We start from the raw sequence: 117,604 nt of genomic DNA on the forward strand, positions 1-117,604 counted from the left end.
CGAGTTACATCTTTCAACACACTCAAATTCTAAATGGATTGTAATTTTTAATTTATTTATTTTTTTGGAAAAGGCTTCTCAAAGCATATTAACAAGTCATCTTTTAATTAATAGTAAGGTACCATCTGACTAGATGAGTCATGAGCCCTAGCTCTAAATAATAGGTAGAACATGTTACTCAAACATTTGGCTCCCATCAACAATAACATATGAGGAATTAGCATAGGTATCTATTAAGTGAATTTGTGTTTATGCTAAAAATGCTAGGTTCAACTTGTTATTCAAACTATTTGAACTGCCCTTTGCACATTAGATATTAAAATGGTTTTGATCACTGTTAGCATATGAGGAAAAGTATTAGTATCTATCTAAGTGATTTTGTGTTTATGCTAAAAATGGTAGGTTGAACTTTCATGGTTTGCGTGTTTTTTCTCCCATCAACATTAACATATGAGGAATTAGCATAGGTATCTATTAAGTGAATTTGTGTTTATGCTAAAAATGCTAGGTTCAACTCGTTATTCAAACTTTTTGGACTGCCCTTTGCACATTAGATATTAAAATGGTTTTGATCACTGTTAGCATATGAGGAAAAGTATTAGTATCTATCTAAGTGATTTTGTGTTTATGCTAAAAATGGTAGGTTGAACTTTCATGGTTTGCGTGTTTTTTCTTAATTTCTCAAAAGATAAAGCTGGATGGAGTAGTATATTTTGAATTTAGAAGAAAATCTGCAAAAATTGTTTTGTTCCAAATTTTCATTAACCATACTAGTGGCTAATTTTGTTTATGGGGATATAATGATGTATAAGAATAACCAACACAACTGCTTCATAGATAGTGAATGGCAACGTGGTACTTCTACAATTGCATAGATGATTAGGTAGTTGATGGTTTTCAATGTATAGAAAAGTTTGAATGGATTGAACTACATGAATGAGACAAAAATTTACATTTTTAGCTGAAATTATACATCTTACTTTAAAATTTATGATATTTCAAATGAATGTAACTCCCATTTCTATGCATATGCCTTTGTAAATAGCCTCTAAACCTTTTGAAAGGGTCTATTGGATTTTTTTGTTTACTTTATTTTCTCTACTGAATTCTATTTCTAATATTTTCTTCTTTATTGACTTGACAAATGGACAGAGCCATGATTCAACTTTAGTTGACCTTGTTCAACAACATAATTCCAAGCGGGTGTTCTTTTTAGTCCATGTTTATCTTTTTTGCATAGATAAGTAAGAGAGTTCAATGGGCATCTTATCTTAATATTGGAGTGAAATTGCATAGATAGTATTCAGTTTTTACAGTCTTTTGTTTTTGTTTTAAAGATGTGATTCATGAAATGTTTTTCTTCTACAGATGTGATTCATTAGAAATTTTTTCTTCGATTTATCTTTTTCAAACGTGATTATGCTTTTATATGCTAATGCATCTCCTCAAAATGTCTTTCTCGGTTTGTATTGGCAAATTTATGTGATTTGAGAAGTTCAATTTTCCTAGGATTGTCTTGATATGTAATTATTTGGTATTATAAGAAAGGGTTTTATGTGTCTATTAATTGTAAATAAGGTTAACATTTATAATACCCAAGCGAAGATATCAAGAAATTTGATCCAATCACTTGCAACTAGTGAGTGTATAAGCCTCATTAATGTGTTCTTCTTTTTTTAAAAAAAATTCCACATTTTTTTTACTAAAAAAAATCATTTTTCATTATGTATTTGGTCTTAGGTGTTTGGATTTTGAATCAAGTGTGTAGTTTTTGGCTCTTTATCCTCTACCTTTTGTTATTCAATTCTTCTTTTTCTTTTTGTTTTTGTTTTGCATGCTCTATTTACTAGAAAAGTTGAGAATACTAGGTAGCATCGCGTGGCATAAAATCTAAACTGTTTGGACACTTGTTGGTGTTTGGTTTTTATTAGATTCTAGTGCTTAATCCATTGTAGAGGCATGGTAAGAGGAGAAGAAAGGAGAAAAATAAGAAGAAGAAGAGAAAAGATAATCAAAATACTGGAATGATAATCAAAATGGTATATAAAATAACCTTGTTTTGTTTCATCCATATATCATTTACACCCCTCGTTCTACTCCTCCCAGTAGATTCTACTCCTCCCATGTGAGTTATGTTCTTCATCTTTCAGAACTATTTATTTCTCTATATGCAACTCTGTTACTCTCTCTGTCATGACAAGGGTTCAAATCCCTCTATAGGCGTCAACTCCTTTTGCTCCTTTTCACAGTAGAGCTTCATCTTTTTCACTAATGTGTTTGACTTCTATGCATGGATTTAATTCTTTTGACCTTTGACAATTAAATTCTTAGTTCTCAAGCTGGAGTGGTTGATTTCTTCCTATGTACTCATCTCCTTTTATTCATTTTACTCTTCCTACCTAAAAATGATTCTTCATTTCGCTTGTTTGGTTAAATAGTGCTATCGAGTTAATTTTATGGTGTACTTTTAGACATGAGCTACTTGCTTCTCTTTTGTATGGACCGTAGAGATGGACCATAGCCGATTAATATGCTACCAAAAAATTTCCTTTGAATTTTTTTCGATTACACAACATACTTAATACTTAATGTACACGAGTGTTTGTTATCATTCAAATTATCTTCACGGGGATTTTGAGGTTAATATATTATTTGTCTATATGTTAGTTCTAATAATAAAATTATTTTTATAATATTACTTTAATATTTATTTAGTAGAAATATAATTTATGAAGTACTTCCATAAGCTTTTATCTATTTCAAACAATTTTTATAATTTTAGGGCCATTTCTTTTCGTTTTCGTGCATGTCTATGATACTTTTTCTTTTCTACAATAGCAATTGTTTTTGTTTGTCCAATATTTCAAATCTTGCAACCAGTAGTTCTGGTTTAGATGAACAAGAGCAAAGTGAAACATAATGTTCCCATTAGACCATTTATAACTGATCTTGATCGTCTGAAACAAGGTGAGAGCTACTGTAAATAATACTAATCCAATGATTCTAACCATTTGAGGGGTTGGTAGCCAAAAGGAGCCGGCATTTACCTGTCTTTCCCAACGCCTGATGTCAGCTTCAGGGCATAATTTGCTCGAATCCAACTTTCAACTCCGATACGAAATCCATTTTCCGGCTGTAAACTCAGATGTTCATCTGATCCAGAAGAGATGCCTCCGGATAGGCTAATCGGCAACGCTTGTTCATTGTCCTTCGTCTCGGCAAGCGTTGATGCCAGGTGCTTTTTTCGGGCTTCCAGGTAGCCTCTTCGGAAAGCCAAATTGAACATGATTTCTGGTTCCAAATCATGCAAGTCGCTGCGGTCATTATTTGACATCCCTTCGAGGGAGGACTCTTCGTCTTCTATTTTGGAACTCATTGCTCGTTCCAAAAATTGGGTTTGCTTGTTGGTAGCAGAGACTCCAGCAGAAGTATCTGTGAACGCCTTATTGCTTTCCTTTTCGTAACTATTTATTGGTTTTAAGAAGCGTATTTGCCAGGCGCTGTTGGAGATTCCGACATCTGCTTCTGAAACGGGCTCTTTCATACCTTTAGCCGGCGGTTCCGAGACGTGCTTTGACACTGAGCTGGCGGAAGCTCCCACATACATTCGTCTTACCTGTGTGTCGAAGGGCTTGGCTTGAATTTGCTTGTTGGGTGTATCTGCAGACACTTGGCCGGCGGAAACTCCGGCGTACTTTCGTCGTGTCTCCGTGTCGAAGGCCTTGGGTTGACTTTGCTTGTCGGGTGTAGCAGCGGCATAAATTTTCCAGCCTTCTTCGACAGGATAGTCGTTACTTCTATGGCGGCCGGGGAAAAGTCCGGCTAACATCCGCTTGGCCGGTGTATTGGAGCCTGTGCCTGTGGTTTCCTTCGGCTTATTTCGTGTATCGCTTTCCATCTTCGAGCCATTTGCTGATTCTGCGACATGTCTCTGCTCTGGGACTAAAGAAGCTCTAGCATACATCCGCCAGGCCAGCATGTTAGAGCGACCGCAGAGGTTTTGCCTCTGAGTTGTCACGGCGGCATAACTATCTGGGTCAGGCTCCATGTGCTCAAATTTCGAATCATTTGCTGGCCCTGGTACGTGATTTTGCGCTGCACCTGTCGAAACTCCAGCATATATTCGCCGCGCCAGCGAGTTGTTCGGTACGGGGCCGTTTTCCGTTGAGCTAATAGAAGCTCCGGCGTAAATTCGCCAGGCTGGGGTCGTGGAGAGCTTCCCTTGCTTTTGCTTATCCCGTGTCCCCGCCATTGACGACGACTAAAGAAAGAAGAGGAAGCGTGATCGAATCCAGTAAGTGAAAGGGATGCATGATTTATAGAAATCAACCCAGCAACACAAGTAGCTCGCATATGTCAAATAAACGCAAGCGTCGAAAAATGAAATGCGAGTTGGGCAATCTAATCAGATATTGCTAGTTTGCTGCAACTATCAAATTCTACAGCAGTAGTAGAAACGAAGTCCCTCTCGTGGACTTCTGCGAGGATTTTTTTTTCTTCATTTTTTATTGCTAGTGGTGGGAGGTTCAAAGTAACGGGCATAAGCAGGCGCACTGAGTAATTTAAGACTTCATAGCTGCAAATGGCCATTGTCTTCGTTATTTTACTGTTTTAGTGGTTTACACACTTCATCAGATATCAGCAAAATAATAAATGGTATCAGAGTCTGTGTTTGTATTAGAGTTTTGATTCATTTGCAAAAAAGAATAATCTCACATCGATTAGTTAATAAAATCATCTTTTATGCATTAGTTGGAAAAATAGGTTTATAACTTGACTAGTCATCTTAGGTTGGAGAAGAGAAAGAATGTCGGGAAGTGAGACAGATGCGGAAAAAAAACTTACTTTGAAATTAAGAGGGTGTAATTGAGATTCTCTCTTCTCTCCTATTTATAACATAAAATGATGATGAAGATACGTTAAATATCCTTATTCTCCTTACACCCTTAAAAATATGATTTTTATAAGAAACACAAATAAATAAAAATTACATCTTCTAACACTCTTGCTCCTGCTAGAGTTTATAAGTTCAGTTTGTTGCATAGTTTGTCAAGATAAAAAATAAAAGATTTTTGTTTTTAGGTCTTCAATGAAGAAACTAGCTCACATACCTTCAACTTCCTCTTATTCTTTCACTTGATTTTGCACTGGGTCACGTCATAAAATCTGCATTTTCATTCTCCTCCTTATTTAGATGTCTCGTATAAGTCGATTTTGGTCACTAACTTTGATTAAAACTTCACCACCACTGTTGGAACTCTTTATTGTAGGTTTATTCAAATACTTTTTTCCTTATATTTCTCCTTCTACTTCTCCCTCACAAGCTAGAAATCTATGATATTAAAGGACCTAGCTTGCCTAAAACTAATATAAGAGAATAAATATCAGTCCTAGCCACTCGACTTGACAAAACTCCAAATGCTAGTGCCCCTAGGTCAAAGATAGTTAAGTAAGACCAACCTACCCATTTTTAAGGATAATACAATATCCATCCACTTTTAAGGATGTAAATAACCTAACTTGATTTGATTGAAGTTGGATATGGGCAAACTTTTGCTTTATCAAGCAGAGTATCTATAAACATTGCTCTAAAGTTATAAAAAAATATAACCATATAAAGAAATACAACTCAAAGTTTTACAACCTACCTTTGAACATAAACTTTGGAATTATCTCTTCTGTGAGGCCCATCTACACTTAGACCCTTCATCCTACCATGAGTGTGGACAAGAAGAGAAAAATACTGACCAAGTTTGACACCAATGACTACACAAACTACAATCCATATGAAAATAACCCATGACAATTTAATAAAAAATATTTTTTCTCTAAGTTTCTCTTTTTCTTTAACCTTCTAATGTGCCTTGACACCACACACACACCCCTTACTATCAATGCCAAAAAGTAGCCTCCCTTCTCTCTAAAAACTTCTCTCTAAAAAAGTGATTTTTGGAGTGCAGATCTTTTGCAAGGATCCTTGCACAAAATTAGGTGGAAGGTGTCTCTGTATTTGACATCTATCACTTATCCATGTAGACTCAAATAGATACACGACTGCTTCTTGTCAAATAAGCTGCCTTTTAAAAATCTAAATCTCCTCCCAAAGAAGGAGAAACTGACCTTTCTCCTACACATTCTTCTCTCTCTCTCTTTTTTTTTTTCTCAATACCCTCCTTCCTTCTTATCTTGTTTGAATTGTAGATTGAATCAAGCAGTGTAGAAAATTGTTCTTACCCATCAGAAGGAGAACCATTTGGTTAAACGTTGGCCACTCCGGGACTTCGAAGCCTCCTTCCATTTTCACCGACCACATAATAAAATTCCAATTTTCGCTCAGTTTTTTAGCTGAAGACGAGCAAACACATAAACATGTGAAATTTCATGAACTTAGGTAAGAGGGGAAAGAACATGGGGAAGAGAGACAGAGAGAGAGTTAGAGAAAAAACTCAAATTGAAATTAGAAAAGGGTGTAATTAGGGTTCATCTTTTCTTCTATTTAGCACATGAAATAATGATAAAAGTCACTAATATCTTTATTCCCTTATAATTTTGGAAAATAAAATTTTACAGAAACTATTTTTCTAGAAACCTAAATAAATAGAAATTACATCTTTTAACACCTTAACCCAAATTTACAAAAAACTTATACATGAGCATGAAATCCAGAATTAGTTTGCCATGGGTAATAAAGATGTTAAGTGGTTTTTATTTAATTAGTTCCGAGCAACTGGAACGAATATCATTATCTAGGTATTGTCTTCTCCTAGCTAGGTAGTTTTACCAATAATCAATTAAAGCTAATAACCTTCATCCCTTTAAGAGATAGTAGTTTCTCCATTTCAGGGATAAACTTTATACCTTTAAGAAATGGCCCATTATCCCTTAGATGTAAATAGAACAACGAATTTGGTCTAAGAGAGTGTTTGTGACTCTTCCATAGAGGAGTCTCTCAAGAGACGAGACGATCTTCTGCTTCAGGAATTTAATTGACATGGTTGGAGGTAAGCGTTCTTTCATGCTTTTATTTAATTCTATTTCATGAATTTTATAATGTTGTAGAAATTCATATTCAGGCTTACAAACATAAGATTGAAAATTGATGTTCTAAATAAATATTCCGCGAGAAGGCAAACCGTGTTGCTTGTGCTTTCCTATAATTGGTTCTAGCCAGAAAACCTATAATTGGTTTTGTAAAGGCAAAATTGAAGCAAGAATCACGACAAAACAAACCACTCCCCAGATGGAATTATCAACTTCAACGGAGGGGTTGAAGTTTCTGGTCATAAAAGGTGATGGAGAAAGAGAAGATGGGATTCATCATCGACATGGATAATCCATCGCCTGCTCTAAATGTGTCCATGGAGGAGCAACCCTTGGCAAAGTGTTCGATCTTTCGAGTACCTTACCAGATCCAAAACCGCAGACCCAATGCTTACATGCCACAAATGGTCTCTTTGGGGCTTTATCACTTCAGATAGCCACACCTGAAGGCCATGCATGAACACAAACGGAGAGCCCTTCACCATTTGATTCACCGGATACAAAGAAGTGTTCAGGATTACATGGTGGCACTAAAGAAAGTGGCACCGACATTAATGGAGTCGTATGAGTCGAAGATAAGATTTAAATTTTCGTTGTATTGCTATTCACATCGTCTAACTTAAATAGCCGTTTTACAGATTGTAATAATATATACATGGAAGAATTGAGAGAGATTATAATGATTACACGATTATAGGGATTACAGGATATTAATCTCTAAGCAAAGAATATATATACATATAAGGGACGAATCTCAACACTTTCCCTCAAGTTGGTGCATAGATATCACTCATCCCCAACTTGTCGAGACAATTGTTAAAAGCTCGGTAGGACACTGCCTTGGTCAGCACATCAGCAAACTAATCTTGAGACCGAACATGAGGGACTTCAATGATACTTGCTTCTAGCTTTTCTTTGATAAAGTGCATATCAACCTCAACGTGTTTAGTTCTGTCATGTTAGACTGGGTTGTGACAATATCACATGCTACCTCACTATCACAATATAATTTCATAGGATTTGTCTGCTCAATGTGTAGTTCTTGCATCAAATTCTCGATCTATAATAATTCACATATTGTTTTGGCCATTCCCCTGAATTCGGCTTCAACTGACGATCTATCCACCACCTCTTGTTTCTTACTTCTCCAAGTGACTAAATTTCCACCTACAAATGTAAAGTATCCAAATGTAGATCGTCGATCCTCTATTGACCCAGCCCAATTGGCATCGGTATAACCTTCAATTTTTAAGTCACCTCTTTGTTAAATAAAATTCCTTTCCTTGGAGATGATTTCAAGTAGCGCAGGATACTATTGACAACCTTCATATGTTTTTCACTTGGAGATTTCATAAATTGACTAACCACACTTAGTACATAAGCTAAAGTTGGTTTGGTATGTGCAAGATACATTAGCCTCCCGACTAGTCTCTGATAACATTCTTTGTTAGCAGGGACTTGATCTGAATGTGTTTCCAATTTTAGATTTTCTTCCATGGGAGTATTGGTTGGACTACATATTGTCATACCAGTTTCCTTAAACAAGTCCAAAGCATATTTTTCGTTGAGATAAAAAATTTCTTCTTTTGATCTTGACACTTCAAGACCAAGAAAATATTTCAAGTAACCAAGATCTTTCATTTCAAACTCTCTAGCAAGATGGTTTTGCAATGCTTTCTTTTCTTCTGGATCATTCCTAGTTACTATAAGATCATCAATATACACAATAAGAGTTGTGATTGCTTCCTTGTTAGATTTCAGGAAGAAAATATGATCTGAGTTGCTTTGCTTGTATCTGATAGACTTTATAAAATTGGTGAACCTTCCAAACCATGCCCTCGGGGATTGCTTTAAACCATATAAAGACTTCCTCATTTTACATACTTGTTTGCACCATTTAGTTTGCATAATGCATCCAAGAGTTAATTCCATATATACTTCGTCTTGGAGATTTCTGTACAAAAATGCATTTTTAACATCAAATTGATACAAGGGTCAGTGAAGATTCACAGCCAGAGATTGTAGAATTTGAATAGTATGGATTTTGGCCACTAGTGCAAATGTCTCCACATAATCAATCCTGTAGGTTTGAGTATATCCTTTGGCGACAAGCTTTGCTTTGAACCTTTCAATGGTGCCATAAGCTTTATATTTAATGGGAAGTACCCACCTGCATCCGACTGGTGTCTTTCCTTCAGGTAGGTCAACCACTTCCCATGTTGAATTCTTTTGGAGGGACCTCATTTCTTCATTTATAGCTTTTTTCCACTTAGGATATTTCAAGGCTTCATGCACATTATTAGGAATAGATATAACAGATAATTGATTTACAAATACTTCATTTTCCTTTGACAATCTATGATAAGACACAAAATTATGCATGGGATACTGAGATATAGAGGTGAGAAGAGGTTCAAAATTAACTTTAGGTTTTCCTCTCGTGGTTCGATGGGGTAGCACTCTTAGTTGAGTTTCAGAACTTACCTGAGGCTCAGACATGGACTCAGACTTAGAACACAATTGATCCACTGGTACATTATGAAGGGGGGAAGATGTCGGCTGAGACTCTGGTTACATCACTTCCATCTGGTCTTGATTGTTTCTATCTTGTGAATCTTGCTCATTCGTATCATTTTGATGTTCACTGCTGTAATTTGAATACTTACCACTTGTAGTATCTAAGGTGTCCAAATGATGATTAAGGGTGTGCAATTAAATCATGTTCTCCCCCTCAATTGAAGACTCGGGAGTATCGGGAGTAGAATAATACATGTTATCTTTGTGAAATACCACATCAAGAGGGACATACAATTTGCGAGAGAGGATGATAACATCGATAACCTTTCTGATGTTTAGCATAACCAAAAAAGACATATTTGAGAGCTCAGGGTTCCAATTTATTTTTCAATGGCGTATAGAGATGAACAAAGGCTACACACCCAAAAACTCTAGGTGGCAGATTCGGCACAACAGGTGAACTTATGGTTTCATGAAGAATACTCAAGGGAGTCTGAAATTGTAACACACTCGAGGGTATTCGATTGATAAGATAAGTTGCAGTTGTGATGACTTCACCCTAGTAACTAGCCGACATATTAACTTCAAACAAGGAAGCACGAACAACCTCAAGAAGGTGGTGGTTCTTTTGCTCTGCAAACCCATTTTGTTGACGGGTGTATGGACAAGTAGTTTGATGAGTAATACCATGATCATGTAGATATTCCTTCAAACCTTGATTAACAAAATCTCCACCATTGTCACTACAGAGAGTTTGTATTGTAGAATAGTACTGAGTGGCTATCATTCTGTGAAATTGTTTGAACAACGAACTAACTTCACTTTTTGATTTCATTAAGCAAATCCAAGTCATACGAGTGTGATCATCAATAAAGGAAACAAACCATCATTTATCACTAAGAGAGGCTATATTTGTTGGACCCCATACATCAGAGTGAATAATCATAAAGGGTGCAAGACTCCTATCCATGCTTATTTGAAATAGAACACGATGATTTTTATATACTTCACATACATCACACTTAAAATCTGAAATAGATAATCGAGAAAAGAGTTTTGGAAATAATTTCTTTAAATAACCAAAGGATGAGTGACCCAACCGTTTATGCCATAACCAAATTTCAGAATCTGTAGATTTATTCATAGAGAATGCTTGAGCTAACTAGTGAGAACTCTCTGACATCAGATCAAGGTAATAGAGTTTACCTCTTTTAGTACCATAATCAATTGCCTTCCGAGTTCGAATGTCCTTAAAAACACAAAGGTTGGGCCAAAAAATTACAATACAATGCAGAGTGAGAGTTATTTGAGTCACTGATAATAAATTATGATTAAGGGTTGTAACAACTAATACAGAATCAAGACTCAGATTTTCAGTGAGGGTGAGTGAACCTTCTTTAATAACGTGAGAGGGAGTACTATTCGTTGTGGATAGGATATGTTGTTCAGATGGTTTCATAATTGAAACATGATAATTGTCAAAGGTCATATGATCAGTAGCACCAAAATCAATTATCTATTCAATATTTCTACTAGGAGCGAAAGTATTAAGAATTTTACCAGATGTAGCAATTAAAGTTGATGCATCCTCAATCGTGTTGGAGGTGGAGGGCTCTGCTACTGCAATTGAAGCATGATTATTTGGTTTAGAGCTCCGTTTGTGATGTGCTTTGGTAGGATCCCACCATTTTGGATACCTAATAAGTTCATAGCATCGTGACTTTGTATACCCAACCTTTTAAGTTATGACTTTGTATACCCAATAATATCAACCAATTAGTTATTTAATGAATTTAAATTACTAAATAAGTCATTAAGCTAATTAATATGACTCATTATCTATTAAGTTGTACATAATTTAAAAAAATCATAACTTAATATTATTATTTGTGAGGTTTAGTGTTTTAAAAACACTTAATTATTATTTAATAAGCTAGTAATTAATAATTAATATCAATCATAATATTATTTAATAAATTTAAAAATTATTAAATAAGTCATTAAGCTAATTAATAGGATTCATTATTCAATAAGCTATATGATATTTCAAAAAAAAAATTATAACTGAATATTATTAATTGCAAGGGTTTAGGGTTTTAAAAAACCCTTAAATTATTAGTAATTAAGCTACTAAATTACAATTTAATATCAACTAGTTAGTTGTAAAGTTACAAATTGTATGTGAATTTTGTTGAGATGGACTATGTGAGTTTGTTATTATGAAATTATCATGTTGTAGATTGGTGAGACTACGTCCTTTCTTCTACCGCTACAGTAATCCACTATGAAGATGAAATAGTTTACAAGAAAAATCACTCACATTTACAGGTGTTTTTCTCTAACCTCTCTTAGGCCACAACTCAAGATCCTTCTTCGATGATAAACCCTAATATAAGAGTGAAATCCTCAAATATCTATTAATGAAACAACAGTCAATATATCGTGGACCTTCGCATACCGATTCAACATAAGGCGTTGATTAGGCTCCACAATTTAACATGAATGTGTAATATTGTGATGTTTTTGTTGTTGCTATAAGTCAGTCTCTATGGGAAGAATGAATCCCCAACTAACACACTATCGTGGGAAGGATATTGTAGATTGATCAGGGCAATACATGTTGATGGGGCAATTAGTGGATATTGCATCAATTTTGATGCTTGAGAAGTATACAATCATTGCATATAACCTCCGAGTTAGTGTGTAGTTTGGTCGATCTCGATTTGTCTAACTTGGGGAGAGCATGATATGTTTTATATCTTTGACCATGTTGTTGTATTTAATTATTTTAGAATGACAATCATGTATTTTATTGTTTTGACTATTGCAAAAGATTTCAAGTGAATTCATATATTATAGGACGTATTAGTTTGATAAGTTTTGCATGCGAAATTAAAGGAGTTCTCTTTCCCTTTCTCTCTCTCTCCGCACACACAAACGTAGACACACACACACACACACACATAAAACATAGAAAAAAAGTTGGAAAACAAGAAAATGTTAGAAATAAGGTATTTGTCAATGATATATTAGAAATTTAGTATTGAGATGAAGAAGATAGCAACACTGAAGATGAAGATGCTGCAAATATATTGCAAGCAATGAAGGAGTTTGCATAACGACAATACATGGTCTAGGTTAAATAGCACTGGTTTAGATGTCTGAAGCAAACCCTAGTAGAGGTTATAGTAATGATGAAAGCGACGAAAACATGATTGGTATAAATGAAGGACATCAAATTGATGCAATGCATGTTGAGTATGTGTTAGAAGTTGGTGGTCATGTTTATTATCAACCATATGGGAGATGTAATTCTGGTGACATAGATACTATCATGCTATCAACTTAAGAGGCATTACATGTAGCACCTCTAGATCAGACCCCATCGGAGAACATGTGTATCTAGCATAAGAAGGACAACAAATGCTGAGATATCGAGCAGACTTGACCCTCATCAGGATCCATCATTTTTTTTTAGATTATGAGGGTGGATTGTTTAGTCCATTAGGTTTTTTTAATTTTAATTTTTTTTCCTTTGGCTGAGTCGCCTTGTAGAAAGATCAAGGGCGATTTGGCCAGCCAACTTAGGCGAGTCAACGTGACTCACCTCAACTGATTCAGGATTTGGCCCGATGCCGAGTCGCACGTTCCCGGTTAAAAGATAGAAAAATCACTTTTCAGACTGTAACTGCAATTGTTTTTATTGCTGTTCATGAATTAAGGCACTTTACAAAAGCTGCTCGGATTCTAATTTCCAAACAAGCAGGAGAAGAGGCCGTCGCTGCGTATTTTCTGAAGTTGAGCCCCAATTGATTTCATTCCAGATTTTATTGGACAACCGCACCGGCCTTACTTTTCCATGCAGCTTTCTAGAGCCTTTACAGAGGTGTCTGCGTTTCTTTCGGTTCCCAGCGAGGAAAGACAAATTTAAGGAAGAAGGAGAAGAAAATGCAGCCGGAGGGAGGAGAGGAGAAACACCGTCCCGTCGTTAAAGCACTGTGCTTTAACAATCTTATAAATAACAAAATTCTCCTCGCAACAATGGACTATTAGTTGTGATTGTTTAATAGAGTTGATGAAATGGCCACCTTGCTCAAGACCCATTTCTGGCCATTTCAATGTCAAAGCTGTCCCTTCTACTGCCAAATGGCAAACCAAAACTCCTTAAGAAGATGAGATAAAAGGAGTTTTAGAAATACATGTCTCCTCATCAATGAAAATACGATGAATTATTTTTTTTCCTTTTGTTTTTTCTACATGGTATTAGAGCGGGTTCAACCGTTATCCTTTTATCTCTATCACCAAAAGCCACAAAATCTACCCCTAAAAGCCACTAAATTGACTCTTGGTTAAGCCATTTCTTATGTTGCAACTCAGTTTTTCCTCCTTAATTTTTAAGCTTTTGTACTTGCTATTTTATTTAGTCTATGGTTTTCCTCTTGTTCTTGATTTGTCACATCTCGGCTCTACTAAAAGCATATTATATTTTCTAAAACCGAAGAATAACATTCACGTGAATGTGTCTCTTTCATGTCGTCTTTTGGTCTCTTCATCTTTTAACAAGTTACATGTGGTTGATAATGCAAAGTCCTTAGATACTTGATGTCGAATATAAAAAATATGTAGCTTAAGACTCTTGTAGATTTGGATGCGAGTTGATTATCCTAATTAGGCTAATACCACCGTCACTAAGACAAGTGGTCGATATCTCAAAATTTTGCCAATTGTAGTTCAGTAGTCCTAGTTGGCCAAATGTAATTGGATGATGTTTTTATAGAGAGAGAGAGAGAGAGAGAGAGAGAGAGAGAGAGAGAGAGAGAGAGAGAGAGAGAGAGAGAGAGAGAGAGAGAGAGAGAGAGAGAGAGAGAGAGCAAAATGGTATAAAAAAAAATTCAAAATTTTAAAAACTATTTTCTTAAGCATTTTTTTTATTCTATTATCACATTAACTACGAATTAAAACAAGACCGGTCGAATAGATGTCAGATTCGATTATCACGGACCCGGGTCGAGTCCCACTCGTCCGAACCCCTCTTGAAGATTCGGACGCGAGTCGGTTGTCCTACGATCCTGTCCTAATTAGGCTAATAACGTCGCGGCTAAGACAAGTGGTACGAAAAACGGCATTCACTGACGTGGAGATTCGGTCCTCTGGCGTGACACGTATCTGACGTGGCAGATCAAAGAGGGCGGCATGACAGGGGACCCACGTCAATTAAGTCCAACCTGTCAACTGCTAAGTGGGTCCCATATAGCCTTTCCAGGCAATCAGTGAGAGGAAAGGGCGGCGGGGTCGGATCGGTTAAAGAAAGTGACACGTCAGCATCCAGCTACAGAAATGATGTCAGAAGGTGCATGGTGGGGCCCGTGGAGGCACCGTCCAGTTTGATTTTCTGGCAGGTCATCCAAGTGACCGTCCACGTCACGTTTAGTAAAAAAAAAGCTAGCCGGTTACTAAAATGGGCCAAAACGTTCGGACCGGCCTCCGAAAGGTTTGGTACCCGGTTTATTTTTTGCCCCCTTGCTGTTCTCTTGAATTTACTCAAATACCCTTTACCCTAACTAAGTGTGGTGGGGAATTAGAAGTTAATTACTAAAATACTATGAATAAGAGAAATTGAATAAGAATTTTTTTTATAGAATTTATCATTAATTGATGATTTAAAATAATTAAAAAATAAAATCTTAACGAGATATAATTTAAAATTTAAGGAATATTTCAATTAATTTTTTTGAATATTTTGAATAATTTGAATAAAAATTAAAAATGCTCGAGCTAGATCGATTTTAAAAACAAGCTTAGAAAGAAGTTTCTCACATTCTAAATAGTTTTCAATCACCATGATTAACGAGCAATTATTTACATTTTAATACAATTATAGTTATTTTCTTTATTATTAGTGACGAAGATTTTCTAACCAAGGTGGGCCATCGTACGATCGTATGTCCAGCTAAAATAAGAGAAATTGTACAAGAATTTTTTTTATAGAATTTATCACTAATTGATGATTTAAAATAATTAAAAAATAAAATCTTAACAAGATCAATTTTTTTGAATATTTTGAATAATTTGAATAAAAATTAAAAATGCTCGAGCTAGATCGATTTAAAAAATAAGCTTAGAAAGACGTTTCTCACATTGTAAATAGTTTCCGGTCACCATGATTAACGAGCGATTATTTAAATTTTAATAAAATTATAGTTATTTTCTTTATTATTAGCGACGAAGATTTTCTAACCAAGGTGGGCCATTGTATGTCCCACTGAAGGGTATTTAAGTCTCGTAACATTATTATGGAGGAAGATTTTGTAACCAAAATTTTGAAGGGTATTTAGGTCTGGTAATGAATCAAGTATAACACTCAAGATCTAAAATCAAATGGGCGCCGTGGTTGAATAGACCCAAAGAGAGAATGATTGTGGATCACCCATTAACCCTACTGCACAAGACACCGAGCGCCACCAGAGTCTGAAAGAGATGATGGCAGCTACGAAAACGCCCTCCACCATCCCGCCTTTCCATGCCAAAAGATGGCAATAAACAACCTCATCTGCTTCTTTTTCTTTTGCATTTCCAGCAGCATCCCCTCTTCCCAGTCTCCCTTGATGTCAGTGATTTGAGATGTCACTCTTGTGTGAGAATCTTTCTTGGTCCCCACCTTCTTCCACCTCTCTCTTCCCTTCTCCGTATAAATATCTCCTCTGATCGTCCTTTCGTTCATCCACCGGACTCACAGTTGTTGCTGATCATCGTTTTCTCTTTTTCTCTATTGTTTCGTTTGATCTAATTTTCTTGCCCAGTCTTCTTTTTCGATCGATTCATCCCATGGCCACTGTTAAGGTAATCATCACTGGTACTCATGGATTTCGATCTTGTTATTTGAACCGTGTTTTGGGTTGTTGCAACTTTGAAACAATTAAATCCGATCTTTGGAATCCATCGAGATGCACTTCTTTGCCTTTTCTGTGGAAACTGATCGCATCTGTTTCATGGTTTCATTAATTCATGGCGATTAATCGTTACAGCAGCTTCAGTTCTATTTAGTTTTTTTGTTGATTCTTGTACACAGTAAACTGTTTTCTTCATAACGTTCTTCATGTTCTTCAAGTTTCAAGTATCCTTCTTATGCTGGAGACCCAAGTATGGAATTGATTGGCCTTTGTTTTGTGCAGGTTCAAACTGCAACGACGGCATTGCCCGAGGCAACACCGACAGAGGAAGTGAAAGAAATCCCGAAAGTAGAAGAGGAAGCCGTACCTCCGACGACGATTCCGACGGAGGAAGTGAAGGAAACGTTCCAGGAAGAAGAGGTGGCAACGCTTGATCAGACGACCACCCCGACTGAGGAAGTGAAAGAAACACCCAAGGAAGAAAAGGAGGCAACGCTTGATACACCGGCTGATGAAGTGAAAGAAACACCCGTGGAAGAAGGGGAGGCAGCGCCTCAGACGACCATTCCGGCTGAGGAAGTGAAAGAAGAGGAACCTGCAGAGGTGAGCACTGTAGAGGCACCCGCCGCTCCAGCAGCCGACGTTCCTCCCGAAAGTGAGACCGAGGAGGTAAAGAAGGAAGTACTTCCGGAACCACCTGCGACGGAGGAGAAGACAGTCGAGGAGACCCAGGAGGGCGCCGCGGAGCCAACCGTGGAAGAATCTGTGGAGAAGAAAGACATCATCGTTGAGGAAACTCCGGCGGAGACCACCGCCGAAAGCGAGGAAGAGAAGCAAGTGAAAGAAGAATAGAGCAGTGAAAAGAGAGATAGTATCTGGATGTGAAGTTTGCGAGTGGAGTCCATGTTAAGGCTTTTGGTTGCATGTCAAGGTCACCTTTAATGGATTTAGTATTAATGGAATCTATAGGAGAGGTTTTGGAGGTAGAGAAATAGAAATAAACCCAACTGTGGCAGAAGGGAATGAGACATTCCTCCAACTGTGGTACTGCTCTGGGGAGAGAATGTTTCCATTGCTCAACTGTAGCACTTGTGCTTAACAGTGGCTCCTAGAGGTTGAAGAAGCTGGGTTGGTGCATGTAAGTTTGAGTCGATTGTGTTAGATATCTCTACACATGAATTAGTGTATTAAATAATAAAAAAATGATCTGAATTCTTCCTTTTGAGATCATAAAGACTGCTTTGTTGGAATCATGACTGTATGGAAGATTAAACAGAGTGATTATGAAAATTATCTAAAAATCCCTCCATAAATATGTTCATATTTAATTATTAATCCATAAATTATACCAAAATGTACTATTATCAATAAAATTATTAAAATTTATTATTAAATAGTTTAAAAAAAAGTGGGTAAAGGGTATAGTTATGGTTTCATATGATTTAATTGGTTATTATCATGAATTTTATATGTTAATTAGAGTCTCTATTTTCTTGCAACAAGGGCACTTTTACAGTAGGGTTTCGGTTCTTTATATGACACTCGTCCTATAACTATACAGAAAGACCTCGATCATGTATCCCATCATGATCTTCAACTTCTCAGGACACCTAGTTGCAACAAGAACACCTAGTTGTTGTTATTTTCTAGCAATATTGTCATCTTGGTTTTCTCCTAACTGTTGTTCTTTTCTAGAAACATGTCTTCAGTCCTTCCCAAAGATTATTAGGACGCCTTACAGGATTTGAGGTGGAGAACAAATATGGAATAGGAGAAGGCAGTCATGTATGGGAACTACACATAGGACTTGACTTCCTTACCTATGGAAAGGAGTCGATTGGTGGCATATAAGTTTTTATTGTGAGACATAATGCAAATGGTATTGTTGCCCACCTTAAAGCCAGATAAGTAGCCAAGGGTTATACTCAATATATAACATTGACTATGAACGTTGGTATGTGTTATAATCTTTGCCATTACCAATTTTAATTGAGACCTCCATGAGTTGGAAGTTAAAAATGTATTTCTTAATGGTGACCTTCATGAGGAGCTTTACATGACACCACCACTTGGCTTAAAAGCAATTATATCATGAGAATGGTTTGAAATGTTTGGTAAAGTGGATTTGACTTTGGCTTCAAAAGGCACGAGGATGATCATTCTGTGTCTGTTAAACATACTAGTTGCAATGTGGTTCTTATGGCTATACACATGGATGACATGATACTCACTAGTAGTAATAAAGTTGAAATTCTAAAGACAAATGAGGGGCTTGGGTAAAGTTTTTTAAACTAAAGATTTGGGGTTTCTAAATTACTTCCTTGGCATTGAAATGTTACAATCTAGGCATAGTATTATTCTATTTCAACAAAAATATATGTTGTTAGATTTTATTGAATGAGACAAGTATGATTTGTAATCCTCTTGATTTGAAAGGTAAATAACATTCTAAGGTAATGAGATAGATGCGGGAAAGTTTCAGTGATTGGTTAGAAAGTTAATCTACATCCCAATGACACAACCAATCATTTATTTTGTTGTGAGTGTAGTCAACCAGTTTATGTATCGTCCTCAAATGTCACATTGGTAGGCTTTGGAAGTTCTAGGATATAACAACGTCTGTTCATGATTCATGTGCAAAACTAAGAATTTATTATGTATATGCACTAGCTTGAGAGGGAGTATTAAAGTTAACCCACGAGTCAGGGTATCGTCAAGCGAATCCCAGTCTCTCTTCCTATCCTCTCTCATTCTCTCAAGTTAAACTGGAGTCTTCTCTTTCTCTCTCGTCTCTAAACCCAGGCTAGGATTTATCATGTCCTTCATTAACAAAAACCACAAAATGTCTTTGTCTATCTTCTTTTTATGTTTTTTGCCTTCCTATAGTTGGAGAGCTACCAAGGAAGACCACCTTGTGGAGTATTAAGCAAAGGAATGCAGGTAAGCTACGAGCTGCCTTAGTTCTCTACTCTCCAAATGTAGATCCCGACGTCGCAGGGGCATAAGGGTCCACCGCAGCCTGGTAAATTTCGAGACCATCTTAGCCCGTTCTAGTAATTTCGTCGCTTACATAGAGGGAAAGAGAAGAGAATAGACACAGGGTTTTCTGGTGAGGAGAGAGAAGTCTTTCCGACAGAAGAGAGAGAGAGAGAGAGAGAGAGAGAGAGACGGAGAAAGAGATAGGGGAGACAAGTCCATTGAACGAGAGACAGAAAATCGTTATCGTCCGTTTTTTATTTGGCCGTTAAATGTAACCCTAAATTTTGAAATGGTTTCGGACCAAGATATAGCCAACGGCGTCGCCTTGGTGCTTCGGCAGTCGGACCCTGCCGCCGTCACCTCCGTTACCGGTGTTGTGCAGCAGCTGGAGGCCAAGCTCGGTCTTGACCTTTCTGACAAGGCCGCCTTCATCAGCGATCAGATCGATCTCATTCTCCGGTCACAAACACATTCGAAAGACCATTTTGCGCTTCAGAACCACCAGCGTTTTCAGTCACCGCAGCCTCAACTATTTCATCTTGTTCACCCGCCGTCTTCTTCTGCTCCTGCGCCCTTCTCTGTACAGCCCTACCAGCAAAGCTCTTTTCCTCGGGCGGGTCCGCAGGAGATCGATTTTCGGTATCCACATCAGGTTCTGCTTCAGGGGGATGCCGCAAAGACTGGTATTCCGGTGTCTGGAAATGTGCTGGCTGCCCAGGAAGTCCCAAAAGAGAGGTGCTCACTTTACCCATTTCAGTTCTACTTCTTCCTCAGTTTGTTGTGGCTTCTTGTGTTTTTTTCGTACAAAGTCTAGTGAAAACAATTACCATAATTTTTTATTAAGATTTTTTTTTTTATCTGCGTGGGTCTATTTAATTAATTTTTTCGAGCCCGCTACAAAGATGTGTTTTTGCGACGTCTTTTTATATTTTCGTGTAAGTCTTGTTTTTATCTTTCCATCATTTCTCAGATGTGCGTGGATATGCATGATTGTGGTTATTGTCCCATTTTTCATATTTTTCAAGTACTTTTGATTTGCGGTGTCTTTTAGAATTTATTTTTCTCTTTTGATTGCTGTTAATTTACGATGCTCATGAGTGGTCCTTAATTTTTTTCTTCTGTCTTTTCTTCTTCGTGTATAAGATGTTGCTGTCTTGTTTGTTTTTCTATAAATTTTGAATTTGCTGTTGGTTTAGGTGTATCTTGTTCTTGAGTAGTTGAAGTTCAGATATTTCGCTTGCTTGCAGGTTTATTTTCTGGTTTTGAAAGTAGTGAGGTGGCGGTTGAGGCATTGGTTCACTTTGTTTGCTTTTTAGGTATCTTTGTTGGGGGAAATAAACTGTTATTTTATTATATTTATTACAGTTAGGTTTGATTTTGAGTTGAAATTCGGGTTAGGAACGATATTGGAGTTTCCAAGATTTAGAGTAAGTGAGCGATGAAGCCTCACTAAATTTGGTCCGCTTGGCTCTTTTCTTTAAAATATTTTATTGGTTTTTAATTTTTTTAGCATATTTAACTTGTCCAGCCCGCTGTACGCTACATTGTTCATATAGATATGAGTCTCTGCTCGCCTGAGTTAGAGTAAGTAAATTTTATTGCTAAAGTTTGAGTGAGATGTTGTGTGGGCAGTAGGGGTTTCTTCAGATGAGAAGTGTTTTTGCTGTTCTATAGAATGGATGAAGTTCGTTATGAGTAATGAATGTTTCTAAATAGGACCTGTGTTAGAGGTGGAGACCTGTTATCTGAGCTTCTAGTTTTAGCAGGCACCAAATTCTGGAGGAAAGGCTCTCTTGAGCTTTTTCATGGAGGTGCCCTTTGGTAGAATCTTTGGTTTGAAAATAACATTAATCAGTTAGCTGTGTTTATTTCTCCTTGTGACAAATTGTTGAGAGCATGTTCTTTTTCTTTTCAGCTATTTGACTAAAAACTCTGGTAGTAATAATTTTTTTTTAAAGGTTTTCTTTCTTTATATGAATTTATCTTTTATCTAAATTAAGTGCTTGAGTGAGAGCACTGTGTAATTGTGGGGCAGGTTTATGTTTGACGAGAGGAAGTATCTTCTGGTGTTATTTGATGTTTGTATGTTTTTATTTTTCGAAAGAAAAGAAGGAAACATCTAATATACTGTCTATGTGCTGTCACTATATTGCAGTCCGCAACCTGGAACTAAAAGAAAAGGGGGCCCAGGGGGTTTAAATAAAGTATGTGGTGTTTCACCTGCACTACAAGTCATTGTTGGTGAGCCAACCATGCCAAGGACTCAGGTTCTCATTGACTGAAGAAAGTTGATGTTGTTTCTTTATTATTTATTATTTCTGCTCCTTCTAAGTTATCTTACTCCATTCTGTTTGGTAACAACTACTCTACTGAGCCAGATTGTGAAGCAGCTCTGGGCATACATACGAAAGAACAATCTCCAAGATCCCAACAACAAAAGAAAGATCATTTGCAATGATGAACTCAAACTGGTGTTTGAGACAGATTGCACTGACATGTTCAAGATGAATAAGCTGCTGGCTAAGCATATCTTACCACTTGATCCTACCAGTATGTGGTCTTTTTTTCCTCTTTTTCTCAAAGGTTTCGGAGTCTTCTACTTCCTTTTTTTTTTTTTTGAGAAAGGTACGACTTTAATGTAATAAGGGTATGCCTTTTTAAACATTTTTGCAGAAGAACCTGAACTGGATCCAAAAAAGTTAAAGACCACAGGTGCAGACACTGCAACTGATTCTACTGATACAGAGTCTCCCCCCATTCTGATATCTGACCTGCTTGCCAATTTTTTTGGCACTGGCGAGAAGGAGATGCAGCAACCAGAAGCTGAAAAACGTGTTTGGGATTACATCAAAGTTAATCAGCTGGAGGTTCTTACTTTTTTTCTCCTCTCCTTATTTGCTGCCTTATATGTTATATTGTAGAAAATTTTGAGTAAGTTGTTGCTCTAGCATGCCCTGCATTCTTCGGGCAGAAAACTTGTATCTCACATCCTGATATAGGCAGAAATGTTTGCTTAATTTTTTATTCCTAAAAATTGGCTCGGTGGAGTCCTTCAGAAAAATATATATTAATGTAGGAGGGAATAGTGGCTAATTAGCTTATTCTGCAACATATTAGCATAATTATGCAAATCAATATAATTAAGCATTTACTTCCAGTGATCTCAAGTTTTTACTATCTGTTCTCTGGTAGGACCCACTCAACTCAATGGTGATACGCTGTGATGCCAGACTTCAAGAACTTTTTGGATGTGAAAATTTTTCAGCATTAGGAATGTCTGAGATGTTGCTGCGGCACTTCACCAAGAAAACATGATGTATGTTTCATAACTGGGTTATAATGTTTCTTTTTGAGCAATTTCTTTCACTTCATTCCTTTTTCATCTATATTTAGAATTTTCTTATGTGCGCAGTTCTTTTAACTCTGACGTAGAATCCAGGTTTCAAAGAACCCATCAACATAGATTGGAGATTAGGGTATACGAAGGACACAGTAAACCTTATTTGCCATCTGGTGGTAGTCCCCCCTATGGATGAACATTGGACTAGTGGAAAATGTGATTATCTGATCAAGTTACCAATGATGAGAATTTAGGTGATTGACTGGTCAATCTGTTTCTCCAAAGCTGTCATTGTTAGGGGTGGGCACAAGACTCCCAACCCCAACACCAAATCCTGAACCCCCCAAAAAAATCCAAAATGTTAAACCCGACCTTGACCAGATCGTCGTTCCCACAACCCCGTCTGTGCTCTGTCTTCGTAAACCCGATTTAAACCAGACCTATCCCTGCCTCATTCCTGTAAACTCGACTCATTCCCGTAAACCCCTTGACCCATCCTTACCCCGTTTTATTTCCCCATCTCGTCCTTGCAGCTCGGGCTTGAGAAAACCCATCTCTGACCCCAGGAACCTAATGAGTTTTTTCCCCACCCCGTCCCCAATCTGTGGAGTGAAACCCGAAGCCTGAACCAGGGGTTTTGGGTTGGGTCAGGTCAGGTTCCCCGTGAAACCTGAACCGATGCCCATCCCTAGTCATTGTCTGTGTGATTCACATACTGGTCAGATTTATGGATGACAAGTTAAATATCAGCATCATAATATGGGTACCAATCAATGTGGAGTTCTCATGGGGTCAATGGTTTTGACAATTACTTGATTGGTTTACATAATTTGATTGTGGATTCATTTTTGTGCATTAAGCTCCTTGTGGGACCATTATTTATGATTTTTTAACTTTATATGTAACTTCATTAATTTTGAGGAATGACAATAAGCCCAACCTACCATTAGCAATAAAGGACTGGGTAGTTTATTGATTTGTTTATTGTACCAGATACATGAATGCATAGTAGAGATTGTGGTTTGTTGAATTTTGCAGGAAGGAAAAAAAGGGAGAGCTTAGGGGTTACGAACCCCTCTCCTTTATTTATAATTTAAACAATATAAAAAATCACATCCATGTCCTTGCAGCCCATAAACCCTAGGAATTCAGGTTCTAAGTAGAAAACACTTTCCTGGAAAATAAGTAAAAACTAATTATACCTTCTAACACTTTCCCTCAAGCTTGATTATATAGTTTCAAGCCTGTTATAGAAGTTGTCTCATAGTCCCATAACCATAAAAAAATATAAAACGTAATTCTTCAACAAAACAATTCGTCTTCAAGAAATTCAGGTCAATGTGGCTTCTCTGTCTTTGGCCTTCAATATCTTTGTTGTAAAATTTTCATCTTTCAGTCTCCCCCTTGGATATTCTTAACAACATGTGTGAAATTTTTCATTGCTGGTCTCCAATTTTTTTTTTTTTATGGTAGGCTTTTACCAAATATCTCATTCTTCGTACTTCTCTTTCCACTTCTACCCTTCAAGTTGGGGATCAAAGGACAAAAAAACCCAACTTGGATAAAACAATATGGGAGAAGAAAAATCACTTTTAGCCAAATGGCAAAACTCCATACACTAGTAAAAAAACGTTGAAGTTTAAAAACAAAAAGCTTCTCAGGCGGAAAAGAAACCCAATTTTAGGGCATGAAAAAGAGACTACTCACTTTTAAGGATAGCTAAAAAAAAAACCATCACTTGGTTGAAAATAAAAAAACTTGACTCAAATTGGATATTGGCATATTCTTAATCTTTGCAGGTAGTGGGCCTATAGGCATTATTCCCAAGTTATAAAAATAATGACATACTGAATATATACTAGAGGAATTCAAAGATGTAAGTAAAAAGTAGCAACACTCGTACTTCAAATACAAGGAGGAGGTGCACAGTGCAACACTCCTTCCAAAACTGATTCTTTAAATTTAGAAACTTTAGATAGGAGGCACACAATACAACACTCATACTTCCAAAACCTATTCTTTGAATTTAGAAACTTTAGATAGGAGGCGTACAATGCAACACTATACTTCCAAAGCGAGTTTCTAAATTTAAAGAAAATAAGGAGGTGTTCCTCAAATCAATAGATTAATCAGAATGACCAATTTTGACACAAGAAATGGGGAAAACTATTTGAAAACTTGCAAGATAAAAAATAAATGAAAGCGAATTATGGGTTGAAATATTCAGTAGAAAAACACTTACTAAGTTAAAGATGTATAGAAAAACATAAACAATGACAAATGGCAATTTGCAGGGACTAGAGGAGGAAACTTGAAGGAGTTTGCAAAAAACAGACTATCATGCTTTGACATTTTTGTATGTATCAAATTAGGAAACTTTCCTGAAATAGAAATAAGCATAAACTTCAAATTTAATTCAAAAAATTTGACAACAAAGAAATTCTTGCAAAAAGAACTCATGTTGGTAGAGTCTTGTACTAGACTTTGAAGACAAATAGAAGATTTAGGCACAAAAAAAAAAAAAAAAAAAAAAACTTCAATAAAGTGACAGAAAAAATCAGGCTTAAAATTCAGATTTCCACATACAATAGGCTTTCAGCATGACCTTTAATTCTTATGATATCGATATCTCTCTCTAGAAAAATCAAATTGAGAAGTGGTTTGTTGGGTTAGAAAATAGGCTCATAGATTTTTTTTTTTACGATATAATTCTCAATATAAACTCTTGTTGTTTATGTCACAAATCATACTACAAATTCACGTTTTCTACTACCGCTTGAAACTTTCTTGTTGCTTGACCTTTGTTGTTTCAAATGTCAATTTTTTTTTGTAGGAAACTCTGATTCCCAAAATTTGTTTTGCATTGGAAACTAGGCTCAAAATTTTTTCCAGAAATATATGATTTAAAATATAGAAATTTTGTATGATAGTGTGAATTCCAAGGGAAAAAAGCAGGTGCAAGAACAAGAGCTTTTCTTCTTCTTCTTCTTCTTCTTCTTTTCCCCCTTCTTCTCCATCTGTTCCATCTTCTCATTCTCTATGTTAGGACCGTTGTTTTAATACCATGTTGAATTTTGCAGGAAGAAAAAAGATGGGAGAAATTAGGGTTTACAGACCCTCTCTTATTTAGAACTAAAACAATGCAAAAAATTATATCCATGCCCTGCAGTCCATAAACCTTAGAAATTCAGTTTCTAAGTAGAAAACACTTTCCTAGAAAAAAAGTGAAACCTAATTATACCTTCTAACATGGTTCATGATCTAGTTTGAAATTTCACATCCCTCATCTCAGCATTATACTCTTATTAAGAAATTGAAATGTCTAAGAGGTTGTCATGTACTTATCAGTGTATATGACTTATCTGATCTGCAAAAGTAACCACGTACTAGCTGATCACAAAAAAAAAAATGTAGTACAGCCTCTTCTTTTGTGTTTTGGAAGCTAATTTTGTTTTTTGGGTATCTGGATTTTCTCTTGTAGGACGTTTTGATATGTTTCATATTATCCCTCTGCTGATGTTTTCATGCCAGATGACACTCTTCTCTTCTTCTTCTTGCAGATTAACATCAAATGACTTCTTATTTGTTTAACGGTTACAGCAGACACTTCATGAAAAAGTTTACCTTTGTTTGGTTAGATGCCAAGACTCACAAAATTTGTGAACTGAATCCATTTGTCACACAAAGTTTGTAGCTTGGGTATAGGCTAGGAATTTGATACCGTTTAGTTTTTGAACTAAAGTCTGGAGCTCAAGTCAGAAACTTAATGATAGTTCATGGAAACTGAAGAAACATATGAAAGAGGTTTTTACCAATCTTTTAGGGCAAATTGATTGGTTTTACTCTTCTTTATTTGACATGATCATTTTGACAGTTATTTTTTGTGTGCTGACCATGTCTTTGTTATCTCTGTAATATTAAACCTACTGTAACAGACAATGTAACCTTGTATTATAAATTCCTCATGCATGGTTTGTTCAAAAACAGAGATTTCTACTTGTCTGCTAAATGCTTCTCTCTTTTTTTTTTTTCTTTTTTCTTTTTTTGGGATTGATTGTTTATCCTTATTTAACACACCACTGCTTTTCCAAGTTACTGACCCCTTTGGTATTTGTGCTGTTTTTGGGATGATAAAATTTTCTAGTTGGTTCTTATTATCTTCAATGTATGAGGAACATAATTTTCCTTTTTTTCTAGTGTACACATAAATACTATTTAATTTTTCCATTTTATGCCATTGTTTCTTACGATAATAATACACAGACGAAATTAAAAAAATATGAAATATGAAAATGCACACAACAAATTCACAGAATGATGTTTTGTTATTTATGTTTCACTATTGGTATTCATTCCTCTAATTAATTTTAATAGTTGAGATTCTCACAAAAGAGATTTCAACTCCTTTATATGCCATGAACAAAAGAAGAAAAGCTTACACCCTTTGAGTTTGTTGGAGAGACAATCTTTTATTTTGAGATTTTCAAGCCTTCAACTTTGAAGGACGGATCAAAATGTATTTAGACCTTGATGTTGTATGTTGGAAGGTTTTCAAATGAATTTCAAGTAGGAATAACTTAGAATGCAGCAGGTAAATGCTTAATAATTATGCTAAGTCACGTTTGGTGGGAATGTAAATGTGTAGATCGATTAGTCCACCCTGACTGATCGATCATGCATTGATGCTATGGCTATGCAAAACTAAATATGATCAATCAATGAATTGTGTAAGGTTGATCATGTTTTGTGTCCCTCTTTTTTATACTTTTGTATGATTGATCAAATACTCTAGGTATGATCGATCTTGCTTTATAATTTTTCAATGCATGGACATGGATGATTGATCAATCTAGTGGGAATGATCGCTAATGTTTTATAGCTCATTCTAGCCAAGTTCCATCTGATCCATCAATCACCCTGATTGATCAATCATGTTTTATACTTTTAGCCAGTTTCCATATTAGATGATTAATCATTGTTAAGTAACGATTGATCATACCAAAGCCATTTTTCTAATTTAGGCTTCAAAACATGATAAGACCTATCCTAAGTTATTCTAATATGTTTAAAACTTTGATATGCATTGGTAAAACATAGTGTGAATGAAATATGTCCTAAACCTCTAAAAAAGTCATCTGTACCTCAAATTTGAGGTTTTGGGGTTGCCGTCTTACATATTAAATTTTTGAGATTTTTTTATACAACTTGGAGTCTAATCTTTCATTCTTCATTTTTTCACTTATGGGTGCTTCTTCAAGATGTTTTGACAATAGAGTTCAAGGTCTTTTGCAAAGACCGTGATTTGGTGTCTCTTAAAGAAATTACATCTGAAATGCTAAATTTGTAATTGTTAGCACTATTAATTTTTGTTATCATCAAAATATGAGAGTCAACTCTAGGTTAACAATCTCCCCCATGACAAAACTTAACATAGAAAAACTAGAAATAACATTTACCCATATGCATAAGGAGCATTAAAATGATTCAAGTGATAGAGTTCAATTTTATAGCTAGCTCCCCTTGAATCTATGCAAATAAGATTTGATCTTTTTAGTTTTAGACATAGTTTAATTTTTGTTCTTTCTCCCCCCTTTTTTTTTCATAAGCAAAAAAAAGTTACATAATAAGGCAAAATGTGGTTCTAGGCCATTCATTTCATAAATGCTTAGTGTAGTACAAAATGGGAGTTGATTATAGAAATAAACAAAGAGATTATATCTATCAACTTGTTGATTTCTAGGGACAAGACATAAACACAATAGATTTTAAGGGAAGGAGAGAAGAGAGTAATTCTAGCTCTTGGGAGAGAGGACAGAAGAAACGAGGGAGAGAAGGAAGGGGGAAAAAAATGGTGTATGGACGAATTTGAGCCAAGGGGAAAAGGATTAAATGCTCTACCCATTCTTTGAGGTTATATTTATAGTTGTGTGAATGTGTTTATAATAACTACAATGCCCTTAGGGATACATGTTTCAAAAGGAAAAAAAAAAAACATAAGTGGATATACACCAGCTTGCATAATTGCAATTTTATGCCATCTCTATGGAAGTTCTCCTTATTTACTAGTCATGCCACTCCTACGCGCATGAGAGTCTCTTAACACTACCCCTCAAGTTGGTGTTTGTAACTTTATTAACAAATAATTTTGGTAAAGAAACTTGTGTTCTTGAAAAAGAAAATTGTATTGCCTTGCTTTGATTCATCTTGTTCTTGTTGACATCTTGTTTGTAGTATTCATCTTGTTCTCCCTTTGGATATTCTAGTTACATAAAATTTGATTACCATAATACTTGAAATTCTTCATTGTAAATTATGCTGCTTCTTCCCAAATGATAACAACATCCATATTTCAATTTAAAATGAAGCACAACCACCGGAACACTCAACTTCCAATCTTATTATGCATACATCTCCTTTTATTCTCCCCCTTAAGCTAATGACAATGTTACTAGCTTAAAACAAAAAAATAGTTAGAGTAAATGTCTCCTCCATCAAGGTGTCCCAAGGATAAGTATTCAATCGGACACAAACTCTTACAAAGTAAAACATGGGTACTCAATTGGACACAAACTCTCAAAAAGTAAAACATGCAAAAGTCGAAACCAACCTTAAAAGATTTCTAATAAAATAATAATAATAATTACTAAAGAAAGTAATGCTAGTCACTCCAAAGACGGTGATAAAAACCCAAATGGTACTAATAAAAAAAGTCTTAGTGGACTTAGAAATACCCATATATAAAAAAGAAAACCAGCCAAAGCAATGCACAAGGAGTTGGCCTAAAAGTGTAAACAAGAGTACAAAAAGGATAGTAGGAAAAAGATAATAAGTAAAAGGGTAATGAGGGATTAAAGGAAGAGAAAATAATCACCCCCATAATAAGAAGGAGACTGTAATAGTAGTATTGAAATAACTTTTAACAAATTTTACCGAGTATGACTTTTCGGGGGTGACCAAGTTTGACTCAAGAGGGAATAAAAAAAAATCCTATATTAACACGATGATCTAGGAAATTTTAAAAAACCCTATTGATTTTAGGGGTAAAATAGTTACTTAAATTTAAAATAATGAATATTATTTCTTAGATATAAGACTACTTTCATGAGATTTATGCTTTTTAGTCTTTCCATTTCAGCATGCACCAATCAGGTGTCCTATTAATAAGGTCAGATTTGGATCGTAAGAATTTGCTCTTCTTATTGCATGATTCTGTTAGAAAAAGAAATTTTCGTAAATATTTTCCGCATTGTTCGCAGAATAAATCGCCTCGCTCGGTTTCCGGATTCCGCGTCTGAAGACACTTACCTTTCTCATGAACTCATACTCAAGACTCCTAGTCTGATTCGCCTTTCTCTCCAGTACAAAAGGCTGAGGAAGTATCTCGATCGAGTTAGAGACTTGCAGAGTTGCAGTCCAGCTACCTTATGGATGCGTACGTGATTCTCATACTGGTATCGTCGTTCGTTGTAAATATCGTTCTCGTCTCCGTCCTTTACTGCGTTTGGACGACGGCGCCAGAAGAAGACCCAGACGAAGACGAGGAGGAAGGTGGTAATCCAAGAACTAATTCTGGGCTGGACCCTTCGGTGATCGATTCTCTGTGTGATGGGTACGTAACCAAGGGAGAGAAGACGGTAATGGAATGTGCAATTTGCTTGGAGGAGGTAGAGGAGAAGGCAGAGTGCCGGACGCTTCCCGTCTGCGAGCATTGTTTCCATAAACAGTGCGTCGACTCTTGGCTCGTCAAGAAGGCAACCTGCCCGTTGTGCCGCCGGAGACTGCTGGAGGAAGTTGTTTAGAATATGTAGCTCGATCTTTTTTTTTCCCTTTTTTCATGGAGAAGACGACGGTTCAGTTCTTCTTTCAAATTAATACTCTTGTATGTATTTCTTCCGATGGTTGATCATGGCTGGGCTTACTTTTCTGTAAATACAAAAATCGGTTCAATGGAATCTTCATAAAGTTAATGATGCTGAAGCTCCACAAGAACATGGTTTTAATGAGATTGGATTCTCCGAGTTGCAGGGATAATCGAGTTGAGACTGGGCAATGACAATGTTCAACATAGAGGATTAACAAAATTTTATTTTATATTAGGATGCATTATAATTTGGTTAATGTGAACTAATGCCACATTTTTGTGACAAGGCATGTTATCAGTGTTCAAAATAAGATAAATGGCAAAGGTCATATGCATCCTCCTTTAATAATTTAGTAAGAATTAGTATCTCTATATTATCATTATAAATTAATGTATGTAATAAAAATAAATGTATATCATTATAATGAATATATCCTACTTACTTAACATTAAGTCAAAGATATGATTCTAATAAGTTGTTGGTAATCAATATTTTATTACATTTATTTGAATTTATTATTAATATTTTAATTATCTTCTTCTTATTCAATTCTATAAAACATTTTAAATTAATTATATATATTTTATATTTATTATTTTTTTTGTCTACAATTATTAACATTAAATCTACTTATTGATACATTTTCAATATTTTTTATAATAGTGTTGTAAGATTTTAGAGTTAATTATCTTAACATATTTTTTATACGTTTATTTATTATTTAAGTATTGATCGTTTATTTTATGCGTTGATATTTTAATTAAAGACAAGTGGAAATTTACTCTACCAAAATTTTTAATGTTTTTAATAAATTAGTTTTTTTTATGGAATTTATGTTTCACCAAAATATATTATTCGTCGTTGGTGGAATACAAATATTCCATTTTTTAGAACACATTTGTAGTCAAACTTTGAATTCTGTAGAAAAAATGTACAAATTTTTTACATAAAGATTAATAGCAAATAAATGTTTTCCTAGAATTTTACACATTTGAATTCTATGGAAAAAATGCACCAATTTTTGACATCATGAATACTAGCAAATAAATGTTTTCCAAGAATTTTGCACACTGTAGAGGGGGGGAATTTTACAAGTTCATGTATGGGATCATAAACTATAAAAGAAAATGATATTGACCCAAAGCTATGTTGGTTTACATTGGTCCAATAAAAATATTAAAAATATTTGACTATAATATTTATTTTACACCAAATTATTCACCATATATATTGTATTTGAGGAAAATTTAATATGCCAAATTTTGGTGTTTATTTTATGCTTGAATTTTGCATGTATTTTTAAATGGCAATATTTATTAAGCCTATGATTTGACTTAATTATGTCACTTGGTTTATTCTCTCCCCTCTCCCAAGAACTAGAATTCCTCTCTTCTCCTCTTCACTTTAGATCTCTTGTGTTCATGTGTCGGTCCTAGAAATCAACATGGTATTAGAGTATGCAAAAATCTGAGATGGAAAAGGAGAGAAGATAAAGAAGAAAGGGAGGGACAAGAAAAAGAGGGAAATAAATAAGAAACAAGAGGAGTTTCTTGTTCCCTTAAGTTTCTTTCCCAGTTCCTATTTTTATTGGTTGCCTCACCTCTCTTACAATACGTTTTGTATATCAAATTTTCTACGGTTGGAAAGGTATTTGAGTCTAGTTTTCAAATCAAGAAGAATTATTGGAATTAGATTTTTATAGAAATAAAAATATATATATTTGAAACAACAAAGGTCAAACAATAGAAAAAAATCGTTTAGCAATAGAAAGCTTTAACTTTCTGAATGGTTTGGACCATCATTGCTAAGAATTTATAATGAGAATTATATCTAAAAAGAAAGACAACTGAATCTAATTTCTATGCCAATAAACCGTTTCTCAATCTGATCTTTCTAGAGAGAGATAACCACATTGGAAGAATCAAATGTGATATCCTATTAGATGCGAAAATTCGAATTTAAGCCAATTTTTTTGCTACACTTTTTGAGTTTCTAATGTTGGTTAAACATCCTATTTTGTTTCAAAATCTACTCAAGATTTTACCAATTTGAGTATCTTACCTTCCTTAAAAGTTTACTTTTTAAGTTTCCTTAATCATCATGTTCATAGAGGAATTATTTTTTTCACCTCTTTTTGAGTAAAACTTAGTCACTTTTTATCCATCTTATGCAATGTGTTCCTGCTTTTTGAAGTATGAGAGATGTGATCTTTTTATCCATACCCTTAATTCCTGCAAGTACTTTTTTCAATTTGTTTTTATTAAAATCACTTTAGAGCAATGTCTATAGATTTACTACCTGAAAAGTATAGGAGTGTGTCCAATATCCAGTTTGAGTCAAGTATTTTTATTCTTCACCCAAGAGGTGTTTTTTGTTGTTGCTACCCTTAGAAAGTGAGAGGTCTCTTTGTTGTGCCCTATAGTTGGGTTGTTTTTTCACCTTTGAAATTAAGTGGAGTGTGTTTCAGATTATGATCATTTTGACCAGTGTATGGAGTTTTGTTGTATAGTTAGGAGTATTTTTTCTCTCACCACTATGTTGTGCAAGTTGGGTCTTTTGGTGAAGAACAAAGAGATTCCTAATTTGAGGGGGAGAAGCAGAAGAAGAAGTACAAGATAGGGGTAAATAACAATGAAGAATTCCACGTGTTGTGGTAATCGTTTTATGTGGCTAGAATATCCATGTAAGGGGGTGACACGATGAAGACTACAAGCAAAATGTGACAAGAAGAAGGTGAATAAAATCAAAGCAATGATTTTTTTTTTTTCAATCAAACAAAAGTAAAGTTACAAACACCAACTTGAGGGGGAGTGTTAAAAGACACCCACGTGTGTCAGGGTGGCCTTACTAGTAAATAAGGAGAACTTTCATAGAGATGTCATAAAATTATAATTATGGAAGCTGGTGTGTCCTCTTATGTCTTACTCCTTTTGAAGCATGTAGACCTAAAGTTATTTTAGTTATTTTAAACACCTTCACACAACTGTAAATACAGCCTCAAGGCATGGGGTAGAGCATTCAAACCTCTTCCTCTTGGCTCAAATTCATTCATACACCTCTCTCTCTTTTCCTCCTCCTTATCTCTCTTGATTTCTTTTTTTCCTCTTCCTTCTCTCCCTTGGTTTCTTTTCTCCTCTCTCCCAAGAGCTAGAATTCCTCTCCTATCTCATTGCCTTAAGATCTCTTGGGTTTATGTGGTGGCCCTAGAAATCAACACTTCTCTCCTCTCTCTCTATTATAGGGTTTGCATTGTCTATGAAAAGGCACTTTTTGATAACTCTTTTTGCAGATTTTGTGACTACAAAGCATTCAATCTTGGATCTTCGGGTTCCAAACATGTTTACAGAATTTTGGTTTGCTAATCACCATTTTCAGTTTTTTGTTGAAGGGATTATTTGGTGGTTGAATTTTTAAAGTTGCCTTTCTCCTACCATAACTTGTTGAGAAACTCATTTCCATTTTCAATTTTCAGTTCATGTTCTTCTCTTTAATGTGTTTGCATTAGATACTAGAATCTGATGGCCGGGGAGGTGCTAATGGATTTTCATTAAAGAATGACGAATGAGATAAAAAGTAGAAGAGAAAGACCCTAAACCCTCTAAAATGAAGGGAAAATATTCCCCAAATATTAACAAGGGTTGAGAGACCCCATGTCTAGCTTGTCAACTGTAGTAGTAGAACCACAAGAGTTTGATAGAAAAGAGATCTTCAATTTCATTTGTATAAGTGTCTAAGCCTCGTGGGGAACGACTTCCTTAGGATTCAGCTGATTACCACGGACAAGTCCCCTTCAACAATCACTGGGCTAGAGAGTTTCAACAAGAACAATTTTATCCCTATAGGGGGAGCTTGTAATTTTCCTTCTACTAGCTCCCTTCCATTAAGTTTTGCAAACTTATGTTTTCTTATTATTAACAATTTTTTTTTTTTTGTACATCGTTTTATCTTTGTGCTTGCATTAGTTTTTCTCTTTTGCATGGTTTTGTACCACTTCTCATAAAATCTTCTTTGCATAATTTACAAAGGGAAAAACCTCTTCTAGGAGGCAAGACAGGGAGTTTTATCTAAATGGATTTGAGTATTTTTCTATTACCTTTTTAGCTCATTAGATTCCTTTGAGAGCCAAAATGTACTGCAAACTGATTTTTAGAGGGTTGTTAGACAATCTTAAAAATGTAGGCCACTACATAAATGTTAAGGTATTATGGATTAGTGTGTATAAGGTAATTAGTAAGAGGGATATTAAGTTGCTAAGGAACACATGGTATTATGAACTTGTGTGATTAGTAGGTGTCATTTCTTGCTTTAACAATGAGTAGGCTTGCTTGTGTATTACCCTTCTTGTTCCTAAGCATGAAGGGATGGAGTGAGGTAACAAAAGACATGTTGATGTCAGGAATGAACTCGGAATGATTTTTTCCCAGCTAAGAATGGAACTTGTTTTAGGCTTTGGAGTCGCCTCCTTATGGCCAAAGAGAACTCTTAGCAAGTCATTAGAATTGACATATTAATGTGTTACTATTGTTGTTTTCTTACCAGTATTAGTCTTTCAATTTTTGCTTTCTTTTTCTTCTTTATATAGACATCTCGCTCATTGAAAATATTATTTTAGTTACTTTCCTTCAAACAACTATGTTGTTTGTTTTCATTATCATTATTCTTTTATTGGTGTTATTCTTAATTATTATTATTTTTATTATATGTTTCCCACATAGTATGTTGTCCTTTCCCATCTTCTCTAATTGCTCCTTGATTTGGTTGGTGTCTTAACCCTCTGGCACTTACATTTGATTTTTTAGCTTCTATTACATTAACTAGTCAGTAAACATCAGGTAATTAAAATTTATGGAATCTAGAATAGCAAAACGATCTGTTTGTACTGTTATTTTGTCAAACATTAGAAAATTTTCAAATGGCATGAGTCCTCTCTTGTTGAGCTCTCAACTTCTTTCCTTTTCTTTCACTTTTTCTTCAATTTGGCATCGATATAATCTAAGAGATAACAATCTTGGGTCATTGTTGAAAAATTAGTTCTTGGCAAATAATGAAACATATACTTATTTTCTATTGTAGTTATTTCTTCACATAACAAATTATTCTCAAGTATATCATATCGAATTTTTTCCCTACAACATGGGACTGAATCTTAGTGAATTGTAGCAGCAAGGTCACTATCTCATTTTCTCTTATGATATAATGATGCTTACTATATTGTCAAAGGAAGTCCATAAAGAATCCAAATTCTGAAAAGGGCAATGAAAGTGATACATAGCCTAGAGTATTATAAGAATTCAAAGTTAAAACAAAAAGATAAAAGATAGTGTTAATCGTAAAAAAACAGAAAAACAATATAGAAGGATGCAATGTTGTTGTCATCAAGTGGGTGAGCCTTGGACTATGAAAGTAAACGAATGGAAATATCTACACATGTTTGAAAATTTTTTGTTACGGTAATGTGTTATCTATTATAATTTATTGCATGATAGACTTTAAATTATATTTTCATTGAATTTTATTTTTGTACTTATTTTTTTGTTATAGAAAAACAAATATGTTGAGCACTTTGGGCATCAAAGTTGTCACAACTACAAAACTTCTCTATACCATAGTTGGAGATAATTTAGCAACGAAGAGTTTCACTATTATGGTAGGAGGTTAAGGAAAACAAATCAAGCAACATAAGTTAGTCATAATGAGCAAGATGAAGTGAACATAGGTGGATCAAATGATACAGATGGCTTCATTAGTAAACATAGACAAAGCCATTGAATACCTTTTATGGAGTAAGCGTAAACATCGAGCCCGAGTAGTAGGGAAGAGGAGCAAAACAATGATAGCTTGTATTGAACAACTTTCTACTACAATCCAAAAAATTAGCCGAAGTTAGGAATAGTTATGAAGCAAATAGATGGATTGATGTTACAACTTTTTGCCACACCAGACTCACTCTCTATGGGATACGGATGAAAATAAAGTGTTATTCGTTTGTATGATATTGAAAAAAATGGAGTTCTTAAAGTTCGGAAGAAAATAGAAATAAAAACTTGAAGATTTTACTTAGAAAATATTGTGAGAGAGGAAAAACGGCCAAAATGATGGCAAAAGAGAGAAGAACAGGAAACGGAGAATAGGAAGGGTGCTGCTGATTTCTCTTTCCTAGCAATCATGTAATGGCGTTGTGTGGGAGCAATCACCAACTACTGTCGGTAGGCAAAAACGTCTTGGGCCCTTCTCTCTCACGATACATTCTTACAAAGCAATTAGTGATGGAGAGACGAAGAGAAAGAGAAAATGGGGTGTTGGGTCAGGACGGAGTTTTTAGAAAAAATAATTTGACTTGGTAATGGAGGTAATTATTAGGTGTGCAGGCGCTAGAGGAATCATAATGGGTCTTATTAATTACATATTAAAGAGCTAATTAGAATAGTTCTCCGATCTTCCTTGACTTTGCTATCAAATCTTATTTTTTTCATCACTATTAATGAGGAATTTCATTAGAAGGAAGCCTTGAAAAATATCATTCGCCATAATACCGTGTGGGTGGAGAATCGTTACAAAGAGGAGAAAGAACTGTTCCTCCAACCTCTCGTGAGATGAGAAATCAGAAATCCGTGAAAAATTCAGAGCAGTCGCCCGTGAATGACAATGGCAATTGGTAGGGTAGAGTGCAAGGGTGGTCAAGGCTAAAAGAAGGAAAGAAAAAACAAAAATCAATTAGTTGGCTTATGATTTTGAAATCCTAACACACAGAGATCTCATTTAAAATCATAAAAATGGCTGCCGCTCACAGTTGCTCTTTCCATAAATCAGAAAACTTTTCCGGACTTAACCCAAATTAATATACATATATAAAAAAACCTTCCCAACTTGAGCCTTCTCCGAGGTCATTTCGGCTATTTCTTGTTACAGTGCCACCTACTACCTTCACCAGCTGCACCCCATTTTTTGTTGACTGTAGTTTTAAATCCCTCCTTGCTGTCACAGTGTAAAGTTGAGAAACCAGCTTTATATGTAAGCTGGACATTCGTTTCATTCTTGCATTTTCGCTCTCTTCAGTTGGACTCCTGTAGAGCAGGTTGGTGCTTCTCGACCCCATCTTTCGTTTTTCTGTTTCTTCAATGTTGGTTCGTTTCTGTGGGCTCAAGGGTTCTGTAGATCGTAGATCGATGAAATGTGTGTTTTTGTTCTGGGATTTTGGGGTTTCACTTGCATTTTGTGTAAACGGGGGTAATGGGTTTTGTTGCTGCTCCTGACGGTCGTGAGATCTGCTTTTTTTTAATGCGAGTGAGAATGATGTTTCTTTTCTTTTTTAATTTTTTTTTCTCTCTTTCATTGCTGAATGTGGTTTGTTTCAGTATAAAATTGGAGCATCGAAGAGAAGAAAATTCTGTTTCTGTTAGCTCTTTCGCATTTGTTCCTTTTATTTTAATGGTGGACTCGATGGTGGAGTTTTGCATCCGGTTTGCTGTTTACTTGTTTTTTCCTTTTTGAGGTTGGTTGGTAGATTTTTTTTTTTTTTTTGTTTTTTAAAGTGAAGTGCATTAGATCTGCTTTTCTTGATGTGGGTTTCCATTTTCCACAGATCATTGTAAAACCCTTCAGAAGGAGCTTGAAATATTCTTACATTCTGTTCCTGTTGCATCTAAAGTCAGTTTTCTCTTTTTAAAGTGGCAAAGTTCTGGATTTGATTGTGGGTTTATGTTTTCTGGAGAATTTTATCTTACTAAATTAATAAACATGTTGCGAATCATGTCTTCTCTTTGCATCTCTCTGTAGATTTTTGCAGAGTGATCTGACTGAGGTGGTCAAGATCTGAAACTTCATGACCGCTTCTATATTACCCTGGTTTTCATGCTATGATTCGTCCAAAAAATTGAGTGAATCAGTTCAATGTTTCATTTATTCCTTCAAGGAACAAAGACCAACTCTGGAATAGTTTGCTCTGTTTATAATTTTTTTCCTGTAAATGCTTCAATTTTATTTATGAAAAATAAATAGCTGAGAATTAAAGGTGGCAAAAGAAAAGATAGTTTGTTTCTTCTTGCACTTATTTTTATTTTCACAAGATCTGTAGATAGTTTGTTTCTTCTTGCACTTATTTTTATTTTCACAAGATCTGCTTCTAGTTATGGCTTTTCTCTTAAAAATCCTAGGAGTTGGACTTCATGAAAACTTTCAACAGATAAATAAAACCCAGTATCTGTACTAGCTTGTTGTTTTTGGCCTCTGAGGCTTTGTTGAATTAGTCATTTGGCTGAAATAGAAATCGCTATGTTATTAGCCTTCTTCTTCCTGTAAATGTTAGGTTCAGTGAAAGTTTCAAGAGGAAAAGATAAAAGAAAAACCTGGCTATGCACTTTTCAGGATTTCGATTTGTGGGTTTTCAAATGTGATTTTTCGGTCAGTGGAATTCTATGCACTAAAAAAAAGAAAAGAAATTGAGGATCACTTGGCTCGCCCTATCATATCCAAGTGTAGTTGTCTTTTATTTTTACAGCATCTTGGTCTTCTGAGATATTCACCATTAATTAGTTTTATTTCTTGTAGGCGATTTCTGTGTTCCAAAATAGGAAAACTCCACCAAATGGAACCTCCCACTGTTTTCCTTGTTGCTGCTCTCCTTGTCCTGCTAAGCTCCTCTACTGATGCTCAGCCCAGCATTCTGTCTCCTACACCAGCCCCTGCACCTGCACCTGCACCTGCACCAGACTATGTCAATCTAACTGATTTACTAACAGTCGCAGGCCCTTTCCACACCTTCCTTAACTATCTTGAACAGACAAAAGTTATTGAAACCTTTCAGAACGAAGCAAACAACACTGACGAAGGTATTACAATCTTTGTTCCAAAAGATCAGGCCTTCTCATCCCTTAAAAAGCCTTCCCTCTCTAACCTCACTCAAGATCAGTTCAAGTCCCTCCTCCTATTCCATGCCTTGCCTCATTACTACAGTCTGGCTGAGTTTAACAACCTTAGCAAAGTCGGCCCAGTTAATACAATGGCTGGAGGCCAGTACACAATGAACTTCACTGATGTTACGGGAACTGTTCATGTCAGTTCAGGATGGGCTAATACTAAGATTAGCAGCAGTGTTCATTCCACTGAACCCGTCGCCCTATATCAAGTTGACAAAGTTTTGCTTCCTGAAGCAATCTTTGGTACCCCTCCTCCTCCTTCACCTGCTCCTGCCCCGGCTCCTGACATTGCACCAACTGCCGATTCTCCTGCGTCTGATGTCACAGGAAAAGGGTCTTCTCCTAAAGCTTCCGCCACCCCCTCCGCTTCTCCTGACAGAAACAATTTTGGACCTTTGAATTACTTGGGTTTGGCAATCTCTGGATGTCTGGTGATGCTCTTTTAAAGAAGATTCTTGTGGTATATGGGGTGTTTAATTTATAGACCAGAGAGAATATTCATCTGTACGTTTGAGGTTTGATTATTTCATATTCATGGAGGTGTATCTGAATGTTGTGGGTCTTGCAGATATGTTTCTATTTTAAATTGTCATTATTTGATTCATCCATATTCTACTGTTGTAATGATTGGAATTACTCTGTAGACACCATGGTTCTGATCTTCATATTTGCAGTTCTATAATCTGTTAGCCCATTGTGATATTGGATGACCAAGCCATTGATTCTAGACTCGTTGCCTTCAAGACAATCGTCTGCAGATACCTTACATTTTTGGCAACAATATTCTATTCTTTACATGAAAAAACAATTATGTAGGAGAAGCTTAAGTGATAAATGTGGACGCTTAATGTATGGCTAGCAAAGATAAATATAAATGGTAAAATGGCTGATTCAATACGAAAAGTCATTTGGTGTGGATCGAATGGTTGAGATAGCCGTTGATCGGACAATTGAGATAGCTGTTGATCATGATCAGACGATTGAAATAGTGTTTTGTTAAAGGAACAAGGAACTTAATGGTGGTTGGCTTGATACTTCTTATCTTTAATATTCTCACTTCTCTCCCAAATTACACTCTTTTCTCTTGCTAGTTCTCTCTTCTTTTCCCGAGCTTTAAAGAGCTGTGACAAGTACTTTCAAAGTAGTTTGATTCGTGAGACAAAGAAAATTGGCAACCAAAGTGTTCTGAGATTTTAAAGTTTTGTATCCTTAAATGTCACGAAGTTTTTGTGGAGCGAAATTTATTTTATTTTATAATAGCACATTATTTCTTTTTCTCTTGACATCGAATTTCCTTAGTCAGGAAAAAGGAAGGTCAAACAAAAAAGGGTCATAAGTAGCATAACAAAGCTTCAAGAAAGTGATAGTTTGAACATCAAGATTCAATCTTTAACTACAAATTACATTGGTTGAAAGTTAGGTGAATCTACTTTTTTATATAAGAAACAACTACTTGTCTAATTTTTCTACAAGATAAATTTACATGAAAAGTTGATGCATGACCTCCTATCACATCACCTCAACTCATTGGATTATTCAATCCCAAGTTGAAATCCCCTAGCTTTATTAGACTGAGTGGATGCCTTCCTACACTCTTTGATTAAAGAGGCTTTTTGAGATTTGAAGGCACAAATAATGACCTACTTTAACTCAATGGAAACAACAGAGCATGCCAAACTCTCCTAAAATTCCAATTTGAAACCACGTAAAGTTTTAGTTGATTTGACTAGCAAACCTATGCCATCATTCAGTTTCAAGAAATCAACTAGAAACTTATAAATATATCATGTCTTGCCACTTTGAGAGTGTCATTATTCCTACATTTAGCTGCTTCTCAATATCCCAACCACACCTCAAGTTGCAATATTTTGTTTTTTTATGTACTGAATGACCTCGAAGGTGCACTGTTGAATGCAAACAACATCTTTATGGAAGATATAAGCTGATACAAGTAGCCAATTCATGGCTAAACCTAGGATGAGGTTCCTCGAGGAAGGTGGAACAATAAGAACTATCATAGAAGATATTCTGGTAATTTGAATATGTAAGGGTAACGAAATCAATCAGGAGTAAGTGGTTATTACACATTTTTAGGGGTAATTTAAGTCTGATAATAAGACAGGGGATGTATTAGACCCTTGTCATTATTTTTATGATAACAAAATGGGTAGTTTGAAATTGTGTTTACTAATGGTGTTATCAGTATATTTTAGACACATACGTTCCAACGCAAATATTTTGAGGTCCATGGTAAAAGCTCAAAACAAAAGAATGATCAATCAAGTTGCCAAGTCAAGATTTGAAGTAAAAACTCATTGAAGATTGTTATTGTGAAAAACTTACATGAAGTGGAACCTTAAAGACTTAAAGACTAGAATCAAGTCATTTAGAAATATCTCAAGGACTCTAACCATGTAAGTAGATAGTCAACCAAATTTAGATTCTTAAGCACAATTATGTTATTAGGGAATGAAATTTTTTAAAACCATGTTTTAACTGATGCATATAAATGTTTTAGAAGTGGTAAATCACTTGGAATAACTTATATCATGTTTAAATGTCAAAATATTACACTGGCATATTGCATGTTTGATCAACCTGTATAGGCTTGATCAAGCATCCAGAATGTGACTGGCAAAAATTTTAAAGCATGATCCATTATCAGGTCTGGCATGATCAATCATACAAAACTCTTCAAAGTCAGTTCTATAAAACATGATCATCAATAGAATTGGATTGATCGATCAATAAATTTTCTAAAAGGTTGAAAACTCGTTGATTGATGCCCTTATCGATCAATAGGTTTAGGAAACCTAAGAATATAGTCTTATAGTTGATTGATCATACATTTTGATTAATCAATCAATACTTTTTATAACTTTTTGGAAACAGGCAAAAACAACTAGTTTGGCTGGAAATGTATAAATAAGCTCCCAAACACATAGAGGTTGAACTTATATTGGCATACCAAACCTCTGAAAAAATATTTTTTGGCTTAAAATTCTGAATTTATCCTTTTAAAGAGAATACTTCAAATTTGCCTAAACCTTCCATTTTCTCTTTAATTTTTTCTTTTTTTTTTTTGCATTTTAAGTTTCGTCAAACTCTTATACATTTTAATTCGCATGCTTAAAGATTTGGAAGCTTGGATCTCACTAGCAGAAGGGCTATCTCTCCAAATGAAACTTGTAAGTATAAATTTTACTCTTGTATTTTTAACTTTCTTAAATACCCAGTCACATTTTAAGTTCTCAAATACCTTAAAGCTTAAAGAATTTGCATTCTAGAGTCTGGAATCTAGAAAGAGAGTGCTTGCTAGAGCTAAAATCTAATTTGTATTAAATCTCTTGCGGAGATATTAAATTATGTAATTGGGGATTACACTTGGCCTAAAGAGAGCTGAAATCTCGTTTATATATTTCTAGCTACTAGAACTTATTAATAGAATTTTTCTCAACAAATGTTATTGGCAATGACTACCAATAGTGGAACATCGACAATAATTTTTTGGCCTCCTTGTGGTGTGTGCTTTGGACTACTTGTCTTATTTTATTTTTACATTTAAAACATTTAATTTTTAACTTAATTTCAATTCACCCTCTTCTGGAGAAGCCAACTGGGCCAACAAGATGTGCATATAAAGGAGAAATTTTCTCAAGATAGGAGTACTAGCTTAGAAACAACCCTAGTTAGTGAAGTATTTAATGAATGCAAGAAATGAAGTAAGGTACCCAAAATACCCAAGCACAATTTTAATTCTATTTCATGTCTAGTCATGGAGATTTAACCCCAGCCACATTCTCTGTCTCTCTCTCTCTCCCTCTTCTCTAGCTTAGAAACCATTGTAATATGAATAAAATTGCCTACATACCTCTACCATTAACTGTAACAAGTTAACTCCAATATTAGTATGTAGAAAGAACTAAAAATATATATATCTTTTAAAAATAGAATTTTTTACACATGTTTAACTGATAGATCCTCATTAAAATTAAACTTTTTTTTTTTTACATACGTGCAAATGAATGACTTATGTGGAAAACATAAACTGTGTGGAACCCACATTAGTGTACATATGGTAGGTCTCACATACTTTAAGCTCATATTAAGTTTGTCTCACATTAAACAATTCAAATCACACAAAAATGACACATAACATCGTTATTTTAGGGACATTTATGTCTTTTTACTTGCATTATTATAGTTAATAGACAATTAAATAGCAGTAATGCATGGATGCTATATTTTAGGGTATATAGGTAATTTACCTCTTAAAAAGGAGATGAATTGGTAATTTGCCTTTGAAGGGGAGATAAGTTGGTTGGTCTTTGTTGTTGCCCAAAAAGAGGGGAGGGTGTTCTTCTATATGATTTTGAGTTACAATTTGACTATCTAGGCATGGTCAACCAGTTCGTTATCAAACCCTAAAACAGAGATGGGTCGGTCAAATTTTACCTTTTTCGGAGTCGTTAAGATATGTAACTTGGATAAGGCACTAGGTTCGATTGAAACTAGTACTCAGTTAGGTCTAGTGAGGAACAAATCTAGAGGGTAAATAGGTTTGTCAATTTTTGTTGTTTAACTTGACTTCTTTTTAATTACTCATATATGTGTTTTTGTCCCTTCATTTAATATAAAGTGCAATGCCAATTTTACAATCTAAGTTTATGCACAATTTATTAAAATACATACGAAAGCAATCAACCACAAAGTACACAAGATTTGTAGGTAGTTCACAATCCTTATGTAGACTACTAGTCTGCCCCCAAGATGTTTTACCACCTCGAGGTTAGACTATCCGCAATAAATCACCTATATGGCTAATTACAATGTTACCCTCACAAGGACTTACACCATTCAATTAACCATAATAACTAATTGATGATGACACACCTGCACTTAGATTTAACCAATTCCGTCTAGACCTACACAGGGACTTTCAGAAGCTAATTAAGCAATCCGGTCTAGACCCACACAGGGATTTTCAGCATCAGCTCAGTAGGAGCAACATTATTGCAACATTACATCTAGACCCATAATGGGATCTTCAGTATCATATACCTACACAAGGTCTTATAGTTCAACAATAATAGTAAACAAGGTTTATACAAGGGTTAACATTGCCTACACGTCATGCATGCATGACACGGTGCGGACGGCCACGTCGCCTATGATCTCAAGAACAGGACGGCATTGCAAGTCATCGACCACACTTTATTAGATAAGGCCAACGGTGAAGTCCAGAAGCGATGTTACTGTGAGAAGCACATGAGAGGATAAAAGTACTGTCGTGGATGGGGCCCACTTGATCATGACGTGATCCAGATTGAGAAGAATCGCGGAAAAGCGAGTTCACAGATGATTAGTTAATCATAAGGAGAATGATTTGAGGCGGAGTTAACTAAATCCGGTTCGGTCTGGGGCAGAGTTAAGGTCGGCGGCCCTGATGCAACTATCGCAAACCGCTTGAACCGCTTAAGTCCGGTTAGGTCTGGGCTCTTTGACTCTCATGTAAGACGAGTCTCATAGGAAAGTTTCTGAAGCTCATGCGAGAGAAGGGTACCATTGAATAAAACAAACAAAAGCTGAAAAAGTACGGGACATTCCTTGCAAAACATGCATCGGTGATCGCTGGCTAGCGCTTCAGTCTTCGCGGGTCCGTAGGAAAAACCGTTTTCTTCCACTCTTTGCCCTTCCACAAAGCAAAATGAAGCCAAACCCTCCTCTTTCTCGCTCTCTTACAGTAATATGAAGAACGCCCAGATTAAAAATTGGTCTACGTTAGGAAAAGAAATTCTCCATCATATGAAGAAGCGATCTTAGACTTCAACAGGTTTGGTAGCTTGAATTCAGATTTCCTTTTTGATTTTTGATTTTTTTTGTTTTTTTTGTTTTAGTTCTCTCGCTCGCATTCATTTGCATGCTCCTCGCATGTTTTATGTTACTTACGTGTCAGTCATTTTCGTTTCACGTTGCTTGATTGTCGAGCTTTGATTTGATTTGAATTTTCGTTTCTGTTATGATTTTCTTTTTTATAGCAATGCGATTTCTTGAATCGGAATTGGGCCCGTCCGCTTTTGAATCTCTGAAGGATATACAGAAGAGATAAATTTATTCTTTGTAAACTTTTGTTGATTGAATATGGCTTTCTGTTTGTTGTAATGCCTTCCTGTGAACGTTTTGGGGATCAGGAATAAAAATTTGGGATCCTTGCACTTGTAAATATTCAATCTCACGTTTTCTTCATTGGGTTGTTCCCCCTTTATAACTGAATTGCTGTTTCCGTTTTCCGGGTTGTCTTTTATATTCTTCGCAAATTTGAAATATATTCCAAGTTCGGAACAAAATTTTGCTGTGCAGTGTCTGGTGGCCCTCTCCGGCGATTTGCACCGTAGACTGTAGCAATTATGTCTAGCTTTGTGGGTGTCATAGTTTCAGATCCATGGCTTCAGAGCCAATTTACTCAGGTTGAGCTCCGCGGGCTGAAATCAAATGTAAGTTCAATTTAACTTCATTCGTCCTAACCTTTTGTCTTATTAAAAAAATGTGGAAATGCTTTGTTAGGATTTTTTTATTCTCACTTCAATGGATCTTCGTCTTGTTGAGTCTCTTACGTTGAAGATTTTTTAAGCCAATTTGTTTACCAAACTTGTTCAACTCAGCACTTTTGATATGAGATTTTATATGGTTTATGTAGTTTATTTCGATGCGGAGCCAATCGGGCCACGTGACTGTTGGAGATTTACCTTCAGTGATGGCGAGGTTAAAAGCTTTAAGGGAGAAATTTACTGAAGAAGAGATAAGAGAGATATTGGGTGAATCATATCCAGATACGACTGATGAAATCGATTTTGAAGCCTTTCTTCGTGTGAGCTCCATGACACTTTATACATTCTTTTTTCATGTTCTTTTTCCTTCGATGATGGTAATAATCAATTGGAATTCATGTGTTTAAAAAGGAAAATGAACGGATACTATCCACATAAGTATTTTTATAAGGAACTTCACTTGATGGGCAGGCTTACTTGAATCTGCAAGCTCGTGCAACTGCCAAGAGTGGGGATTCAAAAAATTCATCTGCATTCCTTAAGGCAACTACAACGACTCTTCTTCACACAATAAGTGAATCAGAGAAAGCCTCATATGTAGCCCACATCAATAGCTACCTTGGAGATGACCCCTTTTTAAAGAAATATCTTCCTTTAGATCAGGCAAAAAATGATCTTTTTGAACTTGCAAAAGATGGAGTACTTCTTTGGTGGGTAATTATAACAGGATATGTGAATTCATGTAGTTGTATCTGCATCAGGTCACAAATGCAGTTTTCTAATTTCTCTTATATGCTTGTTAACTTGTTGCAGTAAGTTGATTAATGTTGCCGTTCCGGGAACTATAGATGAACGGGCAATTAACACTAAACGGGTGTTGAATCCATGGGAAAGAAATGAGAATCATACTTTGTGCCTCAATTCTGCTAAAGCTATAGGGTGCACTGTTGTTAATATTGGTACTCAAGATTTGGTTGAAGGAAGGGTGAGTCCTGGAGTGGTTTCATATTTTTAAATGAGTTACAAAATCTTAAGTGCTGCACTGAAATTTTAATTTCTTTCTCTGCAGCCCCATCTATTACTTGGATTGATATCTCAAATTATAAAGGTATAGTACCTGAATTTCTTCAACAGTCCATTGAAATTGAAAGACTTGTACTGTACAAGTATCAGGTTTGAATTTTTCATCATGTCAGAAGACAGTTTCAATTTTCTCTGGTGATTTTATTGTCAGATACAACTCTTAGCAGATCTCAACTTGAAGAAGACACCTCAACTAGTTGAGTTGGTTGATGACAGCAAGGTCAATGCTTGATTCATTTCTTTCCTAGGATTTTACTAGTAGACTTTTTTTTGTTTTGTTTTTCATTTACATGTGACTGGAACTTTTGGTGTATAGGATGTGGAGGAGTTGATGTCCTTAGCACCTGAGAAAGTCTTGTTGCGATGGATGAACTTTCATCTTGATAAGGCAGGATATAAAAAACCTGTAACAAATTTTTCTTCTGATTTGAAGGTAAATGAAGGATCTAACAACCCTTTGTCATCCCCCTTTTCCTTGTGCATTTGCAAAAGGTTGCATGTAAAACAGATGAATTTCTGATGGAGCCTCGTTTTTAGTTTTCTTTTCTGAAAATGTTTTTGCTGTCATTGTATGTTTCTTTGTTCATTCATCAAGTTGTAGTAGGGACAAGAAGACCTTTCACATCTCTCACATTTCATGAAAATTCGTGTACTGTTTGGGCTGCACTTTGTGATCTTCTTGACTAGTATCTTGTATGTTGATTCAATTTAGTTGTCCTAAAAGTGTTGAAAATATTAAGTATCAATCTGGTAGATGAAATAAGAAAAAAGGCTGTCTGGTACAACATCTACAGCAAGGAGAAATTTTTTTTTGTGACAGTCTCTTGGTTGTTGTACAATTGTGCTTGGAGGTTTCTTGCCATTTCTTTCAAAGCTAATGAGCTCATCTGCTTGCAGGATGGAGAAGCTTATGCATTCCTTCTGAATGTTCTTGCACCAGAGCACTGTAGACCTGGTACATCGGATACTTCAGACCCCACTGAGAGAGCAAAACTTGTCATTGAACATGCAGAAAGAATGGATTGCAAGAGATATCTTACTCCAAAAGACATTGTTGAAGGGTCTACAAATCTGAATCTTGCATTCGTTGCTCATATCTTTCATCATAGGTTGTGATCTCTCTCTCTCTCTCTCTCTCTCTTTCATTCTTGTTTGTTCCAGAAAGTTCTTTTGCATGTTTCAGCTATGTTTGACAAAAGATTCTTCATGTGGTTAACTAGTCTAATAATGTGATTTCTTAAAGGTCTCAGTGGTTACATAACAAGCATAGGGTGGTAAGACTCGAAGTTACATGGCTACAGAAAATTATCTGCATACCACCCAAAGAACAAAATGAAATTCTCACCAGAAAAATAATTATGTTTTTGCTAATTATGTCTAATTGCAACTTAGTCTGTTTTTCTTTTCATAAATGAAAGGCCTTAAAATTATAGGTCAATTATTTGTCTTTTATTATCAACATGGAAAACATTTTGTTATAGTTGTGGCTCTGAGGTGATTAATAGGACTTACATCTACCATGATCAACATGATCAATAGCTCAAATTCCAAGAGTGCTCAGAAAATGAAAGGACTTATTTCATTATGCTTGTCTGCATTACAGAAATGGTCTCTCTGTGGATACTAAGAAAATGTCATTTGCTGAGATGATGGAAGATGATGTGCAAGTATCTCGAGAAGAGAGAGCTTTCAGATTGTGGATTAATAGCCTTGGAATTGCTACTTACATTAATAATGTGTTTGAGGATGTCAGAAATGGGTATTCCTTTTGTCCCAATAGCTCTCTCTCTCTCTCTTCTTTGTTTTAATTTTCACTGTGTCTGAATGAGGGTTGTCATCACTGTCTTTTATTATCACCAATTATGTCTCTTTTTTTCCAGGTGGGTTCTTTTGGAAGTCCTTGACAAAGTCTCACCAGGGTCTGTTAACTGGAAACATGCCTCAAAGCCTCCTATTAAGATGCCATTTAGAAAAGTAGAAAACTGCAACCAGGTTGTGCAGATAGGAAAAGAGTTGAATTTCTCTCTTGTTAATGTAGCTGGAAATGACATTGTTCAAGGCAACAAAAAGCTGATACTTGGTGAGTGTTGTATACTGTTTGAGAAATTATTGCCATTTTTAGGTGTTTCAACATTTTTAGTTTGTCTCGTCATTTACTCTACTGTGTCCTTGACCCTTGCCAGTTAGATCAGGTTCACATCATACCATTCTCATTCCACCCTCTCTTGTTATCTGGTAGGAGTGAACCTAGCCTGACATGGAATCAAGAGGCACAACAATGAAATTTTTATTTTATTGGTGTTTGGAATGAAGGACGGTAATCATATAGCTGGCCGCAAGACAGCTGTGACAAGATTATGATGATGTTGATTGGATATGGACCCTGCTAGAGGTATTGTGGTGAAGTACACCACTGACCTGTTTACATTGGCACAAGAAGAATGTCGACCAATCTTTTATATGGGTTAGTTACTCATAAGAAGGATAATGTTGTCTTTTTGAATATAAAATGAGGTTAAGAGGGTGAAAGTAATTGAAATGTAAACCAGGGGAATGTGAGTGAATATTCCAAGGGGATGAGAGTGATTTAGCAATTTTGCAGGGTCTGAGAGTAATTAATAAGGTCATTGTGAGGTTTGACTTGTCTAAATTTAATAAGGTCAAATGTTGTCCAGTCTTATCTGTTGGAAGGTGTAATTAGGTTATATTTAGTTTACTTTGTTTTTTAGGAAAGTCGTTTCCTAGGGTTTAATGGAGATCAGGGATATGAAAGTAATTTTTCATATTGCTTAAGTTATAAATAGGGGAGAGGAGTCAGGAGACCCTAACCTCTCCCTTCTCTTTTCTTCCTGCAAATTCCAACATGGTACCAAAGGTCGTTTAGGTCTCTGGGTTGACAATCAACTCACAGAGAGAATGGAGCTCTCCTTCAGTTTCACTACTGTTCCATACTTTTCTTGACTTGTCTAGATTTAATAAGGTCAACTGTTGTCTAGTCTTATCTATTGGAAGGTATAATTAGGTTAGATTTATTTTACTTTGGTTTTTTAGGAAAGATTCTTCTTTTAAAAAGTCGTTTCCTAGGGTTTAATGGAGTTCAGGGATATGAAAGTAATTTTTCATATTACTTAAGTTATAAATAGAGGAGAGGAGTCTGTAGACCCTAACCTCTCCCCTGTCTTTTCTTCCTACAAATTCTAACAAGGTATCAGAGGTTGTCTAGGTCTCTGAGTTGATAATCAACTCACAAAGGCAATGGAGCTTTTCTTCAGTTTCATTGTTATTTTATAGTTTTCTCTAGTTTCTTTTTTCTAGTTTGTCTTCCTAATTTAGTTTTTTTGCTGTTGTTGTTTGTCTAATTCTGCAGTTCGGTAGTTCTCTCTCATAAATAGTATCCGCTCTGACAAATCTGGATTTCCAATTACTATCTCGGATCAGACTTGAAAAAACCTAAAAAGCCTACCATACTCTCTTCTTCTTTGTTGAGTCGTGATCATGGTGATTCCATGATTTTGTTCATCTGGTTCTCCTTTCTTTTGTTGTGTTGTTTGGCTTTGATCTCTTTCTTCAATGAATACCTGCTGTCTTTTCTCTGGATTCATTCAAATCCCACAGCAATCTTGCTTTACTTGCTACCTCTCTCAGTTCAACCACGCTGTCGGAAGCTCCCTCAGTACACCGCTGCATCGAGGTCAAAAGTCACCTTCATCGATCTTTGTTGAGGAAGGATAGTGGCCAGAATAGTTGCCTCCCCACTCTGCACCTTCTGCCCTATAACTTGAAGGAGAAAATGCAAAGCACCAAGATGTGAAGATTAGTCATTCTGCTCAAGCTGCATCTTCGACCGAATCAATGCAACTGAGAGAGAGAAAAGAGGAAAAGGATGAGACTAGATGAGGATCACATTATTCAAGATCCAGGTTCTGATGAAGTGTTGGGATGGGCTGAAGAAGGCTTCAATTTGACTCGTGATCTATTGTTCATATTGCTTTCCTCAATTTCATCTGCGATTGTTTTAATTATTTAGGACTTTGTTTAGGAAGGATATTCAAATCCTAGTGGGCAATGGATCCCCTTCGACATACACAAAGGTGGTCTTTTCTTCTGACGTGTTGAGGAGCATGCCCATCTCAATGAAGGAGTTGTTGAATAGGAAGGTTGAGATTGTTTATGCAGAAGAGGGCCGTCCAGACCTTCATATCTCTGTTCTATACTTTGATAATTAGTTTTGTGTGCTGTTGCGTCCATTAGAGTGATGACTGGACAGCATAGCATTGACCTTGATGAGCAGGGATGTTTGCCAATAAAGCTGGAAGGCCATGGAATATTGGTGGATTCATGGGCCAGAGATATCAGAGTTTTCCCTTTTTTCGCATGAATTCATTTAGCTGCCTAAACTCCAAGGAATATTGGGTTTTCTAATATGTTGAGGTTTTTCCCAACCTTAGTTAAATTTGATGGTCAATTCTTTGGTTAAATTTGTTTATCAATTTTTTGGTGCATTCTAGTGGTTAATGTTTTGGTTAAATTTATGGTCACTTTTCTTGGCCCAATATTTGGTTAGTTCTATTGTGACATAGATGGTCTCTTCTTATGGTCAATTCTATAGTTATATTCTCTCATATTCTTTTGGTGGTTTTCCTTATATTTTTTTTTGGAATTCTATTGCCATAAAATTTTCCTCTTGTTTTAAGAATTGTTTGTGTCAATCTCTTTGTTTGAGTTCCTTGGGTTGATTTCCTCTTATTTTAGGAATTGTTTGTGTCAATCTCTTTATTTGAGTTCCTTGAGTTGGTCGTCTTATTTAGCTATATATGGATGTTTATTCCCCTTGAATGGATTTACTATTGCCCTTTAGAATTCCAAAACTATATATGGTGTTCCATTACCATCTTTTAGGGTCTATTTGGAAACCCATTGAAAAGAAAAGAAAAGAAAAGAAAAGAAAAGGAGAATTTGACCATTATTATTCCTAACAATAGCTAGTGAAAAAGAGATTTTGATCATTATCTCATTTTCACTAACTATTTTGGAAACAATAATGGTCAAATTCTCATTTTTTTTCTTTTCTACGGTTCCAAACAGACCCTTAGTGATTGTCCTTTTTCTTACTTAGTGATCATTGTCACCATTTTGTGTTCAAAATCCTCTATGTTGGTTTTGAATTTTATTATTTGTGTCACCTATACTTCTGTTACCTTTTTTTGGGGTTTTGCCCTCATGTTAGATTGTGAGAGTCCATGTTTACCTAAATATTTATTCTTGGGACACCTCGAGGTGGTTTGTTATTAAGGGGAAAATGGAGGGAAGATGACTTTTGTAGAGTTTTATGTTCAAGCAAGGATCTTTGCCATTTATTCCCCAGCTTGAAGGGGAGAAAGAGTATAAAATGTGTGCAAAATGCAAGCTTAAAAGCTGAAGACCACAAAGCCAAAAAAATTGAAAATTTTTAAGCCACAAAGACCACATTTTTTTTTGAAGAATAATTTTTTTATCTCTTTTAATGCTTAAAATGGGATTTGAGAAACAAATATTTAACAAGCTGAAGCTACATTTAGTTTCCTTGTTTTCTAGCGAAGTTGTTTCTTGTAGAGAGTAGTTTCCAAGGGTTTACAGGAGATCAGGGACATAAATGTAATTTTTATATTGTTTAAGTTATAAATAGGGGAGGGGTTTTTAAACCTTAATCTCTCCTCTCTTTTCTTCTAGTAAATTCCAACATTATCCAATCTATTATCAAATTGTATATGTTTTTAAGGTATTATCCTATATTACTTGAAACCCACTTCAAGGATCTGAGCCTTTGGTTTTAAAGTAAATGTCATTTGAGCTTGTGGTTTGAAGTCAATGGCGTTTGAGCCTGTGATTTTGTAGTAAATGGCATTTGAGCCTGTGGTTTTACCATTTGGACTGCATACCACCACATGATCTTCACTCTGATTTGTCCTTCTCTGGTTGCATCTTTTGGTGCTTTTCCTTCAGCTTATTTATGGCAATTGATGAGGTCCAGCATACTCAAACTCTTGAAAAATTTGAGAAATTACTCTCATGGAAAAGAGATAACCGATGTGGATATCCTAAATTGGGCGAATGCCACAGTGAAAGGTGCAGGCAGAAGTTCTCAAATGGAGAGTTTCAAGGTTAGATCTGATTTATTTTATTCTTGTGCATTAACTTCTCTTTCATAATTTTTTTTCTTTTGCTTCTTGTGCCGACTTCCTGTTCTTTTGGTTCAGGATAAAAATTTATCAAACGGGATATTTTTCCTTGAGCTTCTCAGTGCATGCGAACCGAGGGTTGTCAACTGGAATCTTGTTACCAAGGGAGAAAATGGTACGATCTCTTGAAACCAATCACTGGGTGCTCAGAAAATTTGCTTCGGATATCAACTTTGTGTATGTGGATTTGACTGTAACCTTTTACATGCAGAGGAGGAAAAGAGGTTGAATGCTACATATATAATCAGTGTGGCCAGAAAGCTTGGGTGTTCAATTTTTTTGTTGCCTGACGATATCATGGAGGTGACTTTATATTCCTATTTTCTCTCTTTCTTCCAGTCTTCTATCACTTTTCATTTTGAAACCTTCTAGATGTCCATAGAGTCTTGGGTTTGCCAGACTAGAATTTTGCCACTATTAAGTTTCCATCTTCATCAAAACTTTCAGACCTCATCTGCAATGCCTAAATCTTGTGCAGGTGTTGATCTAATGTAACAACCCATAATTTTCATCATGACTCAAAACAAACATTCATTGACAGAATCATTGCCTCACTTTCTGAAGTCTGTCAAACTTTTATTTGTTGATCAGGTGAATCAGAAGATGATTCTTACTTTGACGGCGAGTATCATGTACTGGAAACTACAGCAGCCTGTGGAAGAATTGGAAGAGTCAGCAGAAGCTTCAACACCAAATGATCCTGAATCTTCAACCCCAGATGCATCTGTTCAAGCTTCAAATGAACAGACGTCCAGTGATGACATTGGAAGTGACCCAAAAGACATTTCTAACTTGACCATAGATGGCGCTCCCTCCAGTAGCTTGGACATGGAAAATGGTAAAACTCCTGCTCTGGAATGATCTATCATCTGGCATTGCCTGACCTGTTATTTCATCCGCTCACAGAATCAAAATAAGAGTTTACAACATCTTGGTTTTCTTTCTCTATTTGGATTTTCTGCGTTAGGGCTGAGAGTCTGAGCATGCAACTGAAGGGAATCTCCCTCAAATGCTTGAATCCAAATTGAAGATCTTGTAAAACCAGTGGCCCTAAAATATGAGAAAGATGTCTAGGCTTCAACAGAATTTGTATGTAAGGGTTTTTCCCTTGGTAGGTGTATTCTTTTTTGCAGGCCATTTGGATTTACAATGTTGAATAATTTATGAGAAAGAAAAATGCCTATTCGTTTATTCGTTCTTCGGTCATCTGTTTCAGATTCAAACTGATCTTGCTAATGTTGTTCATCATCAGTTGCAGAGCTGCAAAGAGATGTGGCGATGAAACGATTGAGAATCTAAGTTATACATTACTATAGTTGATCCATACGAAAAGAAAGATGTTGTTTGTTCTGGACAGGGTGAAAATAATAGAAACAAATTTGAGTAAATAAGAACAAACGATCTTCATTCTTCAACTAGAGATAATAAGGCCTGGAGAGTGGATGACGAGGTGATGAGCCATGAGGGTTCTCATTGTCAAATAGGGCTGCTATCTAAGGTTAGAATTAAGGCTTTGGTGCCATGAGATGGTTATATTGAATGGCATGATTTGATTAGGGTAGTTGCCTTCAAGCATTACATGGCTAAAGGGAAAGCTGTTAGGTCCCATTAAGAACAAGTTGTTAATTTGTTACTCTTTTTTCTTAAAACTTATGTATGTTCACAATTTTGAAAATTTTTAGTGTGCAATATTGATTTTAAAGTAATAGATTGTACATAATAAACCAATGACATAATGAGTATAAGGAGATTTATAGTGTTTCGTAATTCTCTTTACGGATTGCTAATCCTCTTAAGGTGTTTACAACTCAGAGTTAATCCACTATGTTTGAGTTGCTAAATGACATTTATGACAAATAACGGCAAGGATCAATTACAACAAGGCCTTGCACTATTCAATTAACCATAACAACCAATTTACATGAATACACCTCACATAGATGCAATAGCAAACTATATAGCAACCTAGACTCATGAAGGGATTTTTCAACAATTCAATAGGCTACACAAGCCTAGATTTACACATGGATTTGTTGAAGTTCATAGGCTATATAAGCTTAGACCCACAAAAGGATTTTTTAGCAGCTAACTAAGCAATTCAGTATAAATCCACAAAATGACTTATGCTATTTCTCCTCAATTAGTTGAGTTGAGGAATAGTCTTTGCCTATACAAGACTTGACATGTGCTTCTAAGGGTTGCTTGTTTGAATTTTAACACACACAAAACCTCTTGATAGGATGATTTTACAATATAAGCACAAATAAGATAGGTATCACCAATAATCCTATGTAACTACTCTACTTAATAGCAGCTCACTAGGTCTTTAATTGACCATAATTCAAAATTCTAACTCGAAATATAACTGAGATTGTTTCTTCAAACCTAGATGAAACACATAATGTGTTGGAAGGTTTGATGCTTTTCGTATGATCGATCGTACTTTTTAAACAATGATCGATTGTACTTTTTGGTAGAATTTTTTAATAAGTTCTAAGCATGGGAAAGGCCAAAATATGAAGGATTAAACTTTCTAAAACTATTGTGTAATATTTTAAAACATGATTTCAAAATAACTTTGATGTCTTAATGTTCCAATTCACACTTTTACCCAAGATTTGGAAATTGTCTGGCTCTTCTTTTACATAGCTAAAGGTTGTGAGAATTTCGGAAGATGTTTGGACACTAGTTCTTCAACTCTTCATGCTTCAGTATTTGTATGTGTTTCTTTAAAATGACTTGTTTTTCCTTTTACTTGATGTCTTTTGTGTTGATTTAATTGGTTCTTCTTAATTGGAAAAAAATCAGTAATTAAACAGTTTAGGGAAAATAGTTATCGACAAAAAATGAAAAACTTTTAGGTGATAAACTAAACCATTAAATTTTAAAAATATATTTTTTTGGCCAAAATTGTTATCAATAAATACTTTTTAATAATTGAAAAAGGTTTTTGATGAATAATTAATCCTTTCAAATTCTCATAGGAAACATTATTTTCATCGAGAATACCTTTGTAGGTCGAATATAGACTATGTTTTTCTTCGGCATAAAATTCTACTAAAAAATTTAAGGATTATTTTTAGGTTTTTTGGGGAAATTTTACTTGAAAATTATTTTTTGTAATGACTTTATATGAAAAATTAGGAATTCAACCATGTTGTTTTCCAATGAAACTATTGTTTTATCATTGTTTTGAGGTCCATGTAGCCATGTTAAGGCTATGTTTATGCAACCTCTAAATTGGTAATTCCTTTTGCCTAATATTTCAATTTTCACATGAACAAATATTATTTTATGTTACCCTCACACAATATTCACCTACCTATTTTAAAGCAATTACTAAATGCTAATCGCTACCCCAGGGCACTAAAAATAAGGAGAACTTTTATAAATATGACGTAGAATTGTAATTATGCAAACTGTTATGTATCCTCTTATATCTTTTCCTTTTAAAGCATAAAACCCTAAGGGTATTATAGTCATTGTAAATACTTTCCCATAACTGTAAATATACCCTTAATACATGGGGTTGAACAACAAGCCAAATTCGTCCACTCACTTCTCTCTCATTTCCTCTTCTTTTTCTCTCATGGTTTCTTCTCTCCTCTCTCCCAAGAACTAAAGTTCTTCTCTTCTCTTGTTTCCTTGGGATCTCCTGTGTTTATGTGTAAGCCGAAAAAATCAACAATAAATACTTGACAAGCATCATATCCTAATTACTCTCTTTTACTAATTTTTGTGCCTAATACATGGAAGAGATTTTAAGGATCCGTATATGATACATAACACTAAGAAACAAAGTAAACCATTTTAGTGCTGGCTAATAGAATATAGCTACAAGTTTTTTCAAAAGAGAGGTGATACAAACTGGCAACTTAGGATGAGTCTTGCAAATTTTGACTTGGTTGTTACGTGTGTACAAATTTAAAAATTTATAGATGTTAAGGTTTTTCATATTTCCGAATAAAATTTTAATTGAAGGATGGAGAGATATACACAAATAAACAAGGGAGAGAGATAAGTTAAAAACAGGGGTTGAATGCTCTTTAGAATGTAAAAATCAAACAGAGATGCTGCTGCATGTGGTGGGAAACCTGGACACGATGGTTTTGAAAAAGAAATGGAAGAAGAGAAAGCAAAAGAGAAGGGAGAGAGGAGGGTTAGAGTCTTTATTGAGCTCTTTCTCTCTTGCCATGTATCCTGTGGAGACATATTTCCCCTATTTTACCTTGTTGGAATGCTGATGCATTCGCCAAGGGTGTTCAGCAAATACACTCAAAATGGTTCTTCATGGATCTTTAGAACCATAGAAACACAATGGAAATCGATTAGCAACTTGGGGTTGCAATACACTTATATTCTACGTACCTCCAGAATTCATAGCAGTGTTTTCTCTTTCTGCTACAAGCATAAGCATCTCCAGCCGTTTATCAAACAAAGCTGCACTTTCATCTCTCTTGTCGAGTTCAGCAGCTTCAGCTTCAAGCCACTTCTCTCTTAAATCATCAAGAAGATTCCCATGATTTGCTGAATCAACATTAGCCCCAGGAGCACTTGGAAGTGTTGTCCTCATAGAGCTATCCCCAGATGGTGGAGGGAGTGTCAGAAGCATCGAACGGAACTCAGTCGTATCAGCAAAAGTCTCAAAGTTACAAGCTATTGCATCAAGGCAATATTCCCTAATCTTCAATACTCCATACCTGCAAATTGAAAATTTATTGTCAGTAAGCATTCCCAGTAAACTCAGCACCATGGCTGGCTAGCATAGCTAGCTTGACGTGTGGATACAGACAAACCGACAATAACACCAGTACAAAAAGCATTCACTTGAACTAGTCAAACAATAAGACGGACTAGTTGAATCAATGTTAATCAATAATTTATGAAATTTGAAAAAGGAGATCATACATGTCGGATAAAATAAGCCAATGGCACAATTCTGCAGGCGATTCCATTTCCAGATGTGGTAGGAGTGCATCTGCCACTGCTCGCTTAAGAGGAAACATCAAATATCTAGAAGCTGCATCAAACATCTCCTCAGCTTGGTCGGGATCTATATCCTTTAAACGATCAGTGTACCTGCAATTAGAGAGTTGTTGAAGAAGACAATACAAAACAATTTATCTAAAATAAGATAAAATAAAAAAGTTACCAAATACATTAGAATAGTGGACTTACATGTACTCAAGCATCTTTTCGAATGCTTCAATACTTATATCATGCTCTTCAATAGAAGGTAGAGAATTACAAGGTACTCCATCTTTGCCCTCCAGAAAGTTGGCCATACGAGACAACCTAGCCTTGAAATATTCTGACCTGGAGGCCAAAATCACCTGATGGCAGCGAAACTTTCTATACCCAACTCTCACATAAACATCAGCAAGGTCATCTTCATTGTCCCCAATACGTTCATCATCAACAACAGACAATGTGTTTTGCTGATTTGAATTGGCAAGGGAAACTTGAAGTAGCTGATGCAAACATTCAGAAAGTCGGTCTTCCTCAGGCAGTGACAGCCCTTGTAAGATGAACCTTTTCTGAGAGCTATCCACCTCAACTAATGCTTTATACTCTGCATGTTTTAGGAGAATCATTTCCTTCTCAAGTATTTTCTGAAGAGACTCACACTTGCAGACTTTACATATCTCAACCAGGCTTTCAATCTCATCAACTACGATTTCAAGCCGGTCTGAATAGAAGAAATGAATGAAACTGTACAAGGCAGGATGAGAAAGTGTTGCTCCTGCAAATCTTATTTCCCTTCGATCCTTTCATTTTGTGGCAAATCTCTTCTTAAAGAAGGGTGATCGTGAACTCAATATAGCTCTGTGAGCTTCAATTGGCCTTCCTTGCACAAAGAATATGACATCTGGAGGAAAGTAGTAGGAGTTTAATCCTTCATTTGTTGAAGCATAACCTGTTCAGACAAAGTTCAACAACTTAATAAAGTTACTTGCCATACACCTCTAAATTACTCTAAAACCACTCAACATGAATAAGATGGCGGATCTCTTTTTTTTTTTTTTTTAAATTATCAATTACTAGTGTATGTTAGAAAACAGTATTAGGGGTTTCGCCTTTTCACATGATCTGTATTTACTAGTGAGGGCACTATCTTACTTATTATGTTTAGTTGTCTCTATAGTCCAATTCTCAAGTAATTTAGAGGTGTAAATTAGGAGTTATAAGTAGTTAAGTATAAATGGGGTATATTGGTCATTGTCCCTCATTCGCACTTAAGTGAATAAAAGGATAAGGGGTCGAATTGTGACCCCAAACGAGAGCTTCTCTCTGGCTCTCTTTTCCAACATCCTCTCTCTCTTTCCTTTTCCTCTCTTCTCCCAATCTTCCATATTTCATCAGTTTACATGGTATCGGAGAGATAGGGTCTTGATTTCATGTGTATTCATTCAACAACAAAATGGAGTAGTTAGGCATAAAAATCATCATCTCTTAGAAGTTGCACGCACAATGTCTATTCATATGAACATTCCCAAATATTGGGTGTGATGCACACACAAGATGATAAAACCCAAATTAATGAAAAACATACATGTGCCAAGCTAGGGGAGGGGAACAAATTGTAGTTTGGGGATCATTTATTTTTAAAAAGTCTAAGGGGCACCACCTTAAGGGTAAAAGTAGCAATTTGATTTTGTTTTCTAGAAAATCTAGGGGGCATTACTTTGGACATGTGAAGATGAATTCGTTCTATGATTCCTCAATTTTCAACCTTGAGGGCAAGGTTCATACTAAAGAGGGGTAGAATAATAAAGATCCAAAATTACCCCCAAAGAAGAAAAGAAGAAAAAAAAAAAAAAAAAGTGGCACCACCTCCTAGAAAAGAGGAGTTCAAGCGTAAAAAGGTAAATTTGCCCTTCAAGGGGCTGATCGAAGCTGGAGTCAAAATTGCCTTTTTTTTTTTGCGAGTGTGGTGAGCCAATTCATGGAGCGTCCAGAGGCTGCATAGAGAATATAACGCTATTTAAAAGGGTCACCTAGAAAAGGTTGTTCTTTAAACCTCATGGTCATTTGAAGATATAGCAAATAATGCCAACACTAAACTTGATAGAGAATCCATCACCTGCTATTGTGTATTTGTAGGAGAAAATTTGATAAGTTGGGAGAACAAGAAGTAGAATGTTGTGGCCTGATCTAATGTAGAAACTAAGTATAGAACTATGGCTCATACTGTCAGTGAATTGATATGGGTGAGATCAGTTGTTCAAGAGTTGAATCTATAGGTTATTGAACCTATAACCATGTATTGTGATAATCAAACAACTATATTCATTGAGGAGAATCCAATGGTTCATAAGAGGACCAAACATATGGAAGTTGACTGCCACTTTATTCGAGATGCAGTAATGAAGAAGGAAGTTGCTACTCCTATGTTCAGTTTGGTGACCAAGTTAGTGATATATTTAGTAAAGCATTGGGTAAACATGAATTTGGGACATTTTGTAACAAATTGGGGCTTCTAGACATCTATGCTCCAGTTTGAGGGGAGTGTTAGAAAACAGTAAAAGGGGCAGTTTGATCTTTTCACATGGTCTGTATTTACTAATGAGGATACTACCTTACTCAGCATGTATAGATGTCATTGTGGTCCAATTTCCATGTAATTTAGAGGTGTAGATTGGTAAATACGTAGTTAAGTGTAAGAGCAGTATCTTGATCATTGTCCCTTATTCTCATTTAAGTAAAATAAAAGGATAAGGGATCGAATTCAGACGCACAACGAGAGCTCCTCTCTAGTTCTCTTTTCCAGCATCCTCTTCTCCCTTTTTCCTCTAATTCTCTTCTCTCAATCTTCTGTATTTCATATTTTTACATTGTACATGTAAATTTCAACCTTCTTACTGAACTTGGACATGTCATAAAGCAACTCTCTTTCAGCAAACAAGGACTTCAGCCTCAATCATCGATAGAAAATAAGGTCATGCCTTCTTAAGTGTGGGCTCCAGCTTTGGTTAACATGCAGGGAGTAGTTATACAAGAATTGTTCACACTTCGAACAGCTCTTACCAATCACCAAAGAGCCAAACAGCACAAAGTCAAGTAAATAAATTGAAAAAAAATAATTTGTGCAAAGCATATTCTCCACTTAGAAACCTCAGTTTGTGGACTGAACAGGCACGTAATAAAGATGTAAGACTTTTTCTGCAGATGAGTGACTCAACTCTCAATCCTCCGGTCCTTCAAAGGACTAAGGAGCTTAGACACTTCTAAAAATATTTGCTCCATTTCTAGTTGAAATGAACAGAGTTTTTGAGTGACTGAAAGAAGGTGAGAAAACTTGTATCACATTCCTAGGCGTAAAACTCAAAATAAAAAAGAAGGTGAAAGTAAACTAATGCAAAAACCAGCAAGGTAACGTTATGGGCTATTTAACACTGCTTCAGATATTCTCCAAAAATCCATTCACGTGTCAGAATAGGCCAACAAATACTATTGGAAGATCTTGTGAGGGAACATCTATAACCTTTCAATCAACACCAACATCTCACTTGTTGCTACTTTTAGAAGATAGCACCTACCGGAAAACATGATTATGTCCAAGATAATCCTTCCAAACCAGAGTTGGAATCTCCTTCATGCAATTCCTTCACTCTTGGCTCTAACACCCCATCATCTGATTAGCCACTTGGTTTAAGCCAAATATATAGTATTATATAGAATATACGTTTGGAAATTTATTTTTTATTTTTTTGAAAAAGATGTATTTATATTAACAAGAGAAATTACAAAAGAGGGAGCATTTCCCTAACAACCAGCGATTGTAGAGTAGCTCCCTGCTTCGCAAGATAAAATTGAGGTAATTTCAAGAATCTCCGAAAAAGTGTCCTAATGGCACCACGGGGGAGGGGATGCACACTCGCACCATCCAATGACCACCTTTGATTCCCCTTCAATATGAAGGATATCGGTGCACTTATCTCTGAAAACACGAAACCCGTTGATAAGGCCATAAAGCTCCGCAGACGTAGAATTGGTGATTCCTAAAGGGCCGGCATATAAGAAAAACTGGTTGCCTGAATGATCCGATATAACCCCTCTGAATCTAGAGATCCCGGGATTACCAAGAAAAGAGCTATCAAAGTTCAACTTAAAGTAACCAGGTTTAGGAACGATCCATTCCTGCATAATCGGGACCTTTGTCCCAGAGTGCATCGTAGCCAAATTACTCCAGTTTTCACGGATAGGGGTACCCACAAAGGAGGAGAAAGACTTCTTCGTCAGGAGCCAAGAAGAAATATGCCCCGCCACACGGTCAACTGCTTCACTTTTACCATCAAACCCCCTACGATTGTGTTCATTCCAAAGACCCCACAGGATGAAACTAGCACAAACAGCTGGTAACTAGTTTCAAATAAAACTTCAACATTTCATTTAAAAGGTCTCCTGGAAACAATAGTTGCTCTACATAATAAAATGAAACTGATAAAAAACAACACTTACCACAATTAGATGGTTATTCCCCACATAATCTTAGAAACTTTGGCATCAATGGACATGTTATTGCACAGAATAGTTGCAAGCATATTCACTTTCTCAATAGCATTGAATGAAAATGACTTAGTCCATACAAAAAGTGAGAATCGAATTGACAGCACATAGAGAATTCCCTCTCCCTTTTTTGGCTAGATAAAAGAAAGTGAATAACTCATCAAAAGGGTATGGTTTCACTTTTTTCGGAAAGGTTTAAGAAAAATTAGGTGGCATGGTCATCCTCACTCTCAAGTTCTGATTTAAAATAAAAGATTAGTGGCCCCTCAAAACAGAAAGCGGATACATCTCTAAAAAATGTAGACCACCATAATGAATTTTCAGTTTGTCTTACCCACGGTGATCCAATTTCTCTGCATAATCTTCTTAAAAAAGAAAATTTTACTTATAATCTTTATCCTTTTTATTGAAATAACTATATTCTTTTTATTCGGGTCAGAGACCTCAATTTCCGATTACCTCATTTTATATGTTCACATTTCTCGTATCAACTGTAATGAGAGTTTCCTGATCAAAATATCTACACAACATTTAAGCACCTCAATTCTCACGTTTACTTCAAGCTCAACAGACTAATTAACGGCGTACCAAACAGAAAAAAACTGATAACTGACCAGCACTTTGAAGGGAATTGTAGTTATCAGCCTCGTCCGGATAAACCCTATTGGCGCGGCAGTCCAGGAAGGTGTCCCTGAGTGCCCCCTCAAGCGCGCCGAGTGGTGGCGGCCTGGCCTCAAACACCTTCAACAACTTCCTGACACTCAAATTCAAGGCTGCATAGTGACAGCGGTCGCCGTCGAATGTGTGCTCCGAGCAGATAGCGCCGTTCTCGAGAAGCATCCGGGCGGCATCGATGTGGCCGGCGAGACAAGTGTAGTAGAGGGCGACGGAATCCCAGGCATCCCGGGCGTTGATGTTGACACCGAAGTTGATCAAGTAGCGAAGGCGGTCGAGGTCGCCGGCCCGAGCGGCCTCAAAGATATCCCCAGCGGGAACCTTCTTGAGGGGAACGGAGTGGTGGTAGTCGTCTGGGTCGAGATCGAGGCCATCCAGGTCGGGATCGATCGTCCACGACCGTTGAGTAGACGACATCCGTTTATGTTCGGTGAGGTCTGGTGTGCAGAGCTGAGAATAGGTTCCTGAGCGGAAATTCGATTCGAAGAAAATCCATTTTTCTTCCCGGCTGGTGAAAGTATCGCCACTGAAAGTCGCCCTATGCACAGAAGGGGACGGACCTCAAGGTCGATGAGCTTGCTGGATGTGCGGCTTTAGTAGGACACATCCATTTCCGGCCGAGTTCAGTAGCAGCCGTTGGGATTCTTTTGAAGTATTAGGTTCAAATATAATCCCTAGTAGTATCATTCAATATAATAAAAAATATTTTTAAAATGATCTATAAATAATATGAGAATATGTAAAATATTAGTTAAATATAAATTAAACTATTGTAATCTTATGTATGAACGAGCTAAAATTTACAAAGTTCTCTCTCGTGATTTGGGTAATTGTGAACAAAATAACCTAAATCCAAATTTTAAAGGGACTAATAGAACAATAAAATGGATTATCAATAGACTTGCCGGGCTTATTTTAAAAGTTAGATGGTAACTAGTATTTAGGTAAAAAAAATGGATTATCAATAGTATGATTATTGTGTTTAATCCTGAAAACTTGCAGATGATTCTTTGCTTTATGTCAAATTAATGACACAATTAAATGGTGAATTTGAGATGAAAGATTTAAGAACTGGAAAACACATATTAGATGGAGATTGAACCAGATTAAAACAGAAGGGAAAATTGAGCTTTCATGGAGGAAATACATTGGGAAGGTGGTAGAGTGTTTTATGAAAAATGTTAAACTAATCAACACTCCATTAGCTGCTCACTCCAAACTCTAATTTGCTTTATCACCACAAAAAGAAAAAGAATAACTGGAATCTCGTTCAAGAAATCGGTGGGTGTTGTGGATGTAAATCATTTGAAGTTAAGACGGGCTACGGTGAAGAACAACTTCTCGAATCTAAGCTCCCATGGTAGTAAATCTGTTCTCTCTCCTCACTTGTGTCTTGGGTTCGATTTCTGTGCATTTATTTTCTTTTATTTGCAGTAATCTTGCTTTCAAGTTTTAACAACTACATTACACCCATCCATGTTGCAGATCCTCAAATAAACCCAAAAAACAACAGTTTGAATAAGGAAAAAGAACAAAGAAAAAAGACAAACACTGCTTTGCACTCTGCAACAGCTACTCGTGTATGATGGTAGAAATGAGAAGGGTGGCTTCGTCAGAAGCAGGTGCCGCATCCTCTGCACACGAGAATCTCCATTAGTAATCTCTTACTTTCCCAGCCAAAAAAAAAATCCCAAAATGCACATTTGCAATTAAGTTAAATCTCACGAGGAAAGGACCAAAAGGATTAAGGGCAAAAAAAAAAAAAAAAAAATGAATCGCGAGAGGGAGATGCACCTGTTATTGAAGCAGGTAAGCCGTGGAGTAAATGATCAATCAGTCCTTCATCCGCTACCGATTCATCCTTAGATGTTCCTGTAACGGAAACAGGTAAAATGTGGAGTAAATGATCAATAAGCCCTTGGCTTCTTTCCGTTCCATCCTTCTCGTTCACATAGCTTTTCTCGGCGTGCTTCTCATCTTCAGCCATCGCTTCTTTCTCCTGGCCCCCTGTTTCTTTCCTTTCTTCATCGTCGCCACGGAAGGCTCCTCGGAGCTGGAGATTCTTCGGAGAGACCAAGCTTTCACTCTCGTCAATACTGTCTTCTTCCATATCTTCTTCAACAAGGAGAGAATGAAACTCCCGCTGTCTGTTTCTCCGAATTTTGAATTTATAGAGGGTAAATAGCTCCTAGGTCTGCGCTAAAGTGCCAAGTCATGTCTGCCCAATAAACAGTTAACACGTGGCGAATAACTGCGATTTATTCGGACAGACGTCGGGATGCGAGGCTCCGCCGTCCTTTCCATCGGGGTCGTACACGTGGCTCGCGTAGTTACAGGTGTCTTAAACTTTACACGAGTTATTTCCATATCATTTGAATTATTATATTTTTATTAATAATAACTTAATGAAAAGCATAAAATATTTTTTACATAAAAACTTTTATACTAATTTTTATATTATTTTATTTATGTAAAATTTATGCATACAATGAATTTAAAATTCATTCCTATTTGTGTTTTTCGACAAATCCCTATGAGGTGAGCCTATATTCTCCTATTTTATTTTCTTGACAGTTTCAAACTTCGCCCATAGCTCTTCGAAAGGAACCTTGGACTTTCATTAAGCCCTCTACTTTTTATCCTATATCTAATTTTGTTTATCACCATCGTCTTCTTCTTACTGTCAACTTCTTACATTTGTTTCTTCCATCTTTATCCCATAGTCGTATTAAGAAGCAATGAGACATCTAGGATAGAAGACGGTAATAGAATAAAAAATAAATGTATTTTATGAGAATCAAACTTGAACCTTAGTTTTACTTCCACCCAACAAGAAACTTGTGGGTTGTAAATGGGTATTTACTATCAAGCACAATCCAAATGGTTTTGTGACTCGTCTCAAGGCCTGCCTAGTTACAAAGGGGTATATTTAATATTATGGAATAAATTCTGAGGAAACTTTCTCTCTGGTAGCTAAATTAAATTCGATGCAAATCTTATTATCACTCATTGCGAATTCCTCTTGGCCAATATATCAATTGGATGTGAATAATGCATTTTTAAATGGTGATATTAAAGAAGAAATATATATGCATCAACCACCTTCCCTTGTGGTTGAGGGGGAGTTAGTATGCATATTGAGGCCTTAAATAGTTTCTTCGGACTTGATTTGACAAATTTAGCCATGCAATGTTGCGGTTTGGATTCAACCGGCTGGCAATTTACGTGAATGATATTGTCTTAACTAGCAATAATACATTGAAGGTTTTGTGGATACAGATTGGGCTGAATCACCTAATAACAAGAAGCCCACTTCTAGGTATTATACCTTAGTGGGAAATAACCAAGTTAAATGGAAAAATAAAAAGATGACTGTTGTTGCAAGATCCAGTGCTGAAGCACAGTACAAAGTTATGGCCGACACAATTAATGAGATTCTATGGATCAGATCATTTCTCATTGAATTAGGGTTCTATAAAGGAGTTTCTATAGAATTATATTGTGACAACCAGACAGTCATTCATATTGCTTCAAATATGGTCTTTCACAAGAGAACAAAACATATTAAAGTATATTACCATTTTATACGGGAGAAATTTTAAACTGACATCTTATCTCTCAGACATGTTTCATCTCAAGGACAAGAGGTAGACATTCTTACAAAACCAATCACATTTAATATTCAAACCACTATATACAACAAGTTGGGTATTTAGGATGTTTTCTCTCTCCCAGCTTGAGGAAGAGTATTGAAAGATAAAATCGAAGTATAGTTGCATGATGTAATTTACTTTTGATTTTTATCCCTTTTTATCCCGATATAATTATATTTTTTTATTAATATAAATACATTGAGAGAATGGATTAAGACATCACTTAACCTAATTATCTACTACATTATCATGAGATCTTAAATCCAATAAGAGAATGTTTGATTTATATTATTTTTTAATTAAAATAAGAAATAAAATTCAATAGGGCTTTTAGTACAAATTTTATATAATATTTATACTTAATTGATTTTTAATTTTTCAGGTTTGATGATGATAGTGAAGGGGTAGAGGAGCCAAAAAGATTTAATTCTGAAGATTTATTTTGTTGCAGCGTATTATGAACTTGTTCGAATATATTTTATGATAGAAGATATGAAATATGAAAATAATTTTTGTTTTACTATTTTTTAATTTTATATATGTTTTAACATTTTTATTCATTTTTATTACAATAATTTAGATACGAATACTATCTAAACGAATCGGATTCAAATTATCCGATTATGGATAATTTCCCAAATATCCAAATTTCGGGTATCCATAAACGGATCGGATCCGATCCTTTCATACCCCTATCAAATCTGGTTAACCTAGGTTCAATCAAACTTCATTTCTCCAAGTAATCCAATCTAGTTGACCTGGGCTCAGCCGAACCCCTTCATTTCTCCATGTCAGTGACCAGATCAGTTTTGATAACAATGATTATATTGTTCTAAATGACCCAAAATTTAATCTCCCTACATTTGCTAAACAAGCAGCTTCAGATCATGCAACAATTTCTCACCCAGAAAACAGCACCATAAGAACAAAAATTGTCATGAAACCTGTAAATAAATACTAACTTAAATCTAGCTTCAGATCATCAAAGAGTGATTCAGGTCAAGAGTACATCCAAGTGCAGAAAAGTTGTCCGTGAAGCCTAACATCTCACCTCAGATTTTTGAATGGGGAAATTTTTGATCATTTTACGAGTTTTCTTAAGACTGCTTCTGCTCTCTGCTCGAATCTTGGTAGGGCCCAATCGTGCTGGACAATGTCAAGACTATCTTTCTCTGCGCTCAAGCTCTGGAATACAAAAATAGATCAAGATCACCTGCTTACTGCTATGTGAATGATAAAGAAGCACACAAGACAGAAGTTTTATTTTTGTCAAATAGACTTTGCACTTCATACACTTTGACACTGACAATCTACATAGAGGGCTTAGCTATGTAATAATGTAAATATCCAAAAAAAAGTTTGAAATGTATTAAGCAAGTTAATGATAAATTAACTCTACTAAAAAAAAAAAAAAAAGATAAAAGTGGGATAGAACAGTCTCCTGTATCATGTGGCGGGACAGGCTAAGATGGTGTTTCATCTCATGGTGCTAGGCAGAGTCAAGATTTTACAAAAATCATTGCACAGCAGGGTACTGTATCACATGTTTGGACCTGCCCCACTACCATCCCTATCTTAAAACAGCCACTGTATTCAAAATCAACATATTTCCACTTCCACTAACACAAACTTTTAGATCTGCATTTCCATAAGTTTGAAATGAAAAACCCGCTTCCTATCAAGAATCAGGAAACTATCACTGTTTATGCATTTTTCTCCCATCTTTGTTTTGTTCTGTATTTGCCACAGAACTCAAACAAGTTATCAATCAGTGATCAGTTATTGTATTGAGGGTCAATATGGGCAGGTATCAACTTATTCAAATTCATATACCCATTATCCGAGTTTGATATCAGTATCAATCTATCCGAAGATCAAGTGTCATTTTCTAATAGGATTAAAAATGTTCATTTGACTCAAGTTTTCAGGATTTGTGTTTCAGATATTTGGGATAATATGAAAATGTTTAAATTCTATTTAAAAAAATAGAATTTCAAAATTCAAAACCATCTTCTTAGTTCATATGTTTTCTAGTTAATAGAATGTCAAAAAAGTACCTTTGAAGCATCAAATCCAAACCCACCCATCTGCATCATCCGTTGTGTATCATCCATGGCTGAATAATCAAATAAAAATCACATAATTTTCCAGCAAATGACAACCCATTTGTCAGGAGTACCTTTAACCCCAAATATTTGAAAAAAAAATGATAAAGAAAATACGATATAAACTAAAGAAAAAAATAACATACATGGAAAATTAAACAATGAAAGACCAGTACTGACCATTTTCCTCCCCCAAAATAAGACTGAATAAACCCCTTAATCCAAAAAGATTCAGGAAGTACCTGCAAGGGAGGTGGTCAATCATCAGATGAACAAAATTTTTACAAGAATCTCTGAACTTCTCGGGGAAAGGTCGAGTGGGTTTTGTTTTTTTCCCCTTGATGAGAAGATAAATCATCAATATCCACTTGCTTCTTTTGACACTATTTTTTTTCATAAAAATAGAAAAGGTTGCTGAAATTAACATTACAAATGAGCAAGCATACCATGACCGACTACTGACATAGCTAACATCGACAGTGCTCAAGTCAATCCCATTCTGTAACATTGACCTAAACCTCTGCGTAAGTGGGAAAGGTATCTTCGCTGGAAAATAGAACACAAGTGAGAAAGGTAGGAAAAAAGAAAATATCTCACAAAAAAACAGAAAGGGGTAAAGATAAAATAAGAAAGCGCTTAAATATCAGGAAAGATTGCCTAATATTCTAGAAAAAAGTAAAGTTAGAGACAAAAGGGTATACAAGTAGAACTTCATAAAAGAACAGACTGAAGAAATCAAATATGACAGGAAAGAAGTCCTACAATCTATAAAGTGCACACCACATAAACAAATCATTTGAGCAAAACTTTATAATTTGGTCAAACTTTTTCTGGTATCAGCAGCGAAGGGTAATAATACATCATGTCTTAACTACACGGGAAAAGAAAAGGAAGTTTCTAATCTATCAGAATTTACATGAACGTGAAATATTATCAAAGGCAATGATATATGCAAACTTCAACCACTAAGGCAGGTATTGTACCAGTACAATTCCAATAAACAAAGCAAATCAGTTTGGTTTTAACAGCTACAACAAAATCAGCATATTCGATGTGCTGCCAAGACTAAGACTCCTGAATTTCAAAATTTTCATTTCCAATATAATAAGAATAGGACTGGTGGTATGTGACCCTTAATAAACAAGATTTAACATTCACTTTGGTTAGTATAATTAAGGTACTAATGGAAGTCCTTATGATTGCTCAATTTCCCATATAAATAACAACTCAAAGTTCATAGAAATGACACCCTTTATTTTTATTTTTTTTAGAAGTTCTGAAAGAGCCCAAAAAAAAAATAAAAAAAATTTGAAAAACGATTCTTGTACATGGCTAGGCTAACGTGACAGCACATGATTTAATTTTATTTTTGTCCTTTTCATTTACTTCTATCTTCCCTCTCTTTCTATTTTCTCATTTTCTTCTTTTCCTTCCTGTCCTTGTATGCCCTTTCCTTTCTTCTTGTATGCACAATTGCATTAAATCAAAGTGTGCAGTTCCAGGAATTTGGGGTTATGTGTGGTATTTGTAGATTAAAGTGAAAAAAACAGTAAATTGATCTCTTCAAATATCTAATTGATCTCAAGCATACCAAAGCCTGCCCTGATCAACGATGAGCTTAAAGGTGTTCATCAGTGTCAGTCACAGTCACAACAAATACACAAGTATCCTCCCTATTATTCTCAGACAAGGTGCAAATAACCTTAATGATATCAATGTATCCTCTTGGGACATGATCCCCTTTACTTCCACTAAATCAAATCTCAAGGCACCATTGTTAGGCTACCCTGAATAAACACTACCCACTGAAGGCTTTTGTTCTTGATTTTAGGAAATACTGAAGACTTTTCATCTCCAAAGATTTCTTCAAAAGTTGTCTTACAGAGAAAAATGCATCATTATTGGTTTCCCAGGATATATTGATGGAAAACGACACCAGAACAGAAGTCATCTTAAATAATATCAAGTATGCAGATTAAAATCTCTTGGAAACACCATACAAGCGAACAGAAGAAGCATTCATGAAATGAACATGACTCGTGAAATATAATGATGAGTCAAAACTCCAATGGTACTAGAAAGTCAAATGTATGGAAAGAAAGACAAAATACAACTGAAATAAGTTTAGGTTCTTGTCTTAAGGATAACTCACCTGCCACAAAACCAGAGAAGAAAAAGTTCACCCATGCAAAAGTTAGGGTCTGAACAGACAAAAACAAAGATGTCAGTCACACCAAATTGATCTGCCAAGCAAATGAGCCAAACTCTAAAAATATGAAAATTACCTGGGGTATGATCATGGAAAGGTTTTTCTTCATCATGTCCATTGCCATGTTAGGATCAGACAACATTTGAGCTTGGGCATTTTGAGATTGACCTTTTGGAACATGTAGCAAACCATTCTCCTAAAATAGCATGAAAAACTACTCAGAAAAGAAAGCATGCCAACTTGTTAAATGCAAATGAATCTTCAGGTGTCACTAAATATTAGTGAAGCATGGCCTTCAAGACTGTGAAAAAGCCTTTTAGACTAAATCTAATCAATTAAAAATTTGAAATTTTAATTGCACAAAGGAAATGGAGATGAAAATTAAAGACATGTTTCTGTTAACCACTGGAAAAGATGAAAACTAAAGACATGTTTGCATTGAGCACTAGAATAATTCCAAGTAGCTAAACAATTTGACTGCCAGCAATTTGATACCCATAACAACAATGTTTTTGGATGTTAGTCTTTCTCTTCATTCCAAGTGGCCAAACATTTGACAGTTTCAGTGATTTGATATGCATGAACAACAAATCTTTATTTGAAGATACCCCTCCCTCCAATCCCTCTTCCCCTCACCACGCTTCCTACCCATCTAGATCTCTCTAAAACCACACGACAATGCCCCAGTCTTTAGGGGTGGCACTGAACCAAGCCAATCAGGAAGGCTCAGCTCGGTTCAGTTCAGAACCTAACTCAAACCCCGAGTCGAGCATGTTAGCTAAAATGAACCAAGCCCCAAAACTGTCAAGGTCATCTCAATTTGGCTCATGAGCTGGCTTGAAATATATATTTTTTAATAATGCCATTTTGCAGAAGAGGTAAACCTAACAGGTTGAGAGGAGCCATATGTTTGCCAATCCAAACCATATGTTAGCCAATCCAAACCATATGTTTGCCAATCCAAGCCATTTGTTTGCCAATTCAAACCATATGTTTGCCAATCCAAGCCATATGTTTGCCAATCCAAACCATATTTTTGCCAAAGCCAAGTCAAGCTCGAGCTTATAAAATTATGTGCAAGCCTGTGCAACCTTGGGCTTGGCTCAACTTTTGTCCATCCCTACCAACCTCAGCGAGACTTGCACTCAAGACCTCAAACCATAAACACAAAAACCCATGTGGCAATTGATGCAAGGATACAATCCACTAGCTTAAACATCATCATCATCACTATCTTAACTCCATCCCGATTATCGTGTTCAACAACATGATTCCTCCGTATCCTGCTCTGCTACCATCTAAATCAATTGTTCAGTAACCCTTTGTCAAGTTCTTTAACCACATCTATCTATGTCATTCTCAGCTTTGCTCTAGTTTTATTTTTATTTTTATTTTTTTTCATATGTTGATTAGACACACTCACACACCTTTTACCCTTGGTAAGACTTGAACCCAAGACCTTACAATAGAAACCCCCATGTGAACGTTGAGCGAAGCACCCCAGCCACATCTACCTTTTCGTCACTCTAGCTTTAGACCACATCTAGCTTCACTCTAGTTACCGTCGATCCTTCAATCGATAACTACAAGATTATCCTTATGAGCATACTATCAGGTCTCCTTTGAAATGGCAAAAGCATCTCAGATGACTATCTCAGAGTGTGCTAGTCTCAACCTTTCTCCAATAGAATTCAATTACTCATACTCTGCCACCTATAACTTCCATGTATTTCCTTAATCATTGGCTCACATCACACACCACAAAGCTTGTTTACCTCAGAAAATGTTATATTTTGCCTTCACTCCTTTTGACATGCAACTGTAACACAACACCACAGATGAAACTCACCACTTAAGCCATCTGAATTAATTGTATAAGTTAAATCCTTCTCAATTTCCCCTTAAGCATTTTCCATAATTGAATCTACATAGCAGAAAGAACCCCTTCAGGTGGCGCTTCACTGTCAATATATGCTAGACTACTCACACTATCAAACTGGTATCCAAAACTTACAGTGAGTAGGAGAAAATCATTCATGGGACCCAGAAGCCCTTGCATATGTTTCATTTTTTAATTGAATATCCATATACTTCATATGATTACTGAAACTGAGGAATGTACTACAATATTCTCCAAAAAAAACTTTTTCACTGCATTTGAAAATCAAACTATGAATTATGATCAGTAACTCACTACTTGATGTTTAACAGTTGCTTAACCACAAGACATTGGAATGGTAATTGTAATAGTATGACATTGAAATAATGAAAGAGATAAGAGATAAGAGAAAGAGAAAGAGAAGAAGATGAAAAAGCAGTGTTAGAGAGGCTGCTGTCATTAGGGGTTAAACTCGACTCCTAACAATATTTATATCTCTTAAGTGCAAAAGGGGACAAATGACAAAATGCCCTTTAGTACATGTGCCCATAATACACTGAATATACAGCAGCTATAAAATAAATAGAAGACAGGTCAAACTTATAGACTAACTACCTATACTACTGTCTGACTACTAGGGGTAGCAGAATTACCCAAATACTCCTAATTAAATTTTCTAACAGTAATACTTTCAATGAAGAAAACAAGGTGTCATAACTCAAAAATAGCATGAAACAAAACAAATTCGTTTCTGAACATTAAAAAAACTAAAAAAAAATCTCTCTCAGAGACAAATTTCTTAGAGGCTTTCAAAAGTTATATATAGCCTGAAAGTTTTAAGCAAGTTAGCATCAAGTTTGACACTGCATAATCATAATATTCAGTAGCAGCTTCATTTACTGATTGAAACTAATTCTTCTTAATGTTCAGAGGCAGCTTCATTTACAATCAAAACCTCTTCCTCCTTTTTTACGTTCTAAAACCAGAATAACTAAAGCACCCACTGTTATTACAATAAATAATTTTCTCAGAAACATAAGGAAATAAAACGTGAAATTTTCCCACCTCATTGCTGTAATAGACCCTCCGGGAACGAAAAGACTTCGCAGGAATGAAATTTGCAGCAGCTCGCAAGTTTCTCGCCCTCAAAACGACCTGCCTAAAGCCAGAACAAAACTTCATGTTCAATAAAACTTGGACGAAGAAGAATATTTAAAAAAAATAGGTTTTGATTTGAAATCCATTCAAGCACCCCATCAATCCAATACCAAAAAAAGTGTAAGGTAGAAAAGTAGAAGATTAAGGTTTTTTAGCATAGATTCATCATCTTAGAGATACGAACCCTTCCCTGACGATCTTCTCATCCGGTGTTTGCGTGGTTCGCATAAGCTTGGAGACAAAGTAACGAAGAATTCCAATCAAAACCATCACCACCGACAGAGGAATCAGAACCCAATCTCTGATTGCGGTATCTAAAACAAGGTCTTCCGCCATTGAAGATCTAATCTGAGCTCTTCTGTGCAGCCGGAGAAGGAAAGGCGACCCTTTCACTTTTGATCGACTTTGGCAAGATCGAAGTAAACCGGTGCCCGTTCTCAGTAGCGTCTGTAAATACTAGATTCCCCTCGACTCGGTCAAAAACATTTTAATACTATAGTGAGTTAAATGGGCCAACAAGCGTTAAAAAACTGCCGAGTCACATATTGAAGTGAGTTACATGGGCAAACGAGTCATAATGGACGCAGTTTGAACCCTTTTGTGAGGTGTAGGGAGGCATCGCAAAAACAATGCAAGCACGAGGAAATTGAAGGAAGTGAGAGAGATCTCCCCAAATCACTCTTAAAATCCCTCCTAGCATTACTCTAGATGACACAATGTAAGTTCAGGGGGAAAGTGGGAGGGAATGTAAAGTACTTACCTTAGGGAAAGTGAGAGGGAATGTAAAGTACTTGTTTGTGTTAGTGTGCACAATAGAAAGTGTAGTGTAAAATACTTGTTTGTGTTAATGTGTACAATGGAAAGTGTGGTGTAAAGTGCAGATAAATTATTTATTAAATAAAATATTTTAATATATTTGACTTTAAGAAAATTAAATTAATATTAGTTAATAAAAAAATATATTAAACAGAACAATTAAATAAATGCTTACTTTTATATTATTAAAATTGTAATTTTATAATATCTAAATATAAAATAATTATACAAACATCGTACTACACAAACATCGTAATAATAAAAATAAAAATAATACAAATAAAACTCAATCACTTATTTAATATAAAAAATTACAATTGTATATACAAAAATACAACACACAAAATATTTGTCAAATTAGGGTGGGGAACAGGATGGATCTAGTTCCATTTTTTAGCCTTTTTTTTTGTCAAATTAGAAGTAGGGGTTTCAGGTTAAGGGTTCGGGGTAAAGTTGAGTTCTTAAAAATATGGCTCGAGGTTAGGTTGAGTGTTTAGAAACTCCACTTGACCCAAACATCAAACAAAATTAAAATTATTTTAAAAGGAACGAAAGAAAATAAAAATAAATTATTAGTTTTAATTATACTTTATAATTAAAGAATATAATTGGAAAGTAATTAAATACTAAGTATTGCATAATGAAAAAGTCCAAAATATGAATATAAAATCAAAAACAGAAAAACGAGATTATAAAAAAAATAAAACAGAACATAAACAAGTTGATGTAGCTCGTCTTCCTCACTCAGCGAGTGGAACGAATAACGGAGGTTTTTAGAGAGGGGAGAGAAGTCGTCGGTGTAGGGGACAGCGAGAGGAAAAGAGTCGAGCGCCGGGAGAGGTCGCAGAAGGGGCGACTGAAATCACCAAAGGTCGCGAGCAAGAAAGAAGCCGAAGAGGTTGCAGAGAGGGGAGAGAAGTCGCCGAAAGTCGTTGGTGCTGGGGACGACTAGAGGAAGGGAGTCGAGTGTCGGAGACAGGTCGCATAGAGGGCGATTGAAATCGCAGAAGGTCGCGAGCGAGCAAGAGAAATTTTTTTTTCTCCGAAGCCCTCATTCGACAGAGCCTTCCTTCCTGACAGCCCAAGCACGATGTAATTGAGAAAGGGAAAGTGAATTTAAAGCTCGACCCCTCTGAATTCACTTCCCTCCTATTATGCCTAAAACTGGGGAAAGTGAAATACATTTGTATTTAACTTTCCCCTGCACTTATGCTGCACACTAACGACTTTTGGCTCCTTTTACCCAGCTTACAAAGGGCACTAACAGGGCCTTGAATTTACTATATGAAGATTAATCTTATCTAGTCATAAAATAGGATTCAAGAGACTGGAATTCCTAACTCTGATTACAAGGAAGCATCTTTATCACCTTGTCAAAATAGTTGAAAGATGCCTATCTTGAGAATGTTGCATGGAAGTAATCCTTTTCTCTTCCAACACCCACCTGCCACAGCTCCAGTTATCTTCAACCTTTTGATCCCATGAAATTGACCTCCATTGAAGCAAACTCCTTTTCCTTTCACAATGGCATTGTCTTGCTCCACCTCCGTCAGAGTTACCAACAACACCCTACCAGCCCCCCACATCTTTTACGGTTCTAGAGACAGAATTAAGGTGATCTCGTCGGTGAATCAGAACAGTAAACGCAGACAATGCATTCGAATAGTTCCTTCACCTGTACCTCTTCATTCCTCGTCGACAATCAAGCGGAGTTTCGTATCGCAGAGAGGTTTTGTGCGATCAGCTCATACTGGCAACGGATTGGGAGGGGAGGATCACACGGCAATGGGAGCAGTACATAAGCTCTATACTGCCATTAAAAATCGAGATTTACAAGAACTATCAGAGGTTATAGGTGAAGAGTGCAGAATGGTTTTGAATTTCATGTCATTGACGCATGATTTCTATGGGAAAGAGGTAAGTGACTAGCAGAATGATCTCCGTAGATGACTGAAACCTTTTTCAGTAATATAGAATCTGCTATTTCTTGTAGCAAGTGTTGGAGTTCTTCTCTTCGCTGATGAGCTCTATGGGGAAAAGCATCAATTTTGTAATTTACCCAACGTCGCATAGCGGACCTCAAGTTGGCGTTACATGGCATCTGGGTTTGTTCATCTTCTCATTAGCAAACTTTTGAGTTCTTCTTCTTCTAAGTTTGGATTTTCCGAAACAGAAATTTGATTCTTAGCTCGAAATCTCAGTCTTAGTTAAAAATTTGAATGCAGATTGGAAGGAATCCTTTATGCCGTTTGGGACAGGATACGGCTTCTATACTACTCATCAGTATAATGGGAAGTTAGTTATAGAGTGAGAGAATTCAGAATCTCAGATGCCTTAAACAAGTTCATTGGGAATTTGGAGAACTTTAATCCTTTTTTCTTTCTTGTTTCGAAAGTTTTCTTTTCTCATTTAGCTGAATCTGATGGAACTCTACATGAACGAACAGGGACATGAGGATTCTTATAGAACCATTCAAATATTTTGGACCCCTCCAATCGGTATGAGCTCTCTTTCTCTCTCTCTCTCTCTTGCTCTCTTCTCTCTCTGATACGGAAACTCTTATTTTGCAGAAACTGGTAGAAATTTTTATGCCACTCGTAGACAAATTTTCTCTTAAAAGCGAAGGCAAGAAGCAGAAGGCACTCACTTATGGTTTCCTCAGTCTTTTGATCTTCACCATCTCCTGTTTACTAGTCGAAAAACTTGTTCCTTGACGCCCGGGACGATACCCTTTCGATACGATCTCCAAAAATTCAATGTAATAAGTAAATAGACCCAAATGTTATTAGTTTTCCATTTCGCAACAAGGAAGCTTAATATTGCAGATATCTTGTGATCAAAGACAACCTCTGCAACCAGAGAGTTGCTGTCTAGTTTCTGGATTTTTTTTCCCAGTAATTCATATGAAAATGCCAACGAATGACAAATTTTAATGATATAAAAGCCACAAAACAAGTAGATTTATATTGGATATAAGAATGAGAACTACATCTTCGATACTTCCGACACAAAATTTGAGGCAAGATGCCTCCTTTTACAACACAAATACGCTAACTTCAAGTTGGGAAATGGAGAAAGTGGAGAGATTCTCAAACGAAAATCAGTTTATTTAACCTTCACACTCCGGTGGCGGAGTGAGAAGACACTTGCGAGGCAGAGCCATGGCGAGCTTGGGGTCGACGCCGAAGGAGGGGAGGAGGTAGGAGTCCTTGTAACCACAGAGACAGTGGAGATCGGCAGTTCCCATCACATCGCAACAACCCTTTGAAGGAGGAGAAGGCGAGGGGGCGCGAATTGCAGGAAGGCATTCGGCGAGCTGGGCGGCGTCCATGTTGCATAGGGTCATGGCTTCGCCACCCTGAGAGGCAGTGAGCACGAGCAGTATCACCACAACTGTGACAGAAGCGATGCTAGACATGGCCATGGCCATTTCGTTTGCCTCTGTGGTTGTGGTGATGAAACCGCATGGTGATTCCTCTATTTAAAAGGAGAAGGAGAGGAGTCCCCTGGTCTCTTTGGGAGAAGAAATTCTCGGGAAGGGAAGAAACTCTGGTCTGAGACTTGGACAGCGTTCCGGGACTTTCAACTGGAACTCGATTTATTGTTTTATCAGGTAGTCAGTGGAAGGGAGTTGGTTGACGACGATAGGTTCATGTAGCAGCACCGCATACAGCTCTTGGGAGCTTAGAACCTTAGAAAATTAAAAAAAAAAGAGAATTTAATTATTATTATTTAAAAAATAGTTAGTAAAAATAAATAATTCTCCTTTATATTTACTATTTTCAGGAATAATAATAGTTCAATTCTTATTTCTTTTATTTTCTTTTCTTTTCCATAGGGTTCCATATAGACCGCCAACCGCCAGGTTCTTGGAGGGGATTGTCCCTGGTCACATGCGGTTTTTTTTTTTTTTTGCTGGCCCTAGGGGTTCTCAAATGGGCAGGTTTGAGGAGACTCTAGCCACTTGTCCTATTTGCAGTTGATCACTATTATTTGTATTTTCATTTTGTTTTGTATTTTTACTTATTTTGCGCAATATATTTGATAAACCAATGAAATGAATTATATTTTGGCTTCATTATTCTCTTTCTTATGTATTTACTTGTATTTTAATGATGTAAATAGAGGGAGAAAAAACATTAAGTCCATAAGTAAATATTAAAAATTGAAAGTTCAAAGTGAGGGAGAGCTAAATGGAATAACAATTTTTTTTTTTCAAAAAAAATAGACAATACAAACCTAGAACATGCATTTTGAAGGAATAAGAAGAGGAAGAAGTAACAATGGCAAGAGAAGCTTATTGGCTATGAGCTCATAAGGTTACAAAGGCGAAAAGAAACAAAAAACTAAAATTAATAATCAATAAGGATCAAATAAGCTCTTCATTGTCTCTATGAATGGGCTCTAATACCATGTTTAATTTACAAGAGGAGAGTAGTTATAACAAATTCATCTCCCATGTTGTGGACTCGATAGCCGGACGAGTCATCTAGAGGCGACTCGGATGAGTTAATAGCTCAGTAGGTTTATTTTACTTTGTTTAAGTATAGCGTTAGGAGTATTTTAGCCATGATGACATTCTTGTAATTTTTACCATTAAACTCTCTTGCGATGTAAGGTTCAAAGAGGACACACAGACGGGAAGAAGGGATATGCAGAATTTTAATAAAAAATCAGGATCGGCGTTCTCCTTCATTGAACCCTAGGATCGGCATTCTCCTTGACGAACCCAAGGGTACAGGTCTCCCCTCGACGAACCTGGTATTCGCATTCTCTTCCATTCCGTTTTCCATAACCTTCTCACCATCATAGGTCGTCCGGGTAAATCAGGACGTCTTGGTTTAGCCTTTGATCTTCTAAACGACCTCTCCCTTCGCTGAGTCACAAGATCAAAGGTCCGGGATCATAACACCCTTAGTTATAATTTAAATAATATTAATTATCCCTACAACCATTAAACCCTAGGAAACTACTTTACAGAGAAAACGATTTGCCCAAAATAAAATAATAACTTCCAATAAAAAATACTTTAAACTTTTGGTAATTTATTTGTTTACAAATGAGTGTGAGAACAAATACAGGTACAGGATCTGAGATTTGAATGAAACCCAAAGAAAGAATGTCTTCCCAAGTTGTCTAAATCTGCCCAGATGGATTTATCAGTTCTTCCTTCTTCTGCTGAGGCACAGAAATGGTGGTTCTGTCCGACTCCTCTCCTGCTTTGATGGATATACAGGTTTCAGCTGCTTCTTGCCCATTCTTTCCGAATATCGAATGTGTAGTTGACTTCCAAGTAGCATTTGTTATCATCGTCAAGGAACTAAGAACAGATTTACGACAACATCAATGCTTGAAATTCAATTAAACAGGGTAAAGAAAACCCAGAAATGAAGGTCATAAGTACACGCAACAATGAAGTTTTAAATGAATGTAAGCCCATTTACCTTTGTTCTTGCTGAGTATGATCCCCTGGCAAAAAGGCCAGAAGGGGTAATATCCTCAGGAAGCTCATGCACATAAGGCTCTGATTGTGGACTGAAAGTCCCCAGCATTTCTTTCCTGCTGTCAACTGAAACAACAAAACCCATTTCAACCAGACCATTCAGAGCAGAGATGCCAAGAATTCTGATGGGATCTATGAACTGGAGAAACAATTGAAATGGTTGCAAGGAAGAGTTATGTATTGTTTACCCTTAACACCAGTTTTCCAGACTGAGTTGGAGTATTTGAGACCTGAGACAATGTTGTTACTGACTCGGAAGGTGAGTTTTAACTTGTAATGGCTGCCTTCTTTTAGAGTAAACCACAAGCCCTTAAAATTGGAAGCTTCAGGAATGGGGAGAGGAAGCTCTGGTCTACCAGGTGACAGAATGGAAATGCCAAGAATCTTTACTTCTGGCTCCAGAGTTTCTGCAAAATGTCAAAAAAGTGACTAAGCTTTGTGTTCTTTAAATGCAAACAGGGCCAATATCAATGATTGGAATAGTTGGAGAAAGTAGGAAGAAAAGATCTGGAGACATTTAAAATACTGAAAGCAGTTAATGCTTGGATCTATTTGAAAGTGAAGATGAAGCAAATTAAAGAAGAAATGAAAAGGGTAGTTTTCCCTCATCAAAACTTCCCTTTTCTTTTTCTTTTTTCTTAGAACAAGTCAACAGAACAAGAATATGAGAGTATCATCGCAGAGCAAAATAGACATGTGAAATTTTCAAATTGTGAGCTTAACAACATACCCAAGAGAAATCCAAGTGATGAGAAGTACGAAACAACAATGACATGAAAAGAATAGGAATTTGTGTACCTCCAATGCTTTCCAAATCTACAGTCCCCAAAAGCTGCTCCTTCCACCTTCTCAGGCTCTCGTCTTCCTGAAGTATCAAGCATCATTGGAAACAGGGAAGACTATTGAGGAGTTCAGGAAAAAAGAAGAATGAACACTTGAAGAATACAGGAGTTTACTTACCTTATCTTTTTCTAGCTGTTCTTTGAGAGTGAACTGAGGCCCCAAAACAAAATTTTTACTGTTTTTTCCTTCCTCACCTTCTTCCTCCTCCTCTGTAGCATCACAGGAGACCTCACTCATTTGCCCGTCGTACTTGTCTGGGTCATCACCCAATCCTTCCGAAGCTGTACCATACGGAACCCCATTTTCTTCTTTAGGGCTCTGCTTTCTAGCATCAAATCCCATCGTTTTGGAACTAGAGACAGCTCCGATGGTCATAGACATCACAAAACCATGAAATTTCAAACACCAGCAAAGCCAATGCTCAACAGAAAGCAAAACCAGAATAAGAAAAAGGAAAAGGACAGGACTCGAGAAGAGCACCGGGTGGGTGAGAACTGTTGACTAACTGGAAACACCAGTTACAGGGAGAAAAGAGCTGTGAAGAGGGGAAACCAGGAAAGCCTCAGAAAAGCCTCTCTCTGAAAGAAAGTTTTAAAAAAAGAAAAAGAAACTGAAAAATCACAGAAACCCACAGAGCTCAGAATCCCAGCGTGGAAGACGGATAGGAGAAAAGAGATGGGACTTTTTGACTGCTCTACTTCACCCCGACGCACAGAATTCAATATCAAGCTAACTAATCATCAATCGAAGAAAGCAAGATCTTCACAAAGTTCCACAACAGACCCACTAGACTTCCAAACAAAAGAAACTGAATGGCTCCAAAATCCCCAAATAGAAGCCAAGAAGGAAGCTATCTTGTCTTTTGATTCTTTAAATTCTAGGAAAAGAAAAAGAAAGAGAAACGAAGAGGCTTTGTCCTTGGAGAAAGAGAGCTGAGACCGAGTGTCTTGACAAAGATGGAAATGGTCTTCCGGCAGCAAGAGTTTATGACAAAAAAGGGAGAAATGGAGTTTAAGAGAGAAGATGATGAGATCGTGAAGGTCATGACTTGTGAAGAAGACTTGTGTCCACGCAGGCCACGACTTTGAGAAGAGTATCTCAATTCCAGTACAGCTTAGAATTGGGTGGACAAAAGCTGCGCCTAACGCAGAATTCCGCAGATGATTGCGGTGGGAGGCTCATAAATCAACCCACAAACAGAATTGAATTTGACTTGAAAAAGGAAACTAATCTCATAATTGAGGCCATTCTGTTTAAACAAACCGTCATTCCTTCTTCTTCTTCCTTCTCACGTCACTGCAACTTTTCAGCAGTTCCATTTTCTTAATACTAAACTGACATTAGATGGGATTGTGGGAATGTTCCTCTGAAGCTCGAGAATCGTGTTTGATTTGATTAGAGTAAATAATAGAAGAAGAACTTGGCAAGGGGACAAGCCCTCTATGGACAAGCCCTCTAAAAGTTGTATTTTGGATTCTTCTTCTTGCTGGCCTAAAGTTAAATCCGTTGCTAAAATGATTTGATGATTGGGGAAACAATTCACATTTAAAAAATTGTGAGGGGTGACAAATGGGTTAGGTAGGAGCTGGGTTGACAAAGTAGCTGTGACATGGGTAGACTTGAACCCAACTCTCTTGTAAAACAAGCTAGAGATGTTCACACAAACTTTGATTTTTTAAGTTTGGGTTAAAATAAACCCACTTAAAAATCTAATAGATAAAAAAAGATATCAGAATTTGATAAAAGATGATAAGAAAAAAATTAACTTTAATTATAAAAGATTTTATTGGTTTACGAGTTGTTTTAACGAGGAAAAAATACGAGACATAGTAATCGGGTCTAATCGGGTCTGATTGGGTGATAGTTCAAATTTATCGAAGTGGGATGATTTATTTAAGCGTTCCATTTGAATAAATAAGTTGGGGGCAAATGTTGCTACTCCTAGAAAATTTTCATATATATATATATTTTTTTTTCTTAGAAATAATATACATAATTATCTAATTATGAAATTATAATTAATTTTGTAAATCAATTTTAAAATCAAGGAACTAGGGAAGGATGAGGAATGTTTCTAAGAAGAGATTGTATGGCAAGTCTAGGATAGATTTTGAACTACCTAACCATGGGTGCCCTACAACTAAGTCCTTACTCCACACTATAACAAAAGCCCCCCACCCCACCCCACTATAAAAAAGACCCTTGTAATTTTTTCTATGGGTTAGTGTAGTTTACCCTACTTTTAATCTCGGTTGTACCCAACTTTTTATCGCATTCTTCATATGAAATGTTTTCATAAGTTACTTGAGAAAATTTTGTATAATGTTCAAAAAACTTTGTCTTGCCTAGTCGGTTTAACTTGAAGTCAGGGTCTAGATTATATTCAAAAAATGTAGCTTTCTCCATCAGCCCTATATTAGGGCTTCTAAAATCAGAAATATTTTTTATGCTTCAACCAAAATAAGTCAGATATCTTGATATAATTTGCAAAGTCATTAAAAATGTATAAAATATTAAAATAACATAAAAACTGATTTTTATATTTTATTTGTATTTTGTAATAATTTTTATTCAAATATATTTAGTCTAGTTAAATCTAATTAAGAAGAAAAAAATACAAAGGGATGAGTTGACAAATACATAATATTTTCATCTAATACAAACATTTTAAGGGTAAGATGATACCCCCTTTTTAGCTCTCCTAAAACATTAGACCCTCGAAAAGGGGTGTATTGGGCAATACATGAGATGTCTCAACTTACAAAGTTTAGTGAACATTAGTCGGATGATGCACCCAAAAAATAAAATTTTAAAAAACTAAAGAACCTTTTTTCATCCTATCTATATAAAAAATTTGAAACTCTTGTATAAGAGTCGCAAAAAAATGAATAAATAATTGAGATACAAATATTGACAGTGTTGACTCCCATCCATATTTTGATGATAATAAGAACTTAATTGATCTAACAAATTACAAATTAAGCATTTCATATGCATATCCATTAATAGACACAAAAACCAAGGTCTATGCAAAAGAACCGAAACAGTCAAATCAAGACTACAAGTTTCAATCGCGTGTCAAGAGGAAGAAACACCCACAAAAATAAGAAATAAAGAACTGAAGACTAGAGTCCAAGTTACTTAGAAAACCTCAAGACTCTATACATGTAACTAGAACAACCCCAAGACTTCAAAATTGAGGTATAACTTGAAATTTTTGGACACTTAGGGGGGTTAGTCAACAAAATGGATTTTTGAAGTTCATGTTCATCTCCAACATGAAGATCATGTCAGTCATGTACATGAACTTCAACTTTGCACTTGGTGTTAGTATTGACGACTTCATGTACACTAGAAAATAGTTTCCAGTGTTAATGCCCCAACATGAGAAAAAAGTTAAAAACAAGAGAATCCTTAAACCCTTATAAAATACTTAATTACAACATAATCCTTATACCCCAAATTAGGTAAAACAACCATTATTACTATACGAATAAGTTATTTAATGTATAATTAAATATATTAATATATTTATTAATTGAATTAGATATTTTATTGTGCATTCATATGGTAATTACATGAGCTAATGAAATACGCACATGATTAATTACAAATAATAAATAAATAACGTTATAAATAACAAAAATGAAAGTAAAACGTTGAGTTATTAATTTACTAATCAGATATGATATACTTTAACCTAAAAATGAATGATTTAAGAGAAAAAATTGATCTAATCATAACTTTAACACACTATATATTTGTACAAAATATATTTTATGTATTATTCATTAATAACATATTGTCACAAAATTTAAAACCATTGGTTTAATTAATTATAGCAATCGGATAATTAAACCAAAATAATTTATCAAATATTTATTTGAACAATATTTTAATTATGACTATTAAATCACTATTTTAATATAGTAATAATAAAATAAATATATTAAATATATAAAAATAATTATTTTATAAATTAAAAATATAACTTAATGATATTTATGACGATAGTTTAATTTTTTCTAACTTAGGAAAAATTAAACCATCGTCGTCTTCCTCAGCGGCGAGCCAGCGAGCAACGACATCGGCGACGGCGGTGGGCAACACCGATAGAGGCGGCGCTCCGATGGTACGCCGAGAGGGAGAAGAGAGGGAGGCCAAGAAGCTCTGTAACAGATGCTTGACCTCCCGTGCTTTGTGACGGAGGTCGAGAGGGAGGATGGCCGATCTGAGGGGGGGGGGGGGGGGGGGAGGGGAGTGGGACGCCGAGAGAGAAGAGAAGTCGTCGCCGAGGGAGGAAGGCCTCCCTCCCTCTCCTCTCCCTCTTGACCTCCGTCGCAGAGCCTCTTGGTCTCCCGTACTCTACAATGGAGGTCGAGAGGGAGAGGCCATAGAGAGGGAGACCGGAGAGGGACGGTGGAGACGAGAGAGGGAGCAGAGAGCTCGGGGAGAGAAGGTGTGGGAAATGGAAATGAGTAGACTCACAGAGAGGGTGTGAGGCAAAGAGAGGGGCGCGCTCGTTTCATGTACATGATTCTCAAAATTGGGCGGAAAGTGCTTTTCCCTCGTTTATGCTTTGGACATGATCTCGTGAGTCATGTTAGTCATGTACATGACTTGAACTCCGACGCTCCACTAACAACCTCAGGACATGAACTGAGTAATGTGGCCAAAGTTCATGTCCTGATTCATGTTGACTACCCCCCCCTTAGGTAATTGGCATCTTCAACATGTTTTATGCATTCATAACCATCCCTTAAAATATGTTAGAATCAATTAAGAATCACTTCTTTCATGCTTTGTATGCCAATTCTGAAAGTTAGCATTGGATTGATCTCCAATGATCAGTCAACTAGAGTGTGCACTGGTAAGAATTACAAAGCATGTTCGTTCAATACATGTACATTGATCGATCAACCAAAACTGTATCAGATTGTGCTATAAAGCATGATTGATCATCCACTATTGGACTCATAGATCATACTTGTCCAGGTATGCAAAATTTATAGAGCATGATCGATCATACACTATAACAATTATCGATCAAGTAGAACAATGCCATTTAGGGACACAAAGCATGATCAATCAATTTCCTTACATTGATCAATCATACTTGTATTGCACTGATAGGAATTGCAAAGCATGATCTATCAGTCACTATTGCATTAATCGATCAATGTATTTTTATCAACCAACTTTCAAATATTGATCGATCAATAAGCTATTTCTAACAAAAATATAGGTTTTATGCACGATTGATTGATCATTCACTTTGACTTGATCGATCAATGTCAGGACATTTTTTTTGTAAACAGGTAAAAATAGTTAGTTTGACTTGGAGAACTTATAATTACCCCACCAAATGTTCAATTGAGAAGTAAATGAGCATTTTAGGCATTCCATCTTGAAATTTCGTATTAAGTTCATTTTCGAGAGAGAGAAGGCATTTTTTTTTGCATATCTTCACCATTCCTTTCAAATTGACTCCTAGGATTCATCTTAGACAAGCTCCAAATCATTTCGAAGTGTGGGTAAATGCGTAGTTATTTTGAAAGACAAAGTTGTCTCTCCAATCTTCAAAAGGGTGTAAGCTTTTTATTTTTGCTGAGTCTTTTGATTTTATTTGATAGGTTCATCTAGAATATTGAATCTAGATTGAAGTGCCAGCTAGAACTAGAATCTAGCTCAATCTCAAGAGAGATTGCTAGTAAATTGTGTATTTGAACATACAAGTAGTTTGAAGGAGAGCCAAAATCCCTTTCTTGTAAAATTTTAAGCTAATAGACCTTATAGTAGTGGATTTCCCAAGCACGGGTTATTGGACAGTGAAAACCAATAGGGGAACATCGATAACAAAAAAAATTGGTGTTCATTGTAATGTGTGAATTATTCTTGCTTTACTTGTAAGGCATTTTTATCTTGTTTTAATTTTTTTATACTTAGATTTAAAATTTGAAAACCTAAATTCAACACTGCCCCCCACCCTTCTTGAAAAGCCACATGACCCAACAATTGGTATTAGAGCAGGCTTTAGATATTTGAAATCAAATCTTGATTTTATGACATCTCAAGACATAATGCTCCTTCTTGAAGGACAATCTGCCAATCTTCCCCCTCTATTTAACGATGTGGATTATGGATATTAGAAGGTAAGAATGAAATTATTACTCCAATCCATGGATTAGGACATTTGGTACGTAACTAAGAATGACCCATTTGAGGCACAAAAGCTAGAAAAAGGGCATTCTTGTCACAAAGAGCAACTCAAAACAAACTCTAAGGTCATCAACTTATTGTTATGTGCCTTAGGACCAAACGAGTTCAATTGGGTCTCCACATGCAAGACTGTAAAAGAAATTTGGGACAAACTAGAGGTCACACAAGAAGGGACCACTAGAGTTGAAGACTCTAGAAATAGTTTGTTGATTGCCCAAGACGATGAATTTAGAATGAAATCAGGTGAATCAATAGCAAAGATGAATACTAGGTTCACTCATATCATCACGAGATTGAACATTCTAGGAGAGATAAATCTCCTTCTATAAACAAAGTGACAAGCTTCTCAAGGCAAAGTCATGGGAAATGAGGAAAACCACCACAAAAGAGCTTCTAGTGAGTCTCCTAGCATTTGAGGTAGAACCCCAAGAGAAATAGGATAAGTAAACCAAAAGGAAAACTCTTGCTCTTAAGGCTAAGACTAGTGCTAAAAATGACACTAGTGAAGAGAGCTCCGATGAAAATACATCCAACCCCAAAAACAAAAGTCATGGATCAACCACAAATACACATAAAAAAAAATAGCCTATGTGACAGTCCTATCAAAATTCCTTGCCACATGGACACATTCCATGTCAGTCCCACTATAGTACAATTAAATAGACACAATGAATTCACACATTAAAAACAACGTAATTTAATAATTATAAATAAATAAATTAGAAATTGAATTTCAAACAAAGTAAATTTAAAAATAAAATAATTAAACAAATACTTCATATCAATTAACCAAATAAGATACTTAATTTTTATTTTGGTGTTCAATAATAAACATTGGATGCTAATAATCTTTTATAAAATTACTAGTAATTTAGATTAAATTATTTTAAGATAGAAATTAACTACTATAATTTCAATACTTATTATTTATAGAAATTAACTACTATAATTTCAATACTTATTATTTAATTAATACTTTTATGATATAAACTAATTATTATTATTTAATTCATATAATTAATTTAGAATGTAATGTTAAATAGTGTTTTGAAAGATTAAATGGGTAAACCACAACACAACATTTTTATAATTTTTTTATTACTTAAAATTGTTAATGAATATAGTCACTGATTATTAAAATTAAACATTAATTTTACATTAATTTTTTTTTAAAAATTTAAAAATTAAATAATTGCTAGAATTTTTTTATTTCAATAAATAATAATCCCGAGAATTAGTTATTTAATTTTTTTGTGTTAAATTTTATTAAAATTAAAAGTAAAATCAAACTTAACATTAAATTTTTAATTAATATATATATAGTAATTAGTCATTCTAATATAATTTTAAATATTAATTTAAATTAATTATGAAAACTTTAACTTTTTATGTTAAATAATGTTTTTAACTTTTAATTCTAAATCAAATTAGTTTAAATTTACATAATTTTAATTCAATTTATTCAAATATAATTATTCATAATATTAATTTAAATATTACTATTTTAGGTTTCACTATGAGGCATTTGATAATAATCAAAATTTTTATCAAATTATTAATAATTTAATTTAATTTACCTTTTCATTGAAATTATTATTAATAATTTTAGTAATTCTTTTTAAGCTTAATTTAAATTAATTAAATACTATTTTAGCGTTCACCGTTAAAAATTGCATAATAGTAATACTTTTATCAAATATTAATAAATTGAATTAAATTATTTCATGTAATAATAATTATTAATTTTTAATAATCTTACTAATAATTATTTTTTGTTATTAACTTATGTAGAATGTATGTTAAATAGTGTTTCAAGAGAGTAAAAGTGTCAACCACAACATTTTTATTAAAATTTAACTTGTAATGTTAAGTAACTTTACATTATTAATGAATATAGTCACTAATGATTAAAAATAAATATTTTTTTGACATTGAATTTTAAATTATGTAGACATATTGATTAATTAATTAATTAATATTAAACATTTTAATTTGATAAGTAGTGTTTCGAGAATTACTTATTTTTTATTTTATTTGTATATTCATTTTTACACTTTCATATTCACCCCCACACACAAATGTAAGTAATTATATGTATTAAAATTTAAAAAATATTGAATTATTAAGAGTTATGTAATATTTATAATTATAAATTAATAATAAATAAAATTTTATTTTATATCAAAATTATTAAATTATTAACTTTAACAAAGCAATCTAAAAAACAAATAAATTACTTAGTTTTAAAATTTTAAGTAAAAATTCCATTTCACCCATGAAGATGTGAAATTATAATGTTTTTTTACACCTGAACACATTTCACTATGTGACCATGCTGAGGAAAGATTTTTGTTGTCAGATCTGGTCTCAAGGAGACAGATGAGGGCAGTAACTAAGGGAGAGAGGCTCAACCACCCCAATGTTGAGGTTCCATGCAGATCTGAGCCCTTCTTTTGTTGATGACAGCAAAAGCTTCAACCTTCACCAAACTGATTAAGCTTGGTAGTTGAAGCTGCAATCATGTATCAGTTTGGTTGAAACAGTTGGCCTTCAGCAATGACACCATTAATGCCTGCCAACCGATCTGCTACAACCTTCTTCTTCATTGCATGAGCTTATATAAGCATAAACAGCGTCTTTCACTACCCTACCCAGAAGCAAATAGCTTACATTTCCTTCTCCTTCTTCTTCGTCTTTGTCGTCCTCGTCGTCTTCAATCTTCTCTTCCGGCTTCCGCCGCACTGGTACTATAAATCTATAAAAACAAAAAGAAGAACAGAAGATGAGTGTTGAGATCTTGGATGGATCCACCATTCGAAAATTTGTGGACAACGAGCGGCTGTTTCATCAGACTGTTGACGACCTTTTCAATCGACTGGACAAGAACAAAGATGGCCTCCTTTCTTATTCGGAGATGATGAAGGAGCTGCAGTGTCTGGGAGCTGTGGGGGTAGACTGTGATGTGGTTGGGACAGTGAGCTTCGTTGATGAGGAAGAAATGGGTGTGGTTGATTTGGAGGGATTTAGAGCAGAGACGAAGAAAATGATGCTGGCCATGGCCAATGGGTTGGGATCTCTGCCGGTGCAAGTGGTCTTGGAAGAGAACAGCTTGCTGAGGAAAGCTGTCGAGTGCGAGTCCTCCAAGGGCTTTGCATTGTGAACTTCCTCGTCTCAAAATATCATGAATCTGTTAAGACGATTCAGTATTATAATCTATTTTTAAGTTTAATTATATTTGGTAAGACATGCTGCATAAAGATAAACTTTGTGTAGGCAAAATAAAAAATTTAACTTTCATTGTTTATAAAGCCTTTCTACCTATAGTTCACTGATGAAAAGCCTTTTGTGGGTCTAAGCTTGTGTGGCCTTGTTTAATTGATAAAAATCCTTTTGTGGGTCAAGAATTGTGGTAGGTGTGCTGTTGTAAGTCACTATGAGGGCATTGATCTAATCAGCTATGTAGCCATTAAACTATTGCAAATCCCATCGAAGGTCTTTGATATAATTTGGCATTTTGACATAATAGATTCAGCTTTAAAGTAGAACAAATTAAGAATGGATTAGCAACCTCAGTTTTGGTTGTGATTGAGGTTGTGCACTACTATAAATCATTCACGTCAATTTACAAATACCGGTTCTCACCAAAATTAGAATTTAATAAGGCATTAGTACACACAAATTCTGTTCACCTTCTCTAGGTTTATGCCTTCTAGGACCTAACAAAACCAGTCTTACCTAGTTGACTGACCCAATTGAGCAATCAGGTCACTTATCACACAAGGGAATTTTTTCCCAAGTAGTATATCAAAGACCAAAGGGTGTAATTTTTTGTAATTGTTAATCGGGTGTCTTGAATCCGATTACCCGACCGACTTGATTACCCAGTTCGGGACCCGATTAAGAAGTTAAAATCGGGAGCTCAGATTTGGGGATATTTTGAGGAGGAGAGGTCGAGACGAAGAGGTTTTCGGGGGATTCTCTGCATAGAGAAAGAGGGGTTCGTAGAGGGAGAAATCGTTTTCGATTTTGTATGCTAGAAGTTGCAAAGCTTCATCCCTTTCCAATTAGTGGATTCCCGTTTCCTCCCGTGGAGTGGCTGTTACCTAACCACGTAAGATTGTTGCCTTTTATGTTGTTTGGGTTGATTTACTATTTCTATTTTCTCTCCTTGATTATATGCTTCGTAGTTGATATTCTCGTGATTTATATGCTCAGATTAGTGTCTTCGTTACAACAAGTGGTATCAGAGCGAGGTTTTCTGGCGATGGCGCCGGATTTTCGTTTGTCTCTCTCTATTTTCCGCTGACGGGAAGAGAGCTCTTTGTCTCGAGCTTCCGTTTGTTGTTTTTTTGGAAGTGCCAAAAGGAGAAGAATTTTTTTTGTGGAGGCACTTTTCGTGGTTTCTGTCAGTGCTGAGGGGGAATAATTTTTTTTTTTTTTTGCACTGGTTGGTGGTGTCTGTCACTGCCGAGGGGGAAGAATTTTTTTTTTTTTTTGGGGCACTATTCGGTGTTGGATTTTGGAAGTGACGAAAGAGAGATTTTGTTTATCAGAGAGTTCAGAGAGAAGATTTAAGCATCTGAGCATTTATTGTGACCAAGGGTATTTTGGTAATTATGACTGCGAAGTATACATTAGAGAAATTTGATGGGCAGATGAATTTCAGTTTGTGACGCGTGAAGATGTGTGCCTTATTGGTACAACAAGGATTCCACAGAGCATTGAATGGAAATGATAAGTTTCCAACTACAATGTTAGAAGAAGCCAAGGATGATCTTGACATCAAAGCTCTCAGTTCCATTCAGTAGTGTTTGGCCGATGAGGTATTGCTGGAAGTTGCAGATGAGATAACAACAACTGGTTTATGGCTGAAGTTGGAGAGTATTTATATGACTAAATCTCTCACGAACAGGCTTTATTTGAAGCAACGCCTTTACACTCTTCGGATGAAGGAAGGTACATCTATCAAAGAACATCTTAATGAGTTCAATAAGATTGTTATGGATTTGAGAAATGTAGATGTTACCATTGAAAATGAGGATCAGACACTGATTGTGTTGTGCTCTTTACCCCCATCCTATGAGCACTTCGTTACGACTATGCTCCATGGGCACGCTACCATCTCTATGGAGGATGTCAAGGCATCTTTATACTCTAACGAGTTGAGGAAGAAGGTATCTACCAGTGGGAACAAAGAGCAAGCAGATGGTCTATTTGTTCGAGGGCAAACGAAGGAGAAGGATTCTGGAGGCAGTGGTCGTTCTAGGCCGAAGTCAAAGGGGAAATGGGGCAAGTGCTATTATTGTCATCAACCAGGTCATTTTGCAAAAGATTGTCCAAAACTCAAAGAGAAGGAGAAAAGAGAAGAAAAGGAAGAGGTTGCTGGGGTTGCTGAAGATCATTCTGATGGTTCAAAATATGTTCTCACAGTTGAGTGTTGCACACTTACAGGATGAGTGGATACTTGATTCGGGCCGCTCCTACCACATGTGTCGCGTCAAGGATTTTTCTGCGACAGATCAGTCAGTAGATGGTGGTACAATTTTGATGGGGATTTTTTGCTCTGTAAATCTGTTTGGGATTGGAATAGTTCAGATCAAAATGTATGGTGGTATAGTGAGGATTTTTTAAAGAAGTTTGGCCTGTACCAATTTTGTTTTTTTCTCTAGGTTCTCTTGTTTCCCTTGGCTGCAAATATACAACTGAAGGTGGACTTTTTTGGAGATCTGTATGGGTACACTGGTTGTGACGAAAGTGAAAAAGGTTGGTAACCTTTTTTGTGCTTCAAGGTAGTACAGTCATAGGTACTGCAGTAGGTTCCTTATCTTTAGATTCAGTTTTTTGACACGACTCATCTGTGGAATATTCGGTTAGGGCATATCAGTGAGCAGGTGGAGTTTGAGGGTGATGAGTACGACTACGCCGACATGGTCGCTTACGCATTACCTGTGGCAGAGACCGTTCAGTTTTTAGAGCCCTCTAACTACCGTGATGCTGCTCAATTCAGACTTTCAGGTTCAACACTCAAGTTCAAGCACGATTTGGACTTTCGTTTGGTGTTCACAGTACCTAAGGAGGATGCCCTAAGGGGCAAGGTGGATAAGGCGATAGACAGGTTCAGTCTTTCAGAGAGGAGTAATCGAATTCAAGCCAAGGTGGAGATTTGTTAATCGGGTGTCTTGAATCTGATTACCCGGTTTGGATCCACGTCGGGACCCGATTAAGAAGTTAAAATCGGGAGCTCTGATTTGGGGATTTTTTGAGGAGGAGAAGTCGAGACGAAGAGGTTTTCAGGGGATTCTTTGCACAGAGAAAGAGGGGTTCGTCGAGGGAGAAATCGGTTTCGATTTTGTATGCTAGAAGCCGCAAAGCTTCACCCCTTTCCGATTAGTGGATTCTCGTTTCCTCCCATAGAGTAGGCTGTCGCCGAACTGTAAGATTGTTGCCTTTTGTGCTGTTTGGGTTGATTTACTGTTTCCACACCTATTTCTGTTTTCTCTCCTTGATTATATACTTCGTAGTTGATATTCTCGTGATTTATATGCTCGGATTAGTGTCTTTGTTATAACAGTAATGACTAAGGGAACTCCAACTCTTTATGTCCCTTCCCCATCCTCCCCTTTGTTATAACAGTAATGACTAAGGGAACTCCAACTCTTTATGTCCCTTCCCCATCCTCCCCTCTACCATACAGAAGTTCTACACAATGGCAGAGAGTGAAGCAACACCTTTCCCCTAGAAAAATAAAATGTCCCTACCCAGTTGACCCAGGTTTATATAAAACATATTTATTCATATAATAGAGACATTAATGAAACCGATTTTTATAGTCTTTTTTTCTGGCTATTTAATCGTTCAGTTCATTCGTCCAGTCATCAGATTTGAATTCATTAATTATGAACAGCAACTTTCAGAGACTGGTATCAGAACAAGTATTTTGTTTTGAATAGTGTAGAAATGGCAGTAAAGGAGTTTGAATGCCACGCTCACCGAAGATGAGATAACACGCATTTTAAGAAAATAGTGAGTTTGCATTGAATGAAGAAGCCAGAGATTAATGGACGGCAAGAGAGTCTGTTCATCTTCCATCCACACCCTACACTTGCTCATGCTAGCTTTCCTGTGGGAAAACCTTCGGAACTCTATATAACAGAGAAGAAGAAGAAGAAGAAGAAGAAGAAGAAGAAGAAGAAGAAGAAGAAGAAGAAGGGGAGGAGAATGGAGAATCTGCGGCGAATCACTGTGACTTTATCATTGATCGTGTGGTTGTTCATCTTCTTGGTACCTTCTCAAGGGTGTTCTACAGAGCAGAAGGGATGTAAGGAATGCATTCTTAAACAATTCGACTGTAATTGTCCTGAATGTCAGCCCGTTCTGCGTTGCCTTGCAGGGTGTCTCTGGGAAGGAGTATCGAAAAGCAAATGCGTGAGCACCTGTGATTCACACAAAGGAAAGCCCCGGCTCTCTTATTGCAAGAAATGCATGAGTGACTGCAAATGCAGCTGTGTGGGAGGAGGGAGCAGAAAGGGTTCCGTTTGATGCTACTGGGAATGAAAGTAGACAGAGAGGTTTGTTTGTAGGAAGAAGATATGGATTAACAATAAGCTTCTTCCTGAAAATATTTAGGATGATATGGAAGAAATCAGTTTGAATGGATGTTTTCTACATATTCTAGTTGAAATTTCATGAAGGAAATTGGAGCTTCAAATTTGTTTAAATTTAACTGTTTGGAATCATGGAATGTCCACAAAGAAAAAATGCAAAAAATAATTTTCATGTCTGAGCCCGGGTTCGAACCGGGGACCTCTAGTGTGTGAGACTAGCGTGATAACCAACTACACCACCCAGACAGATATCCAATGGCAAACCTAAAGTTGTAGCAATTTACATTACAAAAACTAGATGAACAACTGAAGATTGATTCATATTTATTAAACGTAAGCTAATTGAACCTAGTTCAATCTAATCTAAACCAGATTGGACCCAAACAAAGGTTGATTTTATGGTCATTCTATTTTAATAACGTTGCATGTAAGCAACCACACGTCACTCCCACTGAATATCCTCCTGCAAATCATCCCTTCGCCACGTTGCTGTCTGTTCAGACGCTATTTCATTTACGTGCCACGTTGTTCTTTGCTCGTTCCAACAAGCCAGTGCCCGCTTTGTTCTGAACCGCTTTCTAGTTTTGAGGGAGATCTTTCATAGGAATTGCAGGGAATGCAGTTCTTGGTAGAGTTTTTTCAATGGCGTGGAATTTTTATTGGAAGGCTATCTCAAATGATGCCAACCACGGCAAAGTTGTTTCGATATCCTTGTTTGTTACGGTCCTCTTTCTCTGTATAATTGCTGGCCACTTGCTGAAGGAGAGCCGATGGGTGAACGATTCCATTGTTGCCATTTTGATTGTAAGTTCTTTCTGCTTTCTTTGTTTGTTAATGTAGCTTTTTGTAAAACGGGTCTAAACTGTGTCGAGTACATGAGAGTGGCAAATCACGATTAGCAGCTTGTGAAGCTACGTCTCAAAAGAGTGTGTGGTTTTAAGCTTGATTGCGCAAAGATGAGAGCTAGTGGAAAGAGCATGGGGTCATTAATTTTTGCCTTTCTACTGCTTGACATATTTTATAGCCAGGTGACTGGCAGCCCCAGTCAAGTCCAACTCTCTGTCCAAGATTGTGAATCATTAACTCTGATGGTCTTCTACACTCTGTTTCATGCTTTGATTTTTTCACTAAGAAGAGATAGGATCGAGCAATTAGTTAATGTCTATCCATCACATGTAGTGGTGAATAGATGCTTGAATTTGTTGAAATTGTTTTCATTTGAAAGCAAAAGAAATTGTGCAATGTTCTGAAGCTCTTCAAATGTAGGGTTGTGCTGCGGGAACTTTAATACTGTTTTGGAGCAAAGGAAGAAGCTCTCACATCCTCAGATTCAATGAAGAACTATTCTTCATCTATCTTCTTCCTCCTATAATATTCAATGCTGGGTCAGTAAGTCTAATCTGAATGACAACTTCTTTTTGCAAGATTTGGGATCAATAATGTTCCATTCAACTCTTCCAGGTTTCAGGTGAAAAAGAAGCAGTTTTTCCGTAACTTTCTATCAATAATGTTGTTTGGTGTTGTGGGGGTCTTTATATCCTCGGCTATAATTTCAGCAGGTATTATTTTAAAATATTTTGCCATTTTCTTCCTCATCTGGGGTTCACTGAGATGTTTGAGATTTATCAGGACCTCTCTAAAATAGTAAATAATTTCACTTTTATATCGAGTAAAATCACATGTAGTCAACTATTGTTAGAAGCAGTAGCTGAAGTTCCTTTTTAATTTTTATTTCCAATTTTAGTATTAAACTGTACTATTTTCTATTTATTCATTTCTGTGGTTCATTTGTTGAAAAAAATTCTGATATAATTTACTCATTTAGGCAGCTGGTGGGTGTTCCCCAAGATTGGATTTTCAGGACTTAGGCTCGGAGACTATCTAGGTTTGCTTCTTATCCTTAATACCTATTCTGTGAGGGTTATTGATCTTTATGTTCTTTGTTTGATGATGTATAGTTTATTAGTATGCACTTTTGGTGTAAATTTATGAACTTATTACTTCTTTCTTATTCCAGCACTTGGTTCAATCTTTTCATCAACTGATACTGTCTGTACACTACAGGTTGACTATACATTATTTGCTTTTTTCTAGTCTTTTTTTTTCTCTTAATTGTATTTGATATTGATGTCTTTCTTTTTACTTGGAGGTCTTGAACCAAGATGAAACTCCTTTACTCTACAGCTTGGTTTTTGGGGAAGGGGTCGTAAATGATGCAACATCTGTGGTTCTCTTTAATGCAATTCAGAAGCTGGGATTTTCAGGAGTTGATGGTTGGAGAGCACTGCGACTGTTTGGAGATTTTCTGTATCTATTTTCAACAAGCACTTTCCTTGGAGTGACTGTAAGTCTAATATTGTTTTTAGAACTGTTATTCTATTTTTCTTCACTCCCAGAAACTCTTACAACAAAGTTAAACGTGTAATAAAAAGTTACTCCATTTGTACATCATATGTTTGTAATTTGTTGTGTGTTCTTTCGGCGGGCGGTGGTCCCCTGGACATAGTTCTTTCAAGCAGTAGCTGTTTAGTCTAGGATCCATTGGATGGTTGATGCAAGGCCAGAAATTGGAACACATAGATTCCGCTCGTTCCCGTCCTTCGCTTCAGGGCCTGTCCCTCGGTGTGTTCAGTACTCCATACAGTCGGGCAGCGAAGCTTACACTTGTTCACTTATTATGACGGTTCATCAGGGCCTCTTTCCTTATATTCAACCACAGAGTAAATTTCAATCTTCTATGTGGTGGAAATTCACCAGTCTCTTGGTTATTCCAGTTTCACAAGGATGCATTTGATCAAATTATCAGCTATCTGGTTATAGCCTTCTCTCTTCACTTTGACAGTGAAATGGAACTGATATCTGTTTGCCCATGTTCTGTTTTTTTTTTTTTTTTTTTTGTTGTCTTCCTCTCAGGCTGGACTTTTGACAGCATATGTGATTAAAGCACTATACTTTGGTAGGTAAGACACCTTTGTACAATCTACATTGCATCATTAATTTGATCTTTTCTGCAAGCAAGCTTTCCATAAAATCGCATTCATGAACTCTACTTATGACAGGCATTCAACAGACCGTGAAATTGCTTTAATGATTTTAATGGCATATTTGTCCTACTTGTTGGCAGAGGTGAGTGGTAAACTTCTTTAAATTGTTTATTTGTTCTGTGCACTGTCAGAAAGATAAGTGATGTAGTTAAAATTGGACCTTCAACATTCACCATTTTGGTCCAGAGATACGCCAACTTGGTCAAGTTGTGGCTATCAAATGGTCCAATTAATATCTACTTGATCAGGGCCATTAACTTTCATATCTAGCTTGCGACAAGCTCTACAGATCAGATGAATTTGTTGTCGGCTCTTTTGAAGAAGGTGTACAGCACATATAATTTATTTTTTTATAATCAAAATTCAATTGTTTATAATCTAAAATAAGGTATAGACAGCAATTCTATGTGCTTCATCACGTCTCACTGTATTTATTTTTTGCAGCTGTTACACCTAAGTGGTATACTCACAGTGTTCTTATGTGGCATTGTCATGTCACATTATGCATGGCATAATGTAAGTGAGAACTCAAGAATCACAACCAGGCAAGTGTATTTACTTCAAAGCCCTTAGGCTTGAAGATGGTAGTTGATAGGGAACCATGTGGTTATGGATTGCTCCATTAAAGAAGGAAAAATCGGAACAATAAAATACCAAACTTGCCTTTTAAAACATGTACTTAATGTTTATGGTAATTGAAACTATATATACTCATATACCTATGTTTTTATGCACTCATACAGAGTCATAAATTTAAAGTAGGGCTAGATTCTTTTTTTTTTTTTTTGAAAGATGAGTATTGGTAGGAAAGTTATGTGCAAGTAGTTTGGTTTGGTTGCTCGATTCAAACATACGTCACCTAAATATCTATCCATCATGATTGTCAGTGGACTTGTTGTTTTTGTGCTAATTGGATCATGCATTTGTTATGAATAAGCATACATGTTGGTGTAATTTTTGTGCACGCGTCAGGTTTGGGGTGAGCTTTGAAAGCTGGAACCCGACCCCGAAACCATCCCCTCCAAAAGCCTAGGTTTAATTCTGTCCCTACCTTGTCCCTGCATCATCGTTTTGGCCATCACTCATTCCATACTAACCTTATAAAAACTTTCTAAATAAAAAACATGTATACTATATAAATACATAAAAAAAAATCATATGGAAAGGGCTTATTGTCATTTAATATTACTTTGCCAAGGTTTTATTTTCCTAATTGCCCTTGTTGAAGTTTATAATGTCCATCTTTTTTCCTATAGACAGATGTTTTTCCAAAATCAATAAAGGGTAGCATTGTAATAAGACCTACTGGATCAAATTGAGTAAGGGAAGGTCAGTGTCCAGAAACCGTGTCCCTGCTTTAAACTCTCATGAGTTTTTCTCCCATCATCCTGTCTTTGCCCAGTGAGGGACCGATCCCACCTGGGTTGAGTTGGGTTGGTTCCCTATATAAACTGACCTTTGTGCACCCTTGGGTTTAATTTGAGTAAAAAATACTCTTTTATTGCAATGAATAATAAATGCCTTTGATAGTACAAACTGGATATGATTCCCTAAAAAAACAATTCTGGGAAATTCACCCTTAAAAACTTGTGGGATTTTTTGCACACATGTGTGTATATATATATATATATAGTTAGATAAATATATAGATCGGTAGAGAGAGAGATGCAACCCAATTGTTTTATTATCTATTTTTTTGTTATTCTTGTCATTATCTCTGTTCTCTTCCTTGTCTAATTTACAGATGGCTGATGAGTTTTCCGGTAACAACAAATTTTCAGGCATGCGTTTGCATCATTATCATTCATTGCAGAAACCTTCATCTTTCTGTATGTAGGGATGGATGCCCTGGACACTGAAAGATGGAAAATGACAAAGTCAAGGTAAGAGATTCTTCTAATTGGATGCTAAATCCTGTTTGTTTTTTTTTCTTTAGGCTGCAAAGTTTGTGGATAGAAGGAAGCATGTCATAAAGCTTAGTACAATAATCTATGGTTCCAGAAGGTAATTCATGGATATAACTGGCAGACATTGTCCTCCTTTAAACATGTCAAACCTACACTATCAGAATCATGAAAATAAGAAATGTTGCTGAGGAAAAAAAATTCAACTGAAGATGCTAAGAAGACAAGGGGGCTCGGAGGGTGAAACAGAGTTAACATAGGAAAGCAAACAAGAAACAGAAAACAAAGCAAAATACAGTCAGCCAATACAGTCTTTGAGAGGTGAGAGGAATGGATTTTTCAAAGGGTGTTGTAGGAGAACCCTGTTAACTGTTCAGAGAAGGAACTGCAGTAGAGTCTGAGTCTCATTAGATACAAAAGCAGTTCCAGTTTTGACTTTGTACTTCTAAGCTCCGGATATATCTCCAGGGTGCTCTAACATTAAGGGTCTGTTTGGAACCCCTAGAAAAGAAGATAATAGAAAAGAAAATAAGAATTTGACCATTATTTTTCCCAAAAATAGTTAGTGAAAATGAGATAATGATCAAATTCTCCTTCTCACTAACTATTCATGGAATAATAATGGTCAAATTCTCCTTTTCACTAACTATTCTTGGGAATAATAATGATCAAATTCTCATTTTCATGGGTTCCAAACAGATCCTAAGTAAATAAATAAATAACCCAATGCCTTTATGATCTAGATATGACAGTCCTTTTAGTTTTTTTATCCTTTATTTTCTTCTATGGCTCTACACCTGTAGTATTCATCAGTTGGACTTTTTATTTTTTGACCCTCTATGATGAAATGGAAATGCAGTATGGTAAAGGGGAATAGCTTGTCATTATGTAAGCATTGACCCCCATAATGTTGTAAAAGCTTGTGCTCTAGCTTAACTCATTAGTCCATTGTTGAATTTACATAACACTTAATTGTCAATATTCATGAGCAAGGGTTCTATTGGATTAGTTTGATTCATTCCATTGATAAGCTCATGAATATTGACAACCGAGTGTTATGTAAATTCAACAATGGACTACTGTGTGCTAATATGTCTTATTGGGCTCAGTATAGCTATTGCCAAGGGCTGTCTTTCTCGAAAGGAAAGGGTTCTATTGGATTGGTTTGATTCATTCCATTGATAAGCTTGTGACTTTCAGTAAAATTTTATTTGACATCTTGACATATGTCACAGTTAAGTCTCCTTTTTCTTCTACAATTTACTGAGCTACAATTTTCACGCAGCATGGCTACGTCAGTAGGAATCTGTGGCAGCATCATCGTACTGGTTTTACTTGGACGTGCAGCATTTATATTTCCACTCTCTTTTTTGTCCAATTATATGAATCCAACTGGCGATAGAAAACCGATAACCTTCAAACACCAGGTGATGGTTTCATAGTACCTTCTGCAATAATAAGCAATTAATGTATGCCTTTTGTCTAATACTTCTGGATGGACAGATAATTATATGGTGGGCAGGTCTTACGAGAGGAGCTGTTTCTATTGCTCTTGCTTACAAGCAGGTAGAAATTTTGAGTTTGTTGCAACAAAATGATCAAATGCAAAATAACAGAAAAAGTCATTCTGTGGTCTTATTTTCATTATGTTGTCTTTACACTTCTACTTTTGCAGTTCACTGATTCTGGTGTCGCTTGGGACCCAATCCATGCAACCATGGTTACCAGCACTGTCATTGTTGTACTTCTCACCACACTGGTAGGCCATTGATCTATTGAAATATAATTCTCAGTCAAAGATACTTAAACTTTTGTTTAGAAAGTAATGGGTTTAAGCAATTTTTTTTAACATACTTTTCCAACTGCAAGTGCATGAGTACTCTTGGGGCCTTTGGACTATAATTATTATGTACTCACATTTTCTCCTTGGGAAAATTTTCTGTTTCATCATGTATATATATGTAGATGATTAGGTTTTTGAAAATCAAGCAAGAAACACAACCAGAGAATTAACTGCGAGATACATCTGAAAAATGTGGGTATGAACAATGAAACAGAGAATTGTGGGAGAGGTTGTCCTTGTGCTTCACCGAGGAGGTGTTGGCGAGACATACGCTCCATAGCCAGCATACCAGCAACGGAGTTTACCTAAAGAGGAGTCTCAATCCAGAAAGTACAGGGAAAACACCAAAGTCACTAGCCTTGTCAAATAAATGAAGACGTCTCCAAGGAGGCTCACTAGAAGATATAGGTGCTTATTGTCAAACGCCTAAACTCTAGACTTCCCAGGACACCCATCCTAGTACTACTCTGGCCCAAGCTCGCTTAACTTCAGAGTTCTGAGTCAGACGCCTAGCTAATACAACCCAAAAGACCGGTCTGTTAGATGCGGAAAGTACAACACTTAACCAGAGTGGACGGAACCACTCTGACACCCACTGTTCCCGGGTTTGGGACTGTTGCACTCCGGGATTCAAACGCGGAATGTGGTGCCTAGCTTTGATATCATGTCAAACGCTAGCCAATAGGACTTCCCAGGTGGTCAGCCATCCTAGTTCAACTCTCGCCCAAGCTCGCTTAACGTCAGAGTTCTGAGTCAGAAGCCTAGCCAATACAACCTAAAAGACCGGTTTGTTAGATGCGGAAAACACAACACTTAACCAGAGTGGACGGAACCACTCTGACACTTATGATTGGTGTGCTTATCTGTTGTGTGGTTGAAATGTGAAATCTTCCCATCGGAGAGACATATAAAAGTGTAAGCAAGTGACCCTTGCAAAGTGGTCATGCTTTTGGCAAGGAAAGGCTGTCTTCGTCTCAATTTGAATGAGAGAAGTAGTGTGTGGTTGAGGAGAAAAAGGTTAGTAAGCTTTACTATGGTTTCTGAGCTGCAAGCCCCTATTTAGGCAGGTGGTGCTAAAAATCCCAGTGTGTACAAATCCCCATGTGGGTCCAGGCAGGATTATCTCATTTGGTGCTAGAAAATCCCTTTATGGTCTAGGTTTGTTTTTCGGATCTAACACGATGCATGTTCAAAGGAGAGGGACTTCCAAATTTGGATATTCTCCTTATCTTCCAAAAAGAAAAAGAATTCAGATGTTGGTTATTTGTTGCATAATAATTCAAAAAGTCTTGGTTTCTCTTACCTTGAACTCGGTGACTAAAAATCTGATATTGATAATGAGAATAAATATTAGCAATATTTGTATTTTTTGTAACATTGGACTAATGATAAGTTTTTCAATCTGACAGGTTTTTGGTTTTCTAACAAAGCCACTCATAAGCATGCTGATTCCTCATCATGCACAGGACGAGTTTAACCAGACGGATCCAAATTCCCCCAAAGAGGATCTCGCCCTACCCTTTTTATCTTTAGATGAGTCTGCAGCAGATAATATCCTGCGAGCAAAGAGCAGCATATCTATGCTGCTAAAGAGGCCAGCAAAAACCATTCACTTCTATTGGAGGAAATTTGATGATAATTACATGAGGCCTGTCTTTGGAGGACCCAACAGCAGACAAGGGCGGAACTGATACCAACATTGAGAGCTTGTTTTTTGAGCTCGGGAGAGACAATGGATAATATTTTGAAGTTAGGGAGATTAGTTTGTTGAGAGTATATGAATTGCCAGTACAGAGAAATGCAAGCCTGCTGTAGAAACTTGTAACCAGCTGATCGTAAGTAACAGCGAAAAGACTGTCAATGTTTATGTGTTTGTAAATGATCAGTTTCTGTTACTTTGAAGGGAATGGTTACACGGGTTGTTGTAATGCCCAACTGATGAGTTTGTTGCTCTTGGACTGAAATACCTGGATTAAGAAAAATTTACATTGCCAGTACAGAGAAGAGCAAGCCTGCTGTAGAAACTAGTAACCAGCTGATCTTAAGTAACAGCGAAAAGACAGTCAATGTTTATGTGTTTGTAAACGATCAGTTTCTGTAACGATGAAGGGAATAGTTTTACAAGGGCTGTTATAATGGCCAACTGATGAGATTGTTCTCTTGGACTGAAATACCAGGATTATCAAAATTAAAATTCGTTTTCTCTATTGTCATGGCAAATTCACTCTTCAGTGGGTAATGACACTGATCAGTGCAGCTACGTTTTGGTCGAGAAGGATCGACTTGATCATCAGACCTGTTCCAGAATGAAAGCATTTTTATCAGTTTTTCGTTGCAGGAGATGCAGGATATCAGTTTGTACTTATAAATACATATAGGATTATTTCTTAATAGGCCATAGAACTATATGGGATAGAACATTTTCAAGAGTTCAATTAGCACAAGATGATGCGTTACAAGACGGATGAAAATACTGATAATATGGATTTAGCTTTGGGGAATGGGGATTAATTCGAAGATTCCCTTTATTAAAGCACAGACCGTGAGCAAGAGCTGAAATCTTCACAGGCATTGAAAGCTTAAGAGAGGAAAACAGCTTACTTGATCTGAGAGGTTTGTTCATATACGACCATGGAAGCTTGGGCCATTCCAATAGAATGACAGTTCGTGAGAGACTTGAGGAGACGGGACGAAAGAGAGATGATTCATTGGAAGATCCAAGCGATAAGTATGGACAAATGCAAGAGAACAAACTAGTAATGAGGTTAAGCCAAAGAGAATCGAAAAGAAGACAAGCCCCCACTGACCTGCTTCCGCAGCTCTAGACTTCTCTAGGTCTGTCATTTGTCAACTTACGCTGTCCTCTTGATAGCAACGGATCCATCTGCTTCCTTCTTCACCCTCCCTGACAGGATTCTCTGTCTGTTTTGAAAATAACCCCCATTAGAGGGGCAACATCCTTTTCTGGGCTCAGAAACTCTCATCGCTGTCGTCCGGAGATGGGAAAAGCAGGAGATGCATTATTCGTACGGGAATAAGATCAGACACCACGGACAAACCCATCGAATGCAACAATGGCTACGGAACAAATTCCTAATAAGAGCCTCCTTTCCAAACATCCCATAAATACTTAAAGGAGTCTGCTCGTGCGCCTTCATCTCCTCTTTCTGGCCGATTCTTTCTTCTTCCTGAACCAGTCCGGAAGGGAGGCTTGTGCTTTGTTTCTTACGGTATTGGCTTCACTTTACCAAGATAGAATATCTCAATTAGATAAAATGGAAAACGGTAGAAAAGCAACGGAGTTTAAATCCACATCTCCCCGAATATCTTCTAGGCTGAATGTTATATGCATGAGCCCACAAGACGACATCGATTAGCTAATTTCTCCACGCTCACCACGCTGGAGTTAACCGAAACTATCGCTATTAATGTCTGAAGGCTCATTAGCGATACAACGGTGATGGCAAATTCCAGTGAAGACAGCGGTGAGCAAGTTCCGACAACAAAGATACACGAGAACCAAGTTATACCATAGTGCCAACAAAATCAATTTACCGGTTTGTATTCAAATAACAGGCTGTGGAAGCGATCAAATACAGAGGTGACAAGTTTGTAGTTCCAGCAATGGCGAAGCAGACGCTGCCAACGAATCTTTCTCGAGAGATCATAGAGAAACATAGCAAGGAACTTTCGATGGCAACAATGGCAAAACATTTTGTTAAACGGAGACATTGTTTCAAAAAATAATTTTTCGATTTGTATTATTCTCCGTTTCGGAGTCTATTTATAATATATTACATACTAATTTTAAGATCAATTTAGATCATAAAATCAAGGAACAAAATTACAGAATCAAAGAAACAATACGTTTCCTACAATCACGCTAATTTTACAGTTCATTACAGGTTTGCAAATACTCCCCCTCAAGTTGGTGTATAGATATCGGTCATGCCCTACTTGTCAATTATACCATGAAATGCCTTCCTTGATACTGCCTTCGTGAGCATATTAGCCAGCTGACTCTCAGATTGAATAAAGGGAAATTGTATAATCTTTGCATCAAGGTTCTCTTTGATGAAATAACGATCAACTTCAACATGTTTAATGCAATCATGTTTAAATGGATTTTGTGCAATTGTGATGGCTGCCTTGTTATCATAGTGGAGATTCATAGGTTTGGAGTATTCAATCCCTAAATCCCTCAATATATTCCTTATCCATAACAACTCACATACACCATGAGTCATGCCTCAAAATTCAGCTTCAACGATTGATCTTGATACTACCTTATGTTTTTTGCTTTTCCAAGTGACAAAATTCTCTTCCACAAAAGTAAAGTAATCCGACGTGGATCTTCTGGTTGTCTGATCACCCAATCAAAATCTGTATATCTTTCAATATTAGATGTACCATTTTTTGAGAATAACAAACCTTTCCTGGAGCACTCTTTAGGTATTTTAAGATCCGATAGACTGCTTCCATATGTTCTTCACTTGGTGCATGCATGAACTGACTTACAACGGTCACTGCATATGCTACATCAGACCTTGTATTTAATAGATAGATTAATCTTCCAACTAATCGCTGATAATGCCCTTTGTCTACAGGGGTTTGATCTGGGAGAATTCCGAGCTTATGATTAATTTCCATGGGCATCTCTATTGGTTTATAATTAAGCATTCCGGTTTCGGCTAGAAGATCCAACACATATTTTCGTTGTGAAAGGAAGATTCAATGTTTCGATCTCGCAACCTCGATTCCCAAAAAATATTTTAGTTGTCCAAGACCCTTCATTTCGAATTTCGTGGCTAAATACTCTTATAAAGCTTGCATTTCACATGGGTCATCTCCTGTCACGACCATATCATCAACATATATAATTAAAATTATTACTTTTCCTTCTTTGTGATTTATAAACAAAGTATGATCTGAGTTACTTTGCTTATAGCCAAACTCCTTCATTGTAGCCGAGAATCTCCCAAACCATACTCTAGGTGACTATTTCAGCCTGTACAATGACTTCTTCAATTTACGGACTTTACCTTAACATAAAGAACCACTTTTAACTCCAGGTGGTAGCTCCATGTAGACTTCTTCTTCTAAGTCTCCATTGAGAAATGCATTTTTAACATCAAATTGTTGCAATGGCCAGTTTCGATTTGCTGCTATAGATATAAGAATACGAATTGTATTGATCTTAGCTATTGGTGCAAAAGTATCCTGATAGTATATCCCATACCTTTGCGTATATCCCGTTGCAACTAGTCGAGCTTTATATCTGTCAATACTTCCATCCGGTTTGAGTTTCACTGTGAACACTCATCGACATCCAATTGTCTTCACTCCTTTAGGTTGTGAAACAAGTTCCCACTTGGCATTCTTTTGTAGAGCCTCCATCTCTTTGTTTATCGCCTTTTTCCATTTTGGATCAGCTAATGCATCCTGCACATTACTAGGAATAGAAACCCTGGATAATTGATCAACAGTAAATGCATACGATTTAGTCCACCTATGGGAGGACACATAGTTGTTGATTGAGTATTTGGTCTTGGCTTCAGGATCAAGTTCATACTATTTCTTTGGAACTCCCCTAGTCGATCTTTGTGGATATTTAGGAGTTATATTTTCTATAAGAACACATGTTTCAATAAATTCATCAAACACATAATTCATATTTACCTGAGGAGGAACATTCTGGGTTGATTATTCAGTTGATTGTGCATACGGAGGCAACTTTGAGGATTCTTCAAGAGCAATTAATGATTCACTCTCGACTTCATGGTTGGGAGCACAGTCCTCCTGCACATTATGACAACGTGGTTGGTTAAAAAAATTCATTCACCGCTTCTAACTCAACACCTCCACTATTCTCTTGTTGATTAAACAATTCATTCACCGCTTCTAACTCAATAAACACAACCCCTCCGCTATTCTCTTCACTTGAGCTCTCCCCCTGAAGAGAATTCCGAGAGACTCCCCCTGAGTAAAAAGGTTTTAATTCATAGAAAGAGACAATTAGAGTTACATGGAGCTTTCGAGTGTGTGGATCATAACACCAATATCCTTTTTGAAAATCAAAATAGCCAACAAAAAGACATCTTTTGGCACATGAATCAAGTTTATTTCACAAGACTTTTAGGATATGAACATATACAGTACACTCAAAAACATGGGGTTCAAGATTCCGAAGAAGGGGAATGGAAATGAGGAAGTGCAATTTTTGTTGAGGAATTTGAAAGTCTATAACTCGAGAAGGTGTTCAATTGATAAGGTAGGCAACAGACTTGACAACTTCGCCCCAATAAAACCAAGGCATGTTCATGCCAAAGAGAGAGGCATGCACTACTACCAAACGTTGTCTATTCTTCCTCTCTATCAATCCATTTTGTTGGGGAGTATAGGTGCATGAGGTCTGATGACGAATTCCATGATTGTCCAGAAAATTACCAAGAGAAGCATCGACAAACTCAGTAACACTGTCAGATTGCTCTTAGCCAGTTCACAAGTGTCACAATGAAAATCCAAATTATCCAAACCTGAAAAAAGTTCTGGTCGCAATTTCTTAAGATAACCTAAGGAAAGATGATCGAGTCTTTGGTGCCATAACCATATAGTTGCTTGAGCACTATCTTCACTACTAACTTGATTTGCCTGACTGATTTTTTATCCCCCATTCTATGTTAACTTCAAATAGTAGAGTTTTCCCCGTCTAACACCATAACCAAGAATCCTTTGGATTAGAATGTCTTGAAAGACACAAAATGAAGGCCAGAAAGTTATAGTACAAGCAAGAGTTGAAGTAATTTGGCTAACAGACAACAAATTATATTCAAGAGATGGAACAACAAGGACAATATCTCATGTAAGATTATTTGACAAGACAACTGATCCTTCCCCAGTAATAAGAGAGGTACTACCATTGGCGGTGGAAATAACGGATCGAGGAGAAGGTAGGACAAATTTTAACTGACTGGAATCCCTTGTCATGTGATTGGATGCACCTGTATATATAATCCAAGTTCTATTATTAGAATATGCAGAGAATATTGATGCTTTACCGATAGTACCTGGATGGGTAACATTCGCCATTGGCAGCAGCTTTTCGCCAACAATCTTTTTTCGATGATTTTTTACGAAATCCAACCACTCTGGATAAACAATAATCATGTAATAACACTGTTGAGAATAACCTTTTTCCCCGCAGTGAGAGCATACCTGATTATTAGCTTTTCCAGAGTTTGGACGATAGCTCCCCATTGTCTGTCTCTGGGTTGATTCGGATTTTGGGTCCAGTTCAGTTTGGTAGTCAAGTTCGGCCTGGTTCGTTCTGATCCGGTTCGGTTCGGGTCCGATTTGGATCTGCTAGGTTGATCCGCAAACAAATAAAGGAACGGTGTTCCTAAGTTAACAAAAAAAAAATTAAACGGAGGATCACCTTCGCCTTCTCCGTCAACGAAGCAGCGGTTTGTCGGTGATCAAGAGTCCTGCTGGATTTCGGCGGCGGTTCATCGGCTTTTGGGAGTCTCGCTGGATTTCAGGTGGTGGTGGCTCGGTTTTACGGCGACGAACAAAGGACTTCTTTGGCTACGACAAGGCATCTTCGGTGACGATAGAGCGTCTTCGGCGATGACAGAGTGTCTTCGGCGATGGTGACGGTGCATCGACAACTTAGACAGCGGCGTTTTTCAACTATGGGACAGAGCCGCGGAAACCTTCGGGCCACTGAGTCACAAAAAAAAGAGTTCGTCGGCTTTCTTCGGACATGGTAGTGATCGACAACGATAACAGGTTGTTGGCTCTGGTCATCTGCGGTCGTCGGCGACGAGATTTTGGCTATGAGACCGCCGGGCTACTGAGTTCCAGAAAACAGAGTTCTGCAACTTCCTTCGGCCATGATTTTTTTTTTTTTTTTTGCTACCTCCTTCGGTGACGGGAAGGAGAAGAGAATTCTCCTGCTATGATACCATGTTAAACCGAGACACTGTTTCAAAAAATAATTTTTCGACGACTTGTATTATTTTCCATTTTGGAGGCTATTTATAATACATTATATGCTGATTTTAGGATCAATTTAGATCCTAAAATCAAGGAACAAAATTACAAATGCAAGGAAACAAAAACTACTAATTTTACAGTTCATTACAGGTTTGCAGACACATTCAAAGGAATCCATTTCTATTGGAGTGGAGTTCGTGATGGACAAAATGAATGAAAAGCTCCATGACCATGATTCTTCCTCTTCCTCTTCCTCATGGAGGAACAAGAAAATTTCCACTGGCGTGCTTGGTGGAGCCACCGTGATCTGGGTTCTCTTTGAGATGCTTGAGAACCACCTACTTATGGACTTGCTGGTACTGATTGAGTCAGGCCGAGTTAAGAAGAGCTATAAACCGGCGTTTCTATAGAGATCAACTTGGAAGAAAAAAAAACTTCACCTCCTGCTTCTCTTACAACAACGTCTAAACTAATAAAAAAAGATTTAAGAACCCACAATATGGGTAGAGCAACTCAGAATGAACAGTAGAGACAACAAGATAGGAACCGACTCGAGAGACAAATCTTCCCAACTGAAAAACCAGCATTAACTCAGATGAATAACAGTAATAATCTGAGTAGATAGCAAGATTGGAATTCTAACGAAGCGGAGAAAAAAGAAAATTCATGGATCAACTATCTGAAAAAAAAATTCACGTTGAGAAAATGAAGAATGAAAAAATAAGGAGACGACATGGAGGCACACACCCAATATAAAAAACTGGGAATTCTAAAAAATCATAGCTACGAATCCTGAAAATCAAAGTTCATGGATAAAAGGAGAGACAACATACTGGGAGAAAACAGGAGGAAGAAAGAAGTTATGGATCTGTATCCTAACCCTGCCCCTGAGGCTCAATTTATAGATTGATAAAGTCACAATATTACTTAAACTAATTACATCAATGTCATCTTTATGAGAAACTCCTTATTTATCATAATGCCATCATTGTGTGGGCCTATGGGTCTTCTCCTTTGTTTGTGGGCCTTGAGCCCATCTTCCACCTCTCTTGGATGCGTGGGCCTTCCTTGGTCTTATGGGCTTGAACCCATCATTCACACACTTGATCTTGTGGGTCTTCCTTGGTCGTATAGGTTTGGGCCCATCTTCCAACACCCTCACACTACAAACTTTTATCTTGAAAACTTTTACCAAAAGTGTTTTACAAAGAAAGAGAGAGAGTCTTACTTTTAAAAAACCTTCAATCTCTTTCAATCATCCTTGCATTCATCATAGTACAAACTCTTTGATCTATTCACAACATGCTACAGACGTGGAGGCGGCTTGAATCTCTCAAGGAGAAGCTTCTCTTCAAGTATGAGTGTATTTTCCCTTTTTTTATGAAATTGTGAAAATTTCATCTAGAACCTGTTAATCAAGATAAAAATGCCTAGCAAGAGCTAGAATCTAGGATCAATCTTATGGGGAGATTGGCTTGTCTAAAATCGTGTATTGAGTTACACATGGCTAAAGAATGGAATCTCTTTTGTAATTTTCCAGCTATTAGAGCGTAATAGTAGAATTTTCCTAAGCATGGGTTCTTGGGTGGTGACTACCACTAGGGGAACATCAATAACAAAAAAAAAAAAAAAGAAGGTTGTCCCTATGGTGTGTGCATATTGTGCTATTTATGTTGAATTGCTTTTGTGCATGATATTTTAATTACACACACAAGTTGTTTTTAATTTGAATATCTCAATTCCCCTCCTCCACCCCCCCCCCCCCCCCTAAGAAGCCTCATGGGCCAATAATTAGTATCAATGTAGGCCAAGAACTTAATTGAACTCAAAATCTCCTTAATTTTGAAAACGATAAATGACATCTCAAGGTAAATTGCTCCTTCCTGAAGGACAATCTGCCAACCGTCCACCTTTATTCAATGAAACATTTGGCATATAACCAAGAATGACCCCTTTGAGCCCAAAAAGGTTGAAAATGGTATCTCGGTTGCAAAGGAATTTAGTGAGCTAACTAGGGAAGACAAGGAACAACTCAATACAAACTCCAAGGCTATAAACTTCTTGTTATGTGCCTTAGGACCAAACAACTTCAATAGGGTCTCCACACATAAGACAACTAAGGAAATTGAGAAAAAACATGATGCCACACATGAAGGAACTACTAGAGTAAAAGACTCTAGAATCAGTCTTTTGATAGCACAATATGATGAATTCAAAATAAAATCAGGTGAGTCAATTGCTGAGATGAACTCAAGGTTTGCTATATAATAAATGAGTTGAATATCTTAGAAGAAGAGATTTCCTTATATAGGCAGAACGATAAACTTCTCAAGGCACTTCCAAGGTCATGGGACATGAGGGATACAACCATTCATGAGAATGCTAACTTTAGAACTATGAGTTCGGAAGAGCAAAACATGTCCTAAAAGTAGTCCTAGTGATGAGAGTTTAGATGAAGTAAGTTTCATCACTAGACATCTTCAAAAAGTTTATAAGAAGAAGAACAACTTCAAAAAAGGCCTATTTAGAATTCAAAATGACAAATCTCAAAAGAAAACTGATGTTTGTTTTGAGTGCGGTAAACCAGAACATAGAAGGAACAAATATCCTAAGTTAGAAGAAAGAGCCTCACCCTCAAGAAAAGATCCCAAGAAAAAGAAAAAAAAGTTTTGATCTTAGCTTGGAAAGCAATGGAAAAAGAGTCTAGCCACTCGAAAGAAAAAGAAAGTGACATTGGACTCATGCTTTTGAAGACAATGATAATGAGTCTGCAACTTCTGAAGAGGTAAGTGACTAGGACTATGAACATGAAGTTGAATTACTTTTTGAAAAATCCATTCATAGTCAAAATGACAAAGAAAAATACAATGCTCAACTATACAAGATTGGAAAGCTCAAGGAAGAGCTAATTGTCTTGAAGGAGGAAAAGGAAAGCCACATAACTAGTGCCTCGAGACAGAGTGGATCGATAGACAAGCTATCATGTGATAGACTTGCTTTTTTGAACAAGAGCTTTGATTTTGCCAATTGAAAAATTGACAAAAAAAGCACAAGTGTAGTTGCCAGTTATTTCGAAATATGTTTGTCTCTTGGTTTTCCAAGAAAAAATATTTTGTTGCACTATCCACTACCGAAGGTGAATACATAGCATGTGGAAGTTGTTGTGCCCAACTTCGTTGGATGAAATAGCAGTTAGACAATTACGGCTTCGAACAAAAACAAAACTAGTCCCTTGTGGACAACATGAGCGCCACAAGTCCAAGTAAGAAACCGGTTCACCACTCTCGATCAAAACACATAGAATTTAGACATCATTATATTATCCCCACTGAAAATCAATTAGCGGATATTTTTACCAAGCCAATTGGATTTGACCATTTCTCTAAACTTCGAGGAGAACTAGGCATGAACAACCCACCTTGATTCACTTAGGCTGAAAATTTTGAGCTTAAAGAACACATCCCATTATTGTAATGCCAATGAAGTGAAGTGAAAATCAAAAGATTACATTTCAATGACTCTGCTATGGTCATTGATCGACCAATGCTTATTGGTTGATCGATCAACTTAAGTGATTGATTGATCAATCAAAATAGAACGATCAACCATTCATGGTGCAAATAGAGAAGATAAAGAGTCAAATTCAAATTTTAAACTCATCCTTCATCTCAAATCATTTCAAAACTCCTTCGAATGATTTTCCAGAGCTCTAGTGACCCCTCCCTTTTTTTCTTTTCCCTCTCCCTTTTCTTCTGCTCCCCCTCTCCTCTCCTTTCCTTTTTCTCAAGAACAAATTATACTTGATTCATTGTCTAATTTTTATGAGCTTTAGATGGTTGGAAGGAGGAAAGGTAAAGACATTATAGACAAAACTTCAAAGAGAACGTATAACTCATGGACGTATGAGGAAGGTAGTAAAATGCTTGATTTGCTCATTGAGCAAGTCAATTTGGGTAACAAATTACCCAATGGAATTTGGAAACATGAAGTTTTCAATGATTGTGTGAATATGTTTAATTTGGACACAATAAACCAAAAGATGAATGAATAGATGAAAAACCGCAGGTGGACTTGGAAAAAAACCTATCATATCGTGGCAACTTGCCTCAACACTAGTGGCTTTGGGTAGAATCCAACAACGCAGAAAGTCACTGCAAGTAAGACAGTGTGGCAAGATTACATAAAGGTTTGTAAATGTAACATAGAATGTTATGTTTCTTGCATTATTAATCAGGATTTTAAGTTTTTTAAGCAATAAATTTTTATGTAGGAGCAAAGAGAAGCCGATAAGTATAGGCGGGAAGGTTGTCCACTCTATGACAAATTAGCTATAGTTGTTGGAAATTCTATTGCCATGGGGACAACAAGTCAAACAAGCATTGAGTAAGAAGAAAACCTTCCTAATATTGCAGAAAGGGTCAATGGTTGATGACATAGATGAAGATAATGCAATTAGGGAGATCCCAATGCCTAATGGTATAGAGTCTCCAAATGAGGCTCCTCCGAGAAGCAAATCACCCAAAATTGTTGGGAATAGAATTTCTGCTACTCAGTGTAGGAAGAGATCCCAACCATTTGCTGACAATGCTAAAATGGTCGTTGATGTCATTAACAATATGTCATCATCCCTTTCGTGGATCATTAGTCCCATACATACCGATACAAAACTTCCATGGTTCGAAGTTGTGGAGGCAATACCTAACTTGCTCAGAGAAGTCCAATTTCATGCCCCACAGTTGCTTGACACCAAAGATAAGAAGAATATGTTTGTCAAGATGACACAAGAAGATCAGTATGATTGGCTGATATGTAACTTCAATGAAATGTAATAAACTTACACATAGTTGTTAACAGTTTTAACCTAAATTTACAAGACACGTTTGATTTTGTATGAATGACGTTGATTAATAAGTATTTGTGGTAAACAGTGAATGTGTTTGTGTTTAATATGTGGAGTGGTTAACCGTTGACGTGAATGTGGGTAGAAATTGAATATGTTTTTTGTATGAAAAAATAGTTAAAAATTATTTATTGATATGATTTAATGTTTGTGTTCAATACGTAGATGTTGAGACTTCTTTAATGGTACAGGTTGTGTTAACTTGTTCAGACATAGATGATCATTAGTGTTTGAACCATATTTTCATTATTGAATGTCTAGTATTTCAGGTACCCATGGATAATCTACCAGATATGAAAAAAAATGTATTTGTATTACAACTTACACTGTTGTACTTGCCCTTGTGAGTATATACTTAAATGATCATAATAGGTGAGTACAACGTTCTTATGGTACGGGTGGTACATTTGGGGTTTTAAAAGCTCGTTTCAAAATATTAAAAGATGTTCCTCCTTTTGATTTTGATGTCCAGGTAAAAATTGTGATTGCTTGCTTTATATTGCATAATTATATATGCATGGAGGATTACATAAATTTATTTGAAGATGAAGAACATGATTCAAGTGATGATTCTGGTGGAGAACATTGTCAAGATAACAATGCAAATGAAGATGGAGATAGTGATTGTAGTGATGATTTTGAGGATGATGTAAACACTCAGAGGGAGTCTACAGTACAATTTGCAAGAGCATCGTATCTTCGAGATGTATTAACAATTCAGATGTGGCAAAATTATTGACTATTATTTTTTAATAAAATTAAATATTTTTGGTTGTATTTTGTATGTACAATTGTAGGTTTTTTATATTAAATATTAGATTGAGTTATATTTTTTTTTATTATTATTATTACGTTGTTTACATAGTACATTAGATAATGAATAGTTTAAGAGTGAGAAGTTAAACAATTTTAAAATAATAATTGGATTAATTTTTTTATATTATAAGAGTAAGCATTTGTGTAATTATTTTACTTTTTTATATATTTAGTTAATAAATTAATATTATTTTAATATTACTAATAGACCAACTTTATATAATAAAATATCCTTTTTATATAACTATTTCATATTTAGATATTAAAAAATTATAATTTGATTAAAATTATAAAATTAAGCATTTTTAGTTATTATATTTAATTAATTAAATAATATTAATTTAATTTTCTAAAAGTTAGATTTATCAAAATATTTTATTAATAAATAATCTCTCTATACTTCACACCGCACTTTCCATTATATACGCTAATACAAATAAGTATTTTACACTATACTTTACATAGAGTATACTAACACAAACAAATGTTTTACACTGCACTTTCTATTACGTAAATTAACACAAACAAGTGATTCACTTTTATTTTCACTAAGTAATTCACTTTCACTTTCACTTTTACTTTCCCCAGCACATACCCCCCCTAGATGCAATATCTGTCTTGATTGAGATCCTCCAAATAATCACTTAAAAGGAAAATTTCAAGCTTATTCTTGTATTTGTTCATTACAAGAGCATTCGGTTGTGAGTTTTCCCAGCAGAAATGAAAGCAGTTTCTCATGTTCGAAAAAACCAGGGCAGAAAATTGGCCAGGTCACACCATAACAAGTGAATAAAAAGAAAAGTGGACTATGACGTGGCCATCTTTTTTGTGATGTGATGGAGGCACCAAGAGTCAAAGTGTAAATGCATGGATTGGGTCCTCCAGTGTCACGTCCTTGAAAGTCCCATCTCTCCTCTTAAACGTTAATGGCTCCATTATCCCCTCGCAGTTTGCGTTGGCGTCTCTGCAGTTTCTGTCAAACCAGAAGATAAGTAGGGTGAGAAGGTGGAACTAAACATGGTAAAACGAAGGATGCTTGTTGCCATTTACAACTCTCTGCATTTGCATTCAGAACCGTACCATCGGACGGTTTGATCATTTCTCTGGTTTTTATTATTCCCAAAATCGATCGTGATATCTGCTCTTTTTAAGTAAATAATGGCAGTCTCTACAGTTACCTTTCATGTTCCTGAGTAGTGAGTACGAGTCGCCTCGATATATACCATACTATTATTGGTTTGACAGCATCTGTTTCATTTCTTTGGAGTTGGGTGTCTGGTTTACACAGGGTTACCCACCGAAAACTGAAAGCTCGTAGTTACAGTTCTTCCTTCGAACGTTTATCACTGGATCAAAGTAAAGTTGACGGGAGATGAATGGAGTCGACGGGCAAGATGAATGTAGTTCTTCGTCTCGTGGAGCCGCAGGCCCCAAGAGTTGAGCTTCTCTTGTCACATTGAAAGATACGTGAAATGTGATGAAGCGGCCACGGCCTGAGTGACGACAGATGAGCAGACTGAGCAGAGAGGTACGAA

The 117,604-nt window shown here is 36.2% G+C and overlaps 12 protein-coding genes and 1 non-coding gene across 16 annotated transcripts; 8 read left to right on the top strand and 5 right to left on the bottom strand.

Annotated features, from left to right (window-relative positions):
• Window positions 1-16,032: 16,032 nt before the first annotated feature.
• Window positions 16,033-17,673, top strand: LOC137933939 (major latex allergen Hev b 5-like). The gene is made up of 2 exons (XM_068778078.1): window positions 16,033-16,398; window positions 16,731-17,673. Exons 1-2 carry the CDS (start codon window positions 16,384-16,386, stop codon window positions 17,298-17,300), a joined length of 585 nt encoding a protein of 194 aa, XP_068634179.1. The 5' UTR covers window positions 16,033-16,383; the 3' UTR covers window positions 17,301-17,673.
• Window positions 17,674-19,566: 1,893 nt separating this feature from the next.
• LOC137933946 (uncharacterized) lies at window positions 19,567-26,750 on the top strand. The gene is made up of 6 exons (XM_068778090.1): window positions 19,567-20,162; window positions 21,583-21,694; window positions 21,806-21,977; window positions 22,101-22,294; window positions 22,620-22,743; window positions 26,328-26,750. The coding sequence occupies exons 1-5, from the start codon at window positions 19,717-19,719 to the stop codon at window positions 22,740-22,742; spliced, it is 1,047 nt and encodes a 348-aa protein (XP_068634191.1). The 5' UTR covers window positions 19,567-19,716; the 3' UTR covers window position 22,743; window positions 26,328-26,750.
• Window positions 26,751-30,191: 3,441 nt separating this feature from the next.
• Window positions 30,192-30,566, top strand: LOC137939639 (putative RING-H2 finger protein ATL61). The gene has a single exon (XM_068784857.1). It carries the CDS (start codon window positions 30,192-30,194, stop codon window positions 30,564-30,566), a length of 375 nt encoding a protein of 124 aa, XP_068640958.1.
• Window positions 30,567-37,536: 6,970 nt separating this feature from the next.
• LOC137933955 (fasciclin-like arabinogalactan protein 7) lies at window positions 37,537-40,244 on the top strand. 4 transcript variants are annotated; one of them, XM_068778110.1, is made up of 4 exons: window positions 37,537-37,704; window positions 37,985-38,121; window positions 38,212-38,276; window positions 39,177-40,244. In XM_068778110.1, exon 4 carries the CDS (start codon window positions 39,214-39,216, stop codon window positions 39,988-39,990), a length of 777 nt encoding a protein of 258 aa, XP_068634211.1. In that variant the 5' UTR covers window positions 37,537-37,704; window positions 37,985-38,121; window positions 38,212-38,276; window positions 39,177-39,213; the 3' UTR covers window positions 39,991-40,244. The 4 variants fall into 4 exon arrangements, with proteins under 4 accessions (XP_068634211.1, XP_068634221.1, XP_068634203.1 ...); XM_068778120.1 differs by lacking the exon at window positions 38,212-38,276; XM_068778102.1 differs by lacking the exons at window positions 37,985-38,121; window positions 38,212-38,276 and having other exon boundaries at window positions 37,538-37,704.
• A 4,928-nt stretch (window positions 40,245-45,172) lies between these two features.
• Window positions 45,173-54,574, top strand: LOC137940337 (fimbrin-5-like). Its single transcript, XM_068785350.1, has 15 exons — window positions 45,173-45,377; window positions 45,905-46,038; window positions 46,242-46,412; window positions 46,564-46,802; window positions 46,906-47,077; window positions 47,162-47,200; window positions 47,327-47,395; window positions 47,492-47,608; window positions 48,073-48,284; window positions 48,779-48,934; window positions 49,056-49,255; window positions 53,158-53,315; window positions 53,412-53,508; window positions 53,605-53,696; window positions 53,985-54,574. The coding sequence occupies exons 2-15, from the start codon at window positions 45,952-45,954 to the stop codon at window positions 54,252-54,254; spliced, it is 2,079 nt and encodes a 692-aa protein (XP_068641451.1). The 5' UTR covers window positions 45,173-45,377; window positions 45,905-45,951; the 3' UTR covers window positions 54,255-54,574.
• Window positions 54,575-58,567: 3,993 nt separating this feature from the next.
• LOC137940611 (BTB/POZ domain-containing protein At2g04740) lies at window positions 58,568-64,219 on the bottom strand. The gene is given in 2 exon segments (XM_068785766.1): window positions 58,568-59,310; window positions 63,518-64,219. Coding segments are annotated over 2 exon segments (1,221 nt in total). The 5' UTR covers window positions 63,996-64,219.
• A 3,891-nt stretch (window positions 64,220-68,110) lies between these two features.
• On the bottom strand, window positions 68,111-75,013 carry LOC137940667 (uncharacterized). Its single transcript, XM_068785816.1, has 8 exons — window positions 74,767-75,013; window positions 74,490-74,583; window positions 71,622-71,741; window positions 71,489-71,537; window positions 69,783-69,882; window positions 69,517-69,578; window positions 69,289-69,347; window positions 68,111-68,416 (listed from the first exon to the last, which is right to left on the bottom strand). The coding sequence occupies exons 1-8, from the start codon at window positions 74,916-74,918 to the stop codon at window positions 68,312-68,314; spliced, it is 741 nt and encodes a 246-aa protein (XP_068641917.1). The 5' UTR covers window positions 74,919-75,013; the 3' UTR covers window positions 68,111-68,311.
• A 1,934-nt stretch (window positions 75,014-76,947) lies between these two features.
• On the top strand, window positions 76,948-78,168 carry LOC137934750 (uncharacterized). The gene is made up of 5 exons (XM_068779277.1): window positions 76,948-77,315; window positions 77,392-77,503; window positions 77,624-77,705; window positions 77,845-77,896; window positions 77,969-78,168. Exons 1-5 carry the CDS (start codon window positions 77,184-77,186, stop codon window positions 78,110-78,112), a joined length of 522 nt encoding a protein of 173 aa, XP_068635378.1. The 5' UTR covers window positions 76,948-77,183; the 3' UTR covers window positions 78,113-78,168.
• Window positions 78,169-78,507: 339 nt separating this feature from the next.
• Window positions 78,508-78,828, bottom strand: LOC137939702 (putative lipid-transfer protein DIR1). Its single transcript, XM_068784863.1, has one exon. The coding sequence runs from the start codon at window positions 78,826-78,828 to the stop codon at window positions 78,508-78,510; it is 321 nt and encodes a 106-aa protein (XP_068640964.1).
• A 1,588-nt stretch (window positions 78,829-80,416) lies between these two features.
• LOC137940411 (rho GDP-dissociation inhibitor 1-like) lies at window positions 80,417-82,532 on the bottom strand. The gene is made up of 5 exons (XM_068785465.1): window positions 81,862-82,532; window positions 81,700-81,766; window positions 81,090-81,308; window positions 80,843-80,967; window positions 80,417-80,718 (listed from the first exon to the last, which is right to left on the bottom strand). The coding sequence occupies exons 1-5, from the start codon at window positions 82,123-82,125 to the stop codon at window positions 80,638-80,640; spliced, it is 756 nt and encodes a 251-aa protein (XP_068641566.1). The 5' UTR covers window positions 82,126-82,532; the 3' UTR covers window positions 80,417-80,637.
• Window positions 82,533-90,745: 8,213 nt separating this feature from the next.
• On the top strand, window positions 90,746-91,123 carry LOC137939711 (uncharacterized). Its single transcript, XM_068784866.1, has one exon. The coding sequence runs from the start codon at window positions 90,746-90,748 to the stop codon at window positions 91,121-91,123; it is 378 nt and encodes a 125-aa protein (XP_068640967.1).
• Window positions 91,124-93,369: 2,246 nt separating this feature from the next.
• On the top strand, window positions 93,370-104,126 carry LOC137940359 (sodium/hydrogen exchanger 4). Its single transcript, XM_068785388.1, has 15 exons — window positions 93,370-93,399; window positions 96,234-96,371; window positions 96,834-96,952; window positions 97,029-97,126; window positions 97,393-97,452; window positions 97,585-97,631; window positions 97,717-97,911; window positions 98,481-98,527; window positions 98,627-98,693; window positions 99,056-99,156; window positions 100,393-100,494; window positions 101,801-101,942; window positions 102,019-102,081; window positions 102,191-102,274; window positions 103,768-104,126. The coding sequence occupies exons 1-15, from the start codon at window positions 93,370-93,372 to the stop codon at window positions 104,047-104,049; spliced, it is 1,575 nt and encodes a 524-aa protein (XP_068641489.1). The 3' UTR covers window positions 104,050-104,126.
• Window positions 95,740-95,813, bottom strand: TRNAV-CAC (transfer RNA valine (anticodon CAC)). The gene has a single exon. It is a non-coding gene; the product is annotated as a tRNA-Val (tRNA).
• Window positions 104,127-117,604: the final 13,478 nt, after the last annotated feature.

The sequence above is a fragment of the Aristolochia californica genome, unplaced genomic scaffold, assembly GCF_029961685.1.
Source record: "Aristolochia californica isolate CCGP_79_NKW_82.1479 unplaced genomic scaffold, dmAriCali1.0.hap1 SCAF_10, whole genome shotgun sequence".
Lineage (NCBI taxonomy): Eukaryota > Viridiplantae > Streptophyta > Magnoliopsida > Piperales > Aristolochiaceae > Aristolochia > Aristolochia californica.

Excerpts from the sequence above, each read along its gene's own strand:
- LOC137934750 (XM_068779277.1), top strand. The coding sequence starts at position 77,184 with ATGGGAGCAGTACATAAGCTCTATACTGCCATTAAAAATCGAGATTTA. Across the intron at positions 77,316-77,391 it reads ATGATTTCTATGGGAAAGAG|CAAGTGTTGGAGTTCTTCTC; the intron begins GTAAGTGACTAG and ends TATTTCTTGTAG. Across the intron at positions 77,504-77,623 it reads TGGCGTTACATGGCATCTGG|ATTGGAAGGAATCCTTTATG; the intron begins GTTTGTTCATCT and ends ATTTGAATGCAG.
- LOC137939702 (XM_068784863.1), bottom strand. The coding sequence starts at position 78,828 with ATGGCCATGGCCATGTCTAGCATCGCTTCTGTCACAGTTGTGGTGATA.
- LOC137940667 (XM_068785816.1), bottom strand. The coding sequence starts at position 74,918 with ATGGCGGAAGACCTTGTTTTAGATACCGCAATCAGAGATTGGGTTCTG. Across the intron at positions 74,584-74,766 it reads GAGAAGATCGTCAGGGAAGG|GCAGGTCGTTTTGAGGGCGA; the intron begins GTTCGTATCTCT and ends TTCTGGCTTTAG. Across the intron at positions 69,883-71,488 it reads CTTCTCTGGTTTTGTGGCAG|CGAAGATACCTTTCCCACTT; the intron begins GTGAGTTATCCT and ends TCTATTTTCCAG.
- LOC137939639 (XM_068784857.1), top strand. The coding sequence starts at position 30,192 with ATGGATGCGTACGTGATTCTCATACTGGTATCGTCGTTCGTTGTAAAT.
- LOC137933955 (XM_068778110.1), top strand. The coding sequence starts at position 39,214 with ATGGAACCTCCCACTGTTTTCCTTGTTGCTGCTCTCCTTGTCCTGCTA.
- LOC137939711 (XM_068784866.1), top strand. The coding sequence starts at position 90,746 with ATGAGTGTTGAGATCTTGGATGGATCCACCATTCGAAAATTTGTGGAC.
- LOC137940359 (XM_068785388.1), top strand. The coding sequence starts at position 93,370 with ATGGTTCAAAATATGTTCTCACAGTTGAGT. Across the intron at positions 98,694-99,055 it reads TGTCCTACTTGTTGGCAGAG|CTGTTACACCTAAGTGGTAT; the intron begins GTGAGTGGTAAA and ends TATTTTTTGCAG. Across the intron at positions 100,495-101,800 it reads TGGAAAATGACAAAGTCAAG|CATGGCTACGTCAGTAGGAA; the intron begins GTAAGAGATTCT and ends ATTTTCACGCAG.
- LOC137933946 (XM_068778090.1), top strand. The coding sequence starts at position 19,717 with ATGGTTTCGGACCAAGATATAGCCAACGGCGTCGCCTTGGTGCTTCGG. Across the intron at positions 20,163-21,582 it reads CAGGAAGTCCCAAAAGAGAG|TCCGCAACCTGGAACTAAAA; the intron begins GTGCTCACTTTA and ends ACTATATTGCAG. Across the intron at positions 21,978-22,100 it reads CTTACCACTTGATCCTACCA|AAGAACCTGAACTGGATCCA; the intron begins GTATGTGGTCTT and ends ACATTTTTGCAG.
- LOC137940337 (XM_068785350.1), top strand. The coding sequence starts at position 45,952 with ATGTCTAGCTTTGTGGGTGTCATAGTTTCAGATCCATGGCTTCAGAGC. Across the intron at positions 49,256-53,157 it reads CAACAAAAAGCTGATACTTG|CTTATTTATGGCAATTGATG; the intron begins GTGAGTGTTGTA and ends CTTTTCCTTCAG. Across the intron at positions 53,697-53,984 it reads TGCCTGACGATATCATGGAG|GTGAATCAGAAGATGATTCT; the intron begins GTGACTTTATAT and ends TTTGTTGATCAG.
- LOC137940411 (XM_068785465.1), bottom strand. The coding sequence starts at position 82,125 with ATGTCTATGACCATCGGAGCTGTCTCTAGTTCCAAAACGATGGGATTT. Across the intron at positions 80,968-81,089 it reads CTGGAAAACTGGTGTTAAGG|TTGACAGCAGGAAAGAAATG; the intron begins GTAAACAATACA and ends TTGTTGTTTCAG. Across the intron at positions 80,719-80,842 it reads CATACTCAGCAAGAACAAAG|TTCCTTGACGATGATAACAA; the intron begins GTAAATGGGCTT and ends ATCTGTTCTTAG.